This window comes from Nyctibius grandis, chromosome 4 (assembly GCF_013368605.1).
Source record: "Nyctibius grandis isolate bNycGra1 chromosome 4, bNycGra1.pri, whole genome shotgun sequence".
NCBI classification, from domain to species: Eukaryota; Metazoa; Chordata; class Aves; order Nyctibiiformes; family Nyctibiidae; genus Nyctibius; species Nyctibius grandis.
In genome coordinates, this window is record NC_090661.1 from 46,399,012 (window position 1) to 46,500,279 (window position 101,268).

The 101,268-nt window shown below is 53.1% G+C and overlaps 5 protein-coding genes across 8 annotated transcripts in view; 3 read left to right on the top strand and 2 right to left on the bottom strand.

Moving 5' to 3' along the window:
• Positions 1 to 11,175: 11,175 nt before the first annotated feature.
• Positions 11,176 to 35,458, top strand: VSX2 (visual system homeobox 2). The gene is made up of 5 exons (XM_068399939.1): positions 11,176 to 11,605; positions 12,866 to 12,950; positions 15,848 to 15,971; positions 33,889 to 34,069; positions 35,130 to 35,458. The coding sequence occupies exons 1-5, from the start codon at positions 11,176 to 11,178 to the stop codon at positions 35,456 to 35,458; spliced, it is 1,149 nt and encodes a 382-aa protein (XP_068256040.1).
• Positions 35,459 to 38,735: 3,277 nt separating this feature from the next.
• On the top strand, positions 38,736 to 55,359 carry LOC137663111 (acetyl-coenzyme A synthetase 2-like, mitochondrial). Of its 2 annotated transcripts, XM_068399985.1 has the most exons (14): positions 38,736 to 39,237; positions 40,896 to 40,992; positions 42,228 to 42,427; positions 42,904 to 43,079; positions 43,979 to 44,131; positions 46,455 to 46,602; positions 51,076 to 51,213; positions 51,414 to 51,506; positions 51,906 to 52,018; positions 52,535 to 52,661; positions 53,351 to 53,478; positions 54,035 to 54,098; positions 54,433 to 54,554; positions 54,643 to 55,359. In XM_068399985.1, exons 1-14 carry the CDS (start codon positions 38,922 to 38,924, stop codon positions 54,817 to 54,819), a joined length of 2,052 nt encoding a protein of 683 aa, XP_068256086.1. In that variant the 5' UTR covers positions 38,736 to 38,921; the 3' UTR covers positions 54,820 to 55,359. The 2 variants fall into 2 exon arrangements, with proteins under 2 accessions (XP_068256086.1, XP_068256087.1); XM_068399986.1 differs by lacking the exons at positions 40,896 to 40,992; positions 42,228 to 42,427.
• On the bottom strand, positions 55,306 to 72,045 carry ABCD4 (ATP binding cassette subfamily D member 4). 3 transcript variants are annotated; one of them, XM_068399987.1, is made up of 19 exons: positions 71,989 to 72,045; positions 71,719 to 71,843; positions 71,466 to 71,593; positions 71,103 to 71,242; positions 67,799 to 67,915; positions 67,383 to 67,508; positions 66,443 to 66,493; positions 62,851 to 62,945; positions 61,745 to 61,866; positions 60,801 to 60,892; positions 60,530 to 60,619; positions 60,053 to 60,261; positions 59,647 to 59,738; positions 59,398 to 59,434; positions 58,180 to 58,229; positions 57,898 to 57,950; positions 57,480 to 57,556; positions 56,175 to 56,290; positions 55,306 to 56,010 (listed from the first exon to the last, which is right to left on the bottom strand). In XM_068399987.1, the coding sequence occupies exons 1-19, from the start codon at positions 72,033 to 72,035 to the stop codon at positions 55,915 to 55,917; spliced, it is 1,863 nt and encodes a 620-aa protein (XP_068256088.1). In that variant the 5' UTR covers positions 72,036 to 72,045; the 3' UTR covers positions 55,306 to 55,914. The 3 variants fall into 3 exon arrangements, with proteins under 3 accessions (XP_068256088.1, XP_068256089.1, XP_068256090.1); XM_068399988.1 differs by lacking the exon at positions 55,306 to 56,010 and having other exon boundaries at positions 56,251 to 56,362; XM_068399989.1 differs by lacking the exons at positions 55,306 to 56,010; positions 56,175 to 56,290; positions 57,898 to 57,950 and having other exon boundaries at positions 57,477 to 57,556.
• An 8,076-nt stretch (positions 72,046 to 80,121) lies between these two features.
• On the top strand, positions 80,122 to 86,136 carry VRTN (vertebrae development associated). Its single transcript, XM_068399802.1, has 3 exons — positions 80,122 to 80,601; positions 82,836 to 82,855; positions 84,114 to 86,136. Exon 3 carries the CDS (start codon positions 84,115 to 84,117, stop codon positions 86,134 to 86,136), a length of 2,022 nt encoding a protein of 673 aa, XP_068255903.1. The 5' UTR covers positions 80,122 to 80,601; positions 82,836 to 82,855; position 84,114.
• A 12,286-nt stretch (positions 86,137 to 98,422) lies between these two features.
• Positions 98,423 to 101,268, bottom strand: part of SYNDIG1L (synapse differentiation inducing 1 like) — a 3,595-nt gene continuing 749 nt past the window's right edge. Inside the window, exons 2-3 of the mRNA XM_068399799.1 lie at positions 100,204 to 100,341; positions 98,423 to 98,581 (exon numbers count right to left, since the gene is read on the bottom strand). Of these exons, the coding sequence (XP_068255900.1) occupies positions 98,423 to 98,581; positions 100,204 to 100,341 (297 nt within the window). The remainder of the gene's footprint in view (positions 98,582 to 100,203; positions 100,342 to 101,268) is intronic.

The following is a 101,268-nucleotide window of genomic DNA, read 5'->3' on the forward strand; positions in this document are numbered from 1 at the left end:
ACGGCTTCAGTTAGACATTTCGTGGCTCTGTCTGCCCTGCAGGTTATTAATTGATTAGGGGAGGCCAGGAGGCACTAATGACTATTGGTGCTGAAGACCTGGCACCTCCACTGAAGATGTTGTGGGGTGATTTCTCTGGATTAGCTCTTCTCTGGTGCCATGGATTGAAGACCTATTAGCAGCTGGAGGGTGCTGGGAGGGGGGGCCCATATCACATCATCTTTCCATCCGCAAGGACACCAGGTTGCATCTCCTGAGACCTCTGCGCAACGCAAAGCACAGCAATGGAGGCGATAGGGACCTTCGCATCCAGAGTGCCCTCTGGATCCAAAAGCCACGTTCAATGTAGACAGACTCATTAGTTACCGAATCAAACCTGTGCCAAGGCTGTGAGCTTTGTCTGTGCTGGAGGACATGTTTTAGAAGGTCTAAGTGGAAGGATCATTCCTCAGGTAAACAGTTTTAAGGCTTGAATATTAGAAGTGGTTGTAAATCAGGTTTTCTCATACTGTGGGAAATTCTAACATTTTAAAGTATCTTCTTTCCATGGAGAATTAATGTTGTCATTTTAAAATACTGGTTTGTAACTTAATTTGTTTCTTTTTTCTTTTCTACTAGTCTTACAGGTCAGCAGCAACAGCTGACGGCAAGCACCGCCTGCAGTATACACACCCCTATCGCTGGCAACACACCATGACTGACAATGGAGATAGTGATTCCTATTTTATATTTTTAAATCATTAAGGTCATCAGAAACTTCATGCCACATGAAATATTTCACACTTTTGGCAGCACGAAGTTTCTCTGCTGTGTTATAATGAAAGAATTTTCCATCAACTTAGAATTCACCCAGTGCTATGTAGCAAATGTACTTAACAGTTTGAAAATTAAAATGAAAATAGATTTCAATGATTTCTCATTATATAATGTGATAACAGTACAATAATATAAAATGAAAATACATAAATTAACATGAGAAAATACATTTCAGAACAGTTTTCTAAAACAAACCAATTCAAAATATATTGCTGTAGGAATTTCTGTAGGCAACTATCTACTTTTCTGTCAAAAACTCAAACATTTCCATCAAAACAGCTTTTTTTCCAACAAGAAGCTCTTTAAAAAATGTCTTGCCTACTCTTTTAATTATCCTCACTGTTAAAAATCCATGCCTTATATTAATATTTATATTTAATTAATTAATTTAATTATGAATTAATTAGCTTGACCTTCCAGTCCTGAATCCTGTTTGTCTAATAAATTAAAGAATCTTCCACCCTCTGAAAGCATCGCTCCTAACTACTTATAGAGGGTGACCAAGCCACCCCCTCATTTCCTTCCTAACAAGCTGAATAGATTGAGCTTCTTAATTCTCACTGTATGGGAGGTTTTCCAGCTCATAGGTTGTTCCTGAAGCTCTTGTCTGAATAGTTTCCAGTTCTTCGGTGTTATTTTTGGAATGCAGACACCAAAAGTGGACACAATAGGAATCTGTCATGGACTTGGGATGCCAAGACCATCCTCGTCCTGCTAGGTAGTATTTTCTTGCTGATACATTCACAAATTGCGTAGTTCTGATAGAGCAGATTACACCAAAAATCCACGTTTAGTTTTTATTATCTGTCACATCTCCTCCATCCTCCTCAGAGCCACTGCTTCCCATGACAGCATCCTGTGACCTTCATTTTCTGTTCTGAGATATATGATCTTGCATTTGGCTATATTAAAATCACATATTGTTCAAATGAGCAGAGCCTGCCAAGTGATCCAGATTGCTCGGTATAACTGACCTGCTCCCATCATTATTTATCACTCCACCAATTTTTATGTCAAGTAGAAATCATTACCAGCATTGATTTCATATTTTCTTCCAAGTCGCTACAAAGATATTACACAGTATGGACCAAGAACTGATCTCTAGGCAACCCATCCTCAAAACTTCTCCACCGGTGGACGACTCCCTGATGAATTTTTCTGAACCACTAATTAGTCGGCTTTTAATTCATTTAATGTGTGTAATTCCGATTTCACCTCAAGCTAATTTTTTACCAAGGAGGTCACAGGGTGCCAAGCGAAGTGCTAACGCGACACCTAAACGCACCGTGACAGCAGCTGCCTCCGCGCCGCTTTATTTCTCCCGCTCCTGGAAAACAAGTTGCACCCAAAATAATTTCCCCCTTTGGGCACCCATCCCCCGGGATTATTGGGATTGTGGATTTGGGCACCTTCACCCCTCCGTGCGAAGCGACACCGCAGCAGCCTGGAGCTGGTCCGGCTCCACCGGTGTTCGCCCGGGGGCTGCCCCCGCGGGAAGGCTGCTCGCCCGGGGGCTGTCCCACGCGAGGAGGCTGCTCGCCCGGGGGCGCGGGCGCCAGGCTCTGCGGGGCTCCTGCCAGCGGCACCCTGCCCCAGGGGAACCGGGGGTACCCGTTCCTGGGATCTCTTCTCGGCCGCCGCCGGAGCTGCCGCCTGTAATTAGCGGCATTAGCGGAAAGAAAGTCGCCCGCTCTGATCTCCCGTCCCGAGGCCAGAAGCTCCCCGGGTGCCTCCAGCCCTTCCCTTTCCTCACTGCTCCATTGCACGTCGGAGGGGCGGCCGCCCCCTCTCCCCCCCGCTCCCCGCCAGCCGGGGGAGGCTCCCGCTTGTATTTACCAGCAAATGATTAATTGCTGCTCGGCGCTGGCTGCTAATGCTGCTAATCCGGGCGGCTGCGTGTTCGGCCGCTCGCCCGGTGCCAGGGCCCGCGGGCGGAGGGGGCGCAGCGGCGGGCCGGGGCCGGGGCCGGGGCCGGGGCCGGGCTGCGCCCCCGCCTGTAATTACTGCCCAGACAAATCTCTGCAAACCGAAGAGCGGGGAAATCTCTGCCCATATTGCAAGGGGCTGCGGCCCCCACCCGCGGGATAATTTTGAAACTCAAATCCCAGCAAAGACCTGCTACAAATTGCTGCAAATTAAGCTGATTTTGCCCCGAATGAGGGATTTTCTGCTGCAGATCAGCCCTTCCCGGAGCTGATGAGGTGGGGATTAGAGAAGGGACTGAAATCAAAGGGACATGATGGTGCGGGAGGGCGGGGGGGAGCCAGAGAGGGGAGCCCAGCAGTGAAAGTCCTGGAGCATTAACACATTGATTTATACTTTGCTGACATTTTATTCTATTACCAAGTTTCCGATTAGCCTAAACTGGGATCCACGACAGCCAAGGCAGGGTGCGGAGCCCCGAGGGGCGAGGGGTGCCCGCTCTTTGCCTTTGCACCCGCCCGGCCCCGCAAGCATCTGCTTTGAGCAACTGTCCCCTTCCAGGGGCTGCCCGGCTCCTGGCACTGGCAGGGCTGTGAGGTGACCTGGGCTTGGGGGGGCTGCGAGCTCCTTTGGCTCACCAGAGATGCTGGTGATTTTGAGGGGAGGAAGGGAGCTCTTTCTCCTTATAAAACCCAAAATCTTTAACATTACATGTGATGGGGGTAGCCAATTCACCTTGTTTTCCACATCCGTCTGTCCGTCTCTGCATCCCTTCTTCTCTCCCTTCCTCCTCCTTCTGGATCCTCATTTCCATCTGTTTAAACAGCAACAGCAATGTATGTTGCAGGTATTTCAAATTGCACCATTAAAGATTTTATGTTGTGGATGTTAAAATTAAAAAGATATATGTGCAAATAGTCACTACGAATTTAATCAACTTGATTTAATACTAATAGGAAACAGCAAATGGAATTTATGACTCAAAAAGAAGTGAATTTTTTTAAATAAATACAAGTACTTTGTGCAAAACAGGAAAAAAAAAATCCCAATCTGAAGAGTTTATTAGAGTCTAATCCCCCAACAACCACTGAAACCAGGGCTGCCCACCCAATAATCCTGGCTGCCATTAAAATATTAAAGATAAATCTAATCGTCTCTTTATCCAAAATAAGCGACTTTTATGTGGAGAGAAAATGTCTAACCCTTGGGAAGAGAATTACTCCTAATGCATCAAATGGAATTCAGTCAGGATGGCAAAACTAGGTTTAAAAGCAAATGAGATGGTAATAGAGATAAAGGCCAGTATAACAAATTAAAAACACTCATTTACACGAATTAAAATCCCTCCTAAAAGGGTTCTCAGTAAGGAGGCCACTGAACAGCCTTGGTCCTTCTTGGTACGCAGGGGCTTATGCAGCCTTTCTGGACACAGGGGAAGGCAGGATGTGGTGCTGACTAGCTGCGGGGAAGTAGTTTACTCCTGACCCCACCTTCCTGAGGTGGTTTTTACCCACGTCCTACCATGGCCCTGTACTGCATCCCCAAACCCATGCAAATCTGATGTTACATCAGCCCACGTCTTCTGAATAGTTGCCTCTGGCCCCAGCATCCCTGCCCCAGCTGATGCCATATGGCTGGCATGTCTCTATTCCACCCACAATCTTCAGTTGGGGTGCTGGATTTCCCTGTGCTCCAGGACTTGTAACACATCATGGCAGCTCCCTGTGTCACCTTGAGCTCATGCTGGACCTGGGTGATGTCCATCTATGGGAGCACCCTGTTGAGGAGGAGGGTCCCCAAGGAACTCACCCAGGTGTCCTCCCTGGGCAAAATCACCTCTGGGACCTGGAAACCCAGCTTGCTGCATGCTGGAAGGAGAAGCTGCGCCCAGGGTGCTTATCTTGAGCACAGAAACCCCGAGCAGAGGTCTGGAAGCTGTGAGGTTCCTCTCCTTTCCTGCTACCTGAGCAGCCCAAAAGGAGTGCCCGTCCTCACTGCTGGGGCACACTGCCTTCCCAAGCCTCCTGCCTGGACAGACCCAATGTCCTGGCCACAGTGCCCCTGCCTGCAGCTTCACATCCCACACATAGGGAAGCAGCTTCCAGGCGTGATCTGTGCTCTGGACCCGCAGGAGGGGGCAGGACACCATGGTGGGGGTATGGGTGTCGGCAAGGGCAGCACCGCAGCTGCTGGTCGGGGCTGCTGCAGCACCCTGCCTCCTCGCACATGCTCCCTGTAGGCACTGGGTGTGATGAGGAAGGTTGCAGCTGGTCCCACCACCTTGTTAGATCATTTTGAGATTGTCTGTATGCCCCAGCTTTGGAAACTCCAACCTCTTTGTGGGTGCACTGGAGGAAAAATCCCACCAGGGTACTTCTTACCAATGCCACAGCCACAAGTTAAATCCAGCCCACAGCACACTCCCAAGCAAGGTCCCATTTGCAATGGATTACAGTCAAGCACATTTGCCAAAGCAGGGAAACTGCTGAGCATCCTCACAACCGACTTCATGAAAGACATCTGGTAAATCCATAAGAACAAGCCTTTACCTGCTCAGACTTCTCCTTCCGGTATGAAACACAAACTTTTTTGCAAAGTGAGAAAGTGAGATAGTGAAATTTGAACTGTCCCCACTAACGATATATGACATGAAGAACCAGCTCTCTACAGCGCTGGAGCTTCAGGCTGCTTAGATTCCCTGGCATCATTTTATGTTCACTTTGTAATTTTAAGATTATTGATGCAATTTTATAGGCAAGATTTGTTTTCTTTAGTTAATGCTTAAGGTCTGGAAGACAAGATTGCTTCCTTTGGGAAAAATTCCACTCATCTTCCCAAATTTGATTGTTAGACTTTACCCTTGGTAGAAGGCTTCTGTCTTCTGAATGGCAGTGGAATAAGCAATGTTCTTGGCATCTTGACTTCTTATTCATAGAAACATAGCAAGTACAGATCATAAGGACCTCAGCAGGCCCTCTAGTCCTACCCCCAGCTGTAAGTGGGATCCACTATACACAAACCAATAATTTGAGATGTTTGTGTAACCTTAAACCTACCCAATGAAGTTTCTTCAAGAAAGGCATCCTATCCTAATGCCTGTCCTATAGGGGATAGGCATCCTGTCCAAACACTCTCCTTACTGTTAGAGAGTTTCTCCCACTGTCTTCCCACAGACTAAGCCATCTCCCATAACTGTCCAGTGTATCTACTATCCTCAGTAGATATAGTGGACAGTTTTTGAAACTCACCACTGCTACATTTTTTTTAATGTATTTGAAGACTTGATGGAATCTCACTTCAGTCATCTTCTTTCTAGACCAAAGAAACCTATGCTTTCTGGACATCTCATTATTTTTCTCTGGTCCCTCACCAACTAGTCCAGATCTGTCCTGAAGCTCAGTACCCAGAACAGGTAGAGCAGGGTGCAACCCCAGCCATGGACTGGCTAGAAAGTTGCTTTTGATACTTGCCTTTATCTTGCATACTGTCCCCAGCATGGACACTCACCTATGGGCAGAAGCTGGGTCTAGTAATATTTTCCTACATATTTGTTTTCCTTAAAGGCTCCATGCCCTAGAACAAAACTAGATCTCCCTGGATTTCCCCCCAAAGCCATACACATGCTTTTCTTTAAATAAGGCAGACTATTTTGTCACCTGATGATGGAAAGGACATCAAACTGATTCCCAAATTTCCTCTTTCTCACAAGCCAAGAAAAGGGAACACTTAATACAGTTAAAGGACAATTCATCAGAGAAAATCCTTTGGCACAGTGTATAATTTACCTGTGGTCAACCACAGGAGAGAAACAACAGGAGAAATACGGATGCATCTGTGTCAGGAGAGAAGATGAGGTATAATGGGAAAAAAGCAAAATGCCAGAAGAAGTGTTACACAAAGTGAAATCCTAGCTCTGTTAAGTGTCAGTGACCAAGGCCCTGCTGACTTCAGTAGGATGAGGATTTTAACCAGGGGTTAAGAGGTGCAGTTTGAAACTACCAAAATAATTCAGAGCAGGCAGAAACACAGAGGTCTGCTCAGAGCTGCAGTCACAGCTGGCAGCTGCCAGCTGAGAGCATTTAGCAATGGGCATGACAGGTGCCATAATCTCCTTGTCATCATGTACTTTGTATCTCCAGTGATTATATAGAAATCAATATGCTGACATGTAAAGAAAATGATATGTTCAACAGGACACTGGAACAGACATCAGAAGCCTCTTATATGTGAAGGCTTTTTTTTTCAGATAGAACATACCTAACAGACATCATGAGCTCCATGGAGTCCAAGATTTTAGGGCCTGAAGGGAGCATTACAACCTTCTTGCATGAACTTTGACATAAAATAGGCTACAAAACTTCATCAAATAATTTCTCTGTCAGGCCAATAGCTTCTGGATGAATTATAGAAAATCTCTCAAAAAGACTTTCAGCCTTGATTTGAAGACTTTATGTGACACAGAAAATCTACAACATCTGCGAGTAGGTAGGTAGCTCTAGTCACTCTCTGTGTCTCAGCAGTTTTTATTAATACAGCAAGTGTTTGTTCTTGTCATATTAGCATTATCATGTCCTATATCCATCTACAGTGCAACATATGGTGGAAGGATAATGTGAAAATACGTGGTGCCTGTGACTTCAGTAGATCACTAGTGCTCCCCAAAGTTAAAGAACGCAGCTAGAATAAAAACATACTGGGAGAGACTGTTATTCAAAGTATTTTTCCCCATATAGGATTTGAAAGGAGATAGGCAGGAGCTGCATGGACATAGGCAGGAGCTATGTGGCCACTTCCACTGGGAGAACATGCAGAGGAGACAGAGGCTGTGCTGAAAGGACCAAAAGCCATTGTGGAGGAGATGAAAGAGCACAGGGAGATCAGGTCTGTGACCTATTGGTGTGAATCCACTGAAGTTTGTCTAGACAAAGGGCATGGCAGCTTTGAACTGGGTGCTGAAAGAAAAGTGACACACAACACACTTATGTGATAGAAATGGAGGAGAAGTGACACTTCTTTGCAGACTGAGGGAGTGATGACAAACATTGCTTCTACTGGAATTCAGGATGTCCATGGACATAGAAGGAGGCTGGGAGAAAGTCAGGACTGGATGGAGAACCAAGTCAGTCCAATATGTGTGCCCTGGATGAAGGACAGATTTGCAAACAGAAATGGGAGAAGCGGAAACGTTCTGCATCAAGGATAATGCAGCAGAATGATGGAAGAAGGCAAAGGATGAGCTGGATCAGGAAAACGTGAGAGGATCTGAGGTTGCTGAGATTCCTCTACCCAGGAAAGCATCTGAGTCATTTAGCTGAGGAAAGCTCAAATAAAGCCAGAATTTCTTCTGGTCAAGACAAGTTGAAAATGTTGCCAGAGATTAGTCCCAAAGGTATTGAAATAGAAGTAAGTATTGAAATATAAGTTCAGTTTCCTAATCACGAAAGCTTGCAGAGAGGCAAAGAGGAACAAGAGAAGGCATACTGAAAAAGCAGACAGCCAAGCACTGAGTTTTGCAGCTCAGTGACCAGAGACTCACAAAGAACTTGGCAGAGGGGGACAGATCTGTCCTCACAGCTTTGGAGGCATGGTCAGGAGAATGGAGGGCCCTTCAGCACCCCCAGGGGAAACAGAGGTGAGGATGTGCAGTGTACCATTGGGTGACATTCCACTGCAAATTCAGCAAGACACCCCAGTGCGCAGGTGATGAAGTGTTTGGAGCAAAGCAATGAAAACACTGAGAAACTCCAGTATGTATCAGCAAGACCCTATGTCTGTAGCTCTACAGCCCGGCAGTGCTTCAGACCATTAACTTTGCGTGAACTGCAGTGCTTGCTTCAATCACCAGTCAAGGAGGCACAAAACGATAGAGGTGGCACATGCTGTAGCATAGACCTTAGGCTGATAAGCTCTGATGGACTTGTCAAGTTGGGCTCTGTAGCAGTACTGCTTGCGCTGGAAAATGTCATACTCAAATAACCTACACCCCTGTACCTGTCCTTGGGTAGGGATGCAGAGCTAGGTCTGAAGGAAAAAGGGGAGGAAGTGTGGTGCACAAAGAGTGACGAGAACATGGGCTCAAGTTGAGAATCAGCCCCTGTGCCTATCTACACCCTGTGTGAGCCCTGGGCAGTTCTTTAGGCAGAGCCACAGTGTGCACCTCTTCATGCCGATGCTGGTACCAATCAGAGGTAGTTGCAACATTTCAGAGGGCTTCAGACCTGGTGGTCTTGGTTCTGCAGCAGACCACAGCTTGGGGCCATGTAACCCAGATAATGCAGTGCTGCATCGGAGATGTGCGGGAGCTGTTTCTGGAGAAATGTGAATCAGTTCCTGGAGAACTTGAGAATTAGAGTAATCATAATAAAGTTCTGCATAATTTATTGGCAACCTGATAGCTTGATTTTTTACCCTAACAGACCCAGTCATGCTGAGGCAGGGCTTGTGTAACTCCAGGTTGAATGCTGGGAAAGGAAAATGCGTACCATACCCAAGGAGCCCCGGTGGGCTCGAACAGAGGGCAAACCCTGCATTAGCTAATGCAGAGAAGACACAACCAAGGTTTGAGGTGGTAGGATGGCTTGTGGCATCCCTGACAGGGCCGATAGTGCAGACTCTCCACCTTCTAGGAGTGAAGCTGGTTGCTCAAGGTCAGCTCACTGATACAGGCTGTTGTTAGGAAACACCTGGAGGGAGCCTCAGTAGGGGTTACCCCCTCCTTTGCTTGACAGCTGCTTTTAAGCCGAGGGTCTCATTCCTGGCTCCTGCCTGAGCTACACTGCAGCCATGCCTGTACCTGGCCATGTACCCCACTCATCCAGACCCCCACCCGGGGACTTGACTTCTCAGCTTGAACTCGGATCTACCTCATCCCCATCAACTTGTCTGGTGATCTGGACTGGTGGCTGATCCTGGCTACTGCCCACAAACTGCTCTGCTTGCCTTGCTCAGGTATGGTGGGACGGCGCCCTGGCTGGGGGGATCCTGCCCCGATGGCTGTGTTATCACACTTGTCTCCCGGCTCCCTGTCCCTTAGGGAGCAGTCAGCCCCTGCAGCACCCTGGCAGTCTTCATTCACCTCTTATGAACCATTTCCATCACTGTGGAGACACAAGTTGCTTTACAGTTGTGTCTGGGTATATCTGAAACAAAAAGTCAGTAAATGACTCCCTCACAGCTCTGACAGGAGACGGCCTCAGTAATATTGCCGTCATGGTGGAGGTGCCCTTGGTTTGCTCAGGGAAGGTGTGATATTCACCATCTGCAGCAGCCCCAATCCTTTGGCAGGCCAAGACTCTAAACCAGGATTCCCAAAGTGTGCAGGACATGGCCTGTGGGCAGTCCAAAACACCTGTGGCCATCCCGGACAGATCCCACCAATTTCAGAGGCAGTTCCCAGCCCTCGCTGTGCTGTCACGCACTGGGCACTGCAGAGCCTCTTCCAGAGACCAGGATAGCCTTCCCTTCACAGGAAGATGGGAGCCGTTTGGCCTGATGGACCACCCCAGAGGCCTGCAAAGCTGAGAAGAGGAGGAACGGGCAGCTGCTTCCCATCGAAGCTGAGGTGGAAGATGGGCTTTTCATGCTGATCTGGAGCTGCAGCCCCAGCCCCAGCTTGGTGTCCCACTGATTTACTGGCCCCCATGAGCAGACTTTAGGAGCCACACTGTGGACTATTCACCACTGTCAAGGTACATGCTGTAATGGAGCTGTTCTCTCAGGTTGAGTGAAACAGGGGATGCCTTAGGCTTTCTCTTAGTTTAATGTCTTCGGTTGGGGTAGGACTGGCAGGGATGAGGTGTGTGGTACCTTGCCCATGGGTGGTGAAAGGCGCTCCCAGTTACTGAAGAACTGTGGGGCTCAGAAGCCGTGCTCATGCGCAGGGGTGTCTAGAAAGTCCGAGCAACTATTTCACCACATTTGATGGTGTGAAGCCAGATGTTTCTCCAACATACAATGCTTCCAGCTCTACGCTTTCAAGGAACACTGCTTGGCTTTAATCCTTAGGTTGCCCCCGCGCACCCTTATTTCTCTGCTGACTACATATTTATCTCAGAAAGGCCGGTGCCCCACGCCGTGCACGGCCAGGCTGGAGCCGTGTTCATGCAAGTACGGCTGCCTCCATCCCTCCCTCACCCCACCTCCTCCAGCGTGGCTGGAGGCGCAGCGGGGCCGGGGCCTGCCCCGCCGGGGCGGCCTCTCTCGGCGCGGGGGCGGGCGGCGGCCCCAGCCCACCGGCCGGCACCGGCCGCAGCCCGCCGAGCAGCGGCCCCGCCGCCGCCGGTGCCGGCTTTTTGGCATCCCTAATCGCGGCTGGCCCCTGTGATTGGCTGCGCGGCTCTGACCCCGCTCGGGCTCCCGGCTGGGCGGATAAAAGGGGCCTGAGCCGGGGGCTCCCCGGCATTCCCGGAGCGGGCACCAGGGACCGCCGGCCGCAGCATGACGGGCAAAGCGGGCGCGGCGCTGGCCCCCAGCCTGCCCGGTAAACCCAAGCCCGACGGCGCGGCCGCCGCCCCGCCGCCGCCTCCGCCGCCCCCCGCGGCGGGGGCCAAGCCCAGCTCCGGGCCCACCCCTCCCCGCTGCACCGGCTTCGGCATCCAGGAGATCCTGGGCTTGAACAAGGAGCCACCGTCGCACCCTCGGGCCGCCCTGGACTCGCTGCCCGCCGGGCACCTGCTGGCGGCCCGCTCCGTGCTCAGCCCCGCCGGGGTGGGCGGCGTGGGCATGGGGCTGCTGGGGGCCGGCGGCATCCCCGGCTTCTACACCCAGCCCACCTTCCTGGAGGTGCTCTCCGACCCCCAGAGCGTCCACCTGCAGCCCCTGGCCCGGGCTCCCGGGCAGCTGGACAGCAGCCAGACGGCCAGCTCAGGTAAGCACGTCCCTGGCCCCCGGGGACCCCGCCGCACCCCGCCAGCGCCGCCGCCCGCCCCCGGCAGCCTCCGGCACACCGCGCCCCGGCGGGAGGCCCCATGTTCGGCAGCGGGAAGGCGATTTCGTTTCGGTCCGAGGAGGAGGAGAAGGGCGGGCGAGCCGGACGGTGTTCCCCCCCCGTCCGGGGCTGCGGCCGCCGTGTGATGGCGCGGCCGGGGATGCCTGACCCGAGGATACGCGGAGCCCTGGTGGAGCGGCCCCGCCGCGGCCCCGGCGGCCCCAACTCGTTGTCGGGGAATTAGGGGCCACTCGGCATCTTTTTCCTAGACGGCAGCAGCCGCCTGCAACCCTACCCGCAGGCCCCGCTCCCAGGCCGCCTCGGGTTCCCCCCACAGCGGCAGGCAGCAGCGCCCGGCCCCGGCGGCGACCCCCAGCCTCCTCCGGCCGGAGCCGTCCGACGCGGTGCCCGGCCCGGGCGGTGTCCGCCGCCCCCGCCTGCAGCACGGCCCGCCGGGCAGCGCGGCGCCCGGGCCGGGCGGGTGGCGAGGCGCCGGGGGCAGGAACGGGGCCGGAGCGCGGGGCCAGCCGCGGCCGCTGCGGAGGACAGCGGCCCGCATCGAAATGCGGGTCCCGGTACCGTCCCCCGGCTGCTCCTTCTGGGCAAAGGCGGTGCCGCCCTGCCCTTAACAACCCCCGGCCCGGGTACCCCCGGGGAGCTGGGGACGGCGGGCAGACACCGTCTCTTCCCGGGATATTTTTCCTGGTAGCTCCATAAACCTCAATTTTTCCCTGCCCCCTCCGGTGTTTCTGCGGGGATCCCCGGGATCCCCGGGCTGGGGCAGGAGGCCGCGGGTGCCCGGCCGCGGGGAGGGGGCTGCAGCTCTCCCGTTTTCCTACGGTTTTGTTGTGCTTGCCGGGCTCTGCATTTCAGCAGCGCGACAACAGCAGCCCCAGCAAACGACTCCGGGGCAGAGAGGGGAGAGCGAGAGCCCAGTCCCGGCCCGGCGCCTTCCCCGGCGGGGCTGGATCGCCCCGAGCCGTCCGGACCGGGACCGGGTCCGGGAGCAGCGCTGGGGCCGGGGCTGGGGCCGCGCCGGGCTGGAGGGAGCGGCCGGCAGCGGGCCCCGTCCGCGGCCCGATCGCAACGAAACCTTCGGTCTGAGCCGCCGGAGGGAGCGGAGCCGCCGGGCCCGGCCCTGCCCGGGTGTCCCCGGCGGGGGTGAGCCCCAGCCCACGGCCGCTGCCTGTCTCTCCGCAGATTCCGAGGATGTCTCCTCCAGCGACCGCAAAATGTCCAAATCCTCCCTAAACCAGAGCAAGAAACGAAAGAAGAGGCGGCACAGGTAAGCGAGCGGCCGCCACCCCGCCGGCTCCCGCCACCCCCCTCCCCAGGGCACCGGCCACCGGCGAGCCCCGGCGGGCCCGACCCTCTCCCGCCCCGCTCCAGTCCGGAGCGAAATACTCCTCCCGGCACCGGCCGCCGGAGAGCCCCGGCGCCCCTGCGGCTTCTCCCTCGGGCCCTTTCCTTTTTCCTTTCTCCCCGTCCAAAATAAATCGGATTTGGGGACGTGCCTATAGGGTGCGGGGGGATCGGCCACAGGTGTCATTTTTTTTCATCTTTCTGACTGCGGACCCAGGTATCCCGAGCCGCAAACCCGAGCGGCCCGTGAGCATCTGGACGGCATGCGGATCACCGGTGTTCAGGGGGAAAAAAATCGTCACCCTGTCTGAAACTGAAGCAGTTAAATAATCAAAACCGTTCCCTGCTCCGCATATACCAATTTTAATACTGGCTATCGGCAAGGGACAATTTCTATCAATGATTTAAATATTTTAATACTTACAAATAAATGTTTTGCCAATAGATTTAATAGTTGGGAATCAGACACAGCCTGCAGAGAAGCTGAAGAAGGCTGGAGAATTGCTTAAGGAAACGAAGATCCACTTTGGGAGATCCGGGGGGATTTGGTTTCCCCTCGGGAAAGGTCAGGCTAACAGACTTTCCCTGACTTCTCCCACAGTTAAAATGGAGCTGGATTGTCTGCGCCATATAAACAGAAACGAAAAATCCCGTGCTGGGTTCTGGCATTGCTGTGGCCAGAGAGTCAGGACAAAGGAAGGCCAGACACCATCCACCGAGGGTGATTTAGGAATAATTAAATCAATCCTGCCACGATGCAGGAAGGGTGGATTAAAAGATGCCCCAGTGAAAACTTAACAGGATGAAGGGTGGAAGGAGACGGACTATCCCAGGAGATGTCCTGCTATTCGTGCAACAGGAGGCTGGTCTGGAGGGCTCATCCCAAACCCGGGGCCCCTCCCCAGGCAAATGACCCCAGTTTGGGTGCTCTGGAGTAAATACGGGTTCATTTTCTTTGTGGACCGGTCAGGGCTTGGTGAAAACACAGCAGGGACTGGTGTACAGGGCATGGTCTGGGTGGGAGAGAAGAAACGGAATTCAGATTTGTTTTATTTTCAGTTCTAGACAGAAACAAAGCTGCAACATTTAGCTGTAGTTGTATATTCCGTGCTAAATGGTTAAGACCTCTTAATTGTGCCAGGAACGGGCTTGGAGATGACAGGCCAAGAGTCTGCAGATATCTGCAGGATAGAAACGCAAAAGGGAGAGTGTCTTGTGTGTTGCAGAAGAGACGGGGGCTACCCAGGGACGAGAGCTACAAGGGGAAAACTTCAGCTGAATGTTAGGCAAAGCCCTCCCGCCAGTGAGCCTGGCTGGGCTTCGGCGCTCTGGTCAGAGGAGGGTGGAGCGGAATGCTTGAAATCTAAGCTGGGTCAAAATTGCAATAATTTTTCCTGTGGTCCCAGAGAGAGAAAATGCATGAGTTAATGTGCCTCTGCTATCCCTGGAGTTCACAGATTTGTCGGAACTGAAGGAACACTGTTTGAAAAGAGAATGGATTTAGGAGTGAATTTAAAGACAGATGTGATTGCAGGCAGGTCCCTTGCATTTGCATGCTGCTTTTGTTAGTAATGTTATTGATCTGGTGGAATCCTTACGATTCTGAATAGCGGAGGATATTTCTGAGAATTTCTGCTTGTGCTCTCTGGAATTGTAGGGCTTTTCTGAAATTCGGCTGTATTTTAGATAAATACTTTGTTTTCCTCTTTCCTTCCCCCTTCTGGGAGCTATGTGTTTCTTAGTTTGATAATATATTTATACGTTTACTTTGAACAAAGGCTGCAATTCGTTGGTTTGGGGTTTTTTCTTTTTTTTTTTTTTGCCATTGGAGTGTTGTTAGTTTTTATTGAAAATTGTGTTTTGTATACCGGTGGGTTGGAGGGTGGGAGTTTTAACCCTCTGGGGACTGGAAGTGGTCCGAGACCTCTCATCCATCCCCTGGAGAAGGACTTTCATCCTTCTCGGCTTTCCAGCTGCTGATTTTTCAATCTGGTTGTCCCGAGCTGAGAACTGTCTGCGCAGAGGCAGGTTGGGCTGCTGCCCGCCCAGGGCGGTCCAGGAGGATTTCCAGAGGATAATGGGGTAATGCAAACTGGCAGAGAGCAACTAATGGGATATCGGAGTGGAAGCAACCAGGGTAAAGGCAGAAGAAGGGAGCTGGCACAGGCTCTCCTATGGAAGGACTGGTGAAAAGCAGTGGGGAGCAGAGTGGATAAAACCTTTGGAGGATTCATCCGAGGACTGGGGCTCTGGGGGAGGATTATTTGCTCGTGGAGATTGAAGAGGCTGAGGACCAGCAGCTGGGGAAGGGCTCAGCACCTCTCCCGATGGGCTGCAGAGGGGATGCTGCTTTATCTCAGTGTGGCTATCAAAGGGTTAAGAAGCCTCTGGATGCAAGAGGAGAAAGGAGGTGGTTTTAAGCCAGGTCAGGGGTGGGTGCACTCTACTGTCAGAGGAGGGGTGATGGATAGGGACACCCCCAGGATCCTCACAAGTGGCAGCAGGGTCTGAGATCGCTGAGCATCTGCCATCGCTGCTGGTTGTGGGTGCTATCTGCTGGGGAGGGACCATCTCCAGGGGGAAGTCCCTAAAGGGAAGGTGATTTGTAACTGTTTAAAGCGCTGTCTTCTGGCATTTTCTGGTTCTCCTTTCACCCTGGCACTTGACCTTTTGTGCACAGAAACACAGGAGATGGGGGGAAAAGCTATGCGTTATAAAGTCACCCAGGATTCCATAGCTTCTGTGTCCATTTCTCTGACTCTTCATCATCTTTGCTGCTGCTTCTTATGCTTTTTGATCAAAGAGTTTTACTCCCCTCAGGACAATCTTCACATCTTACCAACTGGAGGAGCTGGAAAAGGCCTTCAATGAGGCCCACTATCCTGACGTATATGCTAGAGAGATGTTGGCCATGAAAACAGAGTTGCCAGAAGACAGGATACAGGTAATCATATCTCTCGGACCCCCTTATCCTGCCCCTCTCAGCCATGTTCATACCTCCCTGAGGAAAAGGTAGCAGCATGGGAAGGCTGACATTGCTCTGAATAAACCTCCCCAAGCTGTCCACTCCCGTGCTCTCAATGAGTAGGTAGCTGTTCTTGGCAGCTTCGTATTTGGTGTTTGTATGTGAACATGTGCTGTACATGGCAAGTTGTACCGGTGATTCGGGGTGTGTATAACAGAGAGAATCCTAAGTCATTGATGGGGAACTGGTGTGCAAGGAAGGACCTCAGCGTTTCAAGGTCTTGGTGGTATAGGCAAGAAGAAAGCTTCCTGGAGACTAGGTTTGGGTGGGCAGTGTGGGAGGGAAAGAGCTCATCTCTGCTCCTTTGGGTGCAGGAGAATGTGCAGGGACGTCACAGGCAGCTAGGACCACAGTGTGGGAATGATGGGTGAGTCTCAGTGAGGTGTTTGCACCATCTCTGCACATGCGCTGCATTTGCGTTCTCAAGTGAAGCTTCCCTGAAATTTCTGGGGATAATTTTTTTAAATGATTTTTAATGTTTGGGGTTTGATTGCATGCCAGTGCTATCGTGCCACCGTGAGGAGGCGGAATGAGGTGGTGTGGAGTATTGTCACTGTGTGGTGAATCCTCCGGCGGTAAGGAGCAGCCTGAGCCGCAGGGTTGTGCCAGCACCAGCCTTCAGTGTGCAGCCAGTACGTCAGCAATCGTTACAGCCCAAAAAGCTGGAGAAGAGTTACAGATGCTGTGTACAGCGTGGGAAGCACAATGTGCGTGGACAGACCAAACATGAAGTTCACAAGGGTGGACACCAGCAGCTTCTGCTGCCTCCGTCCTCCCCATGCCTTGCTCCCAGTAGGTTGCTGCACAAGGCACAGGGATGTAATGGCCACGTCCTGAACCCATTTGTGCTGGTGCAGGTGATGTTTCTCGGCTGGCTGTGGCTTAAACTGGCCTGGTCCCACACACACTGGCAGCGGCTGCCTCTGTGGCTGGTGCATAGCAGTTTCTGCAAGAGGCATTGGCCTGAGTGCCACATGGTGTTGAGAAGGTCCGGTTTCCCCGGTTCCTCTTCTGCTCAGTCCCTCCTCATGCATGCCCAGCACTTGCCGATCTGTTCCTTCAGCCTGTGCTCTTGCTCCCTTGTGGATTTGGAAGGTAGCTCAGAGGGCACTTAGCAAGATAACACTGATGCTGGAAGCTGCTGAGATATGACCCTGCACAGGGACAGGGAGATCCTCCCAAACAAAAGTGCAGCCCTTTTTCCCTCAGTCCTAAGCCCCCCTCACTGCCCTCATTCTTGTGCTCAATCAAGAGTGACATTTTTGTAAAAGCAGATTGTGCTTCTTATCCTGTTGTGCTGGCAGAACTCACTCATGCTGACCTAACAGCTTGTAGATCACCTGTGTTCTGACAGGGTTTCCAGCGGTCTTCGGAAATAATAGGCCATCATCTGAAATCCTACCTGACGCATTAGGATTTTGCTCTGAGCAACAGGCCCTGATGCTTTGCCTCTAGAGAGAGCAAGCTGGATGGAGGGTAATTTCTCCATGTATGACTCCAGGAGAGTCCTCTTGGGAGTTTAGTGTTGCCTGCACCCACCGTTTGATGCTGGTTTGGAAAGAAGGTCCTTTGATTTCCCATAGAGGGTCTTTTCAAGGAAGAGGTTCATCTAGTGGCATAGTGTATGTTGAACTGCAAAGGCACCATTTGTCCTGTGGCCAGGGCTGAGGTGGAAGGAGATGTTATGGCAGACAATGCAGAGCTGGGCATTGCATGTACTGCTTCAGCATCTGGAGCATCCTTCTAGTTCTGAGACTCGGTGTTTTACCTGGTTTGGAAGTGTGATACTGGGTAACATTTCAGCTCTCACTGACTTGCTGCCCGCATGTCATTCTGCAGCTGGCTAATAAACAACTGCCAGCTCTTCCTGTGCTGCTGAGTTTTTAAACCGAGGAGTGCTCCTTACTGTCATATCTCTGCCCTAGAGATTCGGTTAGACTTGGACAGCAGAAGCACCCTGTTGTGTGGGTGTTCTGAACATCAGGTGTTGCTAATGGCACAAGCATTCCAGGACAAAGTGCTTGTGAGTGACACTTTTGCTCATAATGAAAGGAGAAATCATGAGAAACAGCAGAATTTCTGTGGCATCTGTTGTGTGAGAGCATGAGCACCGCACCAGGGTGAGCGTTGGGGTCACGTAGGAGTCCTGACCACTGCTGATGGGGGAGATGTGTTAGTTCCCCCTGATCTTTCCAAGGGGTCAGCACCCGATTGTGCCTTACCACATATCCTGTGAAGTTTCCTTGTACATGCTTTTTTTTTTTTGTGTCACAAGCCATGACAAGATAATTCCCAACCTTGGTTATGCTTCTTGATATTTTACCTCATGTTCCTTTTCAACTTTAGCCCCTTTTGTATGAGCCCAATTCTTTCCCCCTTGTTATGATGTTCACACTCTTTAAATAAATCTAAGCTATTTCTTTTCCTGGCTGTCACTTTTGGTTTTCATCATTGCTTAAGCAAGCTGTGAAGATCTTTTCTTAAATAATTCTTCATAAATGACACGCTAGTCTTTTAATCATGTGGTGGTTCTTCTGCGAAGCCCATCCTGCCTGTCGGTCTTCCTGGAGATAAGGGACCACATGCCTACAGCTGCACACCGGCTGTGTTCTCACCAGTTCAGCTGGACTTCTGAGTCCTTGCAGAAAGGCACCTCGAGTTAGCACTGGTCTACTTGCTTCCGTAGCTATTTCTGTTTATCTAGTTCAGTCACTTCAAGCTTTTTTTAGACAGATTTTTTTTTATCCTCAGGCTTTTCCCTTCAGTGTTCTGTTTCATATGGCATTTTATTAACTTTGGCTAACATGCATAATAACGGCCCTACCAGCTCTGACACTGGCAAGAGCTGGATGTTAGAGAAGAGTATGAGAGCAGGGCAGATATCTGGTGATACTTACTGAGTATTTTGACAGCCTCCTGGGATTTTGAACACATGTAAATATCTTAACATCCCATGGCAAGGAGTTCTGCAGCAGAACTACACAAGTGAAGTAAATCCTGCTTTGAATCTATTAGCATAATTTAATGCCCCTTGGAAGAGTCACCTGACAATGAATCTTTATTCCCTTCTTCATGATATTTATAATTTCATGTCATCTTATGTTTTTTTTTCCTTGCATGAGTTTCTAACTGCTCAAGGGAGATCTACATTTTTGCATTTTCATTGTAGCTTTCAGTTCCTCCCATCTTTCCACATTGTTCTCTCCCTCTTGCAGGTCATTAATGAAAGTGTTTTCTGAGATTGTTGTGAACATCACATGCTGTGGGCTTTCACAGCATTTCATGTGAGTTCCCACTGGATCCACACCTAAGAGTGATATCTACCCCTTATTTTCATTCATGGAATTATTTCTCAGGAGGTAGTAGTCAAAGAGAAAGTAAATCACCTATGAAATTCAATATGAAAGTGAAATTCAAACAGTGCAATTGAGAGAAGGATATAAGGGAACTGCTTGCATGTAAAAGCTTCAGCAGAACACTACAAATAGCCATCAGAGGCCAAGAAAGTTATTGGTTTGAGAGAACATTGAATTCAGGAAAAAATATTCAAATCCTCCATGTAAAGAGAAGATGAGAAAGAGAATGTGTATTTTTTTTCAAGGCAGCACTCTTTCACATTGAATGCCTGTTCCTCCTGTATTGAGCTGGCTGCTCCTAGAAGGAACATGAGCATCCTCACATCAGGCAACATGGGAAAAGAATTCAGTTTTTCCAGTGAGACACTTTGCACAAGTCAGACCAGATGTCACTATGGCCATTTTGCAAGATACTTGAAAAAGACTACATTAATGAATGTATTTGAAAGAATATTCAGAAGAGTTGAAGTGCTGCTACTAGAATAAACCCAGACCTCTCTGTAAAATATAGGTGAGGTAAGTAGATCCATGAGGGGAATTATATCCTTAATAGACAACTTGAAGTATTCAAAACGGCCTCAAGCTGACAGGTATTCTGACACCTGACTTAAATCAGTGTCTTTCTCATAACAGATATTCTTAAGTGTAACATGTAGATTTTAGATGTTATCGCTATTGAATTTATTAGTATGTGACAGTTACAAACTTTAAACACCAGTATTTACAATATTAAAATTCAGTAACAGTTTGATTTGGGATTATTGAAATGACTGTGTATGTTTGTCATTACAGTATGTCTCCTGCTGATCAAATAAATCGATTAATCAGTTCAGTATTTCCGAAAAATAAGATCCTGACTGCCGTTGTGGGGACACTAGATTCACCTTCTAAGGGAACTAATAGATTAAAAAAAGAGAATAAAAGTGCTAAAAATTGTCAGTTCCGATTGTTAAATGATTGTATAGTAATTACGTGAATGAAGAATTTTGGGACAAATAAAATTGTAAGCAAAAGGAACCCCAAGGAGACGCTGGTGCCATGTGTGAGGAGTGGGGATTGTCTATGTATCCAGCAAGCTTTGTCAGGCAGCTAAGAGGTCAATTTTGCCAAAAACCAAAACAAAGCCAACTAAAACTCTAATTGAAAATGTATTGTTTTCACTGCTATCAGATTAACACGTTTCAGTATCACTGTGTAGCCCTTGAGGAGTGAATAGGGATGAAGGAATCAGGAGGGGTGGTCGTCTGGAGGGAATCATTCGTACCAAGAGTATTTTTCCAGAACAAGAGGCTTACCTTGCTTCAGTTTTGCAAAAACGTTCTGTATTTAGAGGTGAATGTAATTTGGAAAGGCCTGAGGAACCTGCATTGCACTGAGCAGGAGCTCAGGAGTGAACCCACAGAGTCCCCTCAAGAAACACAATAGAAAGTGTGAAGGAAAAATTGGCTTTATGCAGCTTTAGCAGCCCTGGCTTCTCCCCCTCCTGCCAGCTATTCCTGCTTGCTGCAGAGCCTTGAATTGTAGTCCTAATCCCACGGTGTCAGTGTGGAACGGGGAGGATTGCTCCATGCAGTTGCTGACCTTTCCTGAACCTGTGCCTGGAATGGCCACCAAGGGATTTCTTAGTGCTGCAGAAAGTAGTGGTAGTGGTGGTTTTTCTAAGCTTATGCTTGTCGCTATTACTCCAATAAGTGAGGACCTGTCTATTCCTGCTAAAAGTTTGTGTGACTCTCTTGCTTAGAAGCGAGAAAGGCCAGCACTAGGCACAGTGCCAGAGGGTGCCCACCTGTATCTCTTTACGGCACAGTCACGGAGATCATGTAGCTGGAGGGAAATTACCAGAGTGATCAGGGTGGTTGGAGGTAGATTACTGAGGTGATGGAGAAGCTGAAAGCGTTGCTGCTGTCTGAGCCAACCATTTCAAAACCTTCTTTTTTTTTTTAAGGACCCTGCAAGAAGTTAATCATGAAATAGAGATGAGCAGGTAGTGCTGGCTACCTTTGCCAATAATTCCTGAGCACTGGGGCAAGCCACAGCAGTGTGATACCAGATAAGAATCATTAACATCCCCTATGCTTTTAGAAATGTAGGAAGTGTACAAATGAGAGTAATAAAACTAATCAAACTTACTGACTTGGTGAGAATATTGTTATGAGTGTTTCTCATGGCGTATGGTGTGTCTGTGCCTCCATGTCTTTCATTGGTATGTGAGGAGTTCATCCACTTTGCTGCCTCTTCAATAACATGCTTGTTTAGTTGATCTAAATTCATATTAATTTCCATTTTTCAATTAAGAGTTGTTTAATTTGGCCCTTTCTGTAATGGAGTGTTTTCATTACCCTTTCTCTATGGCCCATTTTCAGTCCACGTGCTGGAACTTCATCTACAAGTTAATTACCATAGCTGTAAACAGAGGGGCTGGGTGATGGGTGAGCGCAGGGGCCCAGGCAAGCCTTCCCAAAGGGATTATGTGCTGAAAAGTCTTACACTGCATGTCTTTGGACAGAGGAAAAAAAATGAGGCAGGAGACAGGAAGGAGAATGGAGGGCCAGGAACATCTCTTCAGCTTCCTGTGAAGTGAGGACTTCCCTGCTTGTCGCTAGACCATGCAGGTTGCCTGCCCAGCTTGTGGGATTTACCCTGGTACAGCTGGGCTTTAGGTGCAGTTTAAAAGGTGTTTTTTTAGTACAGAGATGGAGGTATAGAGGTATGAATATTTTGTATACCCAGGTACCACTTTATCCCCCTGTGTTCAGACACTGAGTTGCTTCAGCCACAGACCAATTTTCTAAATGGGACAGAAAAACAAATAAAATCAAACTTGCCTGTCCTTGCCTTTTGCTCTGTTCCTTGCAAGATGTTTATGGCTGTCACAGCATAACCACAGTGTGGTTTTGGTGTGCTCCTCCGCAGTATCGTGAGGGAGATGGGGCTTTGCAGTGACAGCTCCTTCCTTGTTCTTTCCATGGTTTGGAGAGACCATCACTGAGGGTCAGATACCTTCGGGTGTTGGGGCACTTAAGCCTCCTGCAAGAGGAAAGAGAGGCAACAAAATATGCTGTAGCCCATTGCTGTGGAGTGCCTTGGCAAGGACTTTCCCCGTTGTGACCAGGAGAATGAGGAATGGCTCTGCAGGCTTAATGCCAGGCTGTGACAACTCAGACTGCCTTCCTCGCATTTATTCCCCTATTCTCCTAACAACGGTAGTTTAAGGGTAACACTTTCCTGAGCTAGCCTAGGCACTGTGGTTTCTCGATCACTTAAACTCTTCTGGAAACGCTACCGTAGATCTGTGTGCTGGGAACACTTGCATTTACTCCTTCTTTTGATGGTGAACTTTCTTTTCTCTCCTCTGATACTGCTGCAGTTTTCCACAACTGATTTTTTAAAAAATAATTGGGCAGCCCAGCAAGTTCAATAGTTAATTCCCCTTCAGCCTTAGGATGCCTGGCAGAGGGAGCAGCCGATGGTTGTGTGCTCAGGTTTTCCTTTAATGACCTTTTATCATAAAGTTTTCCTCCTTACCTGGCTTTGAATAGAGATTTTTTTAACAGTTCAATAACATGGGCACTTCAGAGACCCAGTTAATTTACTCTCCCCTTTATTTCTTAATGGATCTATTTTTCTCCGTACTGTTTATCTTTTACCCTGACAGATCTCAACAAGTTCTTTTCATTCTTCTCTGGCAGCACGAACCTTCTCTGCCTTTCATTGTCCTTCTTTGTGGGTATTCTGCGAGCCAGGTTTTGCACAGGCCTGTGCAGAAATATAAAAAAATACTACCATCTGCCTCATGCACCAAGCTGTTGAGAAGTCTGGTCCTCAACAGACATACAGATGACCCTGATCTCCCTACATGCGAGGCTGGCAGGTCCTTCTGTGGAGCAGAAAAGAGAAGCTGAGCTGGAGAACAAACTGTTGCTACAATATCCTACAGCAATGGTGGCTTCCAGAGACCACCTTCATCAGAAATGCAAGAAAGCAGTAGGTGCTCTTCTGTCTACTCTGAGCAGCACTGCCCTGAGAGCAGCAAGCAATGTTCAGTTTAGGACCTGCCTGGTGTGGGAAGCATGGTGTCCTCCCTACTTTCTGTTTCAGTGGGTTTCTATTAGGTTCCCAACTGCCTGAACAAAGGCGGGGCTGAAACGTTGGCTGTAGTTACTAGAGCTTTCAGCTGCAGCTTTCTCTCCAAATTCATAGCAAGAGAATGCAAGTGAAGCATGGCTTATACCTGGGCACCTTCCTGTGACTAATATAAAGGCCCATGGCACGCATGTTGTGCATTCATAAATATGAGGATTATGTCCCCTCCATGATCTAGAAGTAACTTGCTGACTGACTCCTGCCTGACTGTTGGAGCTGACCTGCTACAATTCAGATAAGCGGCAGCACTTTGCCAGGCTGGGTTAGCCCGTACCGGTGGTGTTCAGCCAGGCCAGTGCTGCCAGGCTGCCCACCCATGCCTCTGGGAAGCTCTGGCTCACTTGCAGCCATAGGGTCTGCAGGGTATGCTGCTGGCAGGAATACCTTCTCATCCATGCCACCCTTTCCTCTCCAAGGGCACTGTTTGGATCACCCGGAGGGAGTCTGAACTGTGAGTGTTGTTGGGAAACAACACCTTGGAAGGATGTAGCCAACCCATCCATGTAAATGTACACGATGAGTATCTGTGCTGGTCACCGCTCTTAGCCGGCATGCCAGTGATGTCCATTCCAAGATAACTTGTTTTATGTTCAGCAGGTGTTTCTGATATCTCTAGGTCCCTTCGTATCTCTGGCTTCACTGCCATCCTTCCAACTCGGTGTCCCCCATGACTGTCACTACAGTCTGCCCTGTCATTTGTTAGTTGATTGGATCAACTTGTTGAGCTTATAAGATGCCCATGACTGAGATCAAGGCTTCAGTGGCTGAGTGACAACTGAGGGAGGATCCCTGCCTGGGAGATCTTAGCCTGGGTGAACCAAGCATGGGGCATACCTGGGATGCCCTGATGAGCTTGAATGTGCTGCCCTGGTGCAAGCAGCATCCACGAGCAGGTTGCATGTTGCCAGCTCTGTGGGTCACACCATGAGCTGTGCTGTGCACTAGCTGTGCTGTGCACTAGCCCAACCTGACAATGTTGGCTGTAGGCGTCAGTGGCACAGCAGTGGCAAGTGCCTGAAACACGAGTCTTCTGCAGCTATAAGGTGTGTCGTATGAAAACTCCTAGAGTCATGAGTTACACAAAGAAGGTGAAGGGCACACTGAGCTGAGGAACAGGTAGAGCCAGGAGCAGACACTTGGTAGGAGTAGAGCTCTGAAGGGCCACCCCTAGTGCAGCCAACATAATTGCCAGTCCTGACCTCTTGGGTGGTGGTCAGGGGACAGACCGCTGTTCTGGCCTGCTCTTTGGTTCTGGTGGTTCTCCTCCTTCCCCAGATTCAAGAGAGCCTGGTGAAGGATTTGCTGAGGTTTGGTGGTTAGATATCTTATTGCATGAGGCAGGGAATTGCAAACACTGTCCTTTCCATGTATCTTCCTAAGAGAAGACTGTAAAGGACTGAAACTTTCTCCTTTTGGTGCTCAGTCCAAGCTGCTGCATGGAAACTTCCTACAACGTGTTACAACATTTTACAATATATAACATGTTGCAGTAGGTATCTTCCAGCTACTGCTTCCATGGCCCAAGAGTTCCTGTGCATTGGTGAGCCTGTGCTGTAGTCCTCAGGAGGGACTTTGTGGGCTGTTCCCATGCATGCTGGGATGGGCTTGAGCCTTATCTTGGGAAGCAGTGGGCACCAAGTAGTGCTGCAAACACTGTCTCATGCTGATGCACAGCCTCGGGGTCCTATGTTTTTTCTGGAGAAGGCCAGAGCACATCTTTGCCCTTTGCTCTCTGTGTACTGATAAAGGAAAGAGCAACATGCAGCTGCTTCTGGCATGCAAGGAGCAGCCCCAGAGAACAGGCAGTGCTCCGCAGCCTCTGAGGAAGGCTGGCATCCCAAGCTCTGATTTTAGTGCCCATTGGAAGGCGTCATGGATGGGAACATGCCATTTCTCCTCCGACTGCCCTGACTGTCCTTGCTCTAACATGAAGGTGATAATATGGTGTGTTCATGTATGTTCACAGAGTGTGTTGCATATGGATGTTTACAAAGACCTATGCTAACGTTTCCTCTGTGCCATAGGAACTGCAGGGCAGTTTTAGCAGGGAAAAAGGAAGCAAAACGAACTTACACAGCAGGATATCAGCTTTGTTAGCAGAGCCAGGCATTGTGAGCACCCAAAGGATGGATGCTCTGTGCAGTGTCACCCTTTGTGTCAATGATAAATGTATCTGTGGGTTTGTGTGGACTAGGACGATGGGTGCACCCTTGCTAGCTTTCCTGTGTCTGTCGTACACCCATGACCCTGATGCACATCGTGAGCACACTTGTTCTTCTCTGGGGAAGATGGGAGCCCTGCACCTGATGAAGTTCTCCACTTTTTGAAGGTTACATGCAACAAGTGAGAAAACATGTCACCACATGAGGTGGCAAGGCCACGTGAAACCCCCAGATTTGCCAAGGGAACACAGTTTAAGACATGTTCCCTGGTCAAGAGGGATTTTACAGCTTTGGCTGCATAAGTTAGAAAAATTGCAACAAGTAGCTATACATGGCCCACGTAGTGCTTTTAGGAGCGGGATTCAGAGGCAGGTGTGGCCTGCAGGACTGCTGGCATGGTAACAGCATGTACACTTTTGCTGGGTGCTGTATTGAGCCCGTATTCAATGTGTGCCTTGTGCCAGGTTAGCTTAGAGGAAACCCAAGCTTGGATGAACCATCATGTCTTTGCTCAAGAGGGATGAGTACTGTCTCACAGTTCATCTCAGTACATCTGGTTGGACCTGGTTGTTCAGCCTGGAGAAGAGAACGCTCCAGGGAGACCTTATAGCAGCCTTCCAGTACCTGAAGGGGGACAACAGGAAAGGGGGAGAGGGGCTTTTTACAAGGGCAAGTAGTGACAGGACAAGGGGGAATGGTTTTAAACTGAAAGAGGGTAGATTTAGATTAGATATTAGGAAGAAATTCTTTACTGTGAGGGTGGGGAGACACTGGAACAGGCTGCCCAGGGAAGTTGTGGATGCCCCTTCCTGGAAGAGTTCAAGGCCAGGTTGGATGGGGCTTTGAGCAACCTGATCTAGTGGAAAGGTGTCCCTGCCTGTGGCAGGGGGGTTGGAACTAGATGTTCTTTAAGGTTCCTTCCAACTCAAACCATTCTATGATTTCATGATGACCTGTTAGCCGAGTGGGTTGGACACGACTCCAGCTATTACCAGGAAGGGCTTTTACCATGCCATGTACAGGGATTACTCTTTCTAACATGAGCTCAGAAAGCTCTTTCCTAGTGTTCAGTAAGAGGAGGGATGAGTCTTGCGATCAGCCATGCAGCCCGTGTGCAACCTTTACTGCTCTCATTTAACTTCATACTCACTTTACACCAGCCATAGAAAGTGATGTCGTCATAAACAGTGCCAATAATTTTGATATTGCATTTGAAAAGACAGCAATAAACCATTTCCAGGCTTACACAAGTGGTGCAGTCTCCACCAGCAGCCTGGGCACAGGAAACTTTCTTGGGGGGATCAGTACATGGAAGGGTTTCAGGGAAGCCCCAGGACTCCGTCAGAGCTTACATTCTTGTGGCAATTTATTATAAAGCCCCAGAGCCCATGAGTGCAGATGGGGACATGCTATGAGGAAGATAGGAGGCTGTTCTTTGCAGTGCTCACATCCTCATATTGGACCTGGCCAGGGCCACCAGCCCTGTCTGATATGAGGGTGAGGACATGGATGTTTTTTCAGAAGAGGTTTTAATTTTGACTACTCTCATTGTAGAGGTTTGAGTTGGAAAGTAAGAAGGTAGAAAGGGAGGTGTGTAGTTGTGAGAAGGAACTGGGTGCTGAGACAGCAGCAGGGCGCCGAGTGTGGAGGTGAGCTGGGGGTACTCTCTGATCTGCAGCTGGACCCACCAAAGGGCTCCAAGCGGGGAAGTGCCAGGTATGCCGTTGGGCATGACTTTAGGAGCAGCATTCTGCTGCAAGGGGGAGAGTGGGCTCAACCAGGCTTTTCTAGTCAAGGAGAGGAGGAACCAGTATGTGGGTAGAGGTGTGAAGCACTTGCACTGAGAAACAGAGCTTCTCCATGCCAGAGTATGCAAGGCTTCACTGTGTGTACAGTGAGGTGACAGGATCAGTCCAGAGCAGCGTGGTGGGGAAAGGGACATGGGCAAGTACAGGGTGTTGGTGTTGCCTGGGTGTTTCCCACAGCAGTAAATGCCACAGAGGGAAGAGGTCTGGTGGATGAACGTGGGAAGTCAGCTTCTGCAGGGGTCAGCCCGAGATGGCTGGATCCCCAGAAGAGCACGGTGCTGGATGGACATGAGTGTGCTGGGTCAGAAAGCCATCAGCACCATGATGTCAGGTGGGACCATGACAGCAGATTACAACCCAAGGCAATGACACACGAGAAGTCCAGAAAGCTCCCAGGCTGCCTGGCTGGGGCAGGACAGGGTTTCTCTGCTGTGTCCTGGCATGAAGAGCTCAGTAGGAGAAATAGCTTCTTTGCAGGGATCTTACAGAGCGATAGTCAGGCTCCCTAAGCTGAAGGTTTGTGCCAGGGGACTTGTCAGAGAGCAAATAAGACAGGGTAAAATGGGACGAGGGAGATGGTCTCAGTGTTGCTGCTGGGGGAACTTGGGAGTTTGTCCCTTGCCTCAGTTTCTGGTTTGCCAACAGCTGTGCGCAGCTGCTCCCTGTGACCTGCCAAGGGCTTGTGCTGGTGGGGCGAGTGCTGGTGTGTCTATGTGTCTGTGCCTGTGTGTCTGTGTCTGTGCCTGTGTGTCTGTGTGTCTGTGCCTCTGTGTGCGTCTGTGCCTGTGCGTCTGTGCCTGTGTATCTGTATCTGTGTCTGTGCCTGTGTGTGTGTGTCTCTGTGCCTGTGTGCCTGTGTCTGTGCCTGTGTCTGTGTGTCTGTGCCTGTGTGTCTGTGCCTGTGCCTGTGCCTCTGTGTGTGTGTGTCTCTGTGCCTGTGTGTCTGTGCCTGTGCATCTGTGTCTGTGTGTCTGTATGTCTGTGCCTGTGTATGTCTGTGTGTCTGTGTGTCTGTGTGTCTGTGTGTCTGTGCCCGTGGGGAGGTGCACTGCTCCTGGCCATCTAGCGGACGTTTCAGCGTGCACTGCTTTGGTCTGGGACCGCCTTGTGCTCCATAAGGCTCGTTACGTGAAAGCCCCCTGTTTGAAGTGCTATGTCAAAGGCAGTATGTGAAACTTGGTGAAGCAAAAATTCACCATTATGGAGCCTGGAATTTTCCTTTAAGGGATGAGGAATGCTTGGGCAGGCAATATAACATTATTTTATTAGAAAGACAAAATTGGTCGCTACCAATTCTCCCGTCTGTGTGCCCCAGCTTGGAAAGCAGGAGCCAAGAAAGTGAGTGTAACCAGTGAAAATTTTAGGTTGAAACAATACAGAAACAATACACAGTAACACCCTAGATGCCTTAAAATATTGCTTTGCTAATTCAGATTCGTGGTTCATGGCTAACTTCTGGGAGATTTCTCTCCAGCAGACAATGCTTCAGAAGCTGATCAAGTAAACAAACTAACTAGTATGATGAATGCGGATAACAAGGACATGTTGAGTCTCACGTCCCTTTGCAAAATGAGAGTTTTCTTCTACTACAATTTGCTCTTCTGCATCATCAATAATCTGAAGAAGTGTTGGTCATCATTTGTGATTCACAGGGGGAAAGTGGCAGGAATAACCTTGCCAGTCTTGACTCTGAAACACTGCAACCCTGCAGCGCAGCGCAGGGTGCCTCTGCTTTTACTGCTTTGGGCAGTGGGCACTCAGGGTGAGAATTAGATGATGACTGGGGTTACAAACATCCCTGTTTATGAGGCTTTGCAGTACTGTTGGTTTTGATAAGGGGGCCTAAGAAGGACAGGCATGTGGAACAAGCATCCAGGAGATGACACTGAAGGTGCTGGCGTTTGCTGCTGTCTTGGATCACAGGCTGTGGCTGCTTTTGGAGGAGGCAGTATCAGTGTGACCTGCCCAGTGGGGTTAAGAGAGTGTGTGATTCTCAGCTCTGACCAAATGATGGGGATTGAGTTGATGGGCAGATCCTCTCTGAGCAAGGTGTTGTGTTACCACTCCCTATTTGCCTGTTTCATATTGAGGGCAGGTTTTGCAAGGTGTTGGGTTTTAGTCTTGTAGCTTTTCTTTGCCTGGAGGACCAACCGATGCATATGGAAGAGCCTGCAGTTTCTGCAGGGTGCACAGGCATATCCAACTTGCAGCGCACGCTGTGAAGTGAGCATTGTCTTGTCCTGCTGCCAGTGCATGGAGGGTGTCTGGCAGCCTTGTCAGAGGAGTGCTTTGCTGCTGCCCCCAGCTCAGCCAGGGCAGTCACTACCCCAGCTCCAGCCCTTGGTGTGCCAAAGGCAGCACTTGTGGGGCCTCAGGAGCAGCCCAGGAGAGGGCTTTGGGCTGCTAAACAGCAAGTGTGCCTGCATGGGCTGAACTTGGATGCTAACACATCCTCTGGGTAGCAAGACACACCTGTCCTCTTTACTCTGTTGTCCATTTTTTGAGGATAGAGTTCCTGGAACAAGCTCCCTATCCTTCACAGAGTGTGCTCACGTGACAATAAAAAGCTGTAAATCATCTTAAGGTGTAGCACATTGCTCCAAAACACACCTCTGTGCATCAGATTGTCATAGCTTTACACAAACGTCTGATGTGCTTCAGTCTAAAATTAATCAGGGGTTTTCACCACTGCTTGTAAAGTGTGGAAGCGCAAACACAATCTTTTCACCATACCCTGGGCTGTGCAACGGAGAACCAGAGGAAAGCAAGTGAGAAGGAAGGTGTGTGGTACACAGCCACCTCAATAAAGCATTTCACAAAGCTGAGCTGACCCATGTGATGGGAAGGGGCAAGACCAAACGTAGACAAACCTAAACATTGCTTGAAGCAGGCTGAATTTTACAGAGCCAGAGGAAGTTGTAGAGCAAATATCTCCAAGCAAAGACGACTGCAGCCAAAGAAATCATGGAATACCAAAACCGCAAGTGAATGGAAGTGTAAGGGTGAAACCCTCCCCAGTCAAGGGAGGAAAAGTGTGGTGCCAATAATAAATATTCACAAGTTGTGGCTGATGTACCAACACAGCCAAAAAACGCTCAGAATTACTAAAACCGGTGCGTAATTCTGCTCAGAATCAAGGCACAGGAAAATTTTGGTAACACATCAAGAAAGCCGAAGAAAGCAGTGAGATCTTGTCCCAGAAGAAAGTCCCACTGATGGAGCCATCTGAATGAGGGCAAAATCCTGAGAACGAGCCACAGGGAATAATTCTGCTGATCTGAAATGGTGTGGGGGCTGCCAGTGCTGTGCTGGAGCTCTTTCCTCCATGCTGCTCTGGAGGGGCTTGTGGCAGAGGTGCTGGGCTGGGTTCTCATCCCAGCAATATTCAGTATTGAGCATCATTAACTTCACTTGACTTCATTCCTGAGATAAAAATATGGCTCCTGGTATTAAAGCAAAAGGGCCAGTCCTCCTGACTTCTGTTCCACTAGAAATTATGGGATTTCAAACTTTCCTTTTTCCAAGTCGAAACCAAGAGGAAGTTCTCATCAAATGACAAAAATTGGTTTGGGAAATCTCAGAATGATCTTACTAAGGTGTGGATGTTATTTTGATTTTCCCATTTGGCTTTAGACATAGATTTTGCATGTCCTCGCAGCCGAGATCAAAATACAACATTCAGAAGAAAACCATAGATAATTTTGATTGCTCTTCCACTGGCTGGATGCAGTTTTTCCTGTGCGATTGAATCAGCATTTTTTGATTGAAAATTTTCCACCGGCTCTAGTCAAAATTGGGCTGCCAGCTGGCAAAGCTTCTGCTGGCTCCCGTGTTTGTGTGGCCCTGCCGTGGGCAAGGGGATGCCCCATGGCAGTGGGCAGTGCTGGGGCATCTGAGACCTGGCCAAGGAGAAGGGCAGGGGAGCATGAGGCAGGGGAGAAGATGTTTGGGGCATCAAGGTGGGAGAGAGGCATGGTAAAAGCATTGGTGAGGAGGCACCTGGGTAAAATTGGATTGAGAGGAGTTTAAAAAGTTGCCCTCTTGTTATTTGATGGAAAAACCTGTTCCTGGCTGAGATCCCAGGTGTGGCAACTGGTGACAAACATAGCTGTACAGAGCGAGGCCCTGCAAGCCACTTTGGATACAAGGGAAGGTGTCACTGCATCCCCAAACCAAGGCAAATTTGCAGGTGCCATCCCTTGGGTTGCGCAGGAATTTCTCCCTGAAGCCAAGGGAGACAGGGAGGAGCTCTGCGGCGGCGAGGGATGTCACTGTACTGGTTTATCCAGGGCAGAACAGGCAGGATCCCTCTCCTGGTCCTGCTGGGTCGAGCTGCCCCCTTGCAGCATGGAGGTGTTGGGGTGGCTGCCCCACAGCCTTGGTCCGGTGGGTGAGAAGGAACCACAGGGGTTTGTGCTGAGGCTGGAGAGGGAGCGAGCCGGTCCCTTGAGCTCTGCTCTGGGAGTGGGAGGAGCGGTGGTCTGGAGTGAGAGACCCTGCCAGCATCCTGCTGACTGCTCCACCGAGCAAACCCATGTGTCACAGGCATGGCGGAGCGCGCGGAGAGAGGAAGATGTGCACTGCTGACGGCCCTTGCTCAGGCCCCAGTGGATTCACAGCCATCCATGGTCCAGGGGTTACACATCGGCAGTACAAAAGTGTAAATCAGACTGTTTATCATGCAGAGGAGGTGACGTGTGGCGAAGCAGCCTGGCTGTAAAATCTCCTCTGACATGCACAGAGTGTCTTCTGCTGGGAGAAGCTGGGATCACAGCGGCTGGGACCACCACCCCAGCCACCCCGCAGAGCTCCCTGTGGGGCCAGGAGCAGCCAAGGCTGGCTGTCACCAGCACTGGCAAGCCACCCGCCCACCCTGCAGCTCTGTCCCCAGAAGGCTTCAGCGCTGGGCAGTTCCCTTCTGCACAGGTGGAAGAGGAGAGCTTGCCTTGCCAGCTGAGAGCAGGACATCACTCTGCAGCATCAGCCTCGTGCTCCCCACGGCAGAGCTGCGGGTCTGCCCCAGTCCCCCAGTGCTCCCCACTGCAGCCCGAGCTCCCCCAAGGCTATGGGTGGTGGGGACAAGAGAGGGTTAAGCTGTCAGCTCTGTAACGTTAAACAGGTGTCAAAGGCACCTCCATATATCTGCAGATTGAAATCAAATTCTTTGCAGTATAAAAAGATAAATTACCCAGGCGATTCCCGCCTCATCCCACTCATCAGGCCAGCGCCAGACGGCAAGCAATTTTTTTTTTTAATGTGCTAACGACCTAATCAAGCAATCAAGTCAGAGAAGATTGCAGAGTGACCCCGAGCATCCATCTGCCAGCGAGACCCCGCCATTCATTTCCATTCTGCCGTGTACTTTCTGGGAAAGGGAGGGAAAAAAAAAGAAAAGAAAAAAAATCCTAAACAAATTAACACCCAATTTTCTGAGAGTCTAATTAGTTAAATGAGGAGGTGTTTGGGGTGTCTGCGGGGAGGGAGGGGCTGCCTCTCTGAGAGGGCCTGGTAACTCCGTGGCATTAATTAGCGCGGGTCAATGGCGTGGTTCCCTGGGGACCAGCTGCTTTAATTTCCCGTGATATTTCAGTGCCTGAGGCCCATCGATTCAAACTGAAATTAACTTATTTTTCAATCAGGCCTGGGCTGCCCCTGGGGCTGACTCTTCCTTTGCCTCCTTCTGAATAGACCTCGAGCAATTTTTCATCTAAAGCTGATGCCTCTGCTCGGTGGGAAGGAAGGGGAGCCGGGGAGGGAGGAGGGTGAGGGAGACAAGAGGAATGGAAATCGGAGAGAGAGCGCTAATAGATTTCTGCGAGCATTCCCCCCCTCTCCGGCATCGCCACCCACCACTCTGCTTGCTGCCCCACAGGTCAGAGCTCAGAGATTATTCTGCCAATTTTCTGAGAAGATGAGGGGCTTTTCAAACTGGGAATTCAGGGCGAAGTGCACAGATCAGCTTACCCCTTCTCCCGCCTCTCCCGAGCATCCGCCCCCATCCCAGCCCTCCCTGCAGGCACCGCAGCCCCGCACCACAGCTCAGACACCCAGTAAATAATGAAAGAAAATCCCAGTCACGAGAGCCAAAAGCCACTAGAAAAAGACAACGCGATGGCAAATTAATTACATCCTGCAGAGAGGGATAGGACCTGCTCTCACGCTTGGCCCTCGCTGCTCCTGCAAGGGAGGGAGGGAGAGACATCCGGCGGCTGCTGCATGGGGGAAGAGGTTGCAGTGCTTTTGGGATGAGCATCCACAAGTCTGCCTTCATCCTGCTGCACAAGCACACGTGTGTTCCCATGTGGGAAGGGGACTGACACACCTTCTCCCCCCAAAAACCCATGTTCCTCCTTGTCACCCGCCCCAGGTTTGGTTCCAGAACCGCCGGGCCAAATGGCGGAAGAGGGAGAAGTGCTGGGGCAGGAGCAGCGTGATGGCTGAGTACGGGCTCTACGGTGCCATGGTGCGTCACTCCATCCCGCTGCCCGAGTCCATCCTCAAGTCTGCCAAGGATGGCATCATGGAGTCCTGCGCCCCTTGGCTCCTGGGTAAGAGAGCAGCCACCTTCGTGGGGGATGGCGAGTGGGTCAAGGCAAAGCAGGGAGGGATGTGAGAAACAAACTGGAGCCGTGGCAAAAACATGGGTGGAGGGCGGCGGGGCAAGGTCCCCCTGCCCTGCTGCCCTCCAAACCCCGTCCCCCAATGGCCCTCATCAATAGGGTCTGACCACTCATCCCAAATCCCTGCTGGTCCTTTATTCCTGACCTGTAGGATCTGGTCAGGGCAGGCTGGTGTTATCCTTCAGCTCAGTGGTGTGAGCATCCCTCGTGCCCAGCCCTGGAACAGGGGCTCCAACCCTTGCCCAAGGCAGGAGGTCATCCTGGTCTGACTCCCCCCAGCTCTGTGAAGCTGTGTGGGGTGCCGGCACCCCCAAATGCACTCTTCCTTGCCCCAAGTCCCAGAAGGAACATGCTTCTGCCTCCTCCTGCTCTTGGCACCTGCAGGAGTTGCATTTCTGCCTGGTTTTGCTTGGTTTTCTGTGCAGACACGGAGGTAGCAACGACCCTACCATGCTCCTGCTCTTCGCTTCCCGCTTTCTGACCTTTCAGGCTGGTTCTGCCCCAAAGCTAGTGTCTGGCATCTTGACGAGGGGCTGTCCTGTCCTTCTATCTGTGTGAAACTGACAGAGGCAGAGGGGTGGGTTGTGTGAGGAGTGGGTTGATACAGGAATAGGCAATGGGGGCTCTCCCTCCCCAGCCTCAGTGAAGCTCTGGCAACTGTGTTGCTGTCCGAGACCCTCATCCCCATGCGGGGACAAGTTAGCTTTAGGTTCACAGAGAGAAATGGAAGGGAGAGTAATTACAGAGCTTTTGGGGCAGCCCCGAGGCCACAAATGCCTGGCCCAGGCTGCCCCAGCAGGCAGCTGCCTTGCCTGGGCTGCCCCGGCGCGGGGGCCAGAGCGAGCGGCTCGCCGTGACTGCTGCGTGAAGCAAGGGTTTCTGCTTTTCCTTAATTCTGGCCTCTCTTTATCTTTGCTGTTTTCAGTTCAAGATGGCTTTCCCATGCCCAGGCGCTTTTCTAAACCCGAATACCAACAATTCTTTTTAGGGATGCACAAAAAGTCTCTGGAGGCAGCGGCTGAGGCGGGGAGGAAGACGGAGGTGGAGCGCCAGGCCCTGCCCAAGCTTGACAAGGATGACAAGGAAGAGAGGGGCCCACATCCCAAAACCACCATTTCCCAGGAGGAACTGAGAGAAAACAGCATTGCCGCCCTCAGGGCCAAAGCTCAGGAGCACAGCACCAAAGTCCTGGGGACCATCGCTGGGGACACCCCAGCCCCAGGCAGGAAGACAGAGGCAGCGGAGGAGGCAGCGGTGGCAGAGGATGAGAGACAGACGGAGAAGTCGAACTCGTCGCAAAAGGAGAAGCTGATCTAGGGGGGGAAGAGGCGGCAGAAGCCAGCCCTGACAGACACTGTGTCCTCCGGGGGCCACAGCCGCCCTCGGACCACCAGGTCCCCCTGGCTGCCCCTGCCTGGGGAGTGGGGCCCCAGTCTCTGCGTTTGGGGCTGCCTGGCAGGGGTGCCCCTCGCCTGCTCCCCTGCCCCTCGCTCCTCTGCCTCGCTGGGTCTTCCTCACACCCCCAACCCCTTCCTTTTGGGGGACCGGGAAGCGTCCCATCATCATCGCCACCTGAGAGGACACCAAGGCTCTGGGTCCCTCTGACCTCATGACTAGCTCTGGGGATCCCTCCTCTTGCTCCAGCCCCAGACCCCATCTGCCATCCTGGAGCAAGCCTGTCCCCTGCCGCCATGCCCCACCTTGGTGCATGTCTCTCCCCAGTGCTGCCTGGGCCTCTTCCCCTGGCACCCTGTCCTGCCATGCCCCAGGCAGACCTGCTGCCTTCCCCCAGCCATCACTTCTGCCTCTGGCCCAGGCTGCAGTGGGACAAGCCCATGGCAGCGTTTGCGTGAAATGGCAACTCTCTGTCCAGGGTGGTTTGCACCTTCCACCCTTCTCTGCCTGCCCGGCGCTGCGGTCTGCCAGGAAGGGGCTGCAGCTTTGGGGTGGTTGAGTTTTGCCTCCATTTGGCAGGGAGAGGCAGGTTTACCCCATGGGCACGACACCCTGGTCCCACCTGGCACCTCGAGGTGACCCCAGCCCACACTGCTGGCTCCCACAGGGCTGGCCACCACAGCCGGGTCTGGCTCTGCCCCAAAAGCCAAAGCCTGTGGAGCCTCTTGCACCCCTGTGGAGGGACTGAACAGTGAATTTATTTACCGAATACATTATTTCAGGCAAGATAACAACATCCACCCAATGTATTTATTGAATTAAATTTGTCCAGCTTGCCCTCCGAGTGTTAAAGGGAACAACAGCCATGCAGATCCACCCCGATACACCCCATGATGTGTACATATATCTCCCAGCTGGCCCCACACCAGCATACACACCCATGCAGCCAAACCTGCTCAATGGTACCATCACTTTCCCATCCCAGTAAGGCACTATTCCCCCCCTGAAGGCCGTAGGACAGTGACTTCCAGGAAACCCTTTCTGTCCTGTTTTCAGTTGTGAGTACCCTTTCCCCAGAGCTACTGTTTTTCTTCTGTCAAAGATTAAGCCTCTCCATCCAGCCCCTGTTTGTCTTTGTCCCCTGGTCATTTGACGTGTTAGATGATAGACCATGGTGTGTAAATAATGTATATACAGTGAGAAAAGAACTCAGTATTGAGGTGTTTGAGATATGGAACGGTAACAACTTCTAGTCATCCAGCATCTGTGATTTATGTGTGATTTTCTGTAAAGATATGAACAAGAATAAAACTAAACTGGAATACTGTGTATGAGTCCAGTCACCCATGTTCAAGGAGGGTGAATTCAGCCAGAGCTGAGAGGGGTTTGGACATCAGGCCATAGCCAGAGGGAGGTGGGAGCTTCAAAGCAGCACAGAGAGAGGTCTGCATCTTCCTCTCCACCCAGGCATAGAGAAGATAGGCCTTAGGTGCTGCTTTCCCTTTGTGGTGAAAGGCAAAGCTGAAGGGGATGTGCTTGTACCTGGGGCTGAAGTTAGGCATGATGGCATGCAACAGGTCAGAGAACAAGCCGCTTCAGCATCCAGAACAGCCCTGGTGCTTTGGGTCACCCCACATCACAGGTGTCCTGGTGTTAGAGAGCCGGGCAGACCTTCGGGCAGGCTCACCCCCTCTGCCAGGAGCGGGATGCAGGGCCTGGCTGGCCTGAGGAGCAGAGGGAGCTTGTTCAGAAGGAAGGGCACCGACAGGGATTTCCATCAAGGCAAGCTGCAATTTGAGAGCAGCGGGAGCCCGTATTGAGTTATCAGAGGAGGGGCTGAGATTTGTGTGCCCTGCTAATGGCATCTGTGGATGGTCTGATGAAAAAACCTGACATCTTACAGGGGAAAAAGGCTGAGGCAGAGCAGGCATGCATAGGAAATGAGAGACTTCACTTGTGGAACGATGAGGCTGCTTGGGCTTGACTTTGTGGAGGAGCTGTAAGCCCACAGAACTGCATTTCCCAGGGGGGACAGAGCCATTGTAGGTCCTCACCTAGCTCTGGGGGCAGCTCTGATACAAACCTAAGTGTGTGGTTTGGGATGAGTGCACCTGCCATTAAATAGTGTCTGTCTCCCACACTGGTGTCCAGCCTGTTTGCCAAACATATCAGACCTGCAGACCACAAGTGGTGTCACACTGTGAAGAGTAAAGAGGAGACGTACCAGCCCTCTCCTCCTGCTGTTGATCCCATTGGTGTGCCTGGCTGAGAACAGCCCTGCTTGCAGGGGGAGCCTTATTCTGCTCTTCTCTTGTGCTCTCTGGGAAGGGAGGAGAACCTGGTCAGCAAGTTTTAGGAAATCCAGATGCTCTGCCTCAAAAAACACTATCTATGCATGGCCTGAAGAAAAGGAAGGCAGGAAAAAAAAGCTGTTTGGAGGCAGAGAGGCAGCTTAGCTCTGCTACAGTGGGTGGTGGGAGGTCTCAGCATGGAGAGATAGGCTCCAGTGTTTCATGGCAAGCCACCACCTCCTGCTCCACCATGGCCTCATTTAGTGCTCCCAGTCCACCCTGTGGTATAGAGACATCTGAAGTGTTTGGGAGGAGGCAGAGCCCAACTCAGCTTACTGGAGGGGACAGCTCCGACAGCTGCCCAGCAGTGAGGTGGGATGGGATGTGATATCACCCTCTTGCAGCTGACAGCTGCAGGAGAAAAACCTTCCTTGGCCCATCAGATACACCACAGTGCAGCTCCTTACTGGCAATGGGCCTTAATTCTGGGAAGGAGACAGTCCCACCACCCAAGGCTAGCACGGAGGGGACCCTAACTCTCACAGATGAGCCGCCCCAGGCTGCTCTCGTGGCGGCAGAGGACCAGGGGGGCTGCAGTGGGGGGCTGTGGGGAGTGAGGGGATGGGGATGAGCGGAGGGAGACGAGCAGGGGTGAAGCAGAGGGGTCCCGGGATGCAGTGCAGCCCGGGGTGAGTGGGAGCAGAAGCAGGCTGGTAGAGCCTGGCTTGGGCACCACGGTCCCTGCAAGGATCCTGGGCACCCGCTGAACCTGGCTCTCGTTCAAGAGCAGCCGTCAGGACTCAGATTAGCATGAAGGTTATTTTCAGTCAAATACTTCTACAGCCCACCCCTTTCCCCTCCCTTAAAGGGATTGAATTTCTTTTCCCTGTAGTGCTCTGGGAGAGAGGAGGAGAGGAGTGAGGCAGGGGAGAAGGGGCTCACCGGCTCCCTGCACGGGGGAGCTTTGTGTCCAGTTGGCTCAGGGCGACACAGCCCCATTTCCCACAGGGGCACGTCTTGCCTGGGCCGAGTGTCCTGAGCGGCCAGGAGGGCTCCAGGCACATATCTCCTCGGTGAGAGGCAGGCACCTTGCGATGATGGCCAGGCTGCTGGCCAGGGCTTGCTGCCCTAAAGCTCTTCCTCAGGCTCCCAGATGCCTCCCTGGGTCGGCAGCTGCCCGAGCCTGGAGCCACGGGCCCCTCACCGCCTACATGCCTGAAGCCATCGCCTTCCCCGGACCCAAGGACCACCAGGGCTTGTACAAGGTGTCGGTGGAGCAGGGGGATGCCTTCTGGGGAGCACTAGGGAGGAGCCGGCTCACTTGGATCACCCCTTTCCACTCTGTCCAGGACTGCGACCTGCACCAGGGCAGGGTCTCCTGGTTCCTGGGTGGGCAGCTGAATGTGGCAGGTAAGGAAAGGAGGGGTTCAGACATGGGAACCCACCAAGCGCCTGCAGGTGCCTTTCTGTGAAGGGCTTTGGCCCTGGGAGCAGATTAGAGGAGCATAGAGCTAAAGGGTTGGAGCGAGGGTGTTCCCCAAAAAGTCCAGTTGGTCCTGCAGTGGCTGTATCCTAAGGATGTGTCTGGTCCTAAGGAAGCAACCGGGTATCGCTGGAGGGGCTGCAGCTGGATCGGGGTGTGCTGGGAGCCAAGCGGCTCTCCCTCAGCCTCCGTGGATCCCACAGCAATGCAGCAGCTCCGTTCTGCAGGACCACAGGCAACAGCACTGAACCCTGCGCGTTCAGCAGGCAGCATTGTGCTAGGTTATCCCTACCCAGCGAAGGCAGTATATATCTGCAGAGAGCAAAATACAGGAGCAATGAGCGGTACTGGAAGTCCCCACAGCCACAGGAGGCTCTTCTTCTGTGGGCTGGGCAAGTAGTAACAGGACGAGGGGGAATGGTTTTAAACTGGAAGAGGGTAGATTTAGATTACATATTAGGAAGAAATTCTTTACTGTGAGGGTGGGGAGACACTGGAACAGATTGCCCAGAGAAGCTGTGGATGCCCCTCCCTGGCAGTGTTCAAGGCCAGGTTGGATGGGGCTTTGAGCAACCTGGTCTAGTGGAAAGGTGTCCCTGTCTGTGGCAGGGGGGTTGGAACTAGATGATCTTTAAGGTCCCTTCCAACCCAAACCATTCTAGGATTCTACTACCTCAGTGGGGAAGACATAGGGGCTGGTGACACTGTGTCCTGCTTGGAGGCTGTTGGTCCCAGTGCTCAAATTATGAGACAGACCTCTCAGAAGTCAGGTTTTACGTAGTCCATTTGGGCAGGAAAGCAGGTGTTACTTGCCTGTGGGATTTGACATCTTACTCTTCCCCCTTTCATGTTTGTTCCTTTTTCTCCTGGAAAACTACAAATGCTCAGGAGGAAAAGGCATTTTGGTATGCCAAGTGGGGCTGCTGCATCATCCCATGACCTCGGTAGCAGGTGTAAGGAAAACACAGAGTGGAATAAGGTTTCTGAGGGAACTGCAGCTGCAGCAACATGGGAAACTTTTCTCAGAAGAATTACAGCCAAAGCCTCAGCCTGCCATGTCCCTGGGAAGCCAGGGGCTGTGCACTCCTGGCCCTGGCTCTCTTCAATCTTGGACAAATGCACCCTGCAGCCTTCCTGCACAGAGCTTCGCTCCATCCCACATTTGTTATTTAGGAGCACTGCCACTAAAAAAGCTGCCCCAGTCCACCCCAGAGGCAGCTGGAAGGCAGTGCTGGGTGGAGTGATGGCTGAGTTAATGTTTGCCAGGCCCGTAGAGGGCACTGGGGATGTGACCTCCAAAGGGAATTCAGGCAGTTTCTGCTCTGGACTGCATTAGGTTGCAATTAAGGGGGAAGCTGATAGTGGGGATCGGTAGATATTGGAGTTGTGAGGAGTGTAACAGCTTAGGCCAGTGCTTGTGGTCTGCTGGCTGGTTTCCATGAAGGTTGTTCTTGCACAAGGCTAGTGCTGAGACTCACATGCAGCCCTGCCTCTGATCTGAAACCGGGACTGCCAGTGCTGGCTTTGTGGGAGTTAAGAGGTACTGAGAGCTGCTCAGGCAATGAGACTAGGTTGTCTTTTCCAGTGAATTGTCTGGACCGACATGTCCACGTAGCCCCAGACAAAGTGGCCTTAATCTGGGAGAAGGATGAACCAGGAGAGGAGGTGCGGGTCACGTACAGGTCAGTATTTACCTCTGAGCATATGTGAGAGATATATTGCTGCGTGCATGAACACTGCACAGGGCTGATCTGCTGATGTGCATCATGTGAGGGGATGCAGCATACCTTTGGATAGATAGTTCAACAGTATGGTGGCTGTTGGTTTGCCCGTGCTGATCTGAGACTTTAGCCTCCCTCCTGATTAACCCTCAGGGCCCCGAGGGGTCCCTACCCAGATGGGGAGACAGATGCAAGCTCCTCATGACAGCACTGCAATGTTTGTAGGTAAGATCCCATGGGAAAGTCACACGTGTGCCTTCCCAGCAGGGTTCCTGGTGTCTAAACTTGCAAGTAAATGCTCTGCAAGAAGCCAGACTCACAGTCGCATGGGTATTGGGAAGTCCCATGCTCATCCACATGTCAGCAACGCTGCTGGGTTTGGTTCTCTGGGGGCAGACTGCCTGTCCAGCGCTGCTCAGCTGGTCTGGGGACCCTCACCTTCCAGCCCAATTTGCCTGCTCTCTGAGTCTCTGCTGCAAAATCCACCTAAATCCCTCTGCACACAGAATGAGTCTCTGTGTCCTCTCTGGCTCCAGACCTCAAGCGACAAACATGACCATCCTCCCCCTGCCAATCTCCCTGCATACAGAGCCCTTCCATGAAATGAGTCACTGACAACCAAGCCGTGGTTTCTGTGAGGGACACTTCTCGGGAGAGGCATTGTTTTGCTCACTGCTTTCCTACAGCTGTTGTTCTTGCTGGTGGGCACAAGCTCCAGAGGACTTGACCTTCCCAGCTTTAGCAAAGCATAAAGCCCTGTTTTCATGGGGGAAGATACCCATCTTCTCATGCCTAGCCTCCAGCATTGCAGGGTAGTGTGTGTTCCTCATGAGAAATGTGCAGGTTGTCACTGGAAAGTCAGCTGAGCTGGTGTGGGCTTGCTGAGCCACAGGAATTGCCAGTGGCCATTGCTGGCCCTATGGCTTGCTCCTCACGCTGGCCGGTGAGAGTATCAGGCTCTGTACAGAGGTCATTCTGATTTATTTATTTGCCATAAATAATGGCCCATGTTAGTGACTGTCTCCTCCTTTCCTTCCCACTGACATTTTACAGCTCTCCCATGGACTTCCAGCATGGGGGGTTAGGGCGCGTAGGGATGTAAGCTGCATACCTGTGACGCTGAGGCCTCCCATCTCTGTGCATGCAGATAAGATCTGCAAGAAAGTCTCTAATTGTGCAATTGCTTCTTTGGGCAGGGAACTGCTGGAGATGACGTGCCGGCTGGGAAACACCTTGAAACGGCAAGGGGTGAAACGGGGTGACAGGGTGACAATCTACATGCCCCCGTGCCCGCTGGCAGTGGCTAGCATGCTAGCCTGTGCCCGCATCGGGGCTGTGCACGCTGTGGTGTTCGCTGGGTTCAGTGCAGAGTCCTTAGCAGACAGGATCCAAGACGGTAAGAGCCAGTGGCTAACAGGGGACACGTAGTGTTTCCCTTTGGAGACAGTGCTCAGCTTGTTGGTTCGGCAGCTGGGAGGCTCAGGGCTGTGCTGATGGCAAAGCTTTTCTGAGTCAGGCTCCCTGGGCTAACTGAGGGTGTCCTGCCGTGATATATGGCCACGGAGCAGGGATTAGCACACCAGGAAATGGCATGAGCTTGCTAAATATCTTCCAGCCTGTGGGATGGACTGGTTCTCTCCTTCATCCAAGGGCCTGAAGGGCTGGGATACAGCATCTCCTCTGAGGGGATGCAACACTGGCAGGAATGAGTGGGAAGCAAAGATGCAAATCTGCCGGTTCTGTTAAATGGAGGACACAAGTAACAGGGGGTGGGAGACAGAGGGAGAGGTGCAGGGTCATGGTAGAGCCAGACTGCTGTGTGACCGATGGAGAGGGACTGAGCTGCTTATGTGGCTCTTTTGCCTTCTGCAGCCCAGTCGGAGACAGTGATCACAGTGAACCAGGGGCTGAGAGGCGGCAAGGTTATTGAGCTAAAGAAGACAGTGGACCAGGCTGTGAAGCAGTGCCCAGGAGTGAAACGGGTTCTGGTGTCCATGAGGACTGACAGCAAGGTTCCCATGACAGCCCTGGACATGCCACTGGAGGAGGTGAGAGGCTGCCCAGCACTACTGCCGCTTCCCCTGGGCAATGTGTCCACCCTGGGAGCAGGGACAGGGGGTGGAGAGAGGGTCCTGGCTGGCCATGACAGTTTTGTTGTCATTGACACGATGTGGGGACATTGTTCTGCAGCAGCATGGCAGCTGGAGCTGCACACAAGTTTAAGAGAGTCCCAGGAGCCATCAGGAGGGGTAACTGGTGGCTCTTCCTGCAGCACCAGCCCTGCACTGTCAGTGGCAGGCAGTACAAACTGGGGAACGTAGCAGGGTGGACCAGGGGCTAGAAACACTCCAGACACAGGCTGACACGCTGTGAGCCCAGCCTTGGAGTGCCACTGCACTGTCACACACCACTCTGCTGGCAGAGCTGGCACCCAGCGAGCGCCGCTGGCAGCTTGTGTCCGAGGAATCAGGCAGCAAGGTTGCTTGTGTGACCGTTATTCGTGGCATGCAGGATGGCCAGGCTGCCAGCATGGAGCACCGCTTCTGAAGAGGTGAGCCCCTGCCATGCATTCCTGTTAGCTCCCTGGAGCTGCACAGAGGTCTCCCGGCCTCTGCTCATCCCATCTGCAAGCAATTAGTGCTAGAAAGGCTTCCTGGAAGTCTTCTGTGCTGGTCAGAGCAGTGGCAGCTTAAAAATAGCTGCCTCTTAGTCAGCAGGTCTGCTCTGTCTGAGGAGAGTGTCTGCCAGCTCAGCAAGGCGAAAGAGGGTTCAGGCTGGCGAGCAAGGGGAGAGGAGGCACAGAGGCGGGGAGGACGGGGCGGGGGGGGAGCAGGGTGGCGCAGGTGCTCCGAGGGAGGCTCTGGGGAGAGGTGCACAAAAGGGTGTAGGGACAACACAGGGAAGCCTGTGAGACCCCAAGAGAGAACTGCTGTGCTCTGTCCTGCAGGAGATGATGAAGGAGGATGTGTGCTGCGAGCCTGCTGCCATGGACAGCGAAGACATGTTGTTCCTTCTCTACACATCAGGCAGTACCGGCAAACCCAAGGGTCTGGTTCATTCCCAAGCTGGTTACTTGCTGTTTGCTGCTCTCACGCACAAGGTAACGGATCCCAGCCACAGAGCGCTCACGAGACAGCAGTTCACAGGCAGTGCAGGGAATAGATGTGATGCCTTGTTGCGTCATGAGCTCATCTTTATCCAGAGCAAAGTCTCTGAGAAGCCCTCCGAGGGCGTCAACCCAGTAGAATACATCTGCAAACAGGTAGTGGGGAAAAGCAACGCGTGCTCCAGAGCAGGGCCTCCCAAACACACACTCCTCTGAGCTACCTTCTTGGCTCTTGTCTGTCTTTCACTGCCCTATCCTAGCCTGAATCATTGGGTGTTTAAGCCTGAATCATTTATGTGTTTAAGAAAAGACTGGACATGGCACTTAGTGCCATGGTCTAGTTGACATGGTGGTGTCAGGGCAATGGTTGGACTTGATGATCCCAGAGGTCTCTTCCAACCTGATTGATTCTGTGATTCTGTGGGATGCTCAGCTTTGCAAGGGTAATTTTATATTACTGAGTGAGGAGGAAGAAGCCAATTTACTCCTGAAACCTCTGGCTTGCTTTCCCTGCGTGTAACTATCCAAAGCCAGGTGGGAGATCAAAGGCAGAGCTCTGGGAGGGGCACCTTCGAGGATATCTGTAAAAGCTGGTGAGTGACCTCAAGATAAAGGGCCTTGAAGAGTGTGGGTCATCTTTGGGAAGAGGAAAGCCTTTAACCCCTTGCATGCCCAAAGCAAACTCTTAACAGAGCTCGATAAAAAGGCACTGAACACAGCATGTAGCAGCACTTGGCTGCAAGAGTGGTTGCAAGAGACACTTCCTAAGACGTTATATGGAGTTCTCTGGAAGAGGGAGTTTTTCCCTGAACAGTCCCTTAGCTTTGGGTCTGACTCTCCCTGTGTGTGACTGAAGTTCCAGTAGTGCCTCAGACCACACACCCTATGAGACAGCAAGCTCAGGTCTGGCTGGGTCTTCTCTATCAGCCATGACCTGCTGGAGGCCAGACCTCCTGGGGTGTGGGCAGGGGTGTGTGGGAGCCCTTGGTTTTTCTGTGAGCTAAGCTGTCTGTACAGCTGTGTCCCGCATGATACATGACCCTTTTGAGTCCCCTCGTGTTGCACAGTTGTCCTGTTGGCATCTGCTCAGCAGGAAACGGCTGATTTGGGAACCCCAATGCATCAGAGCTGGTTTGCGAGAGGAGGGGCTGCCATCCCGGGATGGCAATGCAGGGAGTGAGCAGTGTGTGGCCACGTTAGCACTCAGGAGTGCTGGAAACTGCGACACAGGGCTGGCACACTCAGATCTCTCCGTTGGATGGGACAGATCGCTGCTACCGTAATTCACAGCTTGGTTAAAAAGAGACAGAACAAACAGGGGAAGTTTCCATTATGAGCACCCTGGAGCACTTGAGGCCCTGGAGTCCCAGCTGGCAGCCTGCAGGTAGGGAACTGCAGGAAGAAACAGGAAGGTCTGAAACAGCAGATGCCAGAGCAGAAGGCGAGAAGTGGTGGGCTAGCAGGAGCCTGGCCCCTGGGGAGCTTTCCTGGCACTGAGTAAAGGAAACCAAGGAGAGTGCTTGAGGAAGCTGGACGTGTTGCTGCCAGGTCTGTCCTGCACAGGACAGGCATCATTCCCCCATACTCCAGCCTTGCAGCCAAGGGTCTCCTGAGGAATAAATGGGGTAGTGGGAAGAAGAGCTTGTTCTGCTTTCTGCCTGCCTGCAGGCACAGGGCTGCGCTCACCCAGCTGTGGCAGAGAGGTGCCAACTGCTGCGGCCAAGCCGGGGCGGTGCTGGGCTGAGGCATCGCACGGTCCCTCTGCTGCCTCAGTGCTCCTACGCTGGGCTCCTTGCTGAGCTCAGGGTTTTTCCGAGTGTTTACTGCACGTTTGGAGCCCAGCAGTGACTGGGGGTGGCTCATGGGAGTCCTCCACTGCATTGCCCTTGCCTACGATTGCTCTCCCTTCCATGTGGTCATGTAGGTGTGGTGGGACCATCCTCATCCTAAAAGTTCTCCAGTTTTGATGCTACAGGATACTTGGATCAGCCTTGTTTAGACACCAGCGGAAGGAAGGAAAGGCTGTGCCTTTCCCCCTCAAAAAAAGTGCAAATTTGGCTGTGTTTTGTCTTTTTTTATTTTTTTTTTTAAGAATCTCTCTCTTCTTGCACCTTCATAAAGCACCTGAGATTTTATTTTTTTCTGATAATGTTTAAAAAAACTCTCCACAGGAAGAAGGTGTCACTCCTGGGGTGGTGGGAAGGCAAAAGGATGCCATAACGTTAGAGCTGAGAGAGGGTACACTGCTCCCGGTTGCCCCCTTGCCAGGAGGTCAGGCCCAGGCTGTACCCCTCACTGCCTCTCCTCTCTTGCACAGTACGTGTTCAACTACCAGGACAGGGACATCTTCGGCTGCGTGGCAGACATCGGCTGGATCACAGGGCACACCTACGTGGTCTATGGCCCCCTCTGCAATGGCGGCACCACAGTCCTTTTTGAGAGTACTCCTGTTCATCCCAACCCCGGTGAGTGAGAAGGTGTCTCAGGGGAGGGGGGACATGCCACAACCACCCTGAGAGACACGCAGCAGGCAGGGAGCTGGCGCCTTGATGCCAGCAGACAAGCAGCGATGGCTCTGCTGCCACAGGAGCAGACTGTGGGCTGTGCCCAGCTGAGAGCTGCGAGAGGAAGAGTCTTCTCCTCCAGTTAGGAAGCCACTGCTGCTTCTCCACAGAATCACAGAATCACAGAATCACAGAATCAACCAGGTTGGAAGAGACCTCTGGGATCATCGAGTCCAACCGTTGCCCTGACACCACCATGTCAACTAGACCATGGCACTAAGTGCCATGTCCAGTCTTTTCTTAAACACATGCAGAGATGGTGACTCCACCACCTCCCTGGGCAGCCCATTCCAATGTCTAATAACCCTTTCTGTAAAGAAATTCTTCCTGATGTCCAACCTGAACCTCCCCGGTGAAGCTTGAGGCTGTGTCCTCTTGTCCTATCGCTAGTTTCCCAGGAGAAGAGGCCAACTCCCACTTCACTACAACCTCCCTTCAGGTAGTTGTAGACTGCAATAAGGTCACCTCTGAGCCTCCTCTTCTCCAGGCTAAACAACCCCAGCTCCCTCAGCCGTTCCTCGTAGGTCAGACCCTCCAGACCCTTCACCAGCTTGGTCGCCCTCCTCTGCACTCGCTCCAACACCTCAACATCTTTCTTGAAGTGTGGGGCCCAGAACTGGACACAGTATTCAAGATGCGGCCTCACCAGTGCTAAGTAGAAAGGGATGATCACTTCCCTAGACCGGCTGGCTACTCTATTCCTAATAGAGGCCAGGATGCCATTGGCCTTCTTGGCCACCTGGGCACACTGCTGGCTCATGTTTAGCCGGCTGTCGATCAGCACCCCCAGGTCTCTTTCTGCCGGGCCGCTTTCTAACCACTCTTCCCCCAGCCTGTAGAGCTGCATGGGGTTGTTGTGGCCGAAGTGTAAGACCCGGCACTTGTTCTTGTTGAACCTCATGCCGTTGGTCTCGGCCCATCTATCTAACCTGTCCAAATCCCTCTGTAGGGCCTTCCTACCCTCCAGCAGATCGACACTCCCACCCAGCTTGGTGTCATCTGCAAATTTACTGACGGTGCACTCAATCCCTACGTCTAGATCATCTATAAAGATATTGAACAGCATCGGCCCCAGAACTGAGCCCTGGGGAACACCGCTAGTGACCGGCCGCCAGCTGGACTTTGCCCCATTCACCACCACTCTCTGGGCTCGGCCATCCAGCCAGTTTTTAACCCATTTAAGAGTCCACCCATCCAAGCTCCGGGCAGCCGGTTTGTCTAGGAGGATGCTGTGGGAGACAGTGTCGAATGCCTTACTGAAGTCTAGATAGACTACATCCACAGCCCTGCCCTCATCTACTAAGCGGGTCACTTGGTCATAGAAGGAGGCCAGGTTGGTCAAGCAGGACCTGCCTTTCATGAATCCATGTTGGCTGGCCCCGATGCCCCGATTGTCCTGCATGTGCCATGTAATGGCACTCAGCATGATCTGTTCCATCACCTTGCCTGGCACCGAGGTCAGGCTGACAGGCCTATAGTTCCCTGGATCGTCCTTCCGACCCTTCTTGTAGATGGGCGTTATGTTTGCTAATTTCCAGTCAGCTGGAACTTCTCCAGTTAACCTGGACTGCCGGTAGATAATCGAGAGTGGTTTGGCGAGTTCATTTGCCAGTTCCTTCATTACTCTAGGGTGAATCCCATCCGGGCCCATAGCCTTGTGGGTGTCCAACTGGCACAGCAGGTCACTAACCGTCTCCTCCTGGATCATGGGAGGTTCACACAGCCCCCCCGTCCCCAACTTCAGGCTCTGGGGGCCGAGTCTCCTGAAGACAACCGATCTTGACATTAAAGACTGAGGCAAAGAAGGCATTGAGCACCTCTGCCTTTTCCTCATCCCCTGACACTACACTACCCTCCTCATTCAGCAAGTGGTGGAGGCTCTCCTTGACCCTCCTTTTGCTGTTGATGTATTTGTAAAAGCTTTTTTTGTTGTCTTTGACTGTAGCAGCCAAATCGAGCTCTAATTGAGCTTTGTCCCTTCTAATCTTCTCCCTACATGACCTGGCCACGTCCCTATAGACCTCCCAAGTTACCCGACCCTTCTTCCAGAGCAAGTAGGCTCTCTTGTTTTCCTTAAGTTCTAGTCTAAGTTCCCTGTTTAACCAGGCTGGTCTTTTTCCCCGACGGCTTGCCTTCCTACACACTGGGACAGCCTGCTCCTGAATATTTAGCAATTCCCTTTTGAAGCATGTCCAGCCTTCCTGGACTCCTTTGCCCTCCAGGACCGACTCCCAAGGGACTCGGTCCACCAGCCTCTTATACAGGCTAAAGTCAGCCTGCCGGAAATCTAAGGCAGAAGTTCTACTCTTGCCCCTCCTTACTTCCCCCACTATCGAAAACTCTAACGTTTCGTGGTCGCTACTCCCAAGACGGCCACTGACCCTCACACCTCCCACTAGTCCTTCTCTGTTCACAAACAACACGTCAAGCAGGGCCCCTCCTCTAGTGGGCTCATTTACCACTTGCATGAGGAAGTTGTCCTCTACACATTCGAGGAACCTCCTAGATTGCTTCCTCTCTGCCATGTTGTATTTCCAGCAGACATCCAGCAAGTTGAAGTCACCCACGAGTACAAGGGCCGGCGACCGGGCGGCTTCTGACAGCCGCTTGTGAAACGCCTCGTCCGCCTGCTCATCCTGGTTGGGTGGTCTATAACAGACTCCCACCATAATGTCCGCCCTGCCGACCTTCCCCCTGATCTTCACCCATAAACATTCAACCTTGTCATCCTCACCATCTTCCTCAATTTCAACACAGTCCAAGCACTCCCTAACATACAGTGCTACCCCACCGCCTCTCCTGCTTCACCTGTCCCTCTTAAAGAGCTTATAGCCATCCATAGCTGCACTCCAGTCATGAGAGTCATCCCACCACGTTTCTGTGATGGCAACCACATCATAACCTTCCTGCTGTACAGTGGCCTCTAGCTCTTCCTGTTTGTTGCCCATACTGCGTGCATTGGTGTAAACGCACTTCAGCTGGACTAGCGGCCTTGCCCCCGACACAGGCCTGTCACCCCTAGGTTTATTTGTGGCTGCCCTGGTCTTATCCCCCTCCCCCATCGAACCTAGTTTAAAGACCTCTTGATCAGCCCTGCCAGCTTCTGGGCCACAACCCTTTTCCCCTTCTGATTCAGCTGTTCCCCATCCAGCATAAGCAGGCCCGGTGCCATGAAAGCCGCCCCGTGGTCAACAAACCCAAAATCCCACCTACGGCACCAGTGTCTTAGCCACATATTAATCTGTTGTACTTTCAAATACCAAAGGAATTGAAGAGAATATCACCTGCGCACCTACCCCCTTTACCAAACGCCCCAGGGCCCTGAAGTCCCTTTTGATTGCCCTGGGACTTCTCTCTTCAATCTCATCCCTACCCACCTGGAATACTAATAGTGGGTAGTAGTCAGAGGGCCTCACCAGTTGAGGAATCCTCCTGGCAACATCCCTTACTCAAGCCCCTGGGAGGCAGCAGACTTCCCTGTGAGTCGGGTCTGGCCTGCATATGGGGCCCTCCGTTCCCCTTAGCAGGGAGTCGCCTATAACAATTACTTTTCTTTTCTCCTTTTTGGAGCTGGTTGCAACCCTCTTACTCGGTTGCTTCTGTTCACGTAGTCCCGTAGAGGGTCTTTCACCTAGATTTGTATCTTCCTGACACTCAGGAAGACGCTCAGGCTCCAGCACCTCATACCTATTCTGCAGGGGGACGTGGGGAGGGGAGGAAGGTCGGGATGGGATTCGCCTGCCACTCCGAGCAGGGACCTGCCTCCATTCCCCCCCATTCCCTAGGTCTCCTCCTGCTCCTTGTGGAGGAGGAAGAGGATCCTCCACTACCCAGGGAGCATTAGGCCCGTCCGTTTTCCCCAGGACAGGCAGGGAACAGCACTGCCTGCCATCCTCTTCCTGGGATGCTCTTGTACTCCTTAACCTTTCCACCTCCTCCTTGAGTAGGGCCACCAAGGAGATCAGGTCGTCGACCTGTTCGCACCTCACACAGGTCAGGTCTCCGTTACCCTCGAGTGCCAGGGCCAGGCTCTGGCACTCCCTGCAGCCTGCCACCTGCACCTCCGCATGCTTCCGCAGCAGGTCCGTTTGGGTTGCCATGTCTTTTCTGGCACCCGCAACGGACTTAGGGCCCTTCACCCCTTCCAGGGGTGAAGCTCTCTCCCTGTCCCTCCCTGCAGCAGAGCGAGCTAGGTGATGTGGAGAAAAAGTGGCTGCTGCTGCTCCTGGACTGCTTTAGCCCTTCCCAGTGTGGGGTTAGCTTGGCTGAGGGTCCAGGCACTGCTAGAGAGCCCTTCCTCTGACTTCCTCTCCCTCTATCTTGGTCTTGGGGGGGGGCCTGTGCAGATGTTTACTGGCCCTGTTTCCCTTCCAGGCCGCTACTGGGAAACAGTGGAGAGGTTAAAAATCAACCAGTTCTATGGAGCGCCCACTGCCATCCGCCTGCTCCTGAGATACAGTGATGACTGGGTGAAGAAGTATGACCGCTCTTCTCTCAAAGTGCTCGGCTCAGGTAACTGCTGGTGGCATGGGCTGGAGCAGCAAAGCCTTGGGCATTAGGTTGTGCCTCCTCCCATGAGTGCCAAAAGCAGCAGCACATGAGAACAGGAAGTGGGGAGACTGCACTATTTGGGGGTGGCTCTGTGAGCAGGCCCTGGGAAGACGGTCTTTGACCTATCTTTCAGCTCTGTCCCCTTGTCTTTCCCCCTACAGTGGGAGAACCCATCAACAAGGAGGCTTGGGAGTGGTACTTCCACGTGGTTGGAGAGACACGATGCCCAGTAGTGGACACATGGTGGCAAACTGGTGAGCTGCATATGATCCCTCATTCTAGCTTCTGCTCTCCCAGGCTTTAGGAGTGACCTGCTGCTTTGTTGGCCAGGAGGGAATGGTTGTTACTGACACTCTCGTATGAGCAATCGTGGAAGGGGCCATAGGCACCAAAACATGAAAGACAGAAATAGTCTTTAAAGCTAACCCAGAGAAACATGGGGGAGTTGATGGTAGGGAGCTGATCTCTGCTGAACTAAATGAGCAGGAACATTCTTCTGCAAAGAGCCTTCCCCAGCTCTGTTGCAAACCCAGCCCCAGCCTGTGGTCCAGCAGTACAGTGAGGGCCAGGGCAAAGGCTGGTGGCTGAGCTGTGCTACCTGGCTTTCCTCTTGTCCCTGACTTTGATGAGCATTACAGTTTCTTTTGCTTCAGAAACAGGAGGCATCTGTATCTCACCCCGTCCTTCTAATCCCGGAGCTGAAATCCTTCCAGGCATGGCTATGAGACCCTTTTTTGGGATCAGCCCCTCCCTCCTGGATGATAAGGTACATTTATAACCTGCAGCCCAGGCACTGGCTCAGCCTGCTTTCCCCCTTGTGCTTGCAGCCTGTACACTTGCTGACAAGAACAGAGATCTGTAAACATGTCTTTCCTGTTCATCTCTACTAGATGGCAACCTTCTTTACTGGAAAGGGACTAACAGTGAAACTGTTCTTCCTAGTAGTGCAGAAGTTGTGATGCTTTCTAGCTCGCTCTGTCCTGACAAGACAGGCTGTGCTTGGGCTCCCTGGCATGTGCCTTTCCAAGGTGAGGTGGCTGGGCAGGGACAGCCAGCCTCCCTGCAGGGGCCCTATGTCCCACCATGGCAGGCAGCTGGTTATAGACATCTGCTGGGAGAGACTGGGCCTGTCCCCTTGGAGTCAGGGGCACAGGGTTCTCCTCACCACCTTCCCTGGCATTGCCATCACAGGGTTGTTACTGGACATAGAGATAAAAATAGGCAATGACTAAATATCCCCAGTACCCTCAGCCATGGTTACTAAAAGGTAACTATTTTACAGGGAAATGTCCTACTGGAAAACAACATCTCTGGAGCCCTTTGCATCTCGCAAGCCTGGCCAGGTATGGCACGAACCATTTACAATGACCACAAGAGATTTATGGAAACCTATCTGACTCCTTACCCAGGTAAGGAAAACGCATGACAGGTCACTGCGGAGGTGTTTGGTTGGGTATGGTTGGGTCTGCCTGCTGGTTTTCTGCATGGGGGTAGGACTCAGAATAGCTGGTACTGCTGCTCATTCTTTTGCTGACCCTCCGCAGTGCTGAGGCCCTTCATCTCCCCATGCCTGATATCTCAGCACTGCCTTAGGAATGGGTTGCTCTCTCACCCACCTTTCCCATGGGACCACGTGTGGTTTTAGGGCAGTGGATTTGTCCTTCTGCCCCCGGTCCCCTCAAGCACAGAAAGGCCTCTTGGTGCATCTCTTGCAAATCCTATTGGCTTCTGTCACTCATGCAGAAGCACTGAGCAAGCCCAAGAGTGCGTGTGTCTTGATGTGAAGCAAAGGGGAGAAGCAGCAGGACCACAGGCACCTGCACTGGAGCAAAGTGCTCCCAGCTTGTGGCGATGAGGCAGGACAGGCATTAGCCAGGGCACTGCAGAATGAGGGAGAGCCCCATGTTGGAGCAGGTACCAACAGAGGCTGAAGATGAACAAGGAAGATAGGCACCTTCACTCTGAGCGGTTGAGGAAGGAGCAGAGTACGTGAGCCCTGGTGCCAACGGAGAGAAGGGGGCGAGGTGAGAATGTAGCTGGTGAGCAGCTCCCATATTCACTGCAATAAGTGACCATGGCATGGTTCTGGCCACTGCAGGGTTTTTCTTCACTGGGGATGGCGTGTATCGTACCAGTGAGGGCTACTACCAGCTGACAGGACGGCTGGACGACATCATTAACATCAGTGGGCACCGGCTGGGCACTGCGGAGGTGGAGGATGTTGTGGTAAGAGGTGGGGGTGGGAGGTAAAACCATCTGAGGGGGCAGCGAAGGTGCACTGGTGGTGCTCAGGGAAGCCTCTTTGAAATACCCAGACAGAAACGAGCTGCTGTAGCAGCAGGGAGCAGTGCTGGACCCACAGCCTGCCTGTGGGAACAGCTTCCCACCCTCTCTCTTCCCTTCTCGCTCTCTGCAGCACGGGAAGGACAAAGCTGGATAAGGCTGATGCTGTAAGTGGGTGAATCCCAAAGCAGCAGCCGAGTATGTTAAGGAGGAGCATCCATGGGCCAGTAAAGATTGTGGGACCTGGTGGAGCAACCTGGAGGCTCAGAACAGGGTCTAGAAGGTGCAAGCCTAAAGCAGCCAGGGGCAGGAGGAAGACTTGTGTTTGCAGACAGACTTGCTGAGGCAAGAAGGAAAAAGGGCAGAGGCCATCTGAGGCCCTTCCTTATCTCACCGCATTACCGTGGGCTGCAGCAGCCAAGCTGGGTCAGGGCAGGTCCCAGGTGGCAGCCAGCCTGCTGAAAGCACTGAGCCAAACCCCAGCCCTGTTTTCTTCCAGAATCACCATGTGGCAGTGGCGGAGTCTGCTGTCATCGGCTACCCACATGAGATCAAGGGAGAAGGTAAGATGCTTGCTTTCTTTCCCTGAAATATCTCTCCTGGGGCTACTGCACTGCAATGGGAAGTGGCACGGTCACACCAACCCCTGGTAGCAGCGCTGTGCCAACACCGTACAGCATGTTAGCGGGGATCTCAGCACAGCCACCACAACCTATGCATGAGACCAGCTGGACTTTGCATACGGCAGCAGCAGCAGCACCATGGCCAAAAGCACTTACTGCTCAAGATACAGAGCTTCCCCTGAGGCTACCAGGGACCTCTCCTGGCACTAGTCCAGACAGGCACTGTGGAGCATGCTCCACATGGTGCTCAGTAACGTGGTGGTCCTTCTGCCAGGAGCCTACGTGTTTGTTGTGCTGAAGAAGGACAGTGGCTACATGCAGGAGACTCTCGCTGCTGAGCTACGGGAGCTGATCTCAAAGAAGATCGCTAAGTACGCAGCTCCAGAGTACATTCAGGTAACACGTGCAGGCTGGTCCAACACCCACCCCAGCAGCCTGGCCAACCCCCTTCCCTCAGCCTCAGCTCTGCTCCTCCCTGCCACAGGTCACACACCGTCTGCCCAAGACACGCTCGGGGAAGATTATGCGTCGGGTGCTAAGGAAAATCGTGGAGGACAAGGCCAGTGAGCTTGGGGACCTAACCACCCTGGATGACCATGAAGCTGTGCAGCAGATCATAGATGGGCGCAAGTGCCTGGTGGAGGGGCAGAAGAGCTGCTAGCTTGGCTCTGCCAGCAGCCCCCTCCTGCTCCTCCACTGCAGAACCAGGGCTACATCCAGAAATGTCACTAAGCAACTGGTGGCCAATAAGTGCTCAGAGACCGTACATCCACCGCAGTCTCAGAGCGACCTCTCTACAACACAGAGACCCTCAAAACCTCTGCCTCCACACACCTGTGAGACGCAGGGGAGAGAACACGACTCATCATAGGCAGAACAGTATGGGGAAGCAAGCTGTTTCCTCCCCTAAAAGCAGAGGGCTGAAAGCCCTCCTTGGGCTTCCTTGTGCCTTGCAGTAGCTGTGGAGGCAGCAGCAGGGCAGGATGCCCAGCCTTGGACAGGTCTATTACTCCTACCCCTGCTCTGCTCTTCAGCAATGGTCTAGTCCAGAACCATTGCCAATATACAAGCATCTCCTTCAAAGCAAACCCCAGAAGGAAAAGATGCAGCAGTCTGGTTAACAAATACTGACTCTTCTCCATAAACATCATTGTAAAACAGGGCCCAGATTTTAATAGAAAAATGTTCTTTTGACCCGTAACCTTGTGTCATAAGGAGAGCACAGACATGCCCCTTCTCTGTGCCAGCATTCTCCTCCCTGTACAGTGCACCCCTTAGCTCCTGCTGGGGAGCGCAACCCTCAACAGAGCCACAGGTACAGAAGTCTCTTCTGCAGAGCTGTGTACCAAAGAGACAGAGGTCCCAGTGAGGCACAGAGGCAGAACAGAAGGCTGAATCCTAGCCTCACACCACTGCATCCTGGACAAGTGGAAGTTCCTCTGGCCACTGCTTCTACAAGACCCATGAAGCAGCATCTTCTCTTTGGGCAGCCTAGCAGCTCAGCCCCTTCCCCCATGAGAGGCAGGGAGGCAGGAGAAGGGGGCTGGGAGAAGGATGGCATAGATGTGTCTGCTCCTGGCAGAACTGCACACCGTGAGTTCAGACTTGGCTCTGTGTCCATCAGCAAAATCCAGAACTGGTCTCACACTGATGAATCCCTTGTTGATAGCTGCTGGCTTGGCAGCTCCATGGCTGCCATGCAGAGCTCTCCCACGCACATGCAGGTTCTGCAGCTGGCCAGACAGGGGCATGTTTTTCAGCATCCTTCCACAGCTGGGAGCCCCTTCATCTTCTCGCATCGAGTGAGCTCCCATCTTCCTTCCCCATGAAGTTTCAAAATCCAGCTGTGGAACTGCAATTCAATAACACAACGACTGAGGAATGTCTCTATGAGGGCATGTCCTCCCACAGTGAGGCTCTCCAGCCTTGGTCACTCCCCTCTGCTTGCCAGGGACCCTCTGCCTCCCCTGTCTTGCCGCAACCAGGGAGGCGTGGAGCACTGTCTCCCCATCTCACCTTTTCCAGGCTGGCCCTGTGTCCCACGCTGATTAGTGTCATGCCCAGCTGAAGGCACACATGGTACAGTTCATGCTCCACCTCTTCTGTCAGAGCACTGGTGGCTTCATCTAGCACTGAGAGAAAAGTCGTAAGCCCCACAAATCCTCTCCTGACCAGTCATCTCCCCCTAGGCAAAAGAGCAGCAACTGCCAAGAACATTTCACATATTAACCAGAGCTCACCAAAAGCATCTGCAGAAGGCAAGAGAGGAGAAGCCCAAGGACTCTGATTTCCCTCTGGCACACCTGGTGTCAGCCAACTGGGAAAGCTCCCGTTCCCTACTAGCCCTCAAATCCACCCAAACAGCACCGTTCACCTCATTCCTCTCCCTCAACAGCTGCCAGCCATTGCCACGTCCCCACCACTGGGAAAGCTGGGATGTGACCTTCCCAAGGCAGGCTGCGTGCCAGAGTGCCAGGCTGTGCAGCAGCCTGTGCACCCCTCCAGCCCAGACCCCACCGGGAGCAGCCAGGACAGCCTGAGGCACCTTCCTGTCAGTTAAGGGTAAATACTACAGACCTGGAGCAGATAAATTCAATTTGTTTTATGTCATGTTTTATGTCATCTCTGCAGCTTTTAGTTTGCAATCCACAGGTTCCTTCTGCCCAGACAGCACCGAGCCATGCTGGAGGCTTCAGGGCAAGAGAGGTGTTTACATGTGGCTACCTGCTACTGACACTGGCTCTGTTCACCCACGCCCACCCTGGTCCTCATGACAAGCGCTCCAACAGCCAGCCCCCAGCAGTCCCTAGCAACCTAGGTGTGCAAAGGGATTAGCCCCATCTGCTAATGGGAGCTGCTTCTGTGATCTCTCAGGACCATTTCACCGCTCCTTGTTTTCTTTTGCCGTGTTATAGCTAAATTTCCCACATTGCTTCCACAACCCTACAGAAGTTCATGAGCTTCAGATACGGCAGCTGATGCCGTGCTCCCTAGCATGCATGCTTCTTTACGTGGCAGCTGGTGAGCACGCTGAGATGGGGCTCCTTCAGGTGCCATTGGAGCTGGACCAAGAACATTAATCACGAGTTCCCTAAGAAGAGGATGTCTTATACGCAGCCTCTTGATTTACCACACTCCACGCAGATACTGAAGTGTTTTCACCCCTGAATCCCCTGTGTGCTACACTGCTAAAATAATGGCCAAGACGAAGCATGTTCCTAGCAAAGAAGGGATTTCATGAGCTGTCTCTGTACCAGCTTCTCTTTACACCAAAGGCCCTGCCTTTTTTTTTTCCTCCTCTTTTCTTTCGCACTCACTCACCCGCATATTTTGGCTGGAGATAGAAAAGCCGTGCAAACGAGAGCCTCTGCATCTCCCCTGGGGACAGGATGTCATACCTGCAGCAGAGTCGAGATTCAAAATCTCCCTCAACACAGAGAGCTCATTTGCTGAAAAGTTTATGGTTGCTGATATTGGAGACCCCACCAAGCAAGTGTCCCTGTGTGTCCCTTGTGCCCCACTCCACACTGGGACTGTCAGACACCTGCAGAGGAGCATGGCTGGTGATGTTGGCATTGATGTTTGGGGCATGAAGGCTTTGCCCCTGTACACTGCCCACCTCCCACAGGACACAGCTAGACACAGATGTTCATAAGTCCAGCAGCAATGTGCATCTGCTTGGAAGTGTTCTCCACCCAAAAGGATCACCCACATTCACGCAGACGGCAAGCTCCCTTACCAGTTCCAGTCCACCTGCTTGTCCAATCCTCCAGCCCTCGCCAGCAAATCAGTCTGCAGAGAGCGCAGCAGACTTATGAACACAGCCCCAACCCCGGCAGCCCACGGCCCTGAGCATAACCAACCCCTTCCTGCTACTCTCTTTTTCCCACTTGAGCTGAAGTTGCTCCTGTCCCAGCTGCAGTGTCCCCGCACAGTCATGCTGTGCTGCCATAAAACCTCATTCCCTCTTCCCCTGCTGGCAGTACCAGGAAAGAAGGCAGCAGCACTACCGGGGACTCACCAGCCCAGCCAGCTTCAGGAACCGCACAATTCTCTCGTCATCTGCAGACCCTAGGAGAGAAAGCAGCAAAGCATAAGCAGAGGCAAAGTAAGCTGAGGCCACAGCTGCAAGGAGTTGGTGGGGCAGGAGGGAAGGATTGGAAGATCTCCTGAGGTCCAGTGTAGCTGACTCAACCACGCAACTGTACCAGGTCCTGAGCTTTGGCACAGAGAGCTCCCATAGACTGACCTTCCTTAAAAATGTCACCCGTGCCTGTGAGCAGCATGCCAGGAGGTAGCTGGGCTCCACAGACACACCTGAGACTTGGCTCAGTCCATGGTCACAGACACAGCCAGAACACAAGGACCCTGGCTTCAATTGCCAAGGCCCTGCCCACCAGCCACTGTCTGATGCCTGACTGCCCACTGTACACTGCAGGTGTTGGAGTCATGGGATCAGGGCTCGGGTAACAGCCAGCAAAAGGATTCTATATGGGATGGGAAAAACCTCAGGGTGAACCAGCTGTGGAGCAGAACATACATTTGGGTTGCTACAGCCAGTGGCTATGGAAGCTGAGCAGAAGGGCTGTGCATCTGCCATGGACCTCTCTCAAGCTGCCGAAGAGCCGCAACGGTATCTGACAGCTGCGGTTACTCTCTGCAAGACTGCTACTCCCAGGTGTTTGAAAGCAGCATGTAGCACTGCTTCACTCAGACAGAAACTTAAACCTGGACATCTGCAAGCTGCAGGAGACCAAGTGTAGTCTGGCTTGGGAAGAGGGTAGGGGAGAGAAAGGATCCACATAGTCTGACCTCGACAGCATGCAAAGCCCTGGGACATCATTTGAAAAAGAGGAACAGTGAAAGATGGAGGTGGATGGAAAATGAAAGGCAAATGTGACTTGCCCAAAGGCAGGTTATACCAGACAGATCAGATGTATCCCAACAGCAAGTTTAGAAAGCAGCAAGGTGCCTCAACGTATAAGTCTAGTACAACATGCAGAGCATAGCCAGCCTGTCCCCACTGTTATCAAGAGAATACATTCTCCCCAAAAAAGAGGGAATGCAGAGCTGACCTTAACCTACAGTAAGGTAAATCTTCCAGGGAAAAGCAGAGAGCAACAAAAGTGAAATGGATGAGCGCTCCTGTTGGACATGATGGGGGGGAAGCTGCGAGGGGTACAGGACAGGGAGCTGACACCACAGGGTTGGCTAATTGCTCTGATGAATTTCCATGTACCTGAAACAGGGTAGATCTCCTTCAGGGGATAAATCACCTGTTCAACAGACCAAAAGAAGTGATGTCAGAGAGAGCTGGACACAGCCCATCAGAGATGTAACAGCAGTTGGCATGAACTCAGGCACAAGGGAAGGAACAGCCACAGGCATCCTCCCTCTTGCAGGCCTTTCTGCAGCACACAGGTTCGGAGGGCACAACCACAGCTGGGAGCAGAGCTGGGGCCAGCGCAGGGCCAGCCCCCAGGCTCACCTGCTCACGCAGGCTTCCGTCGGTGAAGAAGGGCCGCTGAGGCAGGAACACCACTCCCCGGGGGCCAAAGCAGGTCAGCATCTTGATGCTCCCTGCACAGAGACACACTCATGCCGAGCCTACAGCACCAGCCAGCAACTCCTCACCACCCCCTGCGCAGTCCTGCCCTGCCCTGTGAAGCAGCCAACAAATCCCACAAAAGGTACATTTGCAACATCGGGCAATGCAATGAGAGCCAGAGCAGAGTATGTGATAGAGATGGGTGGCTCCAATGCATCAGCGACACATTCACCATAACAAGGTGACACTGGCCTCACAACCCCAAACTGCCACCTTCCAAACCCCGGGCAGCCCTGGTTGAGAAAGAAAAGGCTATGGTGAGCAGCAGTCCTTACACAGTCCTTACCCCGTGTGCTCTCCCAGAGTCCTCCGAGGACCCTCAGGAGAGATGTCTTCCCTGTGCCAGTGTTCCCTACAATCATCACACTGTTTCCTTGTGAGATCTTGAGGCTCAGGTCCTTGATGAGCAGCTTGGCAGAGGATGGCACCGAGAGTGTCACTCGCTCCAGAAGGAAAGCTGTGTCCCTTGGCACTGGGTCCTCCCCAGAATGGCTGCTGGGCCACCACCAAGACAAAGGAGGAGAGATCTGGGGGTAAGCCATCATGCCGAGACTGGCAAAGATCAGGCACCTTAGACCTTCTGTGCCTCTATGACAGCAGTCCTGCCCCACACAACCCGGGAATGACAGATCACAGTGAGCACTGCCTGCTCCAACCAACTTCATGCAACAGGCTGTGACACCAAGGGCCATCTCCATCCCGTAACAGCCCCACACTCTGGCATGTAAGCTGCAAGCCAGCCAGTTGCTGAGGGGAGACTCACCCATCCAAATCCCAGCTGGCTTTGGCTTCTGAGTAGTTATCATTTTTTTTTCTGCCAAGGCTCAGCAGGGTCTCCTGCAGTTCACCAATCCTGGACAAACAAGAGGTTGCATGAATGCCAGGGACCACTCCAACACCTCCTCACAACATCCAACCTTGTCCGTGTTTGCTCACAAGCGACTGTGTTTCTTATGTATTTAGCACAGACCTGAGCAAAGAGTCTTGTCTCACACTTCCCTCTCCTGCAGAGACCTGCCCACAGAGAAGCTCACCTGTGTGTGTAGCCAGCTACATCAGTCACAGTGCTGGAGAGATCTATGAGCTGGCTGAAGCAGCTGATGAGGTAGATGGAAACAAAGGCATTCTGGGGAAAAATCACATGCCAGAGCAAGGGTCAGCTGGGGCACTGCCCCTTCTTCCATAGCTGCAAGGAGGCAGCCAAGGAGTCCAGACATTTGGCCACATCAGCAGCCCCAGCAAGGTGAAGGAGGGGTGGAAAAGTCACCCAGGGCGGTGGGAGTGAAGGAGATGACCATATTTGGATGAAGCAGGACTTCCCTGAGCAGTACAGCAGTTTTTGCCAGGTGGGCACATCTCCTGCCACCCAGGCATGGTGTTTGCAGAGTACCTGCTGGCCAGCCCAGGGCCCCGCACGCTCGCCCCATCTAAGTCACACAAATCCACGCCACCAGCCCTGCCCCAGCACCGTACATAGCTCAGAGCAGAGTGTCTCAGCCTGCAGTGCCCACATAGCTATTTTTAGCTCTGCATTCTCTATCACAAGTCAGTTTTGATATCTGGCAACAAGTCAGGTCAGGAAGGCGAATGCAAGCCAGCTCAGCCTCACAGGTGGCCAGGCTCACCGAGGGCAGCAGCCCAGGGCATAACCCAGACCCACAGCGCTGCACTGACCCAATCCCCACCCACACCACTGAAAGCCAGAGGTTTTCTGACCTCGCTTTTTTTTTAGATGCAGAGGTCTGAGCTAGGAAACACTTATGTAGATGTGTCCTTGACAGCTCTCACCCCCAGGTTAATCATACACCAGCTGGCTCCAAGCTCCCATTTCCATGCCACCATGGGCAGGGACAGTCTAACCTGAAGGTCAATTGCTGCAGGTCATCCAGCCCCAATGCCACCAGCCCCACACGTAACCTCCATCCTCAGTGCCCACTCACCCTCCACAATGGAGTCTAGGAGATCACCCTTAGCTCACCTTGCTGACGAGGGCACTGAGCTCTGTTGGACTCAGGTCACCATAGACCCCAGAAAAGATGGGAATGGCAATGACCACGTAGCTCAGGATGCTGCCCAGGAAGTCAAAGGTGTTGATCCCAACTGGGCAGAAGCACATTGAGAGAAGACAGTGAGTTAGGGTGAGAATCTCTGCCCCAGCCAGGCTCAGGTGCAGTCCATGAGCCCAGTCAGAGGAAGGCCCATGGTCTTGCCTCAGCCCTTCATGATGCACCAGAGCAGAAGAACCCATTTTGCAGGACAGCACAAGCACCAGGGTGAAAATCCATTTGCCAAGCAAAGAGCACTCTGGGGCAGGCCCTTGAGCAGAGAAATATCATCCAGACACACAGCTCAGGAAGCACCACTGGGCAAAAGCCACTTTGCCTGCTTGTGCCCCCTCTTCAGGGGCCTGGCTGACTCACAAGAAACAGGAGGAAGGGAAAAAAGGAAGGTCTGGGGCGACATGGTTGGCCGTGAAGTCTGTCTTGGAGCACAGGACAGGCAGAAAGACTTAAGACCCCAAATTCCCACAGAGACACCTGTATTCAGGGCTCTTCCTCCCTCAGGTTGCTCAGAAGCTCACTATGCTGGTGAGATGAGGAAGAGCTGTCTTGATAGTGATCATTTCATGCCCAAACCTGGACGCGGTGACAATGGCAGAAGGGAGATTTTCAGAGGACAACTATGCTCAAGGGACAGGCTCTATAGGAAAGAAGTTTCCACAGCTCCCAACCATATATACAGAGTCTTCTCCTTCCCTAAAGTTCAAGCCTTTCCCTCTCGTCCTGGCCATTGAACACCTGCCCCACAAAAAGCACAGATTCCTGCAGATTCCCCTTTTGGGGCTTGCGTTCTCCGACTTAGCTGGGTCCTCCACAACTTTGCTCTCTACAAGGCTTTTCCACAAGATTCCCATTTAGGGCTGCAGGAGGCACCCTCTGTTCACCCTCAGGGCTTTCATGCACCAGCAAGAGGCGGGAGAGGAAAACCCAGGACTGCTGCTCTAGCAGTAGGGTTCTGAAGCCTGTGGGCCACCACGATGGAGCTACCATATGCCCCACTTCACTCCCCAAACTCCCCACTCACTGTATAGCCACAGCTCCTTGCCTATCAGCTCCCTCTGGGTCTGCAGCAGGCTCTGCAGCCTCCGGTTCGTGCGCATGTGCTCCACTCGCCCAGCCCTGTAAAATAAGATTGCAACATGCCACAGACATTTCAGGAGCATCGCAATGAGGTGAAAGCATGGGCTTTAGGACTGAGGCGTGGAAAGGGTCTGGCACCTTAGCCTCCAAGCAACAAGCTCTTTGTTAAGCAGGAACTGAACAGCCAAGAGCACCTTTCTGAAGAGCTTCACCAAGAAACTCTGGCTGAGACAAGCAGCCCTGCAAATCTCTCCCAGAGCCCGTGGATGCTGCTGTTGCATGCAGGAGGAGGTGAGGCAAGACCAGACAGTGTCAGTGGGGCCCCAGCCTGGAGCAATGCACACCCAAGGTCACACGCACTTTCAGGCGGCGCCTGGTTGGAAGAGAGGGACAGCACCATGACACAGATGGAGCCAGAAAGGAGAGGGCATAGACGAGTCCAGGAGGTGACGGCAAGCCAACAACGCCTGCACGGCTGGCAGCCCCAGTCTGCCTCTTCCTGTTCCCCACCCTGGAGGAGTGGGATGTGGACAAGCCCTGAGCAGTGCGGCCTCCAGTGTAGGTGACCCCAGCCCCACACCCCCCCTTTCCCAGGGGTATCTCCATGTGCACCCAAGCTTGTGGTGATGCTCCCACAGCCAGGCTGAGCCAGTAAGGAGGCACATCTCGGCTCTAAACCACCACCTTCAGCAAGCATGGCAGCTCCTTCTGCTCCTTTGCGAGGGCTGGGCTGCCCTCAGGTGGCAAATTGCAGTGAGAGCTCCATGTCTCGCTCCAGACTCCCACCTGCCGTGGCAGCTATTGCCTCTGCCACCCAACACATGCTTGTGCCCAGCACACACCCACGCTCCCACCCCGGTCCATGCAATGGGGGAGTCACTAGGACCCGAGCAGAGAGGGCCAGGAGCTGCACAAAAAAATACAAACTAAGAGTCTCAGTTCTAAAGATTCTCGGTTCTCAGAAAAATACATTTTCTTTCTTGAAATTACACCCAGATAGAATTCAGTTTGGCATTACTGCCCTACAACCCATCTCAGGTAACTACTGAGCTGCAATCTTTGCTGCTGAGTATTTAGAAAGGACAAAGCCTTGGACACAAGGAGTTAAAGGCAAGGAAGGCACCAGGGATCAGAGCTATTATTTCTTTTGAAGATGAGGAGAGATGGCTGTATTGGTTTGTCCTGGTTTGTCCTAAACCAGTCCGATTTTCCTTTCAGTGATTTTTACTTTCAGCTAAGTCTCCTCTAAGTAACTGCACTTTCTGAAACTAACTGCATGTTTTGCAGACAGTGTCTGCTTCCAGGACTGATAACGCTCGAAGTTTGTAGTTATCGCTGAGGCACCTGTAGGGATGTTATGCAGAAAGGCTCTTGCTGTACTTATTCTTAGAGAAACCAAGGTCACTGCTAAATTCCTCACTGCTTACGAGTGAAGAGCCGAAGGGGGGTCGCACCTGCAGGGAGGAGCAGACAGGGCAGGTGACCCAAAATTGACCAACGAAGGTATTCCACCCCATACATGTCACTCTCAGTATAAAGCGGGGGGATCACGAGGGTCTCGCTCTCTGTTTTTTGGGGGCCTCTGCCTGCTTGGGCTGCTTCTCCTGCTTCGGGCTGCTTCTGCGGCTTGAGCCTTTGGCCAGTGTCCAAAGAGGACTCTGCCTGTTTTTCTGCTGCCCCCGGTCCCGATCCGTGCACCCCTGAATCCAGCTCTCGACCGTCGCTGGGCCCAGCCTGGGCCTTCCCGGAGCCTGCCCTGCAGTGCCAGTGGTGACGTGGCCGACATTGGGGGAGCTCGATCTTGGTTTTGTATATATTTGATTATTCCAATATTATTATTATACTTTTTTTTCATTATTATAATTTATTAAAACTGTTTTAACTTTCCAACCCGTAAGTCTCTCTCCCTTTTCCCTTTCCCTTTCCTTTCGGGGGGCGGGGAGGGTTAACACAGAGCGTCTGCCACAGGTTTAATAGCCAGCCCAGCTTTAAACCGTGACATGGTTTCAGCTTTTCCTCCCATTCAGTTCACTTTTAAAGAAAGATTGCCAAAGGCTTAAAAACCAAAGAAGTAAAAAGGTGACAGTGCTCAGGTTTTGTTTCTTCCTTTACCAAAACAAGGCATGTGCAAGAGGACAAGATGTAACAGCTTCTACAAGCTACGCAAGTCCGGCAGTCAAAACCAGCCACTTGCCATGTGCTCCTCCTCTTAAAGGATTCTAGGAATGCAATCTTTTAAAAAATTCCTTTATTTTTAATTAAGATTCATACCATGAAAATGCCTGGTTTTGTGCAATTCAGTTAAATTCTAGTTTACCACCAAGTGAAGCTTTTCTGCTCATGAACTGTACTGAAGTAAGACACTCAGTTTTCGGGTATAATAATTAACTTTCTATTTTTCTATTTAGTAATAGAATAAAGAACTTCAAAATTGTGAGGAAAAGTATTGTAGCTTAAATAAGGGCACGTAATTAGAGTATCTTCTCCATTAAGAAAAATTATCATTAACCAATAATGATCAACCAGTCCACAAAGAAATAACTCAAACTTGCCAAGGCAAACCAAGATTTATTTCAGTTATTTAAATCAGAGTTTCATGCCTGTCAATATAAATCTTTATGAAAATGGTAATTTTGAATCAAACCACTATGGGGACAGCACCACAATACTCGAAATGCTCAGTCACTACAGCATGAAGGAGCCAAATACAGATCACAGGCATGGAAAACCAGAGACACGACAGCTGCTGCTTGCTTAAATTCCTGGAAGAAGCGCGATTTCACAGCGTGCAGGGCAAAGGCAGACACGTGACAAGAGAGGAGCGACGACCTCCTGCCACTGACCAGGTACCCCAACACAAGCTACAGTAAAATCATGGCCCTTTTCCTGGGTTCTAGCCACTTCTGTGAAACACCTTAAAGGCTTCAAGCAGCAGCTCAACAGACTTCAGGGCATCACTAAGTGGGGAGGTTCTGCCAGGCTCTCGACTGTGTGCTCAGCTCTGGGGTAAACGGCACTGAGCAAATTCAGAGAGTAGCAGTACAGTGCTGGAAGGGACAGGGCACAGACTGACCTAGAGGAGCAAGCAGAGGTAAGGAGGCCAGGCAACAGCTAGCATATCCACAGAAGACACGCCGGTTAGCAGCAGCAGGAAGGGGCCAGAAGCAACCTGCAACAAGTCCCCAGGGGAACAGCCTGAGAAGATGCAATGAGACCTCAAGAAACCTTCCAGGTAAGGTTTGGCAAAACATCAGCAATGGTCTCTAAGCCAGCACTGAATCTCTATCAGGCTCCTGGGGATGTTAGAAGGGAGGCAGAGGAAAAATAGTTTGCTGTGGAGTATTTCTGCAGATGATCTGCAGAATGCAAAGGAGAACAGAGTGTCAGGGCTGTATGACGCTGCAGCGGGATGGAGGGGACAGAAAGCTCTGGCCGTGGCAACAGGACTTGGACTCTTCTGGGATACATGAATACAACAAGGATGCCCCGAGCTGAGAGGATCCTTACAAGGGCATAAAGAAATGAATGCTACTAACCTGTAGAAAGCAGCTGGTTCCGCATTGACACGAATTTGCATGTGCTTGAACCTGGACAACCCAAAAAAACACCATCAGGATTGTGCACAAACGTCTAGTAACTTATGTAGTCAACATCCTTGCTACAGGAAACTCGTCTTGCATCTGTCAGAGCACTGATCTGAGACATCTCTTGACAGAAATACTCAACAGGCTCAAAAAGGCACAGGAGACCAAGGCTTAGCACAAGGTGATGTCATTCTGAGCCAGCTCAGTGGCGCGTTTGTTTGGTACCCTGCTCTCTGTGCACATCTTCTCAGCCCTTGGGCCTCCTGTTTGCTAGCAGGAGCTAGCTCCCAGCATCTCCACCGTACAGAATCACCACAACCAACTGCCCTGGCCTGGGCTCCCTGTGCCACATCAGCTTCTGCTGCTGTTCCTGGATGCCCTGAGCCCCAGGGAAAGCTGCAAAGCACCTGCCACACACCCAGCCAACCCTGCAGGGGAAGGGGAGGAGATGATTTACAGAGCATATGGAAAGACTGCGCTGTTTTGGGGACTTCATGATGGTGGTGGTGAAGCAGAAACCTGATTTCTGTCAGTAGATGCAGTTCACTGAACTTGCTTCTGCACCTAAGGAAGCTCCATGTGCAGTTTTCTTCAAGATATCCAACACCCTGCAGAGGCACCAGCAACAGCAATTACCAGGCAAGCAGCCTGGAGACTGAACCAGGAGACTGAACCAAGGGCACTGCCTGCCATGACACAGGGCAGTGAAAGGGGTGGGAGGGACTCAGTACACCGGCTTTGGGGCAGCATTGTGCAGGTAGGTTTCTCTGAGGGTAGGCAAAGTCACAGATAAGAGAGGTAGCTGCAGTACATAGCACTGAATGGTGTCAAAAATACAGCTTTTGCAGGAGCTGCCAAGAGGCAGTGAAAACACTGCTCTGCTGGGACTCACCTGAAATCCCCCTCCAGTTTTTCCTGCTGCACAAGTTTAGACACAATTGGGCTCATCAACACCTTGTTGACGATCGTCCCAATGATAAAATACCCGAAGATGCTCACCGGGCCTAGCCAGCCTGTGCTGCAAAGGAGGAGAAAGAGAGGTCAGCTAATAATCCAAGCAAAAGGACACTCGAGCACCCTCGAGCTCAAGCAGTCAGAACCCTCAACTGTCACCTCTATTGGCTTTCACAGAGGTTTGGGGGCCATCACTGCACACCCCAGCATCCCCAATGTAGAATTCCCGTTGGAGTGCAGAGACCACTCACCCACACGTACAAGTGTCCATCTGAGGAGTTGTAATGTGGGTGCCAGGCTCCAAAAAAGAGCACAGGAAAGAGACGTGAAAGTAGGGCCAGGATGGGTCCTTACCTGTGGAAGCACTGGTATGTGTAGTAGGCCAGCGTGAAGGGCGAGATGATGAGCTTGCTGGCCATAGAGCTGAGCTGCTTGCAGAACCTCTCCACATCCTGGCTGATGCGCTGGTCCCTACTCGACACAAAGAACCATTGACACTGTTAAAGCCCAGCAGCAAGAACCAGTACTAGCTCCCTAACACGGCACAAGCCAGGCTGTTTCATTGCCTGAACTTAGGACAGGGTGCAGGTGAACAACCCTGCCTGTGAGGGACCTGCAGCTGTGACTCCCATTCCCCCACAGGAGACAATTTCCACGGCCCAGCAGGACCCACCCAAGGGCCCTGGCACCCAGGAAGAACAGCTCCTGCTGTTACTTTCACCCTGTTTCTTGTATTAACCCCTTGTTCCACTTTCAACAACAAGGTCCAACACTGTGCCAAAAGTCTCTACATCCTCATCCTTTACTTCTCTCCTGGACCCACCCTTGTACTACCAAAAACTACTGACTCTCCCCCAAAACCTTTAGTTCTGGTGCTGCATTTCAGACACCAGAGCTACCAGGACTGGCTAGGGCACAGGCCAGGCCTTCGCCAGCTGTTGAATACTTGCAAATGCTTCCATCAAAGCCACCCTTCCACAGTAGCTGGTCCCTTCGCTCTGCACAGAGTGCCCTCTTGTCCCTTTGCTGCAAGGAAGAAAGTGCTGCCACCCACCCCCATCCCACAAGAGCAGGCAGCAGTGCACCAAGCCCCCTTGCCCCAGCAGCAGCAGGCACGTGGGTGACAGACACTCAAGTCCCATCCGTCCCACTGCTGAGCAGTAGTTGCACTTGGGGTAACTAGAAAGGATTTCAGCATATTTACTCCCTCTGCACCTCATCTGTCCAGAGCACATGGATGAGGGCTTCAGTCTGATGTGCTAAGCACAGGCAGAAAGGCCAGGACTGTGAAAGCTGGAGTCCAGAATGAAGAGCAAGGCCGAACCCCTACTTAGCCATCAGTGCAGATCCAACCACAAGGACATTCATCTCTCAACTCTTTTTCAGTCCTAGAACAGCAATGGATTTAATTTTGGGGCAGCTCTCACCCTGACTGACCTTACAGTCATCATTTTTCCTTTTCCTCTGACTGTAATTGTTCCCATAAAGTTATAATTTAAGTTGTGCTATAGACTCATGGCAGGATATTGCTTTTTATGAGCTATAAAGCAACATGTAATGATAACACAAACATCAACACAAATGCCCTGCTAGAAGCCACAAGTGTTTGTACACCACTCAGAACCCACTCTTCATTCCTTCTAGATGGATGACACCATGCGCTGAACACTCAGTGTGGTTTGCACTGCATAACGGGAGGTCACTTCATCACTCTAGTTCATTCTCTAAGTACCTCGTGCAGGGAAAAAATTCGCATCAAGTAATTGCAAGATAAAGAGAATTTTTGTAGTGGCACCAAAAAAAGACACCAAACAGTAAGACTGGATGTTTGAGCAGAAGCAAGGTTGTAAAGAAAAATACTCCACAGCAATCCCACACTTTGGGTCTGCTAAGGTCAGGAGAGCTGGCTCTGTCGCCGTGGAGCAGACTGACCCAGTTATCTCATGCATTTCACTGCACAATGTGAACACATTCCCTGGTTAAAAATAAACCTGAGCAGGACAGTCATGTGGTGAGGGGCCTCTGTCCTCCCCTTGCCCCCCCACCAAAGGCAAAGACAGGTGTGCAGGAGTTTCTGGCCATGGCCAATGTGCTACACTGCCTGGGAAGCGCTGCATGCCTTGGTGACAAGCACGGCTTTTTAACCTCTCCTTGCAACTCCATACCACTGCAAAACACTATCAGAAATGAACATTTAACAAGGGTGGGAGTAACCTTGACAGTGGCTGGAAAGTGCATAAGCATCATGAAGCTGTGATTTCATGTTTGGCAGTAGGGCTGTTTGACCCAAGCTAAGCCTTCTCCTTGCTTGCTGCTCCCCCTGCGCCCAGCTGGTTGCTCTTACTCAGGCTGTGTCCTAGCACTGGGCCAGCAGAAGCAGCCAGGGAATGGGTCTGGCTCAAAAACAATACAGACAAAAAAAACATCTGATACCCAGCACAATTTCACTGTGCAGCCACACAGGCCACCATGCTGTGCAACGAAGGGGCGAGAACAGGCAGCTGGGAGCACTGGGCAGCAGAAGCATGGAGGCTGCTTCAGTTCCTTGAGGTCACCATTAGCAAGTTAGGAGTCCCTGCAAGACAGCCATTTCTCACAGGGACCCCGGGCTTGGTCTCCTCTGGTGCCATCAATGTGGGAGATGGCACCAGTACAGTGACTACACCAGCGGTGCCTCCTCCAGGGGAGGAGAGCTTGGAGTCTCAAACCAACTGTATAAAGCCACATAATTTGGAAAAAGTTATCCCCTGGTTTCTAGTTTTTCAGCAAGTATTTAACAACAACTTCTTTAAACTCCAGAGGAAAAAAAAAGCTTTTACCTCTCACATGATGTCTCATGTAGGATCTTTAACCCTTCAAAGCGCATAACTACAACAGCAGTGTCCTGTGTGCAAGGACAGGCTGGAAGGCCAGGGTCAGCAGGCAGTTGTGAGGAAGGGCGGCATTTGACCTTCGCTGCACAGCCCGGGGAGATCAGCAGCTCTGCAGTAAGCAGGACAGTGCATGAAGCAGGCTGGAAGGGGATCTCGGGGTGGGCTGGGATAAGCAAGGAGGGACTGAATGCTCCTCCTTCTCTCATATTTCAAGTCACCCCTAACATTTCCTTCCTAGGAACAGGAAAGGGGAAATGCAGCCCTCATACAGTGCAAAACAAAGAAACAAAGCCCTTCCTGGACGTGGCTCCCATGGGTTATCAAAACCACTAAAAACCCACTAAACAAAACTATGTTCAACTGGAGATTCTGGTGGCTGAAGTTCAAACAGAACAGGGACTGTCCTGATGCACTGGCTGTGTGAAGGCAAGGAGAGGCAGTGCTCTCCGACCCCAGCCAGGCCCTTTGCAACATCATACTGAGTGTCAAGGGTTGAGTTTGCAGACAGCATATTTTATAGCAGCACTAGATCCCTGTTCTGCTGTGCCTCCATTTTCCTCGCAACAGAAACATCCTACCCCTAAAACCATCAAGACCAGCAGTCACAGGAGGTCCCAACAACAGGTACCACCTCCCACCCACAGCAAATGAGGGTATTTGTGCCTAGATGGCAAAAGCTTCTAGGGCTCAAGCCCCTACCCAGGGCCACAGAGAAGTCAGGAAAAGGCACGGAGCAGCCCACGAGAAGCCAAGCGAAAGGCTGAGAGAAGACGCAGGCAGCCTACGGGTTATCGATGTCCTCGCGCAGCACGTGCAGGCTGTAGTAGACCTGGCCCTGGAAGTAGCAGCTGTGGAGGTATTCGGTGAGGGATTTCCTCCAGCTCACGTACATCATGTTGCAGATAAACTGGTCGAAGCTTTTTAGCTGGAATGAGGGCAAGGAAACAGACAGGAAGAGATGAGTGAGAAGAACAAGAATTTCCCAAAATTAAATAAAAATTATCAGTTTGTACCAGTGATCCATCCCACACGTAGCTACCTAAAGGGGAAAGGGCAGACCTAGATCCTTTGTCCCCAGGATCACGCCAGGAGCCATGGGCAGCCTTCCCCTCCCCTCCCAAGACATGGGAGCCTCTGGCCTGTCTTACCGTGGAGTTCACTACAATCAGAGTCAGGGCGACGGCAGTCAGTGTTTTGAACCCGGAGAAGTCCTTGTTCCCCAGGACCTCGTAGTACTGGCTGGGGATGACGCCGACCTGGTAAATGACCAGCTGCTCTGGAGGAAGGAGGCAAGAACGGGAGGGAAATGAAGGGCGGCGGCAGCACGGCAAGGGGAGGATGCAGAGGGGAATGGGGAGCAGAGGTGGGGTGCAGCCCCCATCCCCGCCACCCCAGGCTCACCCAGCAAGGCGACGCAGAGCAGCGTCAGGAACATGAGAGCGGCCGGGGAGGGCCACGCGGGGACGAGGACGGCCTGGAGCCGCAGGAAGCGCCGCAGGAACAGCCCGTCCAGCCGGGGGCCAGGCCTGCAGCGGGGGAGGGCGCGGGGGCCGGCAGTCAGCTCTCGAGGGTGCCCACCGCCCCGCCGGGACCCCGGCCGCGGAGGCACCCCTGAGCCCACCCCTCAGGCACCCCCGCCCCCGGCCCGGCCCCAGCCCGCCCCCTCCTCACCGGCCGCCGGCCCCGGCGCCCCCCGCCCCAGCGCTGCCTCCCGCCATCAGCGCGCGCCCGGACCCGCCCCCCCGGGCATTACGACATGAATATTCACCACCCCTCCTCGCCCTGCATGACCCCGCGCCGCCCGCCCGGGCCAGGCCGGCCGCCGCCGAGCGCTTCCGGGTGCGGCGTCACCATAGAGCCCGCGCCCGCCAGCACCGCCCCTCCCCGCAGGCGGCCGAGCGGGAGCGCCCCCTGGCGAGGCGCCGCGCTGCCCGCTGGCACAGCGCCCCCTGGCGGCGCCAGGCGGGGCGGGGGGGTGGCCGGCTCCGGCCAGTGCCCGCTTGTCCCAGGGAACACGGGAGAGGAGGAGGAGGGCTGACTCCTGCACGTCTGGGTTATTTTGGGGCGGGCAGTGAAGTTTGGGGTTGCTTCAAAAGGGCACAGGACTTGTGGTGGCCGCTGTGTGCGGGGGGTTTCCCAAGCCGGGACCTCGGGGAGAGGCAGCGGTCCCCAGCATGATGGTGAGAGGCAGCGTGTGCTCCCCGCTCCCCGGCACGAAAGGGAGCGGGGCAGAGCCAAAACCCGAGCAGAGCGTAGAGAGGGACTTCAGGGAAGCAGCAATGGGCTGTGTCAGTGAATTGACCTTCTCGGGGATCCCAAGTTCAATACAGAAACCAACCGCTTGTTTTTTTCTCAGGTTTGGATGGTCACCTGAACCCTGGGTTCTGAAATGTTTCAGCACAAGTGAATTTCTGGACAAGTCTGATGATGAGAGATGAGGGATCCTACGATCTGGAGTCCCTTCCTTCCTCAAGCACCTCTCACACCTACCATCCTGTTTATGCTGCTCCTTCTGCAGAGTCTTCAGTCTTCTGCACACACCCTGTAGGTCCCTCTTCCCGTACACCAAGTAGCTTTGTTCTCCTGGCAGTTCCCCACCTCTCTTTCTTCTTCTCCCTCAGCCTTGCCTCCCTCATCTCTGCTGAGCTGCTATCTGCTCATGAAGCCAGGCAGTTCAAAACACAAAATCGGAGTATACACGCTCAGGGATGAAAGAAGGCGCATCAGTCTGTTTCCTCAGTGGTGTCCCTTTCTCCTTGCCCCCATCTCCCTTCTCTCAGCTCTTTTACTGCTGGAATTCACAATGCTATCAGTCATACCTAAAGGTTAAGCTCCAGAGGGCAGAGATCAGCCCTCTGAAAACCTGACTTCAGCGGTGACTAATTTTTATGTTAAAAGGATCGGGTTTTTTCTCAACTGTTGCATCAGACCTGGGTGACTCTTACTCCTAGGCAGTTGCATCCTCTCACGGTGCAGTATTGCAGCTGTGGCAATTGTGTGTGTTAAAGAAAATTGGCAGAGTCCGAGTCTCTAGGTTTGCTGATTCCTTATTGAAGCAGCTCAGAGCTGGACCTCCACCGCAGTGAATGGTACCTGACTCAAATTCACTATCAGTTTATATAGAAACTAATAAGTAGTTACATCACAAACTTCTCACGAGCTTCTGTTAAAAATCCACTAACTATTTCAATTCCTCTTTCTTCCTTCGTCAAGAGTCCACAAAAGTCCATTGTCAGGAGTCCACAAGAGTCCATTCTTTTCCATTGGTTAGCTGATCTTTATGTTCTGGTTCTACTCTGGCTCTGGTCGACACCCATCCTTAATGTTCTTGCTGTAATCAGTGTCCTGTCTTGATCCAGGTTGACCAGAGTCTGGTTTCCACTGCCAGTGTCTCCTAAGTATTAACCTAAAATAGCTAAAGTCTATTTAGAACTTTATTTCTAAGTATCCTATATTTCTTTTAAAGTAAAGAAAAGGTTAACCATACATCCCTTTTATTAAAATCATCAGAAGGTAATACTTACAGGCCTACTCCTGCTTAGCTACTCATTAAGCTTTGATTGATGATTTGTTCAGTCATAGGTCAGGATTACACAAGGAGCTTTGAGAACAATATTCATGGATTGTGAAAGCCCACCTGAGTTTATCAGATTGACTTATATTTATTATTCTATTCTTAATTCATGAGAACTTCTATAACAATTTATGTGAAAATTTCTACAACAGTGTGTGTCATCATGTCAGCGGTTACTGGGACTGAACTGGCTCCTTTGCTCCCTCACCCACCTTACGGTGTGGGGATATTCCTCCCCTTCCCTCCCCTGCTGATGAAATGGCTTCCCAACACCAAGGGAGTCAGGAGATCCAACACAGAGATGAGATGGCCACAACTGTCTATTCCAAACCCTTCCTCCTACCTCCTCCTCCTCCTTGCCCTTTGTCCTGTCCCTGTCACCCCATGACCACCACCTGATAAAGCACATGCTGCAAGCTCCCGTTAGTGAATCAGCCCCAGGATTTTTCCTGGGACCCCTCCTAAGACAGCCAAGATCAAGAACAACAGAGCCGTGCCTTTCGGTGCCTCTCCATCCCCCCACCGAGGCTGTGCCTGAGACGCTCAGAGCTGCTCTCAGCACCGAAACATTTACATCTTTTACAGCACTCTGGCTCTACTTCTCACGTTTCTCCCCCAGCAAACACCATGGCCATTTCAGCGTGCCTGGGGGCAGGGCTTGGGGAAGGACTGGGGAATCACAACCCTGAGCAGGGTTGTATGGCTCTGTTTACACTGCAGGGCCATATCTCAGCTCCCTGACTAGCTACAGACCCAAGAGAAACCCCCTCTGCATTGCTAACCCATCACTAAACCATCTGCCGTGAACCCAGAGAAGGGAGAGCTGGGCATGGCTTGCTAAGTCCTGGGCTCCTTGTGGCAGTGCAAGTTAATTCCCTGCGGTGTTTAACCCCAGCCCCATCTGCTCCTGCTTGCTAGGTGTGAAACATCCCATCCCCCGTCCTCCTCTGCCTGCTGTCCCATGCATTTTCCCCCTGCCCAGGGCCAGTGGGGGAAGCCCTCATCCAGACCCTCCCGCACCCCCGGCCACCCACCCCTGCCTCCCGGCGGTCCCCACCACCGGGGACTGCCTGTCCCTCTCTGCCTCCTGGACTATAGCTGCAATGTAGAGAGCAGCCTGACAAACCCATTTTTCGGCACTTTGGGGGGTAAGTGGCCCTGGGCGCTCTCTGAAACAAGCAACAGCTGCCGTGACCACCGAAAGAAACACCAAACTGCAGCCCTGACTTGGCAGCTTGCCTTCCCTCTGGTTTCCCATCCCAGGTTTTTCTTAATGCTGCTGGGTTTGTGTCATGTTGCGTAATGAAGCACTGCCAGAAAAATATCACCTTCCCGGCCTTTCCAAAATTGAATCTGCCGTTTCCTGCCCATGTTTCCACTCTCCAGCCTCTTCGTGTGTGCCTGTCCTCACTGGAGCTTGCAGCTTCTTCAGCTTGGGATCACCTGCAAGCTTTAGCCCTCTCTCTGATCATTAGTAAGGAAGGGGTAATGGAGACTCCCATCCTGAGTTTCGGCTCTGTCTGTATTAGGGTATGAACTAAACAAACTCATTTTCAGCTGGATCAGCAACTTGAACTGACTGACAGAGCCCCCCCCACTCCTGCGCTACTCCAAAGCGGAGGGTGGGAATGGAGAACTGAGGGGGAGTGAACAGCAGAGGCCAGGCTCAGCATGGCTTAAACCTCCATGGAGCCCCACCACCAGCTCCTGCTGTGATATCTTAATGATTCTGCCTTTTCCTCCTCCACGCTCTGTGCCTTAATTAGCCTTTCCCCCTCCTGTGGGCCAAACTGCTCTGCTTTCTTTTCAATCCCCCTTCCTTGTGCTTTGCCTCTAAGAGTGTCTTTCTACTGTACACTTCAAAGGCTTTGCTCACTGCATCTCCGTGGTGCCGGCAGCAGCTGGTGACACCCCAAAGCAGGCCAGGTCTGTCATGAACTCACAGTCATTGAAATGGCTTCAGGCCCTTTGGATCTGGGCAAGAAGCAGGCATGGGGGAGGAGGGGTGGAAGGATTTTCACCATTTCACCTTTGGGAAGAGTTATTAGTAACACAGGAAAAGCGAGGGGGAAAGCAGCCCCCTCCTCCACCCACCCTCCCCAGTGGAGAGCCTGCTGAGGGCAGAGTGCTTTTATGTGCAAGTGGGAGGGAAGGAGAGTGTTAGGGCTTCAGAGGGAAACACTTTGATCTTGACTTTGAATCTCCTGCAGTTCCCAGCTCTCCCCCACCCCTCCCACCTATGGCCAGGACCCCAGGATGCGGCCAAGACTCCCGGTCCTCACCTGGTGCTCTGGTACTGACCTTGGTGCTTTGTGCTCAATTCCCTCCCATGTGCCCAGGAGCCTCGGGGAGCCTTGGGGAGCAAGGGCACAGCACTGGCACCAAGTTCAAACCTTCTCTCCCATCTCATGGAGTGGGAAGGAAGAGGGAGCCCAGCTGGGCAGAAGCCAGAAGGCAAAACAGCCCTGAGCCAAGCAGAGGAGAATTAGAGATGGGACCTACTGTCAGGGCTCCACTACCCCAGGGCAGGGGACAGGCAGACCTGGCTCTCCTGTGCACTCCTGGTGCATTAGACTGGTCAGTCCTGAACATCACCCAGATAAACTGGGAGGCAGCCATCATTAGGAGAAGGACAGGGTGCTCTGAGTGATTCTCAGGTGACAGCACTGAGGTCCTCTAGTCCCACAAGGAGGGCTCTTAAGTCAGAGAGAGAACAGCAATGGGGGCCCTGGGTGTTCTCTATGGGACAGGAAGAAGGCAGCACTGAGGGATGCTGGAGGAAGGAGAAACGACCCTGAGCTTTAAGTCACTGCAGAAGTGGACCTAGTGCCCAGGCCAGCTCCCTGCTTCCCTTGGGGAGATGAAACTCCTGGCTGGGCCTTGCTGAGAAGCTGTCCTAAAGTTCAGGCCACATCCTTCTGCCCTCTGTGCCATCCCTCTGTCCTCGGTCACACAGCTGTAGTCATCCCTGTTAACTGCTCTCGTTCACTGTGGCTGACGTGCTGGGCTGTCCCTGCCTGCCCATTCTCACTTCAGCACCACTAAATAGATTTTGCTCCTCGCATCATCTCCTGTAATTCAATCACTCCAGTGCCATTGCTCCTGGCTGAAAACTCCCTATAGTTTGTCACTCTCCCTCTCAGTGTGATGTGAGCAGAACTGAACAAAATCATAATTGTCTGCTGGCGCCCAGCATCATCCCGGGGCATGCACCGACATGAGGGTGCCTCACGGGACCTCTGCAGAGCCCAGCAATATGTCTATCTGAGCATCCCTTTAAGGGCTCCAGCACATGCACGAGGCAGCAGGTTCAGAGATGGTTTCAGGGTGAGGAATGAGAAGTACCAGACAATGTGAACCCATAGGACTTCTGTCATCCAGTTTGAACAAGTTGCTACAAAAATTGGGGCGGACTCCATGTTTTCCAGGTCCCTGTTGGGCATAGTTGCACCAGAACCACTTGCCCTTCCTTCCCCCTAATACTGGTGGGCAGACTGCAGCTGCAGCAACCCTATTTCTGTTGCCATCTCAGGCTTCAAGCTCTGCTCTTTCCTCGTGGAGCAATGCCAGGCACAGGGGAGAAACGCAGCCAAGACAGCAGACATGTAGGACCCTCCTGGAAGCCCTCATGCTCTCAGTCCTGCCAGCCCCTCAGCACTCCCAGCTCCCCCAACTTCCCAGAAGGAAGACTCTGACTCTGCAGTTCTCTGGAGGGAGAAAGATGGAAAAAACAAAAAGCCGGGGCACCAGCAATGGCTTTAAGGGGATGGGCATGCCAATTTAGCCCATTTAGGGAAACCTGTTCCAGTTCCAGAGGTGGTTTTGGCAACTGGTCCACAGTCTGAACTGCCCTGAATGGCATTTGGCTGCCCCAGGCATTTCAGCCATATCCCATCCTATCTGAATGGTCTCCTCTGGTCCAGCCGTGGACAGCGCTGCAGTGGGTAGGGTGCTCTGACTCCCTCCACTCCTGGAGGTCCCCTAGGTGGGAGTGGAGGTGGGACTGGGGAGCTTTCCTGTTGCAGGGGGACAATTGAGTGTTTGAATCTTCTCCCCATGTGTGGCACTGTCGGGATAGTCACATTCCAGTGACAGAGCCAGAGGAAGCCCTACCTTATACAAGAACCCAGGACCAAGTCCTTGGATACCCTTCCTCTTCAGGTTCAAGCCAAAGAGAATTTTATCTGCTGAACATGGAGGTTGCTCTTGACCTGGGAGAAGACTCTGTGCCCAGACTTGGAGCAGTAAAACCTGCCTTCCAGCATGGCTGGAAACACAGTGTCCTGAGACCCACCCGCAGCTGGACATCTCTGCGCCTTTGCTCTGGGGCTCATCTGAGAGTGGATGGGCTGCAGCAGGCAGGTTAAAGCACAACAGGCAGAAAAAATTCTGGCAGCCAGAGCTAAACTGCAAAGGTCTCCACGGCCTACTGTCATGCTGAAGCATCCTGCACTAAATCAGGGAGCACTCTGGTCCCACACCGAACTCCTCCAAGGAACAGAAAAATGCTAACTACTTGTTTATACGCTGGAAGCTGGTGTGTGCAGTCATCTGCATAACAGAACTGCCCAGGCTGTCTCTTTGTGTGTTTTCCAGCTCCTATGTTAATCACTGACCCTGCTGACTCCAGCATTTACCAGTGTCTCACTGCCCTGTGAGCACCACTTTGCATTTGCAACCAAAGAAGTTAAAAGGATGAAGGATGAGAAGGGGAGCTCAGCAACTGTGGATGTGAACACCAGCCTGCTGGGGAAAAGATCCAGGACTGGCCAGGTTGATAGTGAGAGTAGAGCTGGCTTTGGAGATATGAAGATTGCCTGAGGAGGAAAAAAGCTCACCAGGGGATGGTTTAGGTCTCTCTTCCTTATGCTGTAGCTTTCCTGTGTTCAGTGAGGGTGACCCCAGTGAGCACTGAAGGCCGGGCTTTGGTGTCAGCTGAGGTAGTGGCTCCTAGCTGAGGCTGGAAGGACTCACAAGCAGCCAGTCCACAGCTTCCAGGGAGCCCGTTCCTCCTGTCAAACCCTCATTGCCTGGCCTCACCCTTGCTCCTGGGCTCAGATGTGAGACAAGAGAAGTGGGAAAAAATGCTCTGGGGTATGTGCTCCTGGGGGAGGTAGGACACAGTGAAGGTATGCCTTGATGTGTGCTTCGATGCTCCCAGAGTAATGTGGGAGGGAAGGTGGCAGGAGAGGGAGCTGGGCACATTTTCCCTGTTTGAACGGTCCATGTTTGGTTTTCTGACCAAATTGCACAAGAATCCCATACGTGGTGTCTCCACGAGTCTTCCTGCCCTCTCCTTGCCAAACGCTGCAGCAGAAATGAGTGACCGCAGTGAGGTTCCCCGCAGGTGGTGGCACGTGGGGAAGGAAGCCCTTGCCATCTCTGACATCAGGAGTTATTTTGTGCCCCTCACTGGGTGAGGGGGCTGTGATGGGGCCGGGGCTGGTCCCCGAGGGTAGGATGTGGAGACGAAATCAGATGCTGCCTGCAAACAGAGGTAAACAAACCAGGGAGCATGAAGCACCAAGACCAGCTGGTGAAGAGTCCAACTCTTCCGTGTTGTCCAAGCCGTGCCCCCTGCCATTAAAAAGCGCCCAGCCCTCACACCCAAGAGCAGATGGGCTCCTCAGGGACCTGTTTCAGGGTGGTGTAGCTTGGGATGAAGCAGGTCCTGGAGGAAGCTCTAGAGGTTCTGGGCTTGTGAGGAGGACGCAGGGTAGAGCTGGTGTTGGTGGCTCAGCGATACCGGAGTGAGGTGCCTGGCGCGTGGGCTGTTTGCACAGCCTCACGTGATGCTGGAGGGATGGGATGAACCCATTGTGTGAGTGGGAGTTAAGGAGGGGGACCTCAGCCCCAAGACCAGGCTGAGGAGGCAGTAGGGCAGAGATAGCGGGGAGGAAAGCTGCTCCACCGAGGACCCAGACACAGGCAGGTGGATGCAAACCCATCCGGGAGGCTGCGCAGAGCTGAGGGCAGGGAAAAGGATGCTGTCATTTGGGTGCCTCCCGCAGACAAATGAGAGGGTTTTGAAGGGCAGCACACTAGGAGCCCAGGGGTGCCACCAGGGCTGCCATGTTGGGGGGAGGACGGACACCACTTAGGGAGGGGAGAGGAAAGGGTAACGATCTCCTACTTAGCAGCGCTAAGGAAGGACGGACCATGGCCTCTGTGCCAACGCCACGGTCCCGTGGCTGCAGCGACACCCACTCGAGGCCTGTCTGCACCCGTGGGACACGAGGGGTGCCCCATGCTGGCACCCAGCTCCCACCCCGGAGCCCCAGTGGGCTCCGTGGCCCACCCTGGGGCTGCAGGCCCGGGCAGGGCATGGGGCAGGAGGATGCTGCGGGGCAGCCGGGTGCCGGGGAGCAGCGGGGCGGGCGGGGCAGGGCGGCGGGAGGCGGCGGGCCCTTTAAGCGCGGCGGCGGCGGGACAATGGCCATTATCACTTTAGCTTTGGAAGTGACCCCCGGCCCGCTCCGCTTTCATCTGGGCCGGGGCCGCGGGGATGGCCCGCTTCCTGGCGGGGGAGGGGACGGGCAGGGAGGGGGCCGGCGGGGAGGGGCGGCCCGGCCCGGGTCGGCCCGGCCCGGCGCCGCACGCGGCCGTCCGCTCCCGAGGGTCACTGCGGGGCTGGCACCGGGGCGGCGGCGGCTCCGCGCCGCTTCCTGCCGCCGCCCTTAAAGGTGCGGGGCGGCCCGGGGCGCGGGTGGGCTGCGACCCGACCCGCGGAGCCAGGTGAGTGCGGAGCCGGGCCGGGCGTCGTCGGGGCCGCGGCTCCCCGCCGTCCCTCCCTGACCCTCACCCCGCGGGCTGCACCTTCCCCCGGCGGCCGGGCGCCCCGTCCCGTCCCGCCCTGCCCTCGGTCCCTGCTCGGCAGCTGCCCGGGCACCGGCGACCTCTCCCCCGCCCCGGGGCTGTTCGCCCCTTTGTCTCCCGGGCGAGGGGAGCGGCCGCCCGTGCTCCCCCCGGGGCGCGGGGCTGTCCGCCGCACGGAGCCGCCTCCACCGCGCTCGGGAGAGGCGTGGGCAGCCGTGGGGGCGGCCGCGGGTGCGCGCTCACGGGTGGATGGGGCTGGGGGCGGCTGTCAGGGGCGGCTCACACTGGAGAGGTCAGTGCCCCTGCCCGAGGGACGGCTGAAACCAGGCTCAGCTGCAGTGCTTTGGCCTAGGTTAAGGCGGCTCCGTGGCTTTTCTCTCTCCAGGGGAGAGTTGCCCCGTTTCTGGGCTTCCATGGAGATGTGGCCGTCGGCAGACGGAGCAGGCTTCTGCTGCTGCCAGGGCTGCTCACCCACGAGAAACTCCCTGGGATTTCCAGCGTGGTGATACTTCCAGCCTAGACAGCTCCTGGAGACTACCACTTCTGTGCTGCTGTTGTGCAGTTACGGTGGTTCAAACCCCCCCTCTCAAATGAGAGCCTTGGCCACTGGGGTGGCCTGAGCCCGCAGCTGGGGCTGGGAAACAAGCTACCTAACCCAGCTGGGCTGGGGTGCACGGGCATCCCTGCTCCCGCAAGGCACCAGTGGCCCTGGGCAGCCAGAGCAGCAGTGGCTGAGGTCTCCTGGATTCCTGCTGGTGGGAGCTTTTTTGAGGCTGGCTGGGGGAACTTGCACTGCTGGATGCCACCAGCCCATCAGTTTAGGTGAGGGAACGTGATCTGCAAGTGTTTGCTTATCTGTTACAATGCAAAAGCAGCCAGGTTAGGTAAAACCTCCTTTATCAGTGGCAAAAAGCTCCCTTGGTTACCTCTTGGTGCTGAGGCGGTTTAGGGGAGCGCTTGTCTGTTGTGTTCAGCTGGCTTCGCTGGAGGTGTGCGGGAAAAAATGTTCCCTTCGCAGCAGATCCTCTGTGTTGAGAGCTGCTGGGTTTGACCTGGCAATGAACCCAAGCCCCCAGCTTGGCTGACTTGTGCTTCTGGCTTACCTGAGCCCCCTCATCTGTGCTGTTTCAGCTGTGGGTTTTGCCTTAGGATTGCTTTTAAGGTCCTGTTGCTCTGGGCAGCAGGAGCTGGCAGTGACAGAGGCTGTAGGCTTATTGCTGAAGGAAATGATTAAATCCTGTGCCTCCAGCTCCCCTTCTTGCCCTCTGTCTCCCCGCCAAGCTATAAGGGAGTGGGAAATGCCCACCAGGCCATGAAGACCAGGGTTGTTGCTGATGCTCCCTAGCCTGTGTCAGCTCCTCACCCCCTCCAGGGGAAAAGCTTATCTTGCCTTTTGTGGCTCTGCTGGCAGGCGAGTGCTCAGCTGGGCTTTGGGGACTGAAAGGGGAGGTGGCAGCTGCTGCAGGGGAAGGTGGCTGGCCCTGAAATGGTCTGCAGGCCATGGAGAAGGAGGACTTGGGCCTCCTCTGCCAGCCCTGCAGCTCTCCTGAGGGATGCCTTTGCTTCAGCTCCTTGAGCACATGTTCACCATGGGCTTAGCCAAAACTTCTATAAACTTCTATAAATCTCTACAAACTTCAGGTCAGGTCTGTAATGTTCTCCTGGAAGTGACATCCCATACTTGCTCAGACCAGGATTTTAGACAAGTTTATCTCCCCTGCTTCACAGCTGTGTGCATTCTCCTCTGTTGTCTCTGATACCTGATGCGACACAGCTGTGGGAACAGCTGTAAGAGAGGGCCCTGGCCCCTGACATGCAGGAGACTGAAGGAGCTTGGAGCAGGGGAAGGGTGACTAGCTGTGGCCTGATTAAAGGCAAACAGCAACAGCATGGAGGCTCCTTGCGGTGAAGTAGCTGGGATGCGGCTGTGTGATTATGTGGCACCTCATTTCATTTGCTGTTTGGTCATGGCCAGGGGCCATAGATGCTATGGCAATAATAACCTTATCTGCAACAGGGCGCAGGGCTGAGGATTGGGAGAGGTCAGGAGGGACATCTGCTCTAATGCAGAGCTGTTGCTTTTCCTGCCTGGCTCTGCTGTTTCCCCATCACCCTGCAGAGCTGTGAGGGCATAGTGATACCTGTGAAGTGTTGTGAGAAGGTGGGTCTCCAGCTGGGATGTGAATTGAGTAGACTACAAAGTGATGACCTGCATGTTGGAAGTGGCATGTGAATGAGCTTTAGGAGAAAATGGACCACATTGGGTTTCCTGGTTGAATGAAGTATGGTAGTCCCTGGGAGAAAACTGGTTCAACAGGGAGAGACTGGGCTGGCTGATGGGGAAGAGGTGCTGAAGAGGGATGCACTGATGGATCATGGGGTATCAACCACAGTCGTCGTGAAAGCTCCTGGAGTGGTGAGGGCAGAGCCACATAGGCATCAGGACCAAAGCTGACAAAGGGTGGGGTGCAGGTTTGACCCTTTGGATTGCCTGAGTGGGAACTGGCATGTGGAGGGAGGGAGGGAGGAAGGAAGGACGGATGGACAGGACTGGGACGGGCTCAGGCAGGGAAGAGGGCTCCATACAGCCTCTGAACTACCCACCCAGCTCTCAAGCTCTGTCTGCACTTTTGGGTTCCCTCCTGCCTGGTAGCTTGTCTAGGGGAAGCCCCCCTTTTGTGGCTTCTCCCTGGCTGGTGGTGCATGTCTGCTGAGCAGCAAGTGACATCTAGTGTCAGCTCAGGCAGCAGTAACTGTCTCCGTTTTTTCCATCCCAGGTTCTGTGACAGCAGTTTTTGGTGTGCGCAATGGGTGCGGCTGCAGTGCCCTGCTCTGAGGGAGGGGGCAAGCTCGTTGCCCCTTCCTCTGTTGGGCTGAACACCTTGAGCCAGGTCCCTTCATGCCCCTGCGCAGTGTTGCTCTGTCACAGGTCCCTTCCTGCAGAGATGACAAACGTTTCCCCTTCAGGCTCTCTTCTCTCTGGGTGCTGGCAAAACGAAAGGGATGGAGCTCCTGGTGGGAGAGCCGGGTGTAGGGGTGAGGCTGGGCACAAAGCCAGGCGTGCAGGGCTAGGAGATGACCTGGCCTCCCACCCTGATGGATGCAGTCACTCTTTAGTTTCACCTGGGGAAGTGTCTCTGGAGGCTGTGTGCTGCGCGTGCTGCCCACAGGAGGTCACTGGAGAGCAAGCTGAGCCCATGTCCCTGTCCCAGGTCTGCCTGTGGGGACCCAGGCTTCCTCCTTTGTCCTTGAGAGTTGGGGGGGAGGGTCCGGTGAGCCTTTCCTCTACCCTCTTCCCCTGTCTTGTCCTTTGGGGAAGCGCTGGACCCGGAGGCAAGGCCCCTGGCATTCTGAAGCATGCACTGTCTTCATCTCTAGTGACTTCTTTCTTTTTGCTGTCCTTCAGGATGATCCAGCGGCACCAGTTGGTGCAGTCTGTGCTGCAGGAGCTGCAGGAAGCCACCGAATGCTTTGGTCTGGAGGGCCTCACCAGTGCCGCGCTGGAGGCAGAGAGGACTCTATCATCTTTTTCCCTGCCTGGCTACTGTGGGAGGCAGTTCCAAGAGGAGCTGGAGGTTGACCGTGTAGCTAGGAGCCTCTATCCTGAGGATGCCCCAAGTAACATGCTACCTCTGGTTTGCAAAGGTGAGGGGAACCGCCTTTTTGAGGCTGCTAGCGTGCTGCTCTGGGGCAACACCAGCCTCAGCCTGGAGCTGCAGGTGCGTACGGTGGTGGAGATGCTGCTGCACAAGCAATACTACTTGAATGGCATGATTGACTCCAAGGTGATGCTGCAGGCTGCCCGCTACTCCCTCTGCACTGAGGAGACCCCTGAGATGACCAGCCTCCCCATGGCTATCCTGGAGGCTATCTTTGATGCCGACATCAAAGCTACCTGTTTTCCTGGCACCTTTGCCAACATGTGGCATGTCTATGCTCTTGCCTCAGTACTGCAGTGCAACATCTACTCCATCTACCCCATGAGCAACTTGAAGATACGGCCCTATTTCAACCGGCTCATCCGGCCCAGGAACTGTGGCCCACGAACCTCCACGCTCCACATCATGTGGTCAGGGCAGCAGCTCTCCCAGCAGGTCTTCAAAGCACAGTACTTTGTGGCCGTGGTTGGCCTGGAGGAGCTAGAACCCACAATGCCAGAGCCTCCTGTCCAGCCCATGAAGACCCTTCAGCTGCTGAACAGTGACCCCCAATTGACCTACTCCAACCTGCGTGACAGGTACAGCATTACCAAGAGCACCTTCTACCGCTGGAAGCGCCAGTCTCGTGAACACCGGCAGAAAGCGGCTGCCAGGTTTGCAGCTAAACACTTCCTCCAGTCCTGCTTTCAGGAGGGCAATATAATCCCCCTCCAGCACTTCCGACAAATGTTTCCAGAAATCTCCCGATCCACGTACTATGCCTGGAAGCATGAGATGCAGAGCATGGCCAATGGTGATGCCTCTGCTCTGTCTGAGGCCCACAGGTTGCAGGAGCTTCACAGGGATGTCCCAAAAAAGGCTGGTGTGGATGAGCCAACAAATTCAGGGGGGAGCTTAAGATCCCTGAGTCCTTCCCTAGACTCCATCCAAGCAGGAGCCTTCATGCAAGGAGCCAAATCCTACCTGGAGAAATGTATTTCCATGAACACTCTGGTGCCTTACAGGTGCTTCAAGCGCAGCTTCCCTGGCATCTCCAGGTCCACTTACTACAACTGGCGAAGAAAAGCAATCAAGGAGAACCCCAACTTCAAACCCCCCCAGTCTTCCTTGGATAACCAGAAACCTCTAGCGATAGGAAAGCCATTCCTGCAGTTGAAGCCAAGCAGCATGACTGTTAGGAAGAGGCTGAACGGAGACCAGCCAGCACCCAGGAGTCTCCTGCAGCTCAAGCCCTCTCTGTGCTGGAGAAAGCAGCTGCGAGATGTGGCCAAGAAGCAGGTCCAGCAATGGCGGCTGCCATTCTGCAAGTACCGCCTGCGCTACCCGTCTCTCTCCTCCACAGCTTACTGGTTTTGGAAGGGCAGCGGCCGGGCCCTCGGGCAGCATCGCCTGCCCTGGACCAGCTCCAGCCGGCCATTGAACCGGGTGGCTTTCCTGGCACCTCCGAGAGTGGAGCCAGGCCTCAAGCCCCAGTGCCACATGGAGGTAGCCACCAAGCACCTAGAAAAGCCAGCACTGGCCACGCCGTACAACGCCACCATTTCGGGCTACGCCATGTCGGAGAGAGCCAACAGCCGGATGTTCGTGATGGATGTGATCGCCACTGCCCAGTTCAAGGCGCAGGCCAAGCTGTTCCTGCAGCAGCGCTTCGAGTCGAAGACCTTCCCCTCCTACAAGGAGTTCAGTGCCCGCTTCCCGCTCACCGCTCGTTCCACCTATTACATGTGGAAGCGTGCCTTGCACGATGGGCTGACGCTTGTGGATGCCTGAGCACTGGTTGCCAGCTGGCTTGGCCACAGCTCCTCTGCTGACGTGCCCTTTGGCTCTCTGGTGGGGTGCCCGGGCTGGGGCACCGCTCTAGCTTTTGTTCCAGTTTGGTTTTGTTTTGTTCCTGGTCTCTGGTTTTCTTTTCTGTGTGGTTCAATCAGGTATGGGAGCGTCTGCACAGTGCCTGTTCGCGGAGGTGGGAGGAGTGGAAGGAGAAGGCACTGGTCTCTCTGAGCTGCCCCAAAGGTGAGGGGCTGGGAGGTTGTTCTCTCTTTGAGCTCAGAGTGAGCAAGGGAGGCAGCACTGTGTCAGTGCCACAGGATGTAGCCAGGCCTCTTGAGACAGAGGATGTGAAGGTCTCTCTGCCCTGGGCACTTGCTTGAATGAGTAATGTGGATGTGCAGGATGTGCATGGAGGTGCCCAGCATCCCCTCGGTGAGCAGAGTAGTGCTGGCTCAGCTGCGGGTGAGGAAGGGCTTGGGGAGTGCTCAGCTTTATGGGAGGAGCATCTTTGATCTGGGCTTTTCCCAATTAAGGAGATTAGAAGCTTCACTTGAGGTCAGCACCGATGCCACCTTGGCTTTCTGGCTCTTAATACCTGCCTCAGGTAAAGCCTCCCCTAGAGGCAGCAGAGACTGGTGGAGGAGGGGACTTGTTTGTGTCACCACTGTAATCTGTCTGCTGGGAACACTGATCTAGGAGCCGGTGTCCTTTGCAGGCTCTGGAGAAGCTGTCCCTGAGCTTTCTGGTCTTGTAGCAATAACCTCTTTCACACAACCCTTTATTCTCTCACAGCTGGCAGCTGCCTTGCTTCCCTAGGGTCTCTCTTCCCTGGTGCCTGGGAGAAGGCAGAGAGACCAAACCTTGTGTGCCCAGTGTCCCTGCATCCCCCGCGCTGTGCTGCAAGCTGAACGCAACGTGGGTGTCTCCTTGCAGCAAGCCTAGATGCATATATCTCACTTGTAAGAAACCAAAGTAATAAAGACTCCTCCACTCCTAGTCCTGTGCGGTTTCTCACTCTTCCTTGTGTGATTTCTGGGCAAGACTTTCCTCTCCCTGTCTGCTTTCTAAAACTGGCTTGTGGGTGGGGAGAGCCTAAGCTGACCTCCATTCTTGCTGCTGTGAAGGTCTGTTTCTGCTTCCTGGGACCTGGTGGGGACCGTCTGCTCAATGGTGCTCTGGAGGCCTGGCAGGGGCTGTGCTCTCCCTGGCAAGAGGCCAGAACTCACCTCCCAGATCAGATGCAGGGCTGGGGATGACACAGTGGGCACAGCTCTGTGCGATGGCAGGGATGTGGTGGCAATGTCTGAGATGTCAGCGTGTGGTCCTGCCCTGAAGCGGAGGTGCTGTACTGGGTGGCTGAAACTGGCTGTTTGCACCTTTCCCCTGCCAGCGTCTTGGGGTGCAGGGCTGTGGGGGTCCCTGCCTGCCCAGGCTTTGCTGGAGGTCTCCAAAAAGCCCCATCTCCTTAGTGTGTGAGCTCCCCTGCAGTGCCTGCCAGCGTGGCTGTGCAGGACTGAGCTGTTAGGGGGGTCTGGGGCTGGCTGCTGCTGCTGAGGAGGGTGGTGACAGCTGCAGTACTCGCTCTTATTTCTCAGGAAGATGCTGGGAGTCCAAGCACCCTACCAATGTAAGGGGAGAGTCTCCTGAACCCTTCACTTACAAGGTCAGCCCCTGAAGCTGGATCTAACAGCAGGGCTGGGTCTTGTCTTCCTTACCCTCAGGTCTTTGCAGGGGCATTAGGAGCTTTGGTGACCTTATTAAGAGTTGAGATGCAATAACGCATGTTGTGATCCGTGTCCCCCTCAATCTCGCTTGCAAATAACTTGGTTTTCCTTCTTCAATGAGTCTGGGACCTTTCACTGGCTGCTGCAGCCCAGTCCTGCTCCTGATGTAGTCTGGCTTCATTCACCATGAGCCTCTTAAGCACAGGGGGACCTGTGCTAGGAAGCCCTGCTGAGCTTTCCTTGGCATCAACCTGCAGGAGAAGGGGGTGCTCAGGGTTGTCCTGTGGCATTCTTGGGCCAGAGCTACGTGGTGGAGCAGCACGGCAGGAGCAGTGCTAAGCCAGTGGGGCATCTCTTAGGAAACCATTCAGCTCCTTGTCCTTGGTGCTGGTGGCATCTCACCACCATCCATCCACCCCAGCGTACCCTGTGCGGCCCAGGGAGAGGATCTGGGGCAGCGGGTGCCCTGGGGATGGACACGGGGAGCTGGGAGCTGCTGAGCAGTGCTGTGTGCTGCTGCAGGGAGCCCCGGGCGCCCGGGCTCTGTGTGTCAGGAAGTAATTGGAGTAATTAGCTGCCAGCGACTTCTCACCACTGAACTCCTCCAAGGGAGTAAGCTGGCAATTACTTCAGAATGATTACCCATCTCTCCCAACTGCCGAAGGCTGGAGATATAGCTGCTTGTGGTGGCTGCAGCAGTGTGTCTGTGAAGGTGAATGTGAGACCCTCAGAGCATGCCCTTCCTCAGCTGAGCAGAGGGAAGGAGCAGGGAGGGTGGGTTTTCTGACTGTGGGCGCTAACACAGGCCCCATTTGGGTGGCCCTGAGGCTGGGGCAGACCGTGCCAGGCAGCAGGGCAGTGGCCAGGGCATCCATCAGTACGGCACAGCACGGTGGGTGGCTGCCAGCTGCTGCTGGGGACAGACGGGCATCAGGAGAGCCTGGGGGAGCCTCTGTGGTGGGAGGTACCTGGTGCTCTGCAGGGCAGAGGAATGGCTTCTGCTTCCCATCACCCAGGAGAGTTGCATGCCTTGCACTGGGGTGAGGTTGCAGGATGAATCTCCTCTGGGTGCTGGCCTTGAGCTCTCCTCCCCCATCCTCCACCATTCCCTTGCAAGACATTTTTGAGGAGCCCTGGTGAAGAGATCTAGGTGTGATGGTTTTTCTGCCCTTAGCTGGATGCCTGGGTGTGCATGGTGGGAAAATAATGTTCATCCCTCTGAGAGATTTTACAAGTGCCCTTACATTTCTCCCTCCCCAAGCCTTGATGGCAGCAGGGACATGGTGGGTCTCTGCCAGCTGGGACTGCCTAAATGGTGGGTGTTTGTTATTTACTGGTGTAGTTTGTGGCTGAGCAGAGTTTAATTGGGGGGGAAACCGTAGCACTTGATTCACACCCATCATGCTGCTCTTACACTGAGCTGGTAGTGGGAGAAGAATTTGAGGCGGCCCCAGCTGCTCCGCACCGTGCTGCTGGGCACCAGCCAATAAATCTCTTCCTTTGCATGTGTGGAGCAAGGTTTAGCTCAGGTGCCACCTGAACTCCCTCTCGGGTGGGCACTTAAAAGCACCAACCCCAGCAAAGACAGAGATGAAAAGGCAATTGAAATGCAGAAGCTGGGGGGCTGCAAAGCCTGCGGGGAACAGACCCCTGCCTGCCTGCGATTTAGGGCTCTGCTCCACCACTAATGCACCCCATTTGTGTCTGTGGGAGGTGGTTTGCAGGAGCAGGAGGTGGGTGACAGCGCAGTGGAGCCTGCCTGGACACCGTGCTGTGGGCATGGTTTAGCATGCCCAAACAAAGCTTTGGGGCACATAGCTGGTACGTGTTAGCTCAAGCACTACTTTGCCTCCAGATTTTGCACAAACAGCTGGTTTGTTAGTACAAAGAGCAAATAGTGTTGGTCTTAAAAGCATCTCAAGGTAGCGAAAGGGTTGGGGATTGCAAGTCAGCTCCTGTGCTTTGCTAGGAGTAGTGATGTAGCAGCAGTGGGAGGACAGAAAAGTCAGTGCCACCATTCAAAACTATTCCTGAGCTGACAAGGACAAAAGCAATTCACTATCAAGAATATCTATGTGGGGACGGGAGGGAAGAAGATGAGAAGAAGGAAAAACAGGATCTTTGGGATCAATCCCCTGAGTAAGTACCTCCGTAAGTCCAGGCTACAACCCAGCTGTTGAGACAAGAGTCCTTTTCCTCCTGGTGCCCCTGGGGTATTTGTGGGGAGCCAACTGCCTCCGTTTGGCAGGTTACTGCAGCCACGGCCAGGTCCCTGTTCTCCTACAGCCCTCTCTGCCTCCCTCACATTAAAACCCAACACTTAATGCGCTGTGGCTGAAAATGTCTCCTGGAGTCCAGCTGTGGCCCACCACTGCTTTGCCATTGTCCTTCATGAGTATTTTTGCTGAACCAATTTGCCCTGTAGATCTTGACGTCAGATCTGCCTTTTTAATGCTGGAGCAACGGCTCAGGCCTTTCCCTGGTCCCTGCCATCCTAGGAGCTCCCCGCCTGCTGCACCAATTCCCGCTGACCACCCCTCATCGCATCTCCCTGCATTTCATCCTGTCTCCACCCCTCCTGCCTTCAAGGTAGACCAGTTTCTTTACTCTTCTGTATTTCTGAACCCTCCTGATTTTTGTCTCCTTAGCAAATGGTACCAAGACACCTGTCCTTCCTATGCCGACTTGCTAGTGAAAATATGGAAGATCTGTCCTCATATGGATGCTCAAGGATTTTGCCCTCTAGCCCAACAGATCTTCTAAAATACTAATAACCTGTAATACCCATCTTAGCTTCCTTGAACCAGCCCCCAGCTGACAACTGTTGGTGTAGCTCCATCCCAACAGTTTGGCCAAGGTCCAGGTGCAGCGTTCCCTGCCTTTCCTCTTCTAGAAAACAAGTGAGCTGATGTGTAATGCTAATTTAGCACAGTCGCCATCTGGAAAATGCTGGAGGTTAGGAGAAAATACTCAGATATGAAAGCACTTCAGGAAAGAAAAACTTCCATCTTTCTAGCCTAATACCGTCAAGAGTTTACTGCCTGTGCCTAGATATTGATATAGTACTTTGAGGATGGCATTTTGGCAGATTCTGCATTTATTTGCATTTCTTTTCTCCTTCACTGGCTTCTTCCTTGCCCCTCTCCCCATCCCTCCTCCATCACTTCAGTAACTGCAGCACTGGGGGAAGGTAGGAGAGCTGCAGAGAGATTGACACCCCCTGCTAAACTCAGATGTTTGGGAATAAAGTTATATCTTCCTAGCACTTCTGCGGCTGTGTGAGTCTGGGCAGGGGCAGGCAGGGAGCCTGCCTGTGCAGAGGGCAGGACCCCTCGCCCGTGGGGCTGTCCCTCAGCTCTCCGTGCCTGGAGAAGGCAGCACTCCAACCGCACTCCTACCTCTGTGAGACACAGGGTTCGGTCCTGCCTGACGTTTTAATTAAGCAACAAGATTGATTTAAAAATGAAGCCAGCAAACACTGAATGGCTTAAAAACCAGTTAAGCACCATGTCTCCAAAAGTAAAGAGGGAGCCCTTGCAAAGTGGGGGGATTTCTGCTGGGAAGCCTCCAAAAGGCTCCCAAGGATGGGAGCTGAGCACATACCTGCAGCCAGAAAAGCTCTGGAGCAGAAGTGGGGGGCAGGAGGGTTGTGTTGCCTGTGTCCAGCACTAGAGCAGTTGTGGGACATCATGGCATTTTTGGAAATAAATAATCTGGGAAAGGCTGGATGAACTGGGGAGCTTCATAGAGGAGCAGCAGTGGGGAAGATGTGTCCTACAGGGACAGAGCCCAGCAGCTCAGCCTCTTCAAGGCAGCAGAAATGACAGTGCAGGGAAAGGAGACTGGGCAGACCTTAGTGGTACCAGGGCTGAGGGCTGGCAGCAGAAAGAAGCCATGTGGGACCTAAGCAGTGCACTTCAAACATCAGCAGAAATCAGCCATGTGAACCACTTCGCAAAGGCCCCTGACAGCTGCTTTTGCTTGCTGACAAAAGGAGGTGGAAAACTCCCAGCCATGCGGAGTGTGATGGGGTGGGGGAAGAAGGGAGGCTCTTCCACCAGCCACATGTGGGCCCATGTCCTAGTCCCATCCTGCTCTCTGGCACAGCTGGAGAGGCAGCACCAGCTTCTCTGCTCAGGGGAGTTTGGCCTGAGGGGAGCTCCTGCATTTAGAGTCGGGGGACACAGGCCCTGTCTGGCCTAGGAGCTCAAAAGCCAGGTGCTTCTGGCACTTAGAATCAGAATGGTTTGGGTTGGAAGGGACCTTAAAGATCATCTAGTTCCACCACCCCTGCCACAGGCAGGGACAGCTTCCATGAGACCAGGTTGCTCAAAGCCCCATCCAACCTGGCCTTGAACACTGCCAGGGAGGGGGCATACACAGCTTCTCTGGGCAACCTGTTCCAGTGTTTCCCTCACAGTAAAGAATTTCTTCCTAATATCTAATCTAAATCTACCCTCTTGCAGTTTAAAACCGTTACCCCTCATCCCATCACTACATGCCCTTGTAAAAAGCCCCTTTCCCACTTTCCTGTAGGCCCCTTTCAGGTACTGGAAGGCTGCTATGAATTCTCCACAGAACCTTCTCTCTCCAGGCTGAACAGCCCCAACTCTCTCAGCCTGTCTTCATAGGAGAGGTGCTCCAGCCCTCTGATCGTCTTTGTGGCCTCCTCTGGACTCGCTCCAACATCTCCGTGTCCTTCTTATGTTGGGGGCCCCAGAGCTGGATGCAGTACTCCAGGTTAGGTCTCACAAGAGCGGAGTAAAGGGGCAGGAATCACCTCCCTCGACCTGCTGGCCACGCTGCTTGTGATGCAGCCCAGGATGCGGTTGGCCTTCTGGGCTGCAAGTGCACATTGCCGGCTCATGTTGAACTTCTCATCAATCCGTGCTCTCAATCCATTCTCCACCCAGCCTGTATTTGTGCTTGGGATTGCCCCGACCCACATGTAGGACCTTGCGCTTGGCCTTGTTGAATTTCACGCGGTTCGTACTTGTTAGTCTTGAGTCTCCACAGCCCCCCAAGTATGACTTGTGAGGATATTTAAATTGCATTTTTTAAGACACACCTTTAAGACACACTTTTGCTGAAACACAGCAAAAATGAGGTCAGCTCAGAGGAGCAGTACATCTGCAGACATGGTCCCCAAACATCCCTGTGCCTGGACACTGTGGGGATGTGACAGGGGACAGTGGAGAGGGGGCCGTGCAGGGGTGCAGCCCCTCTGTGCTGCAGAATGGACAGACAAGCAGTGCAGAGTGATGCTAACACCCTCCGGTGCATCACCTTCACTAACCAACTGCTCCCATGGCATCGCAGCAAGGCCCGTGGATCCTCATGGGCCATGGGGACAGCATCTGCCTTGTCCTCAGCAAGGTGTCCCCACCTAGCGCTCTGTGCAACCCCCAAGCACCGCTGTCCTCCTGCCCCATGGGGACAGCTCAGCCCCACCAGTGAGTTCCTGCACATGTGGCGACCGGAGGCTGTGGAAGAGGGAGCTGGTGTCTGCGTCTGCGGGGAGAGGAGAGGTAGTGAGCCTCCTGATTTCACAGCAGCCAGTGCCTTAGTGATGGCTCTTAATTGGCTTCTCCCTGCAAAGCTCCTCTCCCGCCAGCCCCAGGAGAGGTGGCATTGCCACAGGCTGTGCCTCTCCACGCTTTCTCTGCTGCAGCTGGTTTTGGGGAGCAGAGAGGAAAGGATAAACTAGGTGAAGAGATGCACAGCTAAATGCTTTTAAAATTTTTTTTTGGACAGGAATAGAAGATTTGCTGTGTCTCAGATAATTATCTATTTCCTTATTGGATAGCTGTGAAGGGAAAACACTGACTGTGCCATTAAGTGAGGTGAAGGACTTACTCCACTCTTATTTCCCTGTGTCTCTTTTCTCCCCAGCCTCCAGAGGACAGACAGTGGGACAATGGGGACATTTCTCCCCCACCAGCATTGGTTGCAAGCCCACCACACCAACAGGCACTGCTCGGAGAGCAGGTGGCGGCTTTGCCTCTGCAAGGGGCTGCGTCCTCCCAGGTGGATGAAGGTGCTGGGAGCACAGCAGGAAGGACACCCCGCGTCCTGCCCGGTAGTTTCCACATTGCTCACCTTGGGGATGACCCCGAGGAGAGGCAGGTTGGCTGGGAGGATGCAGGAGGACCAGTGCCTGAGTAGGTCCTCCCCACCACTGCTCCCCTTCAGCCAGGGACAGGATCCCACAGGGGTCTTGTGTCCCCCAGAAACAGCACCAGCTTCTTTTCCCTTCTCCTCTGTCCTCTCGCCTCATCCCTGTGCGAAAAGGAGTGAGATCCAGCATGGCCCCATCCCCACATCCCTCATCACTGTTCCCCAGCCCTGGTCTGCAGCCAGTGGCCCTGCTTCGGCACGATGCAGTGCTTGCCAAGGGGCGAGCGGTGCAAGTAGAGCTGGTGGAGGCAGCAGTGGCTCAGGTGCATCGGTTGCTCAGATCTGCGGCCAACCGAGGCACTGGTGCTTTTTTCCTCTGCAGCTTCCTCCCTGGCTGCGTCCCAGAAGGAGGCAGAATTCAAAGGCCACCCCTGCCCTTGTCACAGGCTCCGTCTGCCCTGTCCTTAGCTGCTTCTGAAGAGAAATGCCTGCCAGGAAGTGCTCACCTTGACGTTTCAGAGGTTATGAAAGGAGCCCAAGTTGGAAGACGCCACATTTTTCACTGCTGGAAAAAGAAACCAGAGCCCAACACACCTCAGCCAGCGCTGCTCTGAGCTCCTGGCTGAGCGAGGAGGATGTCCAGGGCAGGGAAGGGATGGATGGGGCATTCAGCTGGCCTTGGGGAGCAGGGAATGGAGCTGACTCCATCCCCAGGATCTTGTCATCACAGCAGGAGGGCATCTGGGACACCTGATGACAGCACTTCTTGCAGCCCAAAAGCCACTCAGCGTGTGAGGGGTGCCTGGGTATGGGCATGGGGAGAGGAGCCAGGGGATGGGCTTTCTGGTGACTTTCTGTGTCTGTCTCTTAGTGGCACCAGCTTAGGGTGAGGGCTGGGTTTGCTGGTGGAGCAATGGGGTCAGGGCAGCAGCATTTGGGGAGCAGTGAGCAGGAGGGCACTGGGACAGGGTTGCTGGAGCCAGGGGGTTGCAGGACCGTGCCTGTGCTGGGGGTCCCAGACAGCACCTGCATTCACAGGGACAGGCACCTGCACCTGGCTGGTGGGGCACTCAGTTGCAAGTAGATGACCTAACTATGGATATTAATTACTCATGAATGGAGAAGGGGGGCTTGTTCTGATATATCATGGGACCCTTCAGCACATCTTATGATTATTTTTTAGAAGGCTCTGGGGTGCAGGGAAGGACAGCAGGTTGCGGCGTACACCCTTGTAGGACATCACTATTTAACCAACCCCCCTCCACTCCCAGCTCAGGGAACCCCAAATCCTCCGTCACCAGCCACCAGGAATCCCGCTCCACCATCGCCCCTCTGCATGGGCACTGACAGTCCCTGCACTCCCTACCCTTCACACCACCTCCCACAGCTGTGACCTGCTGGGCCCCCTGGGCTCCCTTCTCCTTTCTGGGCTAGACGTGTTGCCAGGCCAGAATGCGAGGCTATTCCTCCTTCACCCCAAATTCCTGGGATCAGGACCATTACGGAGCTCTGCAGTGGGGCTGGGGGTCCTGGGTGGGAGAGGGACCCCTCCTCTGGGAGGAGAGGAGAGAGGGGTGAAAAGTCACCTGTTCCACACCCACTGATAGGGTTTAGTTTAACTTTTTTTTTTTTTAAGCTCAATCAAATTTCTGGAGCTTGCATCTTCCCCAGCTGCTGTGCCTTGTTGCCTTTTCGCTTCCTTCCCTTCTGCTCTGGCAGCTGCAGCAGACGCCATGAGTCTATAGTAAGTTATTCAGCAGCAGTCTCCATGCTGGTCTTCGGATTTCAATTTCCACATGTTTCCCTTCAGGCTGTTTCCAACTAATTTCCCCATTTGCATAACGCCCCCCTTAGGGATGCTCTGGCACAGCCCCTTCCCCTCCTCTTTGACAAGATCATCAGAGATTCAGGCTATTAGCAGAAAACACTTTAATTATGTTGGCCCTTCAGCCGGGCTCTTCCCCGTGCATCTCCAATTAAAAAAGACAAAGAGGCGGGTTGGGGTGCAGGGGGACGGGGTGCCCATGGGGAGTGGGCTGGGGGCTGCTGACCCCCACCCGGGGCAGCCCCTGGAGGAAACCAGCTGGCAGAACTACAAATTCACAGCAAATGCTGTTTCTCATTGATGGTTCTGGGCCAGCAGCCCCGATGGTTTTGTCTGGACCAGAATCAGCGGGGAGCCCCCCATCTCTGCCCCCCAGCAGGCAGCTGCACCCCATCAAGGGGTGCTCGAGGGAGAGAGGTGGGGAGGGCTTTAGCTGGGATGGCACTGAGCTGGGTGGGGGGGTGGTGGGTCTGGTCACCCCTGCTGCATGGGCACCCATGGACGTCCCCTCTCCTGAAACAGTGCTCCTGTCCTGCTTGCTTATTTGCGGGGATGGGTGCCGAGGAAGGCTGACCATGTGCAGGAGAGGGGAACGAAAACCATCTCTCGGCTGCAGGGTGAGGGTGCCCCTCATCTCTCCTCTCTAAGCCACCTCATCTCCCAGTCCTTCCCTGCAAATTCCATCTCTCTCTGTCCACCATCAGAAGCAAGACCTGCTTATTCCCTCCTGATGCTCATATTCTCCTGCCCCACAATGAGCACACTTTATGCTTCTACTACACACAGAGCAGCCTGAACATATACGATGCTCCAGTCTCTCTCTCTCTCCCCCCCACTAATTCTAGTCCATCCACACATGGCAAAAAGCCTACATCACCCCCCGCTCCCAGCACTAGCTGCTCGCTGTGATCTACATCGCAGTACATCTCCCTCTGAGTTGCCCAGACACCAGCTGGATTGTAACTTCCTTTGGGAACTGCATAAAACACCTCCAGGTTTGAGTGAGCTCAGCACTCCTGCAAAGCTCACCTCTTCGCCAGCCAGTTCCATGTCCTTATAAACAGAGTCTTTTTTTCCTGCTTTTTTTATTAGCTCTTCCATGTTATAAAACGTAATGGGAACTTACAGACCAGCTTCTGAACAGGTCTCTGATGTGCTTCTCTCTTTTATGGCTCAAGTACAAGAGCAATCGCAGACATTAACATGCTTATTTAGGATGAAATGTACATTTGAATGGCACCCAGCTGGAAGAACATGCTGTGCCTCTCCAAGAGCGGCTGCAGCCTGCCCAAAAACCCCGGGAAGGGGGTGATGGGTGCCCAGAGTCTGCCTGCAGCCCCCTGCACATGGGGGAAGAAGGCGGCAGGGGAGCCATGGCCAGGGCCAGGGAGAGTCAAGGTGGATGCTGGGGAGGGAGGTGAGGCAGGGCCTTTTAACGCCAGCCTTTTGGGGCAGTCATTGCTTTCACACCCACCTCTGAAGCACTTGATGTGTCGCTGACAATATACGGATTAGTGAAAGTACGATGTAAGTGGGGATGCGTGGGTGTGATGCGTGGATGTGCGTGGGTGTGGGATGTAAGTGGGGAGCCCTGTGTCTCAGGCTCCCTCCAAATCTTCCCCCTCTCTGGATCTCATCCCCTCACAAACAGCACTCCCACCCCCAGGCTCTGCGTGTCACATCGGCCTTTTCTTTCCATCCCTCTTTGTGTGCGAGGCCCTGACCTACTGCCAAGAGTGGAGTCCTTCAGGCCCCCACCCCTCCCAGTCTGCTTCTTTGGTAGAAATTGCCCCTGCAAGCCTTTTCAGGGCCCAGCACTGTGGGATGCCAACCTTATGGGGGCTCCAACTTATTATCATGACAGTCATTACCAACACGGAGAAAACCTTGCTGTCTTTGCCCAGCTTGCTCCAACGGTGGGAGTGATGGTATGCAACCACCAACCTGCCTTCCTCCTTGTTTCTTGCCTGGGACGGGGCCAGCGACTGGGATGTCCCCTGGATCAGGGGTCTGTCTGCAGGGGGATGTGGAGAGCACGTCCTGCGGTCATGTCCATGCTGTGTCCTCCTACTTTGCTGCAGCTGAGGGGGGAGGTGCCACCCAGTGGCACTGAAATGAGAATGTTGTCCCCATCATGGGAGTCTGGAGATCCCACCAGGACCCCGTCTTCCCAGAAGAAAGACTGGTCATTCCCCAGCACCGTATCCTCTCTCTTCCCTGCATGTCCCCTTCCTGGGCCAAGCCTGGGCACCAGCGGTGGATCTCCCGGCTGCACAGCTGGGAGGGAAAGCCGTGGCCCTGCAGCAGGGGTGGTGGCACCAGCCCAGCAGCAGCACGCAGTGTCTCTCCTGCATGTCTTCCACCAGTCAAACGTGCTCCTCCTGGTCCCAGCAGCCAGGCTGGTTCCCAGTTCCCTGCTGTTGGATGGTGGCACCCCACAACCTCAGGGAGAATGGGGGTCTATGGTTCATCTGAAGGGGAAGAGAGCCTGCACAGGGCATCCACACCGGGGCCCTGCCGTGCAAGCAGCCCTTGCAGGCACTGGCGCCCTGTGCTCTGCAGGAGAGCTTGATCCCAGGAGGGCCGGCAGCCGGGGATGGTGCTGACATGCAAGTGGCAGCTATACGTGGCTCCCTTTGGAGAGGTAAGCGATCAGCGCTACCACCACCCCGACGTACACTCCTGTGCCGATGGTTATGGAGAGAGCAGCGAGGAAGAGAGCTCGTCGGGAAGCTGAACTGGCCAGGTGGAAATCTCCTTTGGAGACAGCCTTGCTGGTCTGGAAGGAGAAGAAATTTTTGTTGCTCACAGCCATACCAACCTGACCTTTTAGCCTCTGTGCAGTCGTTTCACTAGAGACAGCCCCCCCTTCCCCAGCCACCGCATCCCATGAAGGCTGGCTGGGGACAGACAGCAAGGTGTCCATCAGGGTGGGAGGGCTCAGCACAGCAGTGCCACCTACACACATTTCCTGAGTGTTTTGCCTCCAGGGGAAGCGTGGGCTTTGGCTGTTTGTCTGAAAGCCCCAGCCACCCGGGTGCTCAGCCAGAGCTGTGAGCGGGCGGCTGGACCCTCGTAAGCCCAGGCAAACAGTCGGTGCACGGGGGCGATGGATGCGTGGTACCAACAAAATACAAATATACCCTATACATATATATAATGAGTACTGCCTGGTCTCAGGGAGCTGACTCCAGACAGCACAGCCCCTTGGTCTGGCTGTCCTGCCACTTGATTTTGCCTGCATGGGGTTTTCAGTTGAAGCCTATTGCCATAGAAAGGCTGATGGAGCCAACGATGGAGCCAAATACAGGTGCTGGCTCTCTGGGCTGGCGACTTCCAGCTTCACTGAGTGCTCAGGACACATTCAGAGCTACTCTTAGTATTACCTACTATTTGTGTTTGAGTTGTCATGTGGAGATCAGGGCACCCACTGTGCACAGACACTGAATAAAGAGATGGTCCTTGCCTCAGCGAGTGAATGAAAATGGTAGTTACAGCAAATGGAGCTAAATTTAAATTGCAGCAAGTACATCATCAAGTGGAGAGTGCACCGTGCTACCCTGCACCACTTGGAAAAATGTGAAATCAGTCACTCCTCGGGGTTCTAATCAGTTAAAGTTTCCCCTGCCTCTCACTGCCTCTGTGCCAGGTACTCATGTTATATACTTTTCCATTTCTGTTTCTATAATCTTGATTTAACTTCTTAATGCCTCCCCCCAATCTAATCTTGGTACAGCAGCATCTATGCAAAAGTAGAGTAAATCCCCTGGATCTGCATGAATTATTCTGGGTCAACAGTGATGTAAGTGAGCCCAGGCTCTGGGCTAAGCTCCTCTGAGCTGGTGCAACTCAAGGGCCACCACCCTCTCCAGCCTCTGCCAGCCTGGTGTTGGCTCACACAGCTTAGTCAATGCGTGTCTGAAACAAGTGTAATGGGGGAGCTGTAGTGTGATATGGAGACCAGGCTCCCTGTGGAGTCCAGGCTCCAGAGCAGCCTGAGTCCCAGGGCGTGAGCTGCCTTGGACTGGGTGATGGTGTAGGACTTCCACACTACCGGAGAATGGGAGGGCAGGTGGGAAAATGCCATTTTCCTGAGCCTGGGTGGAGGGTGAGAACTTGGGCAAGGGGCCAAGGGGAGCTCCAGTTCCCTAAATAAGACCTGAAAGACCCAAAGGAAAAGCATGACCTCCAGTAACCCACACAAGAGCTGGAGGGCTTGCAACCCCACAGCAGTTGTAGAGACATCTAGGAGCATGCTTTGCCTCCGCCCTCAGGGCTTTGGTGGCACAGAGGTGAGCCTTAGAGGCAGAAAGGTGCCCAGTCCCCTCCAAGGGCTGCTGTGGCTTGCAGGGCCCTTGCTCCAGCACTCAGCACATGCAGGCAAGCAAAGGGATCTCTTACCCCTTGGGAGAAGTAGAAGGCAGCAATCCCCAGGGGCCAGAAGCAGCACAGCATGGAGAAAAGGGCCAAGCCCAGGTGGTCCCGGGGGGGAAGCATCAGGAAATGATCCTCACTTTCGCTGTCGCTGGAGGAGTCACTCTGCAAAACAAGATGGATTCAGCACATGCCCACCTCCCTGTGCCGCCCTGCAGGCTATGTCTCAGCCCCTCTCCTCCCAGCTCTTGCTCTCTCCTGGCTCCATCACATATTCTCACATGTTTCCTGCCTGCAAATTCAAGGAGTGAGCTTCAAAAATATTTTAGTTTCCTCAGCCCAGTTTGATGAGAAAAAATGTAGCTCAGCAAATTCAGGAGCAGAGTGGATTCTCAGCTTCCTGCCAGAGCAAATGCTGAGCTTGCTTGCTGGGGGTCTGGGATTTCCCTGGGAGATAGATAGTCTTAAACTGAAATATCTTGAGCTTTGGCAGAACTGCCTGTTTGTCAGCTTAAACAAACTTAAACAAAGTGCCTTATCCCCATTAGGGATGAGGAGATCGATATCCTGCTAAACTAATTTAGGAAGTGAGGGAAAGTGGTTGAATTGGAGCCTCCATCACAGGGGCGACGTGTCCTGTCCCCTTAGCAAGCACGTTGCTCAGAGTGGCTGTGGTCAGCCCTCCTGCCTTTGGGCACCGTTTGGCCAGCCGCAAACCAGCCTGGAAACGATGTGTCTCAGTGGGGAAGGCATGCAGACATGGGGACACCCCTGCTGCCTTCTGAAAAGGCCACACCACCAGCACCTAAAGCAGCAGAGCTGTGCTGGGTCATCAGACATCAGCTCCAGCAGGCTCCAGGGACCCGCTCCCACCTCTCAAGGTGACATTCCTGGTCTCTGCACCACCACTCAAGATGTGGTGGGGCACAGAGCACAGCATGAGGCTCTCATTCTTCCTTTACAAGATTCATCCTGCCTTTATATATAAAGTTTTCGCTCGGCTGCTGCCATCAGGCATGTGAATTTTGTTGTTATGCAAGGATTACTATTTCCCATTAGCTCAAGTGCCACGGCAGCGGCAGGCTGCCCTTG

Bases quoted from the DNA above. Each gene is read 5' to 3' on its own strand.
- VSX2 (XM_068399939.1), top strand. From the start codon at position 11,176: ATGACGGGCAAAGCGGGCGCGGCGCTGGCCCCCAGCCTGCCCGGTAAA. The intron at 12,951-15,847 runs GTAAGCGAGCGG...TACTCCCCTCAG, and splicing joins CGAAAGAAGAGGCGGCACAG to GACAATCTTCACATCTTACC. The intron at 34,070-35,129 runs GTAAGAGAGCAG...AATTCTTTTTAG, and splicing joins CTGCGCCCCTTGGCTCCTGG to GGATGCACAAAAAGTCTCTG.
- LOC137663111 (XM_068399985.1), top strand. From the start codon at position 38,922: ATGATGGCCAGGCTGCTGGCCAGGGCTTGCTGCCCTAAAGCTCTTCCT. The intron at 43,080-43,978 runs GTGAGAGGCTGC...TCTGTCCTGCAG, and splicing joins TGGACATGCCACTGGAGGAG to GAGATGATGAAGGAGGATGT. The intron at 51,507-51,905 runs GTGAGCTGCATA...CTTTTGCTTCAG, and splicing joins GGACACATGGTGGCAAACTG to AAACAGGAGGCATCTGTATC.
- ABCD4 (XM_068399987.1), bottom strand. From the start codon at position 72,035: ATGGCGGGAGGCAGCGCTGGGGCGGGGGGCGCCGGGGCCGGCGGCCG. The intron at 59,739-60,052 runs GTAAGGACTGTG...GTCTCTGTGCAG, and splicing joins ACTCTGGGAGAGCACACGGG to GGAGCATCAAGATGCTGACC. The intron at 57,951-58,179 runs GTGAGTCCCCGG...CGCTCTCTGCAG, and splicing joins TCCTGAAGCTGGCTGGGCTG to ACTGATTTGCTGGCGAGGGC.
- VRTN (XM_068399802.1), top strand. From the start codon at position 84,115: ATGATCCAGCGGCACCAGTTGGTGCAGTCTGTGCTGCAGGAGCTGCAG.